At 37.6% G+C, this 144,179-nt stretch overlaps 1 protein-coding gene across 1 annotated transcript; it reads right to left on the reverse strand.

Moving 5' to 3' along the window:
- Positions 1 to 35,485: 35,485 nt before the first annotated feature.
- Positions 35,486 to 106,939, reverse strand: LOC128657546 (neuroblast differentiation-associated protein AHNAK-like). The gene is made up of 5 exons (XM_053711920.1): positions 106,843 to 106,939; positions 63,469 to 63,523; positions 50,328 to 50,481; positions 41,557 to 41,723; positions 35,486 to 41,479 (listed from the first exon to the last, which is right to left on the reverse strand). Exons 2-5 carry the CDS (start codon positions 63,469 to 63,471, stop codon positions 36,989 to 36,991), a joined length of 4,815 nt encoding a protein of 1,604 aa, XP_053567895.1. The 5' UTR covers positions 63,472 to 63,523; positions 106,843 to 106,939; the 3' UTR covers positions 35,486 to 36,988.
- Between the last annotated feature and the right edge of the window lie 37,240 nt (positions 106,940 to 144,179).

Here is a 144,179-nt window from a genome sequence, read left to right on the forward strand (position 1 = left end):
ATCACAAAGATATCTTAAAAATATTACAAAACAAACAAATTAAATGGAAACATTTTTTTTAAAGGGACAATTAAGTCCAAAAAACGTTCATAATTTAAATAGGGAATGTAATATTAAAGGGACACAACCCAATTTTTTTCTTCTGTGATTCATATAGAGCATGCAACTTTCTAATTTACTCCTATTATCAATTTTTCTTTGTTCTCTTGCTATCTTTATTTGAAAAAGAAGGCATCTAAGCTTTTTTTTAATTCAGGACTCTGGACAGCACTTTTTATTGGTGGATTAATTTATCCATCAATCAGCAAGAACAACCCAGGTTGTTCACCAAAAATGGGCCGGCATCTAAACTTACATTCTTGCATTTCAAATAAAGATATCAAGAGAATAAAGAAAAAGTGATAATAGGAGTAAATTAGAAAGTTGCTTAAAATGTCATGCTCTATCTGAATCACAAAAGAAAAAAATTGGGTTCAGTGTCCCTTTAAACAACTTTCCAATTTACTTTTATCACCAATTTTGCTTTGTTCTCTTCGTATTTTTGGTTGAAAGCTAATTCTAAGAGGTTCATATGCTAATTTCTTAGACATTGAAGACTGCCTCTAATCTGAATGCATTTTAACCACTAGAGGGCATTAGTTTATGTGTTTCGTATAGATAACATTGAGCTCATGCACGTGATGTTACCCTGGAGCCAGCACTGATTGGCTAAAATGCATGTCTGTCAAAAAAACTGAAATAAGGGGGCAGTTTGCAGAGGCTTGGATACAAGGTAATCACAGAGGTAAAAAGTGTATTTCTATATGTGTTGGTTATGCAAAACTGGGGAATGGGTAATAAAGGGATTATCTTTCTTTTTAAACAACAAAAAATCTGGTGTTGACTGTCCCTTTAAATAAAGTTCAATAATGAATTTTCTTGCTTTAAAAAAAAAAAAAAGTTAAATTGTCAGCTTCAATAATATACTAAATATTAGTAAATATTAGTTAAGGCTAAACCTCAGCAGTAAAGTAAGTAGTAAATATAGGTAAACTGCATGGAGCCCTGGACTTGACTAAGGCAGTAGAAGGATGAGATTGTTTTATCTTAGTTTATATAAGGAGATCTTTATAACTGTAAACTTTATTTAGAATGCTCCACACACACACACACACACGAGGCACTAGTGACAAACCCTATCCATTATCTCATTTAGTGTGCATCTGGTGATCTCACGAATACACGGACCAATCAGATCATGCATTAATGGCAAAGGACGTATACCTTCCTGAGAGTTCTGTTCTAATCAGATCCTCGGTGCTGCAACCGGCTCTGGAAACCTAACCATGGTTCCCATCCCCACGACGTGCTTTTAAAGGTTTGAATTTGTCAGCCAATAGGAATGCAAGTGTACCCCCATATAAAATGGGTACCTTGCATTTAATCTTCAGTGTGAGGAGCTCCGTGTCGCGCAGATGAAGAGGACCACCGACGTCGGTGCCACCACCGGGATGAAGCTAGAAAATGGACAGCGGCCTGGATGAAGATTGGAGAAGATGCACCGCCAATGGATGAAGATGTTTCGCTGCCGGGAAGAGGATTTATCGCCGCCTTTCATCATTGGTGAGTACCAGTTTAGGGATAAGTGTTAGTTGTTGGTTTTTTTGGGGGGGGTTTAATATTAGGGATTTTTTTGGAGGGGGGCTGAAAAAGAGCTGAATGCCCATCCAAATGCCCTTTTCGGGGCAATGACTAGATTAGTTTTTTTTTTAGTTAGGTTTTTTATTTTGGGGGTTGGGGGGTTGTAATGTTAGGGGGTAATTGGTGGTGGGGGGGTTTAAGATAAAAGAGCTGTTACTTTGGGGCAATGCCCGGCAAAAGGCCCTTTTAAGGGCTATTGGTAGTTTATTTTTAGATTAGTTTTTTTTGGGGGGCAGGGTATTAGAATAGGAATACTTTTTATTATTTTGGATAATTTTGTTTGTTATTTTTTGTAATGGTAGTTTTTATTCTTTTGTAATGTTAGGTTTTATTATTTTTAGTAATGTTAGTTTTTTTGTTTAAGCTTAGGTTTTAATTTTGTTTCACAGGTAAGTTTTTATTTATTTTAAGGTAGTTAGTATATTGTAGCTTTAAATTAGGTGTATTTTAATTTTTTAAAGTTAAGGGGGTGTTAGGTTTAGGGGTTGATAGTTTAATTTAGGTATTTGCAAAGTGGGGGGGCGGCGGTTTATTGGTTAATAGGTTTATTTAGTGTTTGCGATGTGGGGGATGGTAGTTTAGGGGTTAAAAGTTTAATTTAGGTAGTTGTGATGCGGGGGTGGTGGTTAATAGGTTTATTTATTATATATAAAAGTGTAAACCAATCACAAAAAACAAAAATGTGAAAATAAATGTGAGAGTGGATGTCAAAAAAGACAACAAATATAATAAAGTTTTAAATAAAAGATCCAAAGATCTGTAATATATTCAAATATAAAGGATATGTCCAGTAAGTGATGTGATCAAATCCGATAGTCTTGAAAAAAATCCTCAAAGTGAAAAAAGAGGAAACAATATATAGTGTAACTCTGTGATGTACCCAATAGTAAAGAAATTGTGTTTAGACGGTATCCTACTCACATGAGATGGAGCTATAGTAAGCTCATTCACTGCACACACCTGCTTGTATACTGGCAGGCAAACAGTCTCTCAAAGGCTTCAAGAAGAACAATTTATTAAAATATACATATAAAATATAATAAAACATCCACTACACCAACATATATATGTGTGATCAGAGTCTTTTCTTGGAACAGTCAATATTAACTGCGAGTGATTTACCCCTAATGCAGATTGATGCGCTTCCTTGAAAAAGCAGTTGGTTAACAGTGAGACGTACGTCAGATTTTATCTACCTCCAGGGACTCATCCATTTATACCCAACTACATCAGAAAAGGAGTGTAGACCCTGCAGGTACTGGAAGCGGAGATCAAGAGCAGTGTGAACTTACTGGACATATCCTTTATATCTGAATATATTACAGATCTTTGGACCTTTTATTGAAAACTTTATTATATTTGTTGTCTTTTTTGACATCCACTATCACATTTATTAGTTGCGGTGCAGGGGGTGGCGGTGCAGGGATTAACAGCTTTATTTATTAGTTGTGATGCGGGGGGATGGTTGTTTAGGGGGTTAATAGTGTAGTTTATGGGTTTTAGTGTACTTTGTAACAAATTTTTTATGTGTTTTCTGAAACTTTTTTGTTTCGCAAAACACATAACTACAGGTCTTTGATTGCAGAATGGATCGTTGCAGTAGGCCATAACAATTGCGGGAAAGCCATACCGCGCGACTTATAATATCAAGTAGGTGACCATTCCTCATGCAAGACCATTTTGCGGATGGTAAAACGTATAATCCGTATAACGTATAATGCTATGGCTTTTTTTGCACATGGGGTTGCGCAGGTATTACAAGTTGCAAAATAACTGTATTTTGTTTTGTATTTTTGAAGTGTTCCCTAAAACTTTTATGTTGCAGAATAATGTTAACTATACCTTTTCAGGCGCAGAAAGGATTGTTGCGTAAAAGGCGATTTCTCAAGACTTGTAATAACTGAAAATTGTGCGGAAAACCCATAACGCACGACTTTGTCAGGGAATTGCTGAGTGACATTACATATATATACAGTATATATATATATATATATATATATATTATAGAACACTTGGTAAGTAAAAAGCGCACACATAGACTATCAGCAATATAATTTCAAAGGTACCTGTATACCGCTCACTGTCCGGTAACACGCTGGGGAGCAATTGGATCAGAGTGTATGGAGATCTGCAGCTGTGGAGACTGAGCCGGTCTGTAGTCAGCGTCTGAGTAAATAAAGTATATTCCACTGGGTTGTCCCCACTTGTAGCGCAAAAAACCTCTCCAAAGAAAAGTAAAACTTCCTTTATTGTGATATCAAAAGTAAAAACATGACAGCCTACACACGACTGTAATAAAGCACAAAATGTAAAAACACAGTGTCAGTGATCTGAACCACATGCAGACATGTTTCGTGCAGTTGCGCACTTGATCACTGCTTGAAAGCAATCCTGATCACACTTGCTTTATAGCACTTTTCTTAAAGAGACATTTGTAAATGATAGACACTGTGTGAATTATCTCTCAGTTTACTGCCTATCCTTTGTTGAAGAACATTTTTCAAAAAGTTATTTCATACATTAGCAGAAACATTTTTTCTCTTCTACATGTGTACTAATAATGTTAGTTAATATGATGTTAACTTTTATACATTAAAAATTACATTATATCTTTGCCTCATTTATCCCAAGTATATCTTGTACCACTAGATAAAATTGTAATCTTTGAACTATTTTAAGTGTAATTTATATATGACACTATGTACCATACAGAAATTGTTAAATTTGTTTCTAGAGCAAAGTTTAGACTTTAGAATATGTATAAAGATAATTAATTGATTAAGACTTATATGATCGCCATACATTATTTCTCCCTTTTTACATTCTATTTATCTTATCAAAAAGAAAAACTGTTGAATATATATTAATTCACAAAAAGATCAAGGTCTCTACGCATATTGAGACCTAATGGATTACATGTTTTTAATGTGAAAATCCAAAAGACTTCACGTTTGTTAAGTTTATCTTCTCTGTCTCCTCCTCGTTTCCATAGAGGAACATGATCTATACCTTGAATTTTTAATAAAGACACATCTGAATTGTGTTGGCTTTTAAAGTGCCTTGACACTGGTGTGTCGGTATCATCATCCTCTATTGATCTGAGGTGCTGAAGGAACCTATCTTTAATGCTTCGCTTGGTTTTACCTACATAGTTAATTTTACAGAGATCACACGTAAGTAAATATACTACATGTGTAGTTGAACAATTTATGTAATACTTAATTTTATAGTCTTGCTGGGTAGCAGATGAAGAGAAAGTATCGCCCTCAATGACATGGTTACAGGTTTTACATATATTTCTCCTGCATCTAAAGAATCCCTTTCTTTCTTTTAGCCAGCATTTGTTATGTTTTATTGGAAGATTAGATGGAGAGAGGTAGTTTGAAAGTGTTTTGCCTCTTTTGGGTATAATATCTACACCCTCTTCCATTATGGTTTTTAGTACTGGATCTGAATATAATACAGGTACGGTATCTTTAATGATTTTGCTGATGTTTTTAAAATCAGTACTATAGGTAGTTATAAACCTGGGTTTCTCAGTGTCCCTTTTTACATCTTTCCTTTTGTATTTTAGTAAATCCTCCCTAGTTTTTTGTTGAACACTTTCTTTTGCTTTAATTAAAGTGCCTTCACTATATCCTCTCTGTTTTAGTCTTTCTTCAATAATTTTACACTGTTTGTTGTAATCTTCCTCATTAGAGCAATTTCTTTTAGCCCTAATGAATTCACCCTTTGGTATTCCTTGTAGCACGTGTCTAGGGTGACATGATTTGTATAAAAGTGTAGTATTGCCTGCTGTTGGCTTTCTGTAAAGTATAGAGACTATTTTTTCATGTTCTACATCTGCTTTTAATGTAAGATCTATTGGTCTATTGACTCTGTACTTGCAGGAGAAATATATGTAAAACCTGTAACCATGTCATTGAGGGCGATACTTTCTCTTCATCTGCTACCCAGCAAGACTATAAAATTAAGTATTACATAAATTGTTCAACTACACATGTAGTATATTTACTTACGTGTGATCTCTGTAAAATTAACTATGTAGGTAAAACCAAGCGAAGCATTAAAGATAGGTTCCTTCAGCACCTCAGATCAATAGAGGATGATGATACCGACACACCAGTGTCAAGGCACTTTAAAAGCCAACACAATTCAGATGTGTCTTTATTAAAAATTCAAGGTATAGATCATGTTCCTCTATGGAAACGAGGAGGAGACAGAGAAGATAAACTTAACAAACGTGAAGTCTTTTGGATTTTCACATTAAAAACATGTAATCCATTAGGTCTCAATATGCGTAGAGACCTTGATCTTTTTGTGAATTAATATATATTCAACAGTTTTTCTTTTTGATAAGATAAATAGAATGTAAAAAGGGAGAAATAATGTATGGCGATCATATAAGTCTTAATCAATTAATTATCTTTATACATATTCTAAAGTCTAAACTTTGCTCTAGAAACAAATTTAACAATTTCTGTATGGTACATAGTGTCATATATAAATTACACTTAAAATAGTTCAAAGATTACAATTTTATCTAGTGGTACAAGATATACTTGGGATAAATGAGGCAAAGATATAATGTAATTTTTAATGTATAAAAGTTAACATCATATTAACTAACATTATTAGTACACATGTAGAAGAGAAAAAAATTTTCTGCTAATGTATGAAATAACTTTTTGAAAAATGTTCTTCAACAAAGGATAGGCAGTAAACTGAGAGATAATTCACACAGTGTCTATCATTTACAAATGTCTCTTTAAGAAAAGTGCTATAAAGCAAGTGTGATCAGGATTGCTTTCAAGCAGTGATCAAGTGCGCAACTGCACGAAACATGTCTGCATGTGGTTCAGATCACTGACACTGTGTTTTTACATTTTGTGCTTTATTACAGTCGTGTGTAGGCTGTCATGTTTTTACTTTTGATATCACAATAAAGGAAGTTTTACTTTTCTTTGGAGAGGTTTTTTGCGCTACAAGTGGGGACAACCCAGTGGAATATATATATATATATATATATATATATATATATATATATATATATATATATATATATATATATATATATATATATATATATATATATATATATATATAATAAGATAAAATATGTATGTTATCTAATAAATATTGAACTTGGACATGCTTAATACCATTGCTAAATCCAAATCCATTTTGTCAAGATTCTGAAGCTAGACTCAGAAATCAAACCCCTTCTTTCTGACCAAATATACATCTCAGTCATCAAAGGCAGACATCTATCAAATTAGGAGATATCAATTTCAAAGGATTTCCTATCAGATCACCAGACCCCCTGTAGGGAGAGAGAGCCTAGAAGTCTGAAATGGTAAGTTCTTTGAAGCTAGCACGACTTCAGGATGGCCAGGAAATGTAAATATCTATTATCTAGGTGTTAAGTGTTCCATACTGAGTTCCAATACACAGACCCCAGACTCTATATCAGCTTCAAATGCCCTTGATATTATAGGGGTTACAAAGTCATATGAAAAGTTAATTTGAAATAAATTGTATAATTTTCAGATCTATTTAAAATACTCAGATTATAAAAATATGTATATTATTAAGAAATATGTCCCAGGTTTATATAATATATTAAATTAACATATGACTGTATATTTAAAATAAATAACATCTTCTTTGTTTTTCAGACATGTGAAGGAATACATATTCAATGAGTTGTCCCATAAATTATATCACATTCGTGTTTTCATGCATTCAAAATAACATTATCAAGAGATATACTCAATATGGTATATATTTATACTAAAATGGAATGAGAATCCAATAATTATATCTGTATAATTAATAACTATAGAATTATAATTATTTTTATTTTTTTTACTAAAGTGAATTAAATATAATTAATAGCTGCATTGGTGAATTAAAATGCTTTCCAAATTCTTAGAATAACAACATGTTTCTTTCATTTCAGACATCTGATAAACCAGGATATTAAATGCTATAGTTCCATGAAGAGCAGATTATCAAGCATATAATTACTTATTAATATGGCTATATAATTAATCATATCAGAATGCTACTTACAGATTATATATATGATATAATCCGATAGGAAATGTATATATCATGTATAGAGCATGTTTGATAAGGAAAAAATAGATCTCATAGAGGTTTTTTGTATATTCACCTTAAATACCTCAATACCCTTTGGTTTAAATTTTAGAAGAGACATTGATTTATGTGTCTAGTCTTTGGAAACATACAATACATATAGAATGTGTGATAAGTTATTTGCTATTGTTGGAATAAAAATTCTGAATAGTATAGCTTTAAGAATTATAGGAATTGAAAATAGGGGTTTTAAATTGAATTATACATTTATTTCACTAATTAGTGCTATTATTAGTGATTTACTATTGTTGGAATCATAACCCTAAACAGGAATATTCTAAGAGTTATAGGAATTATTGATAGGGGATATAGATTTATTTATTTATTTATTTTCACTAATTAATGCTTGTATAAACTTGAGTATAATGAGAACATCATATATATGCATATGCCTTTAATAAAGTGCTATTTAAGGAGGAAAAGAGGCTGGGCCCTGTGAGCAGTGAACAAGTGCTGGTAAAGCACGAAACATGTCTGCTGTACAGGACTCCAGCAGTTCTTGTTTAATTCTATAATTGTGCTAGTGTCAGCTAGTGGTGATTGGCATTTGTAAACGGCTATTTGCTATTTCACTATTAACTTTGACATTTTTCTGCTTTTATTGGTATTGGATCTAATAAACCTTTGGGATTTAGTTTTACCTAAGAAGTGCCCGGACATTCTCTGTTTTTTTATATATATTTATAGGTATATTATAAGTGGAATATACTTATGTTTGGTATTGATATACACATCTTCAGTAGTATTAAATAATCCCATATATGTTGACCAGATAAGTCTATTAATACTAGGAAACATAAGTGTATTTAATAAACACTTTAAAATATATATATTAAACTGTAGCAATATTTTATAATAAAACTGTTTTTCTATGTCTGCTGCCCCTGATGGACTAAAAGTGGTATTACAGCCAAAAGGGTTGACTGTTAAGAGACATGCATTTCCCAAGGGCCTATGAGGGACAAGCTCCGAAGGGCCAATGAGAGACAAGCTTTGATTAAGGGTGTAGCCAAAATTTCACCAATGATTAGACAAGAGGTGGATTTTATCACAGAGATAAAAACTCTGTCAAAAGCTGAAACTCTCAAACATTGCTTGTGTTGTAATGTATTAATGGATATTTTATATTTTTAATAGATTTTAGCAAAGCACTTCTTTATAGCATAGTATAGCTGCAGCTTGTGAGTTAAAAGGTATCTTATTCTTATATTTATTATTGATTAGACTAGGGTAGTAAGTGTTCTGGTATTAATAATTATTATTAAGAAAGGAATTATATATTTTTATCTCATAATTTAATTGCAGTTAGTGTGATATATTTTAGAATTTGTTTTATTGCGGCTAAATAAGAAGTGTTTCGTGCTAGATTAATTGGCATATGTTAAATTGGTAGTATTGTGTAACAATCTCTGGGTTTAAGAGAAGTATATTAGATTATATGGGGTAGAAAATAGCTTAATTATATTTCCCTGGACATTTCATAGATTTATTAGGATTTGGTTATATTGTTAGCTAAGTCCATATTGTGGTATTGGAACAAATTTTGCTGGCTAATTATAAATTGTCTTGTAAGTATATGGTAATATCTAATGTTTAATTTATTTGGAGCTAAGGTTAACTTATAGAAATATATTTTATGGTTTGCTTTGTATAGAAAATTGTAACAGCATAGACATACATAATTGATTCATAATTAATACGCTATTTACTGCATAAATATAATCATTGTGTTTTAATAATGATTAACTGATCAGAACTTTGGAAATATAGTTATGTAAATATATAATATGTTTGGAGGTTAGTACTGAGATATAATTAAATAATATTGTAACTTATGTTATATCTAACAACTTGTAATCTTGTAATCTTACTTAAAATTGCATGCTGTATCTGAACCATGAAAGAAACAAATTGAGTTTCATATCCCTTTAAGGACATTTACTTTTTAAGGATGTATAAGAGAATCTGAAAAATGTTATCTAATTCATCTTACCCTGGCGATTGTTTTCATAATCGTCTATCTTTTCTTATTGTATGCCAAGTTTGAGAGTTTTACGACTTAGACAGTTTTCTGAATAGATTTTTTTTCCCCAAGGCTATTGAAATCACAAAAAGGAATACTTTTCTAATCTAACTTTGTTCTTACTTATAATTGATGGTTAGATTTTTACACTGCTGATTGTATTTATATATTGTATTTATTATATTCTAATATATATATATATATATATTTGTGTGTGTGTGTATGTATATATCTGTGTGTATTTGAGAGTTTGTTTGTGAGAGATTGTGTGTTAGTTTGTGAGAGCGTGTGTGTTAGTTTGTAAGAGCATGTGTGTGAAAGTTTGTTTGTGAGAGCGTGCATGTGAGAGTTTGTTTGTGAGAGCGTATGTGTGAGAGTTTGTTTGTTAGAGCGTGTGTGTGAGAGTTTTTGAGAGCGTATTTGTGTGAGTTTGTGTGTGAGGGTGTGTGTGTGAGATTTTGGGGCCAATTTATATATATCTGTGTGTATGTGAGAGTTTGTTTGTGAGAGATTGTGTGTTAGTTTGTGAGAGCGTGTGTGTTAGTTTGTAAGAGCATGTGTGTGAAAGTTTGTTTGTGAGAGCGTGCATGTGAGAGTTTGTTTGTGAGAGCATATGTGTGAGAGTTTGTTTGTTAGAGCATGTGTGTGAGAGTTTTTGAGAGCATATTTGTGTGAGTTTGTGTGTGAGAGTGTGTGTGTGAGAGTTTGGGGCCGATTTATCATGGCCCGAATGGGGCCAAATACCCCTGTTTCTTAAGACCGCTGCTCCTTAACTCGTCCGCCGCCTCTGAGGATGCGAACATCAATCCGCCCAATACGATTGGGTTGATTGACACCCCCTGCTAGTGGCCGATTGGCCGAGGAATCTGCAGGGGGCGGCATTGTACAAGCAGTTCACCAGATATCTGGGTGACACCAGATATCTGGGCGATATCTGGGTGACATGATACGCTACAGCATATCATGTCCGCCAGACATTGATAAATCGGCCCCTTTGTGAGAGCGTGTTTGTGTGAGTTTGTTTGTGAGACCATGTGTTTGAGAGTTTGTGAGAGCGCGTTTATGTGATTTTGTAAGAGTGTGTGTTTGAGAGTTTGTTTGTGAGAGCGTGTGTGTAAGAGTTAGTGAGAGCGTGTAAGAGTTAGAGCATTTGTGTGAGAGTTTGTATCTGAGAGCGTGTGTGAGAGAGTTTGTTTGTGAGAGCATGTGTAAGAGAGTTTGTGAGAGCGTGTGTGGGAGAGTCTGGGAAAGTGTGTGTTTGAGAGTTTGTTTGTGAGAGAGCGTGTGTGAGAGTTTGTTTCTGAGAGCGTGTGTGTGAGAATTTGTGAGAGCATGTGTATTAGAGTTGGTGAGAGTGTGTGTGTGAGAGTTTGTTTGTGAGAACGTGTGTGTGAGATTTTGTTTGTGAGAACATGTGTGTGAGAGTTTGTTATAGTGTGTGTGTGAGAGTTTGAGAGCATGTGTGTGAAAGTCTGTGAGAGCGTGTGTTTGAGAGTTTGTTTGTGAGAAAGTGTGTGTGAGAGTTTGTTTGTGAGAGCGTGTTTGTAAGAATTTGTGAGAGCATGTGTGTTAGAGTTTGTGAGAGTGTGTGTGTGAGAGTTTGCTTGTGAGAGCGTGTGTGTGAGAGTTTGTTTGTGAGAACGTGTGTAAGAGTTTGTGAGAGTGTGTGTGTGAGAGTTTGTGAGAGGATGTTTGTGAGAGTTTGTGAGTGCATGTATGAGAGTTTGTTTGTGAGAGTGTGTGTGAGAGTTTGCTTGTGAGAACATGTGTGTGAGAGTTTGTGAGAGTGTGTGAGAGAGAGTTTGTGTGAGAGTTATCAGTTACAGTGGGGCAAAAAAGTATTTAGTCAGCCACCAATTGTGCAAGTTCTCCCACTTTCATCATAGGTATACCTCAACTAGGAGAGACAAAATGTGGAACCAAATCCAGACAATCACATTGTCTGATTTGGAAATAATTTATTTGCATATTATGGTGTAAAATAAGTATTTGGTCACCTATAAACAAGCAAGATTTCTGGCTCTCACAAACCTGTATCTTCTTATTTAAGAGGCTCCTCTGTCCTCCACTCATTACCTGTATTAATGGCACCTGACTGAACTTGTTATCAGTAAAAAAGACACCTGTCCACAACCTCAAACAGTCACACTCCAAACTCCACTATGGTGAAGACCAAAGAGCTGTCGAAGGACACCAGAAACAAAATTGTAGACCTGCACCAGGATGGGAAGACTGAATCTTGCAATATATGAGCAGCTTGGTGTGCAGAAATCAACTGTGGGAGCAATAATTAGAAAATGGAAGACATACAAGACCACTGATAATCTCCCTCGATCTGGGGCTCCACTCAAGATCTCACCCCGTGGGGTCAAAATGATCACAAGAACGGTGAGCAAACATCCCAGAACCACACGGGGGGACCTAGTGAATGACCTGCAGAGCTGGGACCAACGTAACAAAGGCTACCATCAGTAACACACTACGCCGCCAGGGACTCAGATCCTGCAGTGCCAGACGTGTCCGGGCCCATCTGAAGTATGCTAGAGAGCATTTGGATGATCCAGAAGCGTATGTCATATAGTCAGATGAAACCAAAGTAGAACTGTTTGGTAGAAAAACAACTCGTTGTGTTTGGCTCGTCGTGTTTGGAGGAGAGAGAATGCTGAGTTGCAACCAAAGAAAACACTATACTTACTGTGAAGCATGGGAGTGGCAACATCATTCTTTGGGGCTGTTTCTCTGCAAAGGGAACAGGACGACTGATCCGTGTACATGAAAGAATGAATGGGTCCATGTATCGTGAGATTTTGAGTTCATACCCCCTTCCATCAGCAAGGGCATTGAAGATGAAACGTGGCTGGGTCTTTCAGCATGACAATTATCCCAAACACACTGCATGGGCAACAAAGGAGTGGCTTCGTAAGAAGCATTTCAAGGTCCTGGAGACTGGCTTAGCCAGTCTCCAGATCTCAACCCCATAGAAAACCTTTGGAGGGAGTTGAAAGTCCGTGTTGCGACAGCCCCAAAACATAACTTCTCTAGAGGAGATCTGCATGCAGGAATGGGCCAACATACCAGCAACAGTGTGTGACACCCTTGTGAAGACTTACAGAAATCGCTTGACCTCTGTCCTTGCCAACAAAGGATATATAACAAAGTATTGAGATCAACTGTTGATATTGACCAAATACTTATTTTCCACCATAATTTGCAAATAAATTCTTTCCAAATCAGACAATGTGATTGTCTGGATTTGTTTCCACATTTTGTTTCTCATAGTTGAGGTATACCTATGATGAAAATGACAGGCCTCTCTCATCTTCTTAAGTGGGAGAACTTGCACAATTGGTGGCTGACTAAATACTTTTTTGCCCCACTATACGTGCAAGCTAAAAGTGGTTTATCGTCGGTGTTTGCGTGGGTCGGGTATAGTGCTTGTAATACACATTGAATGTAAACGTGAACACTTGAGCATAATCTGAATTTACGCTAGAATGATTACTACTCATAATAACAATATCTAATAAAAAAATTTTTTTTGAAATTGCATAAAAAAATTATAAGGCCTCAAAAATATGAGGTCTCAGGTGTTAGAAAAAGAAAAGACAGGCAAAGGGCTTTAACATAGAGCTACATACATATACAGTGGGTATTGAAAATAATCACATTTTGTTGCTTTGCAGCTTGAAATAAAGATAGTTTTTGTTTATCCAGTTTAATTTCTCAGAGCAACTTATAACATCCAAGCGAAAGATATAACACCAACATGTCAGGCAAAAATAAAGACAATTAAAAAACAGAATCACTGAGTTGCATAAAGGATCAGGTGTAGCTAATCACCTTAACGGCACACAAGAGGAAATATTTATCAAGCCATCAACCGCAAATACGCTGGAATTCCGCAGCGTAATTGTTGCAAGCTTGATTTGACCTAATTATCAAAGCCTACAGACCGACAAGAAATTTGTGACGTAACATACGATCTGCCGGTCTCAATCCGACACAGATCGATGCTTACGTCAGTACAGATGTTCCGAATACACATTCGGCACTATGTGACACTTTTTCAAAGTTATCAAATAGTTAATCGGTATGCTCAGGGCTAATCTGGCTCAGCGTACCTGGTTTTCAATCTGCCACCCTGGAGGCCGCGGATGCCATAGGAATCAATGGGAGTCTGAAAGCAGCGAAAACTTATGTTTGATGCTGCCAGATATCCCATTGATTTCTAAGGTAGAAAACCAGTAAAGTTTACACCTAACACCCTACCATAAGCCCCGAGTCTAAACACCCCTAATCTGCCGCCCGACATCGCCGCAACCTACATAATGTTATTAACCCCTATCCCGCCGCTCCCGCTTCCCACTGCAACTAAATAAAAGTATTAACCCCTATCCTGCTGCTCCCGGACCCCACCGCAACTAAATAAATGTATTAACCCCTAAACCCCTGGCCTCCCACATCACTACCACTTACTAAACCTATTAACCCCTAAACCACCAGCCCCCCACATCGCCATAAACTAAATGAAGCTATTAACCCCTTAACCTAACAACGCACTAACTTTACATTAAAATTACAACATCCCTCATAATAAATTTAAACTTACCTGTAGAATTAAATTAAACTATATTAAACTATTAATTAACCTACCCTAACTATTATACTAAAATTAAATTAAACTATATTAAACTATTAATTAACCTACCCTAACTATTATACTTAAATTAAATTAAACTATACCTAACCCTACTCAAATTATTTAAATCTACAATTAAAAATTACTAAATTACAAAAACAATAAACGCGAAGTTACAAAAAATAAAAAACACTAACACCTAGATTACGAGTTTTGCGTTAGCCTTAAAAAGCAGGTACAGGTGTACCTCTAACTTTTTTTCCAACATACCGCAAATCCACTTACGTAAATTGCGTATCCCATATTTTCAATGGGATTTTCCTAACGCCGGTATTACAAGTCTTGGAAAAAGTGAGCAGTACACCCTCTCCTATCAAGACTCATACCCCATTTAAAAGTCAGTAGTTAAGAGTTTTATTTGCTATGCCGTAACACAAAACTCTTAACTAAAGTGCTAATAAGTACACTAACAACCATAAACTACCTATTAACCCCTAAACCGAGCCCCCCCCTCCACATCGCAAACACTTAAATAAAAATTTGAACCCCTAATCTGCCGACCGGACATCGCCGCAACATTAATAAATATATTAACCCCTAAACCGCTGCACTCCCGCCTCGCAAACATTAGTTAAATTTTATTAACCCCTAATCTGCCGTCCCTAACATCGCCGACACCTACCTACATTTATTAACCCCTAATCTGCTGCCCCAACGTCGCCGCAACTATATTAAATGTATTAACCCCTAAACCTAAGTCTAACCCTAACCCTAACACCCCCTTAATTAAATATAATTTAAATAAATATAAATAAAATAACTATAAATAAATAAATTATTCCTATTTAAAACTAAATACCTATAAAATAAACCCTAAAATAGCTACAATATAACTAATAATTACATTGTAGCTAGCTTAGGATTTATTTTTATTTTACAGGCAACTTTGTATTTATTTTAACTAGGTAGAATATTTACTAAATAGTTATTTACTATTTAATAGCTACCTAGTTAAAATAAAGACAAATTTACCTGTAAAATAAAAATAAACCTAAGTTACAATTACACCTAACACTACACTATAATTAAATTAATTCCCTAAACTAACTACAATTAAATACAATTAAATACAATTATCTAAATTAGGAAAAAAACAAACACTAAATTACAGAAAATAATAAAATAATTACAATTTTTTTAAGCTAATTACACCTAATCTAATCCCCCTAATAAAATAAAAAGCCCCCCCAAAATAAAAAATCCCTACCCTATACTAAATTACAAATAGCCCTTAAAGGGCTTTTTGCGGGGCATTGCCCCAAAGTAATCATCTCTTTTACCTGGAAAAAGAATACAATACCCCCCAACATTAAAACCCACCACCCACACACCCAACTCTACTCTAAAACCCACCCAATCCCCCCTTGAAAAAACCTAACACTAACCCCTTGAAGATCACCCTACCTTGAGACGTCTTCACCCAACCGGGCAGAAGTGGTCCTCCAGCCGGTCCGAAGTCTTCATCCTATCCGGGCAGAAGAGGTCCTCCAGATGGGCAGAAGTTTTCATCCAGACGGCAGCTTCTATCTTCATCCATCCGGAGCGGGTTCATCTTCAAGACATCCGACGCGGAGCATCCTTTTCTTTCCGATGACTAACACTAAATGACGGTACCTTTAAGTGACGTCATCCAATATGGCGTCCCTTCAATTCCGATTGGCTAATAGAATTCTATCAGCCAATCGGAATTAAGGTAGAAAAAAATCCTATTGGCTGATCCAATCAGCCAATAGGATCGAGCTCGCATTCTATTGACTGTTCCAATCAGCCAATAGAATGCAAGCTCAATCCTATTGGCTGATTGGATCAGCCAATAGGATTGAAGTTCAATCCTATTGGCTGATTGGATTAGCCAATAGGATTTTTTCTACCTTAATTCCGATTGGCTGATAGAATTCTATCAGCCAATCGGAATTGAAGGGACGCCATTTTGGATGACGTCACTTAAAGGTACCGTAATTTAGTGTTAGTCGTCGGAAAGAAGAGGATGCTCCGCGTCAGATGTCTTGAAGATGGACCCGTTTCGCTCCGGATGGATGAAGATAGAAGATGCCGCCTGGCTGAAGACTTCTGCCCGTCTGGAGGACCTCTTCTGCCCGGATAGGATGAAGACTTCGGACCATCTGGAGGACCACTTCTGCCCGGTTGGGTGAAGATGTCTCACGGTAGGGTGATCTTCAAGGGGTTAGTGTTAGGTTTTATTAAGGGGGATTGGGTGGGTTTTAGAGTATGGTTGGGTGTGTGGGTGTCATATTCCTGTAGCTTTAAGAACTAAGACCAACCCACTCCTTCACCTCCCTTTAAAGGTGTGTTCAGTACACCTGTGCTTTGCTTGATAATTTAAGTTTGTAGTTCCCACTCTGCTTCAAGCTCTAAAGCTAAATTCTACAGATCCTGCTTTTGTACCTGTTAAAGGAAATCCTTGTTGTCATTTCTCCAGCTTCTAAACCTAAGAAGCATTTCCTGCTGCTTTACACTTCAAGGAACAGTCCTTGGCAGCAACTCTTGCAAGTCTGTGTTAACTCTGCAGTCTGATTTTCCAGCCAGCTCCATTACTGAGTGTTTACCTCTACCAGGAAATAAGAACATCTTCCCTGCTGTGATCCATTTTGACTCAGTGCCAACTTCGCTCTCTGCAGTTCTAAACTCACTCGCAAGTATCATTAATTTTATATACAATTGTCTCTAGCTGTATATATTCTTATCCAAAGTTCTGCTGACATACAAACTGTTAAAGTGCTCACAACTGGTTAAATCTGGCTCTCTCCTTCTCTCTGCATCACACACTCTGCCTGCTGTAACCTGATACCTCTTGATGTATGGACACTGCAGACTGCAAATCAGTTTCTCATTTCTAAGCTTAACTATAAAGAGACTTTGCTATAAAATTCTGCTTTTCTCAGACAATACCAATAAGCTGCTTGTTTGCTGCCTCCTATCTTTAAAGAACACAACTCTTTACAACTGTGTAAAATATACAAAGGCTTCATTTCATCTGTTTTATTCACTTTATTTTGATTTTGTAAAGTGTTATAAAAATAACTTGTACTAAGTAAACCAGCTATCTCCCTTGGTAATAACCTTTTGTATAAGCCTGTTTTACTTAAGGTTCTCTGGGAATAGCCACATTATACAAGCATATAACAGAATTATCAAGCCTTTTACAGTTCTTACAGATCATAAGAATTTACAATATCTTAGAAAAAACAAGACCTTGTCATCAAGACAAGTCCGATGGTCTTTATTCCTGGACCGATTTAACTTTCAGATCACATATAGACCAGGTTCAAGGAACATCCAAGCTGATGCTCTTTCCCGTTCTTTCATTAAACATAATGAAAAGGAAGAAAAACAAACAGTTATACCGTTGACCAAGTTTATAGCTGTAACTTCTAGCCTACAAAAAGACATTTTATTAGCTTTACTAAAAGATTCTACCATTCCATCATGCTGCGTAAAGGACACCACTTCAGGTTTATACTTCTACAACAATTTGTTATACGTTCCTCCTTCTGTAAGGAAGGAGATCCTACATCTACATCATACGAACCCTATGTCCGGTCATCCTGGAATCACTAAAACCCAGGATTTATTAACAAGGAATTACTGGTGGCCTGGTTTAAGACAAGATGTAGTTACCTTTGTGTCAGATTGTCATGTATGTGCAGCTTGCAAAAAAGAACACCACAGACCTTTTGGTTTACTAAAACCATTACCTATACCTGAAGTCCCTTGGACCATGATTGGAATGGACTTCATAGTCGAATTACCACCATCTAATTCATTCACAACCATATTAGTGGTTATAGATCATCTTACTAAACTCTCTCATTTCATACCTCTTAAGAGAATTCCAAACGCTATCACAACAGCTAAAACATTCTTTGATCACATTGTGAAACTCCATGGTTTACCTAGGAGGTTCATATGCTAATTCCTAAGCCCTTGAAGGCCGCCTCTTCTCTCAGAGCATTCCATGGTGCGCGGCTTTTTGCCGGCTTTTTAAATAAATATGGAGATTGTATTCAGGTCCCCGGCCGCGATGTTAGGTGATGTAAGACGAGCGTATTGCTGCCGTCAAATGCAAGAAAGTTGACGGCTTGATAGATAGGCCTCAAAGCCATTTGACCTTCAACTGTGATCAGCTGTGGGCATATTGATTAGCTCAGCATGAAATGAGCTTTCCTTTGTGCATCTCAGTCCCTGGTAGTGCAACTGAAGCAAACAATCAACTATGGGTGGTGAAAAACATGACAAAACATATTTATGCAATATTCATATTTAAAGGGACATAACACCCAAAATCTTTGTTTCTTCATTCAGTTAGGACATACAATTTAAAACAACTTTGCAATTCACTTCTATTATCTAATTGTCTTAATTATCTTGGTATCCATTGTTAAGAAAGCAGCAATGCATTACTGGGAGCATTGTGTGAGCTAATAACATGAAGCATATATCTGCTGCCACCAATCAGCAGCTCCTGAAGCTACCTAGGTATCCTTTTCAGCAAAGGATACCAAGAGAACAGAACAAATTAGATAATAGTAAATTGGAAAGTTGTTGAAAATCACATGCTCTATACGAACCATGAAAGAAAAAAAATGGGTTTCATGTCCCTTTAATAAAGTGTTATACTGTGTATTTACTGTAAATATTTCACATTACAATGTTATGCACATAGCAGGATATGTTCTATGTATATTTAAATAGATATTCAAATTTACAGTATAACTATATATCCATGATAAAAAATGACTGAATACCTATCACTTGATTCGAGAGTTATCTACGGTGACAGACAGGATTTGCCATAGTACTCAGTGTGCTGGGCAGCTGAAAATTGTCCAGAAGGCGTTTGTGGCACTTATCAAGTGCCTGATACATTGTGAGTATATCTCCTTGTCGTTCGTGTAGCTTCCAGACTCACTGATATACACTATTGTGGTGCCCTTGTTTTTTATCTCTCACTTATACAGCTCCAATCCGGAGGGACCGACTGCCTGGATCAGCTTGCTGGACAGCTGCTAATTGTTCAGAAGGCATTTGTGGCACTTATCAAGTGCTTAGTATCCTGTACCCATACGATACACACTATTTGGCGCCTCTTCTCTTATTTTTTATCTGCAGATCGTGTCTTTGGCCAATCAAACATTTGGAAGGAGTTTCCTTTTACTAGTGTGGACTTTCTGATTATGACTGATTTTGCATTGATGGTTTGCAATTTTCAGCTTTAGCACTGTGGACACTGTTTTATTTTATGATGTTGTACTTCATTGCACAAATTTATTTTATCATTTCACATTAACATTTTTATTCATCTCTTTATAGTTTAGGATTTTTGATATATGTGGGGGAATAATTTAATATGCTATACACCTCTTTTTAGGTGCACCTGACATTATTTTACTATATATATCCATACCGACAGTGGGGCAAAAAAGTATTTAGTCAGCCACCAATTGTGCAAGTTCTCCCACTTAAGAAGATGAGAGAGGCCTGTCATTTTCATCATAGGTATACCTCAACTATGAGAGACAAAATGTGGAAACAAATCCAGACAATCACATTGTCTGATTTGGAAAGATTTTATTTGAAAATTATGGTGGAAAATAAGTATTTGGTCAATATCAAAAGTTCATCTCAATACTTTGTTATATATCCTTTGTTGTCAATGACAGAGGTCAAACGTTTTCTGTAAGTCTTCACAAGGTTGTCACACACTGTTGCTGGTATGTTGGCTTGCGTGGAGCCCCAGATCGAGGGAGATTATCAGTGGTCTTGTATATCTTCCATTTTCTAATTATTGCTCCCACAGTTGATTTCTTCACACCAAGCTGCTTGCCTATTGAAGATTCAGTCTTCCCAGCCTGGTGCAGGTCTACAATTTTGTTTCTGGTGTCCTTTGACAGCTCTTGGGTCTTCAACATAGTGGAGTTTGGATTGTGACTGTTTGAGGTTGTGGACAGGTGTCTTTTATACTGATAACAATTTCAAACAGGTGCCATTAATACAGGTAATGAGTGGAGGACAGAGGAGCCTCTTAAAGAAGAAGATACAGGTCTGTGAGAGCCAGAAATCTTGCTTGTTTGTAGGTGACCAAATACCTATTTCCACCATAATATGCAAATAAATTCGTTCCAAATCAGACAATGTGATTGTCTGAATTTGTTTCCACATTTTGTCTCCCATAGTTGAGGTATACCTATGATGAAAATTACAGGCCTCTCTCATCTTCTTAAGTGGGAGAACTTGCACAATTGGTGGCTGACTAAATACTTTTTTACCCCACTGTATATATAATCATCTACGTATATATATTGTATCAGATACAGTATATATAGAAATATGTATTTATGAATAAATAGAACATATTCTGCTATGTGAAGAACATTGGAATGTGAAATATTCATATTTTCCTTTTGGATTAGTGCACTTCAGAATATGCGATTAGGAAGTAGGGTGTTAGGTTTTTTCCCCACATTTTTTGCTCCGTTGACTTCTATGGCTATGGGGGAATGCATTATTACGTGCATGATATTTGAAGTTTGTCTTTTTGCATGCATCGGGTTAACATTAGAGCGAAAACTTTTTACTTTCAACTTGTAATGCTAGCGCTACTTGATGACGGGTGTGTTAAATACCGCTCCACTTGTAATCTGGCCCTATGTTTTAATCTCTTTGTACTGGTTAAACATACAGTAAAAGAAGGGAAGTTTTTAAAAATAAAATGATCCAATAAAATAGAATTAATTTACTGAATTAATTAGAATAGCCATCAAGTTTTACTTTTGCTTTGGGTGCATATCTTTTGCATTTTTGAAAGTCTATAAAAGTTATTAGATACACATTTTTTTATCCTTTTGGTTTTTTGGGTGTTCTTCTAATGAATTGAAATGGCTTAGAAGAAAATACCAAAGCTGCACCTGCAATGTGATGTTTCAGCACTGTAATTCTGATTAATTGAATGTTATCACTAGATGTTGATAGCAAACTATATACAATTATTGTTTTAATACTGTCTCAGTTTAAAGGAAAGTCAACTCAAAAAATGTTATTGTTTAAAAAGATAGATAATCCCTTTATTACCCATTCCCCAGTTTGCACAGAAAACATGCATATATTAAAACACTTTTTACCTCTGTGATTACCTTGTATCTAAGCATCTTTTGACAGCCCCCTGTTCACATTCATTTTTATTTATTATCTATAGACTTGCATTTAAGTCAATTAGTGCAGTGTCTGCCACAATCCACGGGCATGAGCACAATGTTATCTATATGGCCCACATGAAGTAGCATTTCCCTGTTGTGAAAAGCAATAAAAAAGCATGTGATAAGAGGCTGTCTTTAGTGGCTTAGAAACAGGCAGACATTTAGAGGTTTAAAGGTTATAAAGTATATTAATATAACAATGTTGGTTGTGCAAAGCTGAAGAATAGGTAGTAAAGGCGTTATCTATCTTTTTAAACAATAAAAAATGTTGTTTTGACTGTCCCTTTAAGTTCAAGTGAGTTAAAGGGATATTGTACACTAGATTTATCTTTGCATGAATGTTCTGTAGTTGATCCATTTATATAGCCCATATGGGAGTGTTTTTGTAAAAATGTATAGTTTTGCTTGTTTTCAAATAATATTGTGCTGATTTTCAGACTCCTGGTTAGGTAATGGGTCTTTTTTATATGCAGGGGAGGGGGAATATCTGCTATTCTTGCTTTCCCAGCACCTTTCAGTGGGTGTCCCAGCTTAAAGGGATAGTCTACACCAGAATTTTTATTGTTTAAAAAGATAATAATCCCTTTATTACCCATTCCCTAGTTTTGCACAACCAACACAGTTATATTAATATACTTTTTACCTCTGTGATTACCTTGTATTTAAGCCTCTGCAAACTGCCCCCTTATTTCAGTTCTTTTGACTGACATCCATTTTAGCCAATCAGAGCTGGCTCACTGGAACTCCACGTGCGTGAGCACAGTGTTATCTATATGAAATGCGTGAACTAACACCCTCTAGTGGTGAAAAACTGTCAAAATGCTCTGAGAGAAGAGGCGGCCTTCAAGGGCTTAGGAATTAGCATATGAACCTCCTAGGTTTAACTTTCAACTCAGAATACCAAGAGAACAAAGGAAAATTGGTGATGAAAGTAAATTGGAAAATTGTTTAAAATTACATACCCTATCTGAATCATGAAAGTTTATTTTGGACTAGACTGTCCATTTAACCTCATTAACAGTGCTAAACAGGGAGCTTCTAAGTACATTTTTAAAGGTTTTAAAGTGGTCTTTTATATCAGTATCTGTGCATATTCTTCTTTATAGTAGTGTTTATTATAATGCAGTTGTATTAAAATTGGTGTATACTGTCCCTTTAAAAACCAAAATCAACTGTGATTAAAATGATGACACAAAAGATCATTGTAAAGCCCATCTATACATTTCTATTACAGAACAACACCTTATCTACTAATGTTTTCTACTCAAGCAGAGGACTCTGGGTATTAATATGCAAATATTGTATAAAATGCCTCACCTTTGTGTCTCCAAATATATGTTTTGAACATTGATTCCCTCATGCCAGTTCAGTGCTGCTCTAGACAGCTTTTAAGCATAGCATGGAAGGAATAGTACAACAAGAGAACACATGGACAACTGTTTTAGCCTTATTAGGCTTAGGGATGCCAGGTGTTAAATATTCAACAGTCCAGTATTTTAGCAGGTTGTCCAATGAAATCTATAGAAAAGTATTAGGGGTCGATTTAACAAGGGCCAAATGGCCCATGTTCCCCTTGTTTCCGCATGAGCCTTCAAGCTCGCCAGAAACAGGAGTTAAGACTGCTGCTCCTTAACTCATAAGCTGCCTGTGAGGTGGCGTACAGCAATCCGCTCGATCCGTAAGATTGGGCTGATTAATACCCCCTGCTAGCGGCCGATTGGCTTGTGCAATGTTGAATGCCAACAGCGTATGCTGTCCGCATTCAGCGATGTCTGGCGGACATGATACACTGCAGCGTATCATGTCCGCCAGGCATAGTTAATTCTGCGAAGCAAGAAAACAAACCCCAACAGGGAATCAATGTCGCCCCCCCCCATATGCCAAAAATATCATCTATGTACCTGAACCAGCATTGTCCATATTGCAAAAAGTCTTATAAGTGTATACAAAGCTCTTCTCATAGATATTCATAAATATATTGGCATATGTGGGGACGACATTCGATCCCATGACAGTCCCCTGGCACTGGATATAGAATTTATCCTGAAAAAGGTAGTAATTACAATAGAGTACAAGTTGCAGTAATTCCAAGAAAAATTGACATTGAAAATCAGAAAACATCCTACTGGAAACTATAACTTGTCTCATAGCCCCAAAACCACTGACATCATCATGGGTGATAGAGGTGTATAGACTAGTTACATCTAAAGAATATAGAATCAACCTATTACTCTGCATATCTAAGGTCTCTAGTTTAACCAGAAAATCTCCTGTATCTTTGATATAAGACATAGATTGAGTAGCAAGAGGTCTCAAAATTCTATCAAGGTACCTTGAGACATTAGTTAGGATAGAGTTGGTGCTGGCTACAATAGGGCGACCTGGTGGGGTCTTTTTATTCTTATGTATCTTGGGCAATGTGTAAAATACCGGAATTGAGAACGATTCTGGAACCAAAAATTTCTCTTCTCTCAATGTAATCAATCCATTACACATTGACCTATACACACATTTTTCTAGTTCCATCTTAATTTCCAATGAGGGATCCCTATTGAGCGGTTTATAAACCTCTAAACCCTGGAGTTGGGTTTTATTCTCCTGTACAAAGTAGGATTTGTTTAATACTACTGTTGCTCCGCCCTTGTCGGCCAGCTTACATATAATCTGTTTATTTGATTTTAGGTCAGACAAAGCCTTTTCTTCCATCTTAGAAAAAATTCTATGTACGTTTTTATCATATCTCTGAGGACCCCTGTTCCTATATTTCAATCAACATCTCTTAGCACCAGTTGTATAAAGGTTTCAATGCTATTGTTACCCGAACTATGATTAAAAGAGCTTCTGTTTCTGAGATTTAAAGTATTCAATGACAATATACTGCAATCCAATTGTATAGACCCCCCCAGCAATGGGTTAACCCCACAAGTCTCCTGCTTAGAAAAAAAAGCTTTTAACTTAATGCTGCGAAAAAAAGCATGCGTCACATTTAGCTAGGGGGCAAAATGACAGTCCCTTATATAACACTTCCTTCTCAGTGCCCGTTAACTTGTATTGGGATATATTTACAGCTAATTCCGGTTGTTCTTGCTGCGAGTCACCCTCTGGGGTTTGGATTCTCTCAGGCCCGGATCCATCCCATTTCCGACCACCTCTCCTCCGCTTCCTTCCGAGTCCCCCGACAAGTCATTCGTTGATGACATAGGACTAGCATTGGCATCATGTGAGCGGCGTTGTCTCCGCCAATTGGTGAATCCCAGTCGCCTTCTTTCATCGTGGTGGTCCCTGGTCCATCTGTAGACAGTTCCGTTCCGGTAATGTCAGGGTGCCAGGAATCAGACTGAGACTAGAAGTGCAAAAATAATCACACCTTTATTAATAGCAAAAAATAATAAAAAGTCCACAAGTCAAATAACAAGCCAGGAGTAAAAACCAGAGCAGGTAGTCAGATGAGCCAAGTCAGGAGCCAAAGCGAATAGTCAGACGAGCCGGAATCAGCAACAAGGAAAACAGCAGAGTCGGGAACCAGCCAGGTATCAGGAACCAGGAAGGACGTCAGACAGCCAGGTAATACACAGGAACTCTCACAAACAGGTCTGAGACAATACAAAGGCAAAGCATACTGAACAGAGGCCCTTTAAATAATAAGTGATGACATCACAGTTCTGTGACTGCATCCTGTCTCACATGGATGATGCACACCAGTCTGGTCATAAAAGGAAGTGCAGGAAATGAGCAGCATCCCCCATAATGCACCATAGTCAGGAAGAGAGATGAGTAAAATGGCTGCCAGCAGCACATGGCAAACAAAACAGGGAAAAAAAACCTGACAGTGCCCTCCCCTCAACGACCCCTCCCCCGCGGGAGGACAAAAGGCTTATTGGGGAAACGGGCATGGAAGGCACGGAGGAGGGCGGGAGCATGAACATCAGAGGAGGGAACCCAAGAATGCTCCTCCGGACTGTAGCCCCTCCAGTGAACCAAATACTGTACACGGCCCCTGGACATACGAGAGTCAATAATGCTGCTGACCTCATACTCCTCATGGTTGTCAACAAATGGTTTCAAGAGGGAGACATGAAAAACATTGGAGATGCGCATAGCAGGAGGAAGGTCAAGAGTGTAGGCCACAGGATTAACCCGTCAGAGTATTCGAAAAGGACCAACATAATGGGGAGCCAGTTTATTGGAAGGCACACAAAGGTTCAAGTTGCAGGAGGACAGCCAAACTCTCTCACCAACCTGGTAGGAAGGCACGGGCAGACGCCTACGATCAGCCTGGAACTTTTGGCGCTGCATATATCAATGAAGTCAATACTTAATCTGCACCCATGTGGAATGGAGTTGCCGGAGATGCTCCTCCAAAGCCGGAATACCCTGAGACTTGAATGAATCGGGCAACAAGGATGGTTGAAACCCATAATTCGCCATGAACGGGGATAACTTGGAGGAAGCATTAATAGCACTATTACGAGCAAACTCTGCCCAAGGTAACAGTTCAGACCAATTATTGTGGTGATCTGAGACATAGCAAGGAAGGAACTGTTCCAGAGCTTGATAAGACCGTTCCGCAGCCCCACTGGATTGAAGGTGATATGCCGAGGAGAAGGAAAGCTGGATCCCCATTTGAGCACAAAAGGAACGCCAAAATCTGGAGACAAACTGGCTACCCCAGTCCGACAATATCTCTTTGAGTAACCCATGTAAACGGAAGACCTCCCGGGCAAAAATTGAAGCAAGCTCCTGAGCGGTAGGCAGCTTCATAAAGGGAATGCAATGTGACATTTTAGAAAAACGGTCAACCACCATAAGGATAACAGTATTGCCATTGGAAACAGGGAGCTCAACAATGAAGTCCATGGAAAGATGTGTCCAAGGACGCTCACCATTAGCAATAGGTTGAAGAAGACCCACAGGAAGACGTTAAGGAGTCTTATTCTATGCGCAAACTGAGCAGGAGGCAACATACGCAGCAACATCAGAATGAAGACCTGGCCACCAGAATTGTCGCGTGACAGACCAAATCATTTGGTTCTTGCCTGGGTGACCTGCGGCTTTAGGATAGTGGTAAGTGTGCAAAAGTTTAGTTCGAAGATTCTCAGGAACAAAACACGTACCACTAAGTTTCTCAGGAGGTGCATTGGTTTGTGCAGCCAGGATCTCCTCCCCCAAGGGAGAAGTCAAATTAGTACGTATGGTAGACAAAATATGATCAGGATGTATAACAGGAGTAGGTACAGACTCCTCCTTGGACAGAGGCGAAAATTGTCGAGAGAGGGCATCAGCCCTAACATTCTTACTACCAGGCAGGTAGGAGACCACATAATTAAACCGAGACAAAAATAGCGCCCATCTGGCCTGTCGGGGCGACAAACGTTTTGCTTCAGATAGATAAGTTAAATTCTTGTGGTCAGTAAGAATGAGCACTGGCACGCTAGTACCCTCGAGAAGATGCCTCCATTCCTTGAGTGCCAAAATTATAGCCAGTAATTCCCTGTCGCCAATTTCATAATTGCACTCCGCTGGAGACAATTTCTTAGAGAAGAAACCACACGGATGCAAGGAACCGTCAGGCGTAGGACGTTGAGACAAGAGGGCACCTACTCCAGTCTCATCGACCTCAGGAACAAAAGGCCGGACATGGTTAGGATGAGCCAGAACTGGAGCGGCAGCAAAGCCAGTCTTAAGACTATCAAAGGCCTTAATGGCAGTAGGTGACCAATGGAGTGGATCATTCTCTTTACGGGTCATGTCTGTGATAGGTTTGACCAAGGAAGAAAAGTTTTTAATAAACTTTCTATAGTAATTGGCAAACCCCAAAAAACGTTGAATAGACCGAAGACCAACTGTGCGAGGCCACTGCAGAACTGCAGATAACTTGTCAGGATCCATGGAGAACCATGCAACGGAGATAACATAACCTAGGAAGGTTACTTGAGTCTGATGGGACTCACATTTCTTGAGTTTACAAAACAGGCCATCTCACGTAGTCTCTGAAGAACCCGTGTAACATCAGAACGATGAGTCTCAAGTGTAGGTGAGTGTATGAGGATGTCGTCTAAGTACACCACAACACACTGTTGCAACATATCTCGTAGGACATCATTAATAAATTCCTGAAAAACAGCAGGAGCATTACATAGGCCAAAGGGCATTACAAGATACTCATAATGCCCACTCCTGGTGTTAAATGCTGTTTTCCCTTTGTGGCCTTCCTTAATCCTAATGAGATTGTACGCTCCTCTCAAATCAAGTTTAGTAAAGACTGTAGCTCCCTTAAGGCTGTCAAAGAGTTCCGTAATGAGTGGAATAGGGTAAGCATTCTTAATGGTAAGACAATTAAGACCCCTATAATCGATGCATGGTCTTAACTCGCCACCCTTTTTCTTCACAAAGAAGAAGCCAGCCCCTGCAGGAGAGCAGGATTTGTGGATTATCCCCCGCAACAGAGCATCGGCAACATACTCCTCCATAGCACAATTCTCTGCAACAGACAGAGGGTACACCCGGCCCCGAAGAGGAATGGCTCCGGGTTGCAGGTCTATGGCACAATCGTAAGACCGGTGAGGAGGTAACATACCGGCACGCACCTTGTCAAAAACATCTAGGAACTCTCGGTACTCCTCTGGCAATTGAGATACCGAACAAGTGCACAAGACTTTAACTGGTTTCCGAAGACAAGTGGAAATACATTGCGGGGACCACGACAAAATTTCGGACCTGCACCAGTCAAGACTGGGATTGTGCTTTTGGAGCCAGGGATAACCCAGAACAACAGGAAAATGCGGAGAGTTTATCACCTGGAACTTGAGGGTTTCAAAATGGAGAGCCCCAACAGCCATGGCCAACGGAGCAGTTTCGTGAGTAACGAGTGCGGGCTGAAGGGGCCTGCCATCAATGGCCTCAATAGCAAGCGGAACGGACCGAGGCAAAACAGGAATGGAGTGCTTTGATACAAAAGCACTGTCAATGAAATAGCCCACAGCACTGGAGTCAACAATAGCCTGAGTGACTATGGAGGAGTCCACTCAGGAAAGGACAACCGTGACCAAAGGTTTCTCCTTAAGCGGTTCCGGGGACGAGGATAAACCACCCAAGGTCTGCCCCCGACAGGACCTTAGGTGTGAGCGTTTCCCGGTCGTGTAGGACAAGACTTCAAAAGGTGGCCCTGTAACCCACAATAGAGGCAGAGCCCCTCCCTCCTCCTAAAGGCCCTCTCCACCGTGGAGAGATGCGTGAATACCAACTGCATTGGCTCAGCAATACCTGGTGACTTAGGACCAGGAGGCATGGGAGGAAAGGGAGGCATGGGTGGGAATGAACATGTAGGAGACAACAGAACAGGAGGCTTCCACAAGCGCTCCTTGAAAGAGGGCCTCTCTCTGAGTCTGATGTCAATTAGGATCAAAAAAGACACCAATGCCTCGAGATCCTCTGGTAAATCTCTGGCAGCAACTTCGTCTTTAATAGCATCAGAGAGCCCATGAAAGAAGGCAGCAAGAAGGGCTTCATTGTTCAAACCTACCTCAATAGCATACTGAGCAACAGATCTTGTACCTTGCTGAATGGACATGAGTAGTTTAGCAGCAGAGGAGGAGTGAGGCGGAACATCAAATACCCTTCGAAAGGAGGCCACAAATTCAGGGTAATTTGAAATCACAGGTTTATTTGTCTCCCACAAGGGATTAGCCCAGGCAAGAGCTGTGTCAGAGAGTAACGAGATGAGAAATCCCACCTTAGCTCTGTCAGAGGGAAACGCCTGAGGTAACATCTCAAAGTAAATGCCCACCTGGTTCAAAAACCCTCTGCACTGAATAGGATCGCCTCCATATCGCTGAGGTAGAGGTGCAGAACCGGACATTATCCTGGTAGGCATAGGTACAGCAGCGGAAACCGGAGCAGCCATAACTTGTGGGGCACTTTGGTCCAAATGTGCCGTGCGAGTCAGCAGGGTTTGCAGGGCTAGTGCAAATTGATCCAAGCGGTGATCCTGTACATCCATCCTGGAAATGATGGCAGGTAAAGGTGGATTATTAGCACCATCAGGATTCATGTCCTTTGCATAATGTCAGGGTGCCAGGAATCAGACTGAGACGAGAAGTGCAAAAATAATCACAACTTTATTAATAGCAAAAAATAATAAAAAGTCCACAAGTCAAATAACAATCCAGGAGTAAAAACCAGAGCAGGTAGTCAGACGAGCCGAGTCAGGAGCCAAAGCGAATAGTCAGACGAGCCGGAATCAGCAACAAGGAAAACAGCAGAGTCAGGAACCAGCCAGGGATCAGGAACCAGGAAGGACTTCAGACAGCCAGGTAATACAAAGGAACTCTCACAAACAGGTCTGAGACAACGCAAAGGCAAAGCATACTGAACAGAGGCCCTTTAAATAATAAGTGATGACATCACAATTCTGAGACTGCATCCTGTCTGACATGGATGATGCACACCAGTCTGGCCATAAAAGGAAGTGCAGAAAATGAACAGCATCCCCCACAATGCACCATAGTCAGGAAGAGAGGTGAGTAAAATGGCTGCCAGAAGCACATGGTAAACAAAACAGAGAAAAAACCCTGACAGGTAATCCTCCTCATCTCTATGGAACTTCTGTCTCTTCCGAACCTCTATGGTTTGTTTCAGTTCGGCAATCGATAACTTCACAGATGCCAGGAGTTTATCTATATCCTTGGTGGATAACAGGGATCTCAGGGATCCTTCTAGACATGTCAGCTCTTCCCTCTGGATATCGATATCTTGCTGCAGGTATTCTACTTTCAGCAACAGGAGATAGAAGGAGCACTTATTTAGAATGTAAGTGAATTTCTCACAGTACTCTTTATTTTCATGCATGAGTGTCGGTCTCACAATCATGCACAGGCCCCTTGGTATACACCAAACCTTGTGGTACTCTGCTAGGGTAGTGGCATGCAGGTCATAGACCAAGTTCTTTTTAGCCAGCTTTTCATATTCCTTTGAGGAAGTCTCAGTAGGTGTCTCAGTAGGTGGGGTCTGTAAAAATGTTCTTGAGCCCCGCACTAAGGTAGTGATATATGCGGCCTCTAGGTCACTGTATGTGAAAGTCTTAGGTTCAGTCCCATTTGTATTAGTTTCCATTCTCACCATAATGATATACTTGCAGATATCCAGTGCACGTAGCAAAGGCAGGAGAATACTTATGGAGAAGCTGGTGCACGCTACAGGGGTTCTGCACATACCTCTTCACTCAATACCAAATGTTCAAAAAGTAGCAGCACCACTCGAAGTTGTGAAATCTTCAATCATTGCATGTCTATGTTAACAATGTGAAACAGCTGTACAGGTACTAGACTCCTCACATGTTGGGTTTAAATAAAGTGGTTTAAGGCATGTATGTATGCAACATGATGAAGGTCGGTTAGACCGAAACGTTGTGCTTATTATTTTTTATGTGATGTCCCAATAAACAGAACTGAACATTACTTTGAGTAGTGCTGCTACTTTTTAAACATTTGGTATTGTTAAATCAGCCCCTTGGACTCTTAAATGTCCACGAGAGGCTGTTACTTTTTATAAAAATACTAATTATTTACACTTTACACATATGGTTAAGAAAGAAGTAACTCAGCAGATCTGTGTTTTACTGGCGTCTAAGGATGGGGGGTGGAATCACTGTCTTATGTGTTACTTAGCGTTGCTAACCCACCCTTATTTACAGGGATTTCCCTTTCTTGCCCAAACTTTATTACAGTTTCCCAGACTCTCTTATTTATATGCTCTTAGAACACCTTTCTCTCTTATTTTTTACATTTATAATTTTCATTTCAAACATTTAATATTGTACTCTTGTACTCTTATTTAGCTAATCATTTTGACGTATGGCAGTTTAATGTCTTTACATTACTTTTAAATGACAAATCAAAGTCACAGATTTGCAGAATGCTGTTGAATGTATTAAACTAGACTGTGTAAATAAAGATGAATTGTATGAAGAATTTAGTTGTACCAAACTGTAAAATAAAGTGTGTAGGGTTTTCTCACAGTAACTACTGTATAAGTGTTGATTGCCTGGATAAAATTTGTCTATTCCTTACCCTCCCTTATTTGCTTCAAAACACAATGGCAACCCTAGAGTTACTGGCAAGGGGGTGTTAAAACGCTGCTTTGTGTGTTTTGTGTGAAATAAGTCCACTTGTGGAGGCTGCAAAACTGCTGTATGGGTGCTACTTGATAACTTGAAATTAAGGGAAGTAAGATCACTTGTGTGTATGTTACTGGCTGACATTCAGGTAACATACATAGTAACATAGTAACATAGTAGATGAGGTTGAAAAAAGACTGAAGTCCATCGAGTTCAACCTATACAAATCTAAAATACTTATAAAAAGCTCCATTTAAGCTTAAATAATCCCACTAAAAGGTGACCCATTTCATACTAGCAATTATATCCATTAATTTTGTTCCACAATTGTATTGCTCTTACAGTGAAAAAAAACGTTTCTATTGCAGGAGATTAAATCTCCTTTCCTCCAACCTTAAATTGTGACCTCTTGTCACAAACAATTTTCTTGGAATAAACAGAGCTTCTGCCATCTCTGTATATGGGCCTTGAATATATTTATATAAAGTAATCATGCCATCTATCAAGTGCCTTTTTTCTAAAGAAAACAGACTCATAAAACCACTGATTTGTGTGTTTCTACTAATAATAAAATCATTAGCTAGAGCTTTGAGTAGGGGGCTCTCCTATCACCCATGACCAGTCACCTAGCAACCATAATTAGGCCTCATAATTGCTGCATAGAATCTGCTACATGGCTTTCAATGCAATCTAAATGTAACTTGAGTTGAGTAAAAAAATTAAGAAAAATCGTGTCCGACTTCCGGTGGGCGGGATTACTGGATGGAAGCAAATGCTTGGAGCTCTGCATGTCTAAGCTGCAAATACCGCTTATTCACCACTTTACATCGCCATCCAGCCCCCATGTTATGTGTCTTGCTAGGAGACTCTGCAACGGTCATCGCTAGCTGACTTTTTGAAAGGGAAGGGCATTACATCGGCCCTAGCCCCCGGGAGCAATTTACGAAACCCTTGTGGTCCGCCATGTTGGCGCATCAGCTCAGCTAAGTCGAGCACTACTACAACTGATTACTTGGCAGATATGGACTTCCTGCCCGCTAACTCTGGAACAATGGAGTCAGAGTGTAATCCTGCTGCGCAGATAAACGCAGTCTTTATGCCAGCATTTAATCGCCTGATCCACAGCTATGGGAGACTGCATGAAGCAGTTCATATCGCTGGGAAGCACGATCCCACAGAAAAGCATAAGAAGAGCCGGCAAATCGGCTCTACAGTCCGAGACCTGCAAAATGTACTACCCACTCACCCGCACGGGTCCGCTCTGCTTGCCGACTCCATTGTTCGTGATTGTGGCCCGGGTGGAGGATCCCCGGCATGTCATGTGGAGGAGGGGTCACTCCCTGTGCGCTTACCATTTGAGAAACCCTGCGGGATTCGTTATGGACTGCCCTCTGAGCACTCTTTTGGCTACCTCGGGTCCTGCACTTTTGCCTGACCTGCTGCAGCACCCTCCCTCTTTACCGGATGCCAAGACAGCCTCAAAGATTACCTGCTGTCCCGCCAGCATACTGATGCCCATAGCTGTCTCTACAGAGCAGAGCCATACTGACACACCGTTACAGCATGAGGTAGATATGAGGGGCTCCTGCAGAAGCTGTCTCCCACAAAAGTGCTATATTCATCTGAGAAACAGTTATTTACCTCTAACCCGGGTTGGAATCGGGTGAACTGTTTATTTAATCCTAGCCACCTGCGGTCCTTTTAGACTACTGCCTGTTGATCATATCAACCTTTTTGTGAAATCTGGTAAATACAGGCAATGAGACTGAGTGGCTTGAGGATATCTCAGACAATTAACAACTACCTGTTGCCAAAAATATTTGTCCACTTTTGAACTGAATTCTGCACTTGACTATACGACACCTGGCAATTTTGATTAACCGTATATATTTGCTTAACTCTATTTAGTATATAGCTTTGTTAGACAGCATATACTTCATCTTGTTATAAACTTAGCTATGTTGTGTGCTGTAGTTGCATATATGTGTTGTTTTGGTGTTACTATTTTTATTGCTTTTATTTTTGTTTACTTCCCAACGACCTATCTACATCAGGCGGTAGGGGTCTTGTACTCACTCACATCCACAATACTATACTCATCACAGGCAGGATTTACTGATCAAAATATATCTCTGCAGACTGGTGGTTTCTCTTTTAGTATCTGTAGATTATAATAGTCTGTCAGCCAACCGATGGCAACAAGTGGGAGGGAGAATCTCACCTAACTCCAAAATGCTATTTTTCTCCCTCTGATGCTCAGACTCTCTAGAAATTAGCAGCTACTGGTTAACTCATATATGGCCTGGTTATCCCTAATAAAGTAGTCTCCTACTTCCAACTATTTCCTAGCAAATAAAAGTTTCTACAAGCGCCCATTTTAATTAACTCATATAGGCTATTTCATGCTACATAGATTGGGCTCTCACATGTCATACATAGCTGTTCCTCCTTAGCCAACTACCAGACCACTGTTTATTAAAAGCAAACTAGTGGGCAGTATAACCTACTAATAGATTCAGATATACCTCTACAAAAGCACTCATATCAACTCAGGGTCAATAGTTTTATTCATTTAAAGGCATAAGGTTGCTTATCCTGCAACACCAGGTAGCTTATATGCAGACCCCCCTCATATACACATAATGGGGATGGCGTACCCCTGAATTCTCTGTGTCATCTGGGAAGGTGTTTAATTTTCATATTTTTTGTTTGGTTAAGGTGTTCTTGTGTGTTTATTGTCTTAGTATTCTGTTAATTTTGTTCTGCTAGTACTTATTCTCCTGTAGTAAGAGTAACTATCTTTAAGTGTCTAATGTAAGTAATATTTTGATATGTCATGTGTTCTGACACCTAATGTATTAGAAGATAACTCCACCGCACTATAACTTGGATTACATATATACCCTCAATACTTAAATGGATCTCATCTTACCCCCCTTTAAACCGTGCTTATTAATACCAATCCTCACTTATAAATAACCATATTATATCAGGTCTTATCCCACAAGAACTAGCCCATTTCTACACAATGTTTATATATGAGGCCTGCAAGCACTCTCAGGATTGTACCTTAACCTGACTAATACTTACACAGTATTGCAATTCATTGTGAACCTAAAACTCTAAATTAGTGGAGGTTTTCCACATTAGTTTCAAAGGGGGACATATATATACTTTCCGTGATAGAAGGTACTAGTTTACTTTATTTTAGTTTATTATTGTTTAGTTTTGCTATGCTATGTTTAAAAAATGAAAAACCCCAACGTTGTATACAACTACTCTACATATGATAACCATTGAACCTGTAGTAGACAGTGGAAGAGTCTGCACTAGCATATCTCACCTAATGTCAATACTGATCTAATTGTGTGTTGTCTGTCTTTTAGCATGGTTATATAATGTTCTGCCCTGCGTGGCGCAAGGACATGTAATGTGTATGATTGTATACATTGTTGGATATAAATAAAAGTTTTTAAAAAAACAAAAAAAAAAACGTGTCCACTTTGAGTATAGTGACACAATAGATCATTGTATAGCGTAGCTGTATATAAACAGCATGACACAAATTTTCATTAAAACAATTCACACAAAAGTTTAAGAGAATACATTTATCTTAATATTTATTATATTTAATATATGTTTATTACATAATCACAATACAAACTGAGGAATTACATTAAATAATAAAGAAAATAGTTTTGCTATTGAAGTAGCCAAACACTTGTTAAAAATGAATACACAATAATACATATAAATGGCTATTTTTATATCCTAAGTAAGATATCTGCCTTGTAACTCCAAGTCTACAGTGTGAAGGTCATCTTCTCAATTTGTAGATCCTTTAGCTGATTGGTTATGGAGAGTTATATATCAGACTAGACATAACGGATAGACAAATGCAATCCTGAGATACAAGGTAAACGTACCATAGCCATACAGTTATTTACGGTGTAAAACAATTTGAAATTGCATATAGAAATGTTTTCCAACGGAAATAATGTTCTATTTTGCTGTCATTATTTTTGCTAATACTCTGTAAGTAGCTCGACACAATCTTACTGGGTGAATATTATAAGCAAAAATAAAAATAAAAAAAACAGTTTAACTGTTTCTAGGCAGTACTTTTATGCGATAAATACAATTTGTTTATTCAATTACATTTTCCAATAGTTGTCATTTATTCATAAAACTTCATATCAGGATAGAAATAACCCTGCCGTTTTACTTGATTGCAGAGCAGCCACAACCAATCAAGAAGAGAGTTGATTGCATGTGACTTGCTCTGTTTGGCCAAGCATATTACTTAAACTGAAAATAAATTAAATTACAAAGTATACAAAATATATTAGAGAAAAATATGCTATTGTAACAATCAGTAGTAGATGGACAAGATTCAATAAGTATTCACAAAACTGTCTAAGAAGACAAATCTTGAAGCTTCTAAGATTCTATAGTCAACATACTTAATAGAATAACATTGATTGTCAAGTTTTACCTAGCAAAGCTTATCCTTAGTTTTATTCTTCCTTTAGATATCCAAGTTCCACTATTCGTAAAATATATAATTAAGTGTGTTTAAATAGAGTGGAAAAATAATTTTAAACATTCATTAACAAATAATGAATAACTGCTAGTATGTCATACATGACAATTCATTTACATAGATCTGTTTCAATGTTTGTTTGTCCATTATATCTTAACAATCTAACAAGTAGTAATGAATATCATGAATAAAGTACATTCTATCACCTACTTTATATATTATGATGCAGGACTTAGAACAAACCTATTGACTCTGACATCTCAACAAATAAAACAACATTGCAAAGTAAGTGTATCTTGTTTCTCAAAATACATTACTCACATACAGATAAAAGGAACAGTCAATACAAATATCTTGTAGCCTTCTCAGCTACTTTTACAAGCATAGAGGTTGTGAGTTATGAACTCTAGTAATACTCCTTCATCCAATTAACTTTTGAGTCATCTTCATTCTTGCTATAAATGTACTTATTATTTTCTCCAAGCAGATGAATCTAAATTATTGTTAAATAAAGTTAGTAAGGGGAGTGTATATCTTTCATAAAACATAGAATCTATGAATAGGTTACTTGAGATGGTGAGAAGTCAAAGTCTACATCAGGGAAAGAAAAATTTGAATCAGAAAAGAGGTTAGGGAACTTGGAGTGGGAACTTGCTTCCTTTCTGTTAGGTGAATTGAGATTTATTTCCATATTAGGTGTTCTCACACCAGGCACCTTGTACTGAGTATTTATGTCTTCACCTGGCCCTTCTGTTTGACCACTGAAAGGCTTCTTCCATTTAGGAGCAATCATATCCCCACTGGGCAAATTGACATCTAATGTCAAGTCATCATGTGTATAACTTTGAAACTGTGGAGAAGAGAAACGCATACCACTGCTCACTTGTGGAGTGTTTGTGTCAACAGCTGGTACCTCAGTTTGGCCAGGAAATGGTTCTTTCCACTTCGGAGCATTTACACTTTTTGATGGAATATCTGTATCAATTGATAAATCATCTAATTCATCAATGTCCAGTTTTGGAGAAGTCATATGAACATCACCCTTTACTTGTGGTGCCTTTGTATTCACATCAATGCTAGTTGGGACCTGTGTTTTCATCTTTGGACCCTTGATGTTACCAGATGGTAGCTCAATATTAAACCCAGGACCTTTTATTTGGGATGTTGATTGTTTTATTTGGTTGTCAGGTATGTCAATACCAGATCCTGAGATTTTCATTGAAGATTTAGGAAGTGTTGGAAGTGTCAGATTTCCTTCTGAGCTTTCCATGGTTACTTTTGGTGCTTTGACTTGCACATTAGGTAGTTGAACATCACCTTCCAGTTCAGGAGCTCTAACTTTTAAATCAGCATTAGGGATTTTAAACTGCGGACCATTTCCACTGACACCTGGTACATTTACATTCAGTTCGGGACTTTTCACTTGAACATTAGCTTGTGGCAATGAGGCATCAGGTGTTTTTATTTTAGCATCATAGTTATTAGAATGTAATTTGGATTTTCCAAAAGTAGGCAGCTTTAACCTTGGCAAGCTCTTCCTCTTATCTGTATCTTTAACTTTAGGGGCACTTAGATTTATATTAGGCATTGTGAGATTTCCTTGCAAGTTTGTAGGAGAAGGATTTTCCAATTTTGGAGTGTCAAAGCCCAAATCAATATCAGGTAACCCGGGTTTAGTGTGAAACATTCTTAAGGTTGGAAATTTAAATCTTGGCTCTTTTACATGGGGTGTCTCTACATTCATGCCTGGACTTTTGAAAGAGCTTTCAGGTAATGAAATATCTGCATTAGCTTGTTTTATATCTCCATCAAAATTGACCTCAGGTACATCAACATTTACACCTGGATATTTAGGCATTTTAAATTTAGGGGGGGTTATTTTGGCATCAGGACCTTTAACTTGTACTTGAGGTGCATTTACATCAAATTGTGCAGGCTGTAAAGATCCATCCATTTTTAAATCTGGTGTTTGAATATTTGGGCCTGACATATGGAGGGAAGGAATTTGAAAGGAAGGTTTTTTAAAGTTTGGTGCTGTAATCTTTGGGCCTGATCCTTTGATATCTATTTGTGGTGTGTTTATATCCACCTGTGGGGCATGTAAAGACCCGTCTACTTCTAAATTAGGAGTTTGGATACTGGGGCTAGATGTTTTTAAAGAAGGTAACTGATATCCAGGGTTTTTCATTTTTGGTCCCTCAATCTCAGGCCCCTTAATATTTATCTGTGGTGCATTGATATCTACATTTGGACCTTCTAGAGAACCACCAACCTCTAAATCAGGCAAATTGACACCTGGAACTGTTGTTTGAAGTGAAGGTGTGTTAAATTTTGGTGCCTTTCCTTTTAATTTAGGCTCCTTCATGTTAATTTTTAACCCTTTTATATCTGCATCTGGAAGGTCTATATTTGCTTCTGGACCGCTGAAGTCTCCTTTAATTTGTGGAACTGACATATTCACATTGGGTGCATTAACATCCAGTTGTGGTCCTTTTAAATCTATATTTGGAAGTCCACCACTAGCACCAATTTTTGGGCTTCCAAAATTAAGCATTTTAAATTTTGATGTCATACCTTTTAGTTCAGGTCCCTTCATGTTAAATTTTAAACCTTTCATATCTGCATCTGGAAGATCTATATTTGCTTCTGGGCTATGAAAATCTCCTTTAATTTGGGGAAGTGACATATTCAAATCAGGTGCATCAACATTCATTCTCGGTCCCTTTAACTCTACATCTGGAAGTCCACCACTAGCATTAATTTTTGGGTTTCCAAAACTAGGCATTTTCAATTTTTGTGTAGTCATTTTTTTGTCTGGTGTTTTGATATTTATGTCCCCAGTTTGGATATCAATATTAGGAGTTGACATGTTAATGTCACTCTTTAATTCTGGAGACTTTAATTTCATTTCAGCATCATGAGAGCCTTTTTTTGGATTAAAAAAGTTAAATGAGGGCATTTTAAATTTTGGTCCTTTTATTTGTGGTTTTGGGACAATGAGGTCTAAATTTGGAACATCTAAATCTATATCGGGACCTTTTAGCGTTGGCACTTTTAAATCACCTTTTGGAAGATCAACACTCACTTCTGGACCTTTTAACTGAGGCACATTTATATCTGCTTTTGGAAGGCCAAGATTTACTCCTGGACCCTTTAACTGAGGCACATTTATATCTGCTTTTGGAAGACCAACATTTACTTCTGGACCTTTGAACTGGGGCACATTCATATCTACTTTTGGGAGGCCAACATTCATTTCTGGTCCTTTGAATTGAGGTGCATTTATATCTACTTTTGGAAGGCCAACATTCATTTCTGGTCTTTTGAATTGAGGCGCATTTATATCTACTTTTGGAAGACCAACATTCATTTCTGGTCCTTTGAATTGAGGTGCATTTATATCTACTTTTGGAAGGCCGAAATTCATTTCTGGTCCTTTTAACTGAGGAGAATTTATATCTACTTTTGGAAGATCAACTTTCATTTCAGGAACTTTTAATTTTGGCATATTAAAATCTGCTTTTGGAAGGTCAATGTTTAATTCTGGAGACTTAAGTTTTGAAATCTGCAAATCTGCATCAGGGATATTTACTTTAGGTCTGGAAGTCTGCAAATCCACTTTGGGAAAATCAACATTTAGTTCTGATCCCTTTAATTTTGGAAGTTTTAACTCTGGGTTTGGAAGGTCTACATGCACACCTGGACTTTTTAGTTTTGGAATATTTACATCTGCTTTAGGGAGATCAACATTAACTTCAGGATTTTTAAATTTTGTCCCTTTGATACCAACTTTAGGAAGATCCAAATTTATGTCTGTATCTTTAAGCTTTGACATTTGTATATCTGCTTTTGGAAGATCAACATTTACTTCTGGACCTTTCATCTTTGGACTATGTAAATCTGCTTTTGGAAGATTAACATTTACTTCTGGACCTTTCAGCTTTGGAGTATGTAAATCTGCTTTTGGAAGATTAACATTTACTTCTGGACCTTTTAGCTTTGGAGCACGTAAATCTGCTTTTGCAAGTTCTGCACTAAATTCTGGCAGCATTACTTTAGGTCCTTTTATTCCCCCTTTAGGTAGACCAATATTTACTTCTGGTTCTTTAACTTTTGGAACTTGTATATCTGCTTTTGGAAGATCAACATTCACTTCTGGACCTCTTAGCTCTGGGATCTGTATATCTGCTTTTGGAAGATTAACGTTTATTTTTTGGCTTTTTATTTTTGGAGCTTGTAGATCAGCCTGAGGAAGATCCACATTTAAGCCTGGAGCGTCTGCTTCTATGCCTTTCACTGATGGCAGATCAACTTGCAATTCTGGTCCAGATTTTTTCGACTGAAAAAATTTCATTGAAGGCATCTTAAACTTTGACCCTTTTCCATTTTCTAGAGACATATTTACAGTGGGTGTGGAACCTTCCATGTCTGGAAATTTTATTTTATCATTAACTCCTAGATTGTTGGTAGGAAGGTTCAAATCAGCCTTCATATTAGGAGAATTTACATTCATATCAACATCCTGAATACCATTCTTTTTACTTAAAATGTTGACTGAAGGAGTTTGTAGGTCTAAATCTAAACCTTTGGTCTTTACTTGTGGCCCGATAAGATCAACAGAAGGCAATTGCACTTGGGATCTACTCTCTTTAACTGGAGAACCTCCTATCATAATATTTGGTGCACCAATATCTATATCCCTTGTCTCCCCATTTATTTTTGGGGCTGAAATATTTATATCAGCTCTAGGATGCTTAGTGCTGGGTATATTGGCATCAATGTTTGGCAGTTGCCCTGTTATATTTAGTCCCTTTATTTGTGTATCATTCCCCTGGATACTGCCTTGGAATTCTGGTGAAGAAAGACTGGGTAGCTCCATGGATGAGTTGTATCTTGCCATTTGCATATTAGGAGCCTGGATTACTTTAGGTTTGTACTGTACATTAGTGTCAGGTTTTGACAAATCTTGCATAGAGACAGACCCCTTAATGTATCTACGAATTTTACTGTTGAAGATATCATCATATGCAGTAGTGTTGATACCCTGTGAATAAAAACAGTTATCATTACTATTACATTTTTAAATATATTCCAGAATGATTTTTTTGTTATAACACTTACCACATTGTCATTCTTCACTGGGTAAGAGCTTACTTGATGCAACATGGGTTCATTTTTAGTATGGAGTTGAAGACCTGCTTTGTAGGGTTCTGTTGCTTTTAAAATATTAAGAACCTCAGACTTGTGCAAATTGTCAAAGAAGATAGTGGCTCCAAGTAGTTCATCGCCTGCAAAGATTTCCATATTTAATAAAGGGTTTGCAAAGTAAAATATTTAATACGTACATATGATTAAATATGAATGTAACAGATGATGTATATATTATTTACAGTTAAAAGAAAATACAATTTTATTCTATAACAGTTTCAGTATATACAACAAAAATAGATAATAGTTCCTTTTTTTAAAAAAAAAAAACTACTCAAATTCTATTGACTAATCTGCTAAGAAAATAAAAACTATTAACAAAAACATATCTGTAGCACTGCTATAAATAGCAAGAAAAATACAATAATAAACAACAGATCAACTAATATGTAAAAAAAATACAAATGTTATTAAAAATCCTAAACAAAAATCCCAAATCGATATACCACTCATAAATAAATGAAAACCAAATGAAACATAAAGCATAAACCTTTTAATATTTTTAACATAATTTGATCTCCTACTAACTATGTAATAACGTAAAACAGCTAATAAAGTTAAATAATATTTAGCATACAGTATTTGGTTATGTTTCTACTGTTAAAAAAATATGGTTATAAAAGCTGCCTCTTAATACCTAATAATAGTATCTGTTCAGAGGTGGGTCTAGATTTAGGGGTGGCAAAAAAATGACCTCAATGCTAAATATTAAAGGGACATTATACACTCATTTTTTCTTTGCATAAATGTTTTGTAGATGATCTATTTATATAGCCTATAAAGTTGTTTTTTTTAAAAAAAAAAATATATAGTTTTGCTTATATTTAAATAACATTGCTCTGATTTTCAGACTCCTAACCAAGCCCCAAAGTTTTATGAGAATACCGTCAGCTACCTTCTTCAGCTTGCTCCTATTTATGTAAAGGGTCTTTTCATATGCAAAAGAAGGGGGAGGGGAGAGGGTTTTATTTCCCACTTGCAGTGGGCTTTCCAGCTACCTTTTCAGCAGAGCTAAACTAAGAGCTTCTAAGTAAGTTTTTAAACAGTTTTATACTGGATTTTTATATCAGTATCTGTGCATCTTATTCTTTATAGTAGTGTCTATTACATGCAGTTCTATGAAAATAATGTATACTGTCCTTTTAAGGACCCGACTTTCAAAGGATTGGCAGATCCATGAGAAATTCTTATTTTAATATCGGTAGTCAATCTATCCACCAGTGAAATGTTATAAAAAAGTGACTCAAGCTGTTCAAAGGAGTAGCAATGTGCCTTCTATAGAAAACAATAGGGGTCGCTCCCTATTTAACAATCTGCCTACAATGCGAATACAATTCAGATCTCGGCATGGGGGTGGGGCGTGTTTACGCAACATATACCGCGCATTTAGTAAATGTAAAAACAAAACAAAAAACCTTAATAAAAACCTATACGATCTGGGGGTGGGAGGGTGGTGGTGTTATACATATGTATGTAGTGCAGTGCTTTCCAAACTGTGTGTCGGGACACACTAGTGTGTCGGCAGCAGTGTGTAGGTGTGTCCCTGCTTCAGCACAATTTTTTTTAAATTTAATTTGTGACTGCATGTGTAGTCAGTGAGTGGGACAGCAGTCACCGAGCTCTAAGGGCGGCAGCTTAAACGCTGAGCTGAAGTCAGTGGGGTTTTTTTGCAACTAGCTCCCAGTAGTGCATTGCTGTTCCTGCTCTTGATATATGGATAGGAAGGGGAAGCTTAAAAATGCGAGTGTCTAATATTCCACCAAATATTCATAAACTGTGTTCATCCCGTCAACCTCATACATCCCATTAAAATAGTAAGTAGCTATTGGTGTTGTTAAACTATTTTTCTCTTGTTAAGTGTATCCAGTCCACGGATCATCCATTACTTATGGGATATTAACTCCTCCCCAACAGGAAGTGCAAGAGGATTCACCCAGCAGAGCTGCTATATAGCTCCTCCCCTAACTGCCATTACCAGTCATTCTCTTGCAACCAACGAATAGATAGGATGTGTGAGAGGACTGTGGTGATTATACTTAGTTTCATACCTTCAATCAAAAGTTTGTTATTTTATAATAGCACCGGAGTGTGTTATTCCTTCTCTGGTAGAATTTGAAGAAGAATCTACCTGAGTTTTTCTATGATTTTAGCCGGAGTAGTTAAGATCATATTGCTGTTTCTCGGCCATCTGAGGAGAGGTAAACTTCAGATCAGGGGACAGCGGGCAGATTAATCTGCAAAGAGGTATGTAGCAGCTTATTATTTTCTGACAATGGAATTGATGAGAAAATTCTGCCATACCGATATAATGTAAACTCAGCCTTAAATGCAGTAGCAGCAACTGGTATCAGGCTGTCATGTATGTATATTTTACACTTCAGTATTCTGGGGAATGGCACTTCACTGGAATTATACTGTATGCATAAAACTTTAGCCTAATTTGCAGGGACTAGCAACAGGCTTTTTAATAACACTCAATTTATTAATGTTAAACGTTTTTTGCTGGCATGTAAAATCGTTTAATTTTCTGAGGTACTGGGTGAAAAAATGTTTTGGGCACTATTTTTTTCCACTTGGCAGTCGTTTTATTTAATTTATGACAGTTTACTGATCTCTCCCACTGTTATGTGTGAGGGGGAGGGACCTTTTTTGGTGCTTTTGCTACGCATCAAAAAATTCAGTCAGAAGTTTATTGTCTTCCCTGCATGATCCGGTTCATCTCTACAGAACTCAGGGGTCTTCAAAACTTGTTTTGAGGGAGATAATCACTCACAGCAGAGCTGTGAGATTGTAGTTGACTGTGATAAAAAAAAACGTTTATTTCTGTATTTTTTTTTTTTTTTCTGCTATCAGGGTTAGTTATCCTTTGCTAATGGGAGCAATCCTTTGCTAAAATTGTGTTTTTTACAAAGATTTGATGCTATAACTTTTCAGTTTATTAATTTTCAACTGTCATAACTTTTTCTGTGCTTCTTATAGGCACAGTACGTTTTCATATTGTAGTAAATTACTTGAAAAGTATTTCCAAGTTGCTAGTTTATTTGCTACTGTGTTAAACATGTCTGATTCAGAGGAAGATATCTGTGCTATATGTGCTAAAGCCAAAGTGGAGCCCAATAGAAATGTATGTACTAACTGTATTGATGCTACTTTAAATAAAAGTCAATCTGTACAAATTGAACATATTTCACCAAACAACGAGGGGAGAGTTATGCCGACTAACTCGCCTCACGTGTCAGTACCTGCATCTCCCGCTCGGGAGGTGCGTGATATTGTAGCGCCGAGTACATCTGGGCGGCCATTACAAATCACATTACAGGATATGGCTACTGTTATGACTGAAGTTTTGGCTAAATTACCAGAACTAAGAGGTAAGCGTGATCACTCTGGGGTGAGAACAGAGTGCGCTGATAATATTAGGGCCATGTCAGACACTGCGTCACAATTTGCAGAACATGAGGACGGAGAGCTTCATTCTGCGGGTGACGGTTCTGATCCAAACAAACTGGATTCAGATATTTCAAATTTTAAATTTAAGCTGGAAAACCTCCGTGTATTACTAGGGGAGGTGATAGCGGCTCTGAATGATTGTAACACAGTTGCAATACCAGAGAAAATGTGTAGGTTGGATAAATATTTTGCGGTACCGGCGAGTACTGACGTTTTTCCTATACCTAAGAGACTTACTGAAATTGTTACTAAGGAGTGGGATAGACCCGGTGTGCCGTTCTCACCCCCTCCGATATTTAGAAAGATGTTTCCAATAGACGCCACCACACGGGACTTATGGCAAACGGTCCCTAAGGTGGAGGGAGCAGTTTCTACTTTAGCTAAGCGTACCACTATCCCGGTGGAGGATAGCTGTGCCTTTTCAGATCCAATGGATAAAAAGTTAGAGGGTTACCTTAAGAAAATGTTTGTTCAACAAGGTTTTATATTGCAACCTCTTGCATGCATTGCGCCTGTCACGGCTGCAGCAGCATTTTGGTTTGAGTCTCTGGAAGAGACACTTGAATCAGCTCCATTAGATGAGATTACACACAAGCTTAAAGCCCTTAAGTTAGCTAACTCATTTATTTCAGATGCCGTAGTACATTTAACTAAACTTACGGCTATGAATTCCGGATTCGCCATTCAGGCACGCAGAGCACTGTGGCTAAAATCCTGGTCAGCTGATGTTACTTCTAAATCTAAATTGCTTAATATACCTTTCAAAGGGCAGACCTTATTCGGGCCCGGGTTGAAAGAAATTATCGCTGACATTACAGGAGGTAAAGGCCATGCCCTGCCTCAAGACAGAGCCAAACCTAAGGCTAGACAGTCTAATTTTCATTCCTTTCGTAATTTCAAAGCAGGAGCAGCATCAACTTCCTCTGCACCAAAACAGGAAGGAGCTGTTGCTCGCTACAGACAAGGCTGGAGACCTAACCAGTCCTGGAACAAGGGCAAGCAGGCCAGGAAACCTGCTGCTGCCCCTAAGACAGCATGAATCGAGGGCCCCCGATCCGGGAACGGATCTAGTGGGGGGCAGACTTTCTCTCTTCGCCCAGGCTTGGGCAAGAGATGTCCAGGATCCCTGGGCGTTAGAGATCATATCTCAGGGATACCTTCTAGACTTCAAATTCTCTCCCCCAAGAGGGAGATTTCATCTGTCAAGGTTGTCAACAAACCAAATAAAGAAAGAGGCGTTTCTACGCTGAGTACAAGATCTTTTATTAATGGGAGTGATCCATCCGGTTCCGCGGTCGGAACAAGGACAAGGGTTTTACTCAAATCTGTGGTTCCCAAAAAAGAGGGAACTTTCAGGCCAATCTTGGATTTAAAGATCCTAAACAAATTCCTAAGAGTTCCACCGTTCAAAATGGAAACTATTCGGACAATTTTACCCATGATCCAAAAGGGTCAGTACATGACCACAGTGGATTTAAAGGATGCTTACCTTCACATACCGATTCACAAAGATCATTACCGGTATCTAAGGTTTGCCTTTCTAGACAGGCATTACCAGTTTGTAGCTCTTCCATTCGGATTGGCTACGGCTCCGAGAATCTTCACAAAGGTTCTGTGTGCTCTTCGGGCGGTACTAAGACCGCGAGGAATTGCGGTAGCTCCGTACCTAGACGACATTCTGATACAAGCTTCAAGCTTTCAAACTGCCAAGTCTCATACAGAGTTAGTACTGGTATTTCTAAGGTCGCATGGATGGAAGGTGAACGAAAAGAAGAGTTCTCTCTTTCCACTCACAAGAGTTCCCTTCTTGGGGACTCTTATAGATTCTGTAGAAATGAAGATTTACCTGACAGAAGACAGGTTAACAAAGCTTCAAAATGCATGCCGTGTCCTTCATTCCATTCAACACCCGTCAGTAGCTCAATGCATGGAGGTGATCGGCTTAATGGTAGCAGCAATGGACATAGTACCCTTTGCACGTCTACATCTCAGACCGCTGCAATTGTGCATGCTAAGTCAGTGGAATGGGGATTACTCAGACTTGTCCCCTACTCTGAATCTGGATCAAGAGACCAGAAATTCTCTTCTATGGTGGCTTTCTCGGCCACATCTGTCCAGGGGGATGCCATTCAGCAGGCCTGACTGGACAATTTTAACAACAGACGCCCGCCTACTAGGTTGGGGTGCTGTCTGGAATTCTCTGAAGGCTCAGGGACAATGGAATCAGGAGGAGAGTCTCCTACCAATAAACATTCTGGAATTGAGAGCAGTTCTCAATGCCCTTCTGGCTTGGCCCCAGTTAACAACTCGGGGGTTCATCAGGTTTCAGTCGGACAACATCACGACTGTAGCTTACATCAACCATCAGGGAGGGACAAGAAGCTCCCTAGCAATGATGGAAGTATCAAAGATAATTCGCTGGGCAGAGTCTCACTCTTGCCACCTGTCAGCAATCCACATCCCGGGAGTGGAGAACTGGGAGGCGGATTTCTTAAGTCGTCAGACTTTTCATCCGGGGGAGTGGGAACTTCATCCGGAGGTCTTTGCCCAAATACTTCGACGTTGGGGCAAACCAGAGATAGATCTCATGGCGTCTCGACAGAACGCCAAGCTTCCTCGTTACGGGTCCAGATCCAGGGATCCGGGAGCGGTTCTGATAGATGCTTTGACAGCACCTTGGACCTTCGGGATGGCTTATGTGTTTCCACCCTTCCCGATGCTTCCTCGATTGATTGCCAGAATCAAACAGGAGAGAGCATCAGTGATTCTAATAACGCCTGCATGGCCACGCAGGACTTGGTATGCAGATCTAGTGGACATGTCATCCTGTCCACCTTGGTCGCTACCTCTGAAACAGGACCTTCTGATCCAGGGTCCCTTCAAACATCAAAATCTAATTTCTCTGAAGCTGACTGCTTGGAAATTGAACGCTTGATTTTATCAAAACGTGGTTTTTCTGAGTCAGTTATTGATACCTTAATACAGGCTAGGAAGCCTGTTACCAGAAAGATTTACCATAAGATATGGCGCAAATACTTATATTGGTGCGAATCCAAGAGTTACTCATGGAGTAAGGTTAGGATTCCGAGGATATTGTCTTTTCTACAAGAAGGTTTAGAAAAGGGTTTATCCGCTAGTTCCTTAAAGGGACAGATTTCAGCTCTGTCCATTCTTTTACACAAACGTCTGTCAGAAGTTCCGGACGTTCAAGTTTTTTGTCAGGCTTTAGCTAGGATCAAGCCTGTGTTTAAAACTGTTGCTCCACCATGGAGTTTGAACTTAGTTCTTAATGTTTTACAGGGGGTTCCGTTTGAACCCCTTCATTCCATTGATATCAAGTTGTTATCTTGGAAAGTTCTGTTTTTAATGGCGATTTCCTCGGCTCGAAGAGTCTCTGAGTTATCTGCCTTACATTGTGATTCTCCTTATCTGATTTTTCATTCAGACAAGGTAGTTCTGCGTACTAAACCTGGGTTCCTACCTAAGGTGGTCACTAACAGGAATATCAATCAAGAGATTGTGGTTACATCTTTGTGTCCTAATCCTTCTTCGAAAAAGGAACGTCTGCTACACAATCTAGATGTAGTCCGTGCCCTGAAATTTTATCTACAGGCAACTAAGGATTTTCGACAAACGTCTTCCCTGTTTGTCGTTTATTCTGGTCAGAGGAGAGGTCAAAAAGCTTCGGCTACCTCTCTCTCCTTTTGGCTTCGTAGCATAATACGGTTAGCCTATGAGACTGCTGGACAGCAGCCTCCTGAAAGAATTACAGCACATTCTAATAGAGCTGTGGCTTCCACTTGGGCCTTTAAGAATGAGGCTTCTGTTGAACAGATTTGCAAGGCTGCAACTTGGTCTTCTCTTCATACTTTTTCCAAATTTTACAGATTTGACACTTTTGCTTCTTCGGAGGCTGTTTTTGGGAGAAAGGTTCTTCAGGCAGTGGTTCCTTCCGTATAAAGAGCCTGCCTGTCCCTCCCGTCATCCGTGTACTTTAGCTTTGGTATTGGTATCCCATAAGTAATGGATGATCCGTGGACTGGATACACTTAACAAGAGAAAACATAATTTATGCTTACCTGATAAATTTATTTCTCTTGTAGTGTATCCAGTCCACGGCCCGCCCTGTCACTTTAGGGCAGGTAATTTTTCCATTAAACTACAGTCACCACTGTACCCTATGGTTTTCCTTTCTCTGCATGTTTTCGGTCGAATGACTGGTAATGGCAGTTAGGGGAGGAGCTATATAGCAGCTCTGCTGGGTGAATCCTCTTGCACTTCCTGTTGGGGAGGAGTTAATATCCCATAAGTAATGGATGATCCGTGGACTGGATACACTACAAGAGAAATAAATTTATCAGGTAAGCATAAATTATGTTTTTAATTCTTGCACATACTTACATATTGTTACTTGTAAATGCATTTCGTTATTATATCATTTATGTGTCCGTATCTCTTAAAACAAGTTAGTTTAACCTCCTGTTTGCCAGTGCAACTAAATTACTGTGTCGCGAAATGACGTAGGTCTAAAAAGTGTGTCACCGACATGAAAAGTTTGGAAAGCTCTGATGTAGTGTGTTATACGCACATGTTATACTGTAAAATAGTATATAATTTATTTAAATTAAATGTATTAATTTAATAAACATGTTTTTAGTTTTTGTTGCGTTATTTTTATTTTTAGGAACAAGATTTAGTGTACAGGATATTAATATCCAATAGCAGACAGTAGCTGCATTTTTTTAAAACTTTGCCTATGAGTAATGTGTTTTTAAGAATTTACAGCTTTTTTAACATGTTATTAGTTCACACTGTACTGTACATGTTTAGTTCTAATACAACACTGTACCAAATGAGTTCTATATTAATAACACAATTTTAAAAACATGTTCGGTGTAGTACGATTGTAGTAGAAATACACCAAAGTAGGTCTGTATACAAAAGCCCTGAAAATGAATAGTTTAGGTACATATCACTTTAATTTATACTGTTGGATCTTGTTTGCATAGCTTTTCTATAACCAATACTAAACTATTAACATTCTCTGCATAGGTGGCAGATTCAAAAGGCAAACCCAGCTATTTCAACTGACAAAATAAAGGTAAATTAGTTATTTGAAACCAAGTTAAAACACTCCAGCAAGTAAATCGATCATTGGGTAAACATTAAGGGGAGAAAAATGTACAGTACACTGTCCCTTTAATAGATTCCCTTTAAATGCAATTGTCATTTACCTTCCTTTACTCCTAAAATGTTAGCAACTGGGTCATTTTCCCTAATGTGAGAGACAACGACAGTCCCATTGTCATCATCCAGTGTCAGCACGTTGCAAATACTTCCAGGGCGACCAGTTAGAACCACCGTATTGTTATTGTCCATGAACTTACTCTAAAATATATAAAAGGGGGAAGACAATTAAACTATTTACACATGTAGTATTGTTTTAGTAACCATTGTAAAAAGTTAGAGCAAAATCTGATGCGCAGTAACTTCTAGACTTCGGATATCGCAACTTCTTCTCCCCATAGACAAATTTTTATTTTCTATTTAAAATATTTATTTCTATAAATTATTTTTTTTGTAAAATATATATCTATACATATTTATCTATATGAATATATACAGGTATAGGTATATACAGTGAAGAAAATTGGAATGTAAAATATTTATATTCAAAACACAGTAAAATACATTATAACACATTAAAATTAAATAAAAAATATTTTTCAAGTTTAAAGGACTGTAAAGGGCTCAAACATGTATATATACTATATATATATATATATATATATATATATATATACACTGTATATATATATATATATATATATATATATATATATATATATATATATATATACAGGGAGTGCAGAATTATTAGGCAAATGAGTATTTTGTGAATCGAATATATAGAGGCGCTGATCTTGAATCTCGTGTATATGGACGTACACACTGAAGAAAAAAAAACTTGGCTTGTGATTTGCAGAAGTTAACAACAAATTAATGTGCAGTATACTCACTCCGAAAAATTCAGAGTTCAGCTTCTTCGAAAGGTTTTTCTGTCTCAACTTTCCCAATTTCCACACTGTGTTTGTGTCTGTGGATAATGAAAATTGCACTGCAGGTAATTGAATCTTTTGCTTGATAAAAAGTGCAATATACTCACTCCGATAAATTTCGGAATCCGGCTCCTCAGAACGTATTATGTAGTTTGAAATTACTTCCAAAAAGGCAGCAAAAATACTTGTTGTGGTAAAAAACAAATATTTATTAAAACATAATAAAATGCTCTTATTTATCTTGGCTCTACGCGTTTCAACGACAGTGTCGTCTTTTTCAAGAGCAGTAAAAACAATTGGAAGTGCACTTCCAATTGTTTTTACTGCTCTTGAAAAAGACGACACTGTCGTTGAAACGCGTAGAGCCAAGATAAATAAGAGCATTTTATTATGTTTTAATAAATATTTGTTTTTTACCACAACAAGTATTTTTGCTGCCTTTTTGGAAGTAATTTCAAACTACATAATACGTTCTGAGGAGCCGGATTCCGAAATTTATCGGAGTGAGTATATTGCACTTTTTATCAAGCAAAAGATTCAATTACCTGCAGTGCAATTTTCATTATCCACAGACACAAACACAGTGTGGAAATTGGGAAAGTTGAGACAGAAAAACCTTTCGAAGAAGCTGAACTCTGAATTTTTCGGAGTGAGTATACTGCACATTAATTTGTTGTTAACTTCTGCAAATCACAAGCCAAGTTTTTCTTTCTTCAGTGTGTACGTCCATATACACGAGATTCAAGATCAGCGCCTCTATATATTCGATTCACTTTCTACTCACAGTCCGGTTGGGAGAGACTGTTAGAGAGCAGCGGTCATTTGAGAGGGGAGTATTGTACTCTATTCTAGTCACCCTGTACATTGTGTTGTTTAACATCTGACATATTTGTATAGTTTTAGATTATAAATGAGTATTTTGACCACATCATCCTCTTTATGCATGTTGTCTTACTCCAAGCTGTATAGGCTCGAAAGCCTACTACCAATTAAGCATATTAGGTGATGTGCATCTCTGTAATGAGAAGGGGTGTGGTCTAATGACATCAACACCCTATATCAGGTGTGCATAATTATTAGGCAACTTCCTTTCCTTTGGCAAAATGGGTCAAAAGAAGGACTTGACAGGCTCAGAAAAGTCAAAAATAGTGAGATATCTTGCAGAGGGATGCAGCACTCTTAAATTTGCAAAGCTTCTGAAGCGTGATCATCGAACAATCAAGCGTTTCATTCAAAATAGTCAACAGGGTCGCAAGAAGCGTGTGGAAAAACCAAGGCGCAAAATAACTGCCCATGAACTGAGAAAAGTCAAGTGTGCAGCTGCCAAGATGCCACTTGCCACCAGTTTGGCCATATTTCAGAGCTGCAACATCACTGGAGTGCCCAAAAGCACAAGGTGTACAATACTCAGAGACATGGCCAAGGTAAGAAAGGCTGAAAGACGACCACCACTGAACAAGACACCCAAGTTGAAACGTCAAGACTGGGCCAAGAAATATCTCAAGACTGATTTTCTAAGGTTTTATGGACTGATGAAATGAGAGTGAGTCTTGATGGGCCAGATGGATGGGCCCGTGGCTGGATTGGTAAAGGGCAGAGAGCTCAAGTCCGACTCAGACGCCAGCAAGGTGGAGGTAGAGTAATGGTTTGGGCTGGTATCATCAAAGATGAGCTTGTGGGGCCTTTTCGGGTTGAGGATGGAGTCAAGCTCAACTCCCAGTCTTACTGCCACTTTCTGGAAGACATCTTCTTCAAGCAGTGGTACAGGAAGAAGTCTGCATCCTTCAAGAAAAACATGATTTTCAAGCAGGACAATGCTCCATCACAAGCGTCCAAGTACTCCACAGCGTGGCTGGCAAGAAAGGGTATAAAAGATGAAAATCTAATGACATGGTCTCCTTGTTCACCTGATCTGAACCCCATTGAGAACCTGTGGTCCATCATCAAATGTGAGATTTACAAGGAGGGAAAACAGTACACCTCTCTGAACAGTGTCTGGGAGGCTGTGGTTGCTGCTGCACGCAATGTTGATGGTGAACAGATCAAAACACTGACAGAATCCATGGATGGCAGGCTTTTGAGTGTCCTTGCAAAGAAAGGTGGCTATATTGGTCACTGATTTGTTTTTGTTTTGTTTTTGAATGTCAGAAATGTATATTTGTGAATGTTGAGATGTTATATTGGTTTCACTGGTAAAAATAAATAATTGAAATGGGTATATATTTGTTTTTTGTTAAGTTGCCTAATAATTATGCACAGTAATAGTCACCTGCACACACAGATATCCCCCTAAAATAGCTAAAACAAAAAACAAACTAAAAACTACTTCCAAAAATATTCATCTTTGATATTAATGAGTTTTTTGGGTTCATTGAGAACATGGTTGTTGTTCAATAATAAAATTAATCCTCAAAAATACAACTTGCCTAATAATTCTGCACTCCCTGTATATATATATATATATATCAATAACAATAATACCAGAGAAGGCACTCTCCGTTTGCAAATTCCGTTTAATGGTAAACGTTTTCGGGGTCTCCCCCCCCCCCCTCAGACCGGTCTGAGGATGGGGGAGACCCCGAAAACGTTTACCATTAAACGGAATTTGCAAACGGAGAGTGCCTTCTCTGGTATTATTGTTATGTGATTGCTTTGAAGCGCACCCCGGCAGCTGAAATTGAAAGTGTGCTGGTTCCCTGCTTGTTTAATTTTATATATATATATATATATATATATATATATATATGTGTGTGTGTGTATTTGTATATACATGTGTATATATACATATATACTTATCTACACATATATACACATAAATACACATGTGTATATATATATATATATATATATATATATATATATATATATATATATATATATATATATATATACAAAATACAGAAGGGGACAGCACTCAGACTGGACTGGATACACATCACATGACCTTGCAACAAGCTCAGCCCTGGGTGCTCACTGGCACTCACAGGAAGCTGTGCTGTCTCCAGAGTCACAGGCAGTTAACTCCAGACAGGCCTGGGTGCAAGGCCCATAGGGAAAATAAAAAATAAAAAATACAACACACAGAGAAAGTCCAGCACTCACTTACAAGCACTCAGCTAAGATTAAAAGCAAAAATGGAAGTGTTAATTACCGCATCTGGCCAAATGGCACAAGCCCAGGTACCTCGTCAAGGTCCCTTCCAAAACCTGGGTCCTTAAAACAGCCACACAATGCAAGCTCTCAATCCAACAAACTGGGAATAAGTGAAGGGTGCACAGGCTTATGTAATCGCCCTATTTTTTTGGTAATTTTCCCTATGGGCCTTGCACCCAGGCATGTCTGGGGCTAACTGCCTGTGACTCTGGGGACAGCACAGTGTGGCTGTTTTAGGGACCCAGGTTTTGGAAGGGACCTTGATGAGGTACCTGGGCTTGTCCCATTTGGTCAGATGTGGTAACTAACCCTTCCATTTTTGCTTTTAATCTTAGCTGAGTGCTTGTAAGTGAGTGCTAGACTTGCGTTCTGTGTTGTATTATTTATTTATTTTAATTTTCCCTATGGGCCTTGCACCCAGACCTGTATGGGGTTAACTGCCTGTGACTCTGGGGACAGCAAAGCTTCCTGTGAGTGCCAGTGAGCACCCAGGGCTGAGCATGTTGCAGGGTCATGGGATGTGTACCCGGTCCGGTCTGAGAGAGCAGTCCCCTTCCGTGTTTTGTATATGTCTGGGGTGATTACATAAGCTTGTGGCTGTTTTAGGGACCCAGGTTTTTGGAAGTGACCTTGACAAGGTACCTGGGCTTGTCCCATTTGGCCAAATGCGGTAACTAACCCTTCCATTTTTGCTTTTAATCTTAGCTGAGAGCTTGTAAGTGAGTGCTGGATTTCTTTGTGTGTCATATGTCTCTTGAGAAAGCCGCCAGAGGAGGCGGGGAAACGCGTTGAGGCGCCGAATGCTTGAATGTGAACTGTTTGACAGCTGACAGAGGAGAAAGGTGTGATCGAGATCTCGCGGTAATAGATCGGGTGGGGACGTCACACGCCGACTCTTGCAAAGGATACAGCCGTGAGATAAGCACCGGAATACTCCTCATGTTTGATGTTATGTGCTTGACTTATTTGGAATTTTGTGAGTAGTTTTCATTTGCGTGATAATAAAATGTGTTGTTGGATCTCACACTATTGCAGTTCCCTTTTCTTTTTGCGCTCCAGATCTTCTCTACTTTGGAATATATATATATATCCTTTTTGGAGTTGAAATTACTTCACCTAATTGTACCAAGTATGGTGTATTAGGATTTCCATTTGTTAGATATTTGATTTTGTATATTGAAACATATGAGGTGTGCTATGTTTTTATCTTATTTTTATCTTATTTGTTTTTAATCTTGTTTCATTGCACTTGTCACATGTCAATGACTTGGTAATGTCTGAGACTGGTATGCTTTCTATACATGCTCAATTTTTCGATAGTTACTTTCTGTTGTCAATATATGGCGGTTTGGGATCTATGACTTTGGATGCCTGGAAATGATTGGCATTTTATTCTACATGACACGTTTGGATAGTTTACAATTAATATGTGTATACTCTGGCCAATAAGGTTAGACTTAAAATATTGGTGCTCAGTTTTTATCTTTTATTTTTATTTTTATGGGTGGCATGGTCTGTTGCACATTTTGAGATGAAGCCCCCTGATGGGGGTAGGTTAAAATGTGTCGACCCTATAGAGGGTATTCTATTTGGGCAGATATTTTGGATATTTAGGTGGCTAATAGGGCCTCTTATACCACATGATGGAGTGGAATTATTATTTTTGTCACTTTATTTGCTTTATTTGTTTTGTTTTATTTTTCTTATTTACATTATGGTTCTTGATGTATGACAGAGGATTGACTGAAGTATGCCACATGTTGTTCCTGTTTGGTTCTTTTGCAAATTAGAATTTTTGATATTGGTATGGGTAGTTGTTTCTTTCTACTTTTGGTGTGGATTTAAATAACAGATGGTTATTCAGGTTTGGATACCCAATTGGTAAAGATCCTATACTCTATTTGATAGGTCTGCAGGACCTGTACACATGCATGTTATAAGTACATTACGTATACAGTTCTTTTTTCCCGAGATTAACTTAGCCATCCGCTTTGAGAGTGGCTCATAGTGACACATCATGTACTGAACAGCCACCAGTGGAGGTGACATTGGCTACCGTGGTGATCGCGGAGGTTGGGAAGGATGATGTCGGTTGTGGAGGTCAGCTTTGTCATCTGGATGTGGTGTTAGTAATGTCTTGTTGGCACCCTTACGCTGCCAGATTCAGGGTTTGTGCTCTATATTCGGGTTACCATAGCAACCGTAACATTAGGTATTGGTGAGCGCGGCGTGTGAATTATGCCTTTTGATATCATTTGTGAGGTAAAAGCACTCGGAGCGCTGACATTTAGATGTGGGTAGGGACATTGATCATGGCCTGTCACGTAACAGAGGTACCCGTTTACTGTGGGTACTATGACAACCATCGGAGCAGCGGTTCCGGCATCGCTCGTGACAGTGAGTTGACTAGGTCTCTTGCAGCCAATCAGCTCAGGTGTTTACATGTTGCATTCTCGCAGTTGGCTTGCGGTGTTTTGAAGGGCGTGTATTTGTGAGACGTGTCGGCTGAGCCTATCACTCAGCAGGGGTGTGTGATTTCCGCCTATCAGATGTTGTTTTCCTTTCTATTAGTGTTAATGATCCACGGATAATATTGAGCATGTATAAGATCGGATACGGTTTATGACAATTTAACATCACATACACTTGGAGTTAATTTTATATCTACACAGGCATGTATTTATGTACACTTTTCACTAATGTTATTGTATATTTGAGTCTTTAACACTAGGACTAATGCCGGTTTTGCACACGGCTCACTTATCTTTACACATGGCACATTTTGATTGGTAGGACACTATGGGGAGTGGTTCAGGGGCCTTTAAAAGTTTGCTTTTTTCACTTGTTGTTTGTCAGAGGAAGGGACGCTGTTGGTCCCGAAACGTCACAATAAAGGATATTATATTTGATATTGCTGTCCAAGTCCAGTGAGTGCTTTCATTTCCTCATTTTCTAAATACCTGGCTACAGCACCCTGGCAAGTTGTGGCCTGCTGGTGAGAGTGCATATACCACTAACACATTTCTACGTATGCTCCTACGGTACAGTGCACCCACAGTTTTGCTGATTCAGCTCAAATCATTTCCCTTCTTTTCATTATTTGTGCCTCATTTTTATCACTATGACTGAACTCATTACTGATAACATGGAAACACCTAATGTAACTCAGAGTGAGAATATGGAAGAGAGACATGAGGACATCTTTACGTTCACGGACGAAGATGCAGAGGCCATTAGATTTGGCTCCATTGAAGAACAACAGGTAGAAGAGTCATGTCAGTCTCTGTACAACACACTGGCTAAATTGAAACAACGTGAGATAGATCTCAACCTCCATGGTATATATCTTTCTGGCTACCACAAAAAGAGACTTTTGCCACAAGGATTTAGAGTAAAAAACATCCCCACTATTGGGAGATCAAACGCTGAATTTTGTACCAACTGGTGCAAAATCCTTAATAAGTGCTCAATTGATCTCATGCTTCTTGTGATCAGGGAAGCGGGACGACTACTCCAAGAAGTGAGAACCGAAATCCGAGTATTTGAAGCAGAACAACTCAACACACTCAGAGCAGATAAGAGCATCGATTGGATAGACAAATTGACACAACAAGTCAAATTATATAAACAAGAACTCATTGCTTTCAAAAATAGAAAACAACAAACAGTTCACCAAGACTACACATATAAGAGTGTATATCGCTGGATGTTATCACCAGATGAAAGACAGAACTATAGGTCAAGACGTGAAAGAAGATTCACGAAGAGAAACATCAACACGGTCGATACCAGTTCGGGTGATAGCTCAGACCCAGAGGTGGCAACAACTAGCGAAGACTCTTCATATCGAGGTATCACCACAAGATCCAGAGGGGCTAACAGAGGACAGCAGTGGGACAATATGAGGGGAGCGAATAATAGAGGCACCTCATATACTCCAGCCAACACCACTTCGGTTCGTTTTTTAGGACGAGGCACAGGCCACAAACGAGGAGGGGGGGGCATGTCACGCCGCCCTCCAATACAGAGGAGATGAGTAATAACGTATTCAACATCAGTTCGAGACCGCTTTCACAGCCAGAAAACTCCCTATTAAACAAGGGTTTATCCTACGTCCCGACAATGAAGCTTAATGCATTTGACACTTATATCGACATTCAAAAATTTGGGAGGAATCTGAGATTAAAAGAGTATTATCAGACAGACAATAGTGAAATAACACCTTTCCGAACACCTGGAACATTTGACCCAAAGTCGCAAAACCCATCCATTACTGCATATACGAACTACTTGAATCATGTCTCCAAAGAAATCCCCAGTAGGCGGAGAGTGGACAATCTATCTAAAGATGAAAGACAGGCACTTAAAACACTAGCAGAAGACACGACCATCATAATACGCCCGGCAGATAAGGGTGGGGCGGTGGTCGTGATGGATGTGCAACAATATAGATCAGAACTCCTGGGCCAACTAACAGATAGAAAGACCTACAGAACTCTTCAAATGGATCCCACTCATCAACTGAAAAGACACATTGCTGAAAAATTGGACAGGTGGTGTGCAATGGGATGTATAACCACACAGGAACAGAAATTTCTTAAAAGAGATTATCCGATAACACTGATTATTTATACGTTACCTAAAATCCATAAGGATCCCACACCCCCCCCCAGGAAGGCCTATCGTGTCAGCAAGGGGATCACTCCTTCAACCACTTGCTGAGTTTCTAGACTTTCATCTGCAGCCAATGGTCAAGAGGATGCAATCATACACACAAGACTCAAATGCCTTCATTCAATCCATTACTCAATTAGATGATTTACAATCTACTGATCTACTTGTGACGATGGATGTCTGTAGTCTGTATACGGTAATCCCCCACAAATTGGGGATTGCAGCCGTGGTTAACCATCTACGCAAGAGTTCCTATGTTGGACCCCCAGAGGAGGTTCTGGTGGATCTTCTAAAGATATGCTTGGAGAATAACTTTTTCCGGTTCGAGAACACTTTTTACTTACAGATCGAAGGGACCGCGATGGGGTCAAACATGGCACCATCGTTGGCCAACCTCTTTATGGCGGACTATGAGTCCATACAAATGAAGGTGTACCAAATGGATGCCATTCTATACTATTGTCGTTACATAGACGACGTCTTTCTGATATGGCGTGATGGCGAACAGGCCCTGAACGACTGGATACTTACCTTAAACGGGATGGATAGTACTATTAAATTCCAACATTCGGCCAACAGTGTCACAGTTGATTTTCTGGATGTCAGAGTGTTTAAAACATCAAACAAGCTGGGTACCACATTGTTCCGGAAGAAAACAGACCGTAACACACTACTCCATGCCAGAAGTTGTCACCAGCCTGCACTTATACGGAACATTCCTAAAGCACAATATCAAAGGGTGATAAGAAACAACACTAATACAGACCTGATGCAGACTCAGTTGGCAGAAATGACACAAAGATTCCTTCAACGCGGGTATAACAAAAAGAATTTGGAACAACAACGTGAATCGGCTCTCCTAGCCCAACATGAACAAAGCACTAAGAGTACTACACCAAATTGCCAACTCACGTTTGTGACCACGTATAATCCAGACCAACACCAGATTGCCAAAGCAATAAAGGAAGAATGGAAGATTCTTCAGAGTGACCCCACATTACCATTCACTGAATGGGCAGCACCACGATTGGCATATCGCAGGGGTAGGAGTCTTAGAGATCTACTTGTAAAGACTGATATCCCTTTAAAAAATGAGAAACAAACCTGGCTGAAAAGGAAAATTGGATGCTATAAATGCATTAGTTGTGTAACTTGCAACAGCATGCACACTGGCACGACATTCCAACATCCTGATTGTCGTAAGAGGTATCAGATCAAATACTTCCTGACATGCACAACTCAATTCATCGTATATTTACTTAATTGCCCATGTGGGAAATTCTATACCGGCAAGACAACTGACGATGCCAGAGTAAGGATGGCGAATCATCGCTCAAGTATCAGATCGGCAATCAATACAGGAAAGGCAGAACATCCGGTGGCCCGCCATTTCCTGGAAGCAGGACATTCTGTGAGCGACTTACGCTTCAGAATTATTGATCACGTGCCAGTCCTACGAAGAGGAGGGAACCGAGCCAAGATACTGCTGAAAAAAGAAGCACGCTGGATTCATGAATTGTGCACACTGGCCCCGAGAGGTCTAAACATACAGACGGGGTGGCAGAACTTTCTATAATTGATACGAGATGTGAGAGTCCACTGATCCATTGATTCTATGCCCATGAGGGCAAATGAGAGTCCACTTCCCACTCTTGAGTTACTTTTCCTTTTTGGAGTTGAAATTACTTCACCTAATTGTACCAAGTATGGTGTATTAGGATTTCCATTTGTTAGATATTTGATTTTGTATATTGAAACATATGAGGTGTGCTATGTTTTTATCTTATTTTTATCTTATTTGTTTTTAATCTTGTTTCATTGCACTTGTCACATGTCAATGACTTGGTAATGTCTGAGACTGGTATGCTTTCTATACATGCTCAATTTTTCGATAGTTACTTTCTGTTGTCAATATATGGCGGTTTGGGATCTATGACTTTGGATGCCTGGAAATGATTGGCATTTTATTCTACATGACACGTTTGGATAGTTTACGATTAATATGTGTATACTCTGGCCAATAAGGTTAGACTTAAAATATTGGTGCTCAGTTTTTATCTTTTATTTTTATTTTTATGGGTGGCATGGTCTGTTGCACATTTTGAGATGAAGCCCCCTGATGGGGGTAGGTTAAAATGTGTCGACCCTATAGAGGGTATTCTATTTGGGCAGATATTTTGGATATTTAGGTGGCTAATAGGGCCTCTTATACCACATGATGGAGTGGAATTATTATTTTTGTCACTTTATTTGCTTTATTTGTTTTGTTTTATTTTTCTTATTTACATTATGGTTCTTGATGTATGACAGAGGATTGACTGAAGTATGCCACATGTTGTTCCTGTTTGGTTCTTTTGCAAATTAGAATTTTTGATATTGGTATGGGTAGTTGTTTCTTTCTACTTTTGGTGTGGATTTAAATAACAGATGGTTATTCAGGTTTGGATACCCAATTGGTAAAGATCCTATACTCTATTTGATAGGTCTGCAGGACCTGTACACATGCATGTTATAAGTACATTACGTATACAGTTCTTTTTTCCCGAGATTAACTTAGCCATCCGCTTTGAGAGTGGCTCATAGTGACACATCATGTACTGAACAGCCACCAGTGGAGGTGACATTGGCTACCGTGGTGATCGCGGAGGTTGGGAAGGATGATGTCGGTTGTGGAGGTCAGCTTTGTCATCTGGATGTGGTGTTAGTAATGTCTTGTTGGCACCCTTACGCTGCCAGATTCAGGGTTTGTGCTCTATATTCGGGTTACCATAGCAACCGTAACATTAGGTATTGGTGAGCGCAGCGTGTGAATTATGCCTTTTGATATCATTTGTGAGGTAAAAGCACTCGGAGCGCTGACATTTAGATGTGGGTAGGGACATTGATCATGGCCTGTCACGTAACAGAGGTACCCGTTTACTGTGGGTACTATGACAACCATCGGAGCAGCGGTTCCGGCATCGCTCGTGACAGTGAGTTGACTAGGTCTCTTGCAGCCAATCAGCTCAGGTGTTTACATGTTGCATTCTCGCAGTTGGCTTGCGGTGTTTTGAAGGGCGTGTGTTTGTGAGACGTGTCGGCTGAGCCTATCACTCAGCAGGGGTGTGTGATTTCCGCCTATCAGATGTTGTTTTCCTTTCTATTAGTGTTAATGATCCACGGATAATATTGAGCATGTATAAGATCGGATACGGTTTATGACAATTTAACATCACATACACTTGGAGTTAATTTTATATCTACACAGGCATGTATTTATGTACACTTTTCACTAATGTTATTGTATATTTGAGTCTTTAACACTAGGACTAATGCCGGTTTTGCACACGGCTCACTTATCTTTACACATGGCACATTTTGATTGGTAGGACACTATGGGGAGTGGTTCAGGGGCCTTTAAAAGTTTGCTTTTTTCACTTGTTGTTTGTCAGAGGAAGGGACGCTGTTGGTCCCGAAACGTCACAATAAAGGATATTATATTTGATATTGCTGTCCAAGTCCAGTGAGTGCTTTCATTTCCTCATTTTCTATATATATATATATATATACCTATATAAAATTATATATATATATATATGTATAGATATATATTTTACACCAAAAAAACATCAGGTACTGCATATATAGAAATATTAATGTGTGAATAAATAAAACATACTCTGCTTTGTGAAGAACATTGCAATGTGGAATATTCATATTTCATGTTGGGTTAACACACCTCAGATAGGGTATATAATTTTAAACAACGTTCTAATTTACTTTTATCTTGCTTTGTTCTCTTGTTATTATTTATACTTGCTTTGTTCTCTTGTTATTCTTAGTTGAAAGCTAAACCTAGGTAGGCTCATATGCTAATTTCTAAGCCTTTGAAGGCCACCTCTTATCTGAATGCATTTGACAGTGTTTCACAGCTAGAGGGTGTTAGTTCATGTGTTTCATATTTAGACAACATTGTGCTCATGCAGGTGGAGTTATTTAAGAGTCAGCACTAATTGCCTAAAACGCAAGTCTGTCAAAAGATCTGAGATAAGGAGGCAGTCAGCAGAAGCTTAGATACAAGGTAATTACAGAGGTAAAAAGTGTATTTCCATAACAGTGTTGGAATTGTAAATCAAGGGATAATCTATCTTTTTAAACAATAACATTTTTGACGTTTACTATCCCTTTGAATTGTCTGTAATAACTTAGGCCAAGTAGGACTGTGCCTAAGAATGCAGGTTTCATGGGCAGCAAATTTTAAGGGGAGGTTCTTAAACATACTAATACATACTTTCTTTACACTGTGAGCGCTGTTTTGCAGTGGGAGGGTCACCCCTGATTTGAAAGATGGGCCCCTGTAGTTATAGCCCTGAATGCATGGTTGTCTCGTTAGGTTGCATGACCCTAACATGTATTACCTAAAATATTTTAGGGAAGCAGCGTTTCCAGTGCCTAGGGCCCCTCTATGAGATTGGAAAATACAATAGCATCTTATTTATACATTACTCACCATTTTGTTTTAACGTTCAGTATCTCATGCTACAACTGGGTAATATTTGGCATATCTGTGAAGACAAAAATGTAGTTTCTGTTTATAAAAATAATATATTGCATCAGATTAGACATTAAACACTAAATAAATCATTGCTTGAATTATATAGTCAGAGCAAATATCAGCCTGATAATGAGTTGTACATGTATTTTTAATGATATTAGTTGTTTAAATATTGAAAAAAAATAAGGGTAAAGTTAATGTCCATAAATCAGTGGGCGCCGCCATATTGTAACCTAGGTAACTTTTTTTGCTATAATTATAAATAGCTTACTAGAGTGTGCAACAAATGATTGTGTAGCATATAGCTGTGTCTGCACGTTCATGTTTAACATGAATTGGAAAGCCCACAATATTCAGAATTAAATTACAGGAAAGGAGAACAAAATAAATAATGAAAGTATATGCAAAGTTGTTTTACAACATGTAATTAAACACTTTATATTAATATCTTGAGGTGTTTAATGTCCTGTTTTTATTTCCTATTTTTGCAAAGAATCATGAAACTATATATGTATTAATATAAAATAGGAATCTTATCTGACACTCTCAGAACAGATACAGAGTATGCAATTTATAAAAAGATAGTAAACCAGCCTTGCACATATAAATTTGTTCACAACTCAGTGGGCTATTTTGAATAAAACTTAAATTGGCTGCAGCTTAGTCCAATAGACACTGAAGGACCCATTTTCCCTCTGCATGAATGTCACTCTTGCTTCAAGGACACCCTCCCTTGTGGGCTAACTCTATAATTGGAGTAGGTAGGACCTAGACAGCATTTGACAGTGGTGGCACATTGAGAGAACATATGCTGGCTATTAATCTGTATGTAAAACAAAACAAAAAAACGTATATATCAGCTGGATATCAGCATGCCCGTGTGTGAAATTCTACCCTGGAAACATTTCTGCCCTTACTTATTAGTGCATTTTCTTCTTGCACTGTTATATCCCTTTAACTATGTGTTTAATCCCTTTGCAGGGTTTAAACATACTATTTTATTCAAGTAACAGTGCAAAAGTAAAATGCTCTAAGCCTCTAACACATTAGAGCATGTTTTTTTTCACCTTTAGTTCCCGTTAAATGAACTCATGTGGCAGTTTACAACACTATTAACAGTCTAGTCAAAATGTAACTTTCATGATTCAGATAGGTCATGCAATTTTAAGCAACTTTATCATCAAATGTCATTGTTCTCTTGGTATTCTTAGTTGAAATTTAAACCTAGGTAGGCTCATATGCTAATTTGTAAGCCCTTGAAGGCCGCCTCTTATCTCAGTGCATTTCACAGTTTTTCACAGCTAGAGGATGTTTGTTCATGTGTACAATATAGATAACACTGTGCTCACGCCCGTGGACTTACTTATGAGAGGTCACTGACTGGCTAAAATGCAAGTCTGCCAAAAGTACTGAAATAAGGGGGCAGTCTGCAGAGGCTTAGGTACAAGGTAATCACAGAGGTAAAACGTATATTAATATAGCCGTATTGGTTATGTACAACTGGGAAATGGGTAATAAAGGGATTATCTATGTTTTTAAACAATAACAATTCTAGAGTAGGCTGTCCCTTTAAGTCATATGAACTTCTGACAGTGCTTACACACAACTTACTTTGAAATGGTGAGAGCTTTAGGAAAAGGTATAATTGCCCTTAGCATGGCTTGCCTCTGTCTAACAAGTACGACTGGAATTATTTTGACAAATGTTTCCTTTTAATCACTGTTTAGGTGGGTGCTGTGTGTCTCTTCACTTAAATCAACCCCTCCCTGTCTATAATAGGACACACAGATGAGTTATAGGGAGTTGCTAAGCACTTTTTGTCACCTGTGAAGGCCTGAGTCACCATTTTATATAACCTCATTGTATTACTGGTACCGTCACAATTTAAAGCAACAAACGTATTTATTTCTCTTTGTGATTTGTTTATCTTTTTCTGATGCTGCCTGCAAATTAATAGGTAAAAACTTGGACTTGCCAACCTGTGTAGAAGCACTTATAGCTGCAATCTGAGCAGTATATGAGCTTGCAGGAAAAGACTATCCCCCCCCAAAAAAAAAACAAAAAAAAAAAAACATTCTTTTGCACTATACTGAAGTCAAACAACCCCATATGTATATATTTTCTGCGGCTAGTCAGACGCCAGATGTGAATTTATGCACTAACCCAAATAGTCATCATGTTACAAGTAGCTGAGTGAGGGTTTCTGCAGCATACCTAAGTATGCAGTATGTATAGCAGCCTCTCTAGGAAAGTGGAAAAGGCACCGTTTGTAGAGGTAAATAATACATTGTTTAGCTATTATACATAATTCAACATTTTACAGGTATTGTGCATGAACTCTAAAAACTGTAAACTCTAAAAATGTATATTATACATATAAAAGAGCACAATTTAAATATGGTAAAATATTTGATTGAAAAAAGATTATGTTAAAGCTGCATATTTTTATTCTGAAGCTAAATTAGCTTATAAGCAGATTTTACATGGCTTAATTAAAAAACAGTAAAATACTTCACAATCATAAAAACAAAAAAATGTGTTTTGTTTAGTTTTTTATGTTTTTTTTGTTTTTTTTTATTTAAGAAGAGGAGTATAAACTTTACAAAAAACACCACATATTACCAGAAGGTTAGTACAGTAAAAAATCACACTGAGCGACACTGTCACACATTATTTAAACAATTTATTATCAGTACATGGTTTTATCATAAATAACTAAAAAAAATATTTAATTCCCCCATGCCCTATGAAAATAAATGACTTTCCATTTTCAATTTAAAGGGACAGTCAACACAAAATGTAATCTCTTTATTACCCATTCCACAGTTTTGCATAACTAACATGGTTATATTAAAGGGATACTAACCCAAAAAATGTTCTTCCATGATTCAGATAAAGCATGCAATTTTAAGCAACTTTCTAATTTACTCCTATTATCAATTTTTCTTTGTTCTCATGTTATCTTGATTTGAAAAAGCAGTAATGAAAGGTTAGGAGCCGGCCCATTTTTAGTTCAGCACCTTGGTAGAGCTTGCTAATTGGTTTGCTACATTTAGCCACATATCAGCAAGTGCTACCCTGGTGCTGAACAAAAAATGGGCTGGCTCTAAAGCTTACAGTATTGCTTTTTCAAATCAAGATAGCATGAGAACAAAGAAAAATTGATAACAGGAGTAAATTAGAAAGTTACTTAAAATCGCACGCTCTATCTGAAACATGAAAGAAAAAAAAAATTGGGTTTAGTATCCCTTTAATATACTTTTAATCTCTGTGATTACTTTGTATCTAAGCCTCTTTTGACAGCCCCTGATAACATGACTTTTTATTTATTATCTAGTCACTTGCATTTTAGCTGTATTGTGCAGAACCCACGGGCGTGAGTACAATGTTATCTATATGGCCCACATGAACTAGCAGTCTCCTGTTGGGAAAAGCAAATAAAAAAGCATGTGATTAAGAGGCTGTCTGTAGTGGCTTAGAAACAGGCAGAAATGTAGAACTTTAAATGTTATAAAGTATATTAATATAACAGTGTTGGTTGTGTAAAGCTAGATCAACGCTTCTGAAAAGTTCTATAATAAACTTCCAGAAATATTTTTTTGATGTGACAATGCAAATTGTTTTGTATATTTTTACCGGAATGGTCTAATTTGAACATTGAGCATAATATTAATATTACAATACTTTTTTTGCCCTACACTATACAATTACATACTTAGATCTCACTTTTTCAGACTTTGATATGAGTCGAAATTAACCACATAATTAGTCTCATAAATGTGCCAAAACATTTCTGTATATGGAATTTGCTATTCAATGGGCGTAACAACTGAAATAACACCTGAGTATAAGAACTGCAATGAAAACTGTGGTTTTATGAATACAAAAGTAACACTAAATTCTGGAATACTTACATTCAACACAGTTCTTGCATGGACTTGTTTAATAAGAATATTTATTGTGCCAGTTTAAAACATAGCTGTTTTAAACTGGTACAATATTATTTTATTCAAAAACAATATTGTAGAACCATAAATGTGGCATTTTGTAATGTTGCACCAACTATTATATTAACTAGCAATTTTAGACCACAATCAATATGGTGGATGGCGTATATAGTTTTGCCACCCAGACCTGCATAGCTGGTATTTCTATGATTTAGATTAATGAAGATATAAAAATAAAGGTCCTGTTGTGGAAAAACGTCTTGTAATTGTGTTGATCATTTCAAGTAAGTCATGAAGTGTTGTTTATGCCTTATACTGTATCATTATTTAATTTAATGTATGCTAATTAGCATGCCAATATTTTTTCCCAAGAAGGGTAGCACCCTTAATCACATTTACTTATTCAGGTTCATCCCTTTAAGTATCTCAATACATAAACTTAGTTTCACCAGCTTCCTCACACCCATCTGAAGTTCTTTATCTGATTTCTAATCCTCTAATCCTCATAACTTCTCAATAATTATTAGCCTTGTAAGGGCTAGATTACAAGTAGCTTGCAAAAGCTATTGCGGGCCACAACATCAATATCGCGACCACAGTAACTTGCACGCACGTTACAAGTTGAAAGTGTAAGAGTTAAAAATATGTGCACCCAACACAACATAGATACATTAATATAAAGTGTTACACTCTGATATAAAATATTAATTTATAAGAGTGAAAAACTATATGGCATATGATAAGGTGTTTAAATGGAAAAGGGCAATATTGTATGTGTATATATATATAGATATATACAGTGTACATATATATAGAAAACAGACTGACCGCACTAACTGGATTTAGCACGTCACCTATGAAATAAACAACAGTTTATTGTTTTCTAAAACACCTTGTGTGCATGTCGACCACATGTTTCATGCACGGTTAAGGGGTTAATAGAAATATATATTATTTTAATATTAATAAAAATGTTTTTTACAAGGGATATGGTATATGACAAAGTGTTTGATTAAGAAGGGCTTCAATGTATGTATATATACAGTATATACAGGGAGTGCAGAATTATTAGGCAAATGAGTATTTTGACCACATCATCCTCTTTATGCATGTTGTCTTACTCCAAGCTGTATAGGCTCGAAAGCCTACTACCAATTAAGCATATTAGGTGATGTGCATCTCTGTAATGAGAAGGGGTGTGGTCTAATGACATCAACACCCTATATCAGGTGTGCATAATTATTAGGCAACTTCCTTTCCTTTGTCAAAATGGTTCAAAAGAAGGACTTGACAGGCTCAGAAAAGTCAAAAATAGTGAGATATCTTGCAGAGGGATGCAGCACTCTTAAAATTGCAAAGCTTCTGAAGCGTGATCATCGAACAATCAAGCGTTTCATTCAAAATAGTCAACAGGGTCGCAAGAAGCGTGTGGAAAAACCAAGGCGCAAAATAACTGCCCATGAACTGAGAAAAGTCAAGCGTGCAGCTGCCAAGATGCCACTTGCCACCAGTTTGGCCATATTTCAGAGCTGCAACATCACTGGAGTGCCCAAAAGCACAAGGTGTGCAATACTCAGAGACATGGCCAAGGTAAGAAAGGCTGAAAGACGACCACCACTGAACAAGACACACAAGCTGAAACGTCAAGACTGGGCCAAGAAATATCTCAAGACTGATTTTTCTAAGGTTTTATGGACTGATGAAATGAGAGTGAGTCTTGATGGGCCAGATGGATGGGCCCGTGGCTGGATTGGTAAAGGGCAGAGAGCTCCAGTCCGACTCAGACGCCAGCAAGGTGGAGGTGGAGTACTGGTTTGGGCTGGTATCATCAAAGATGAGCTTGTGGGGCCTTTTCGGGTTGAGGATGGAGTCAAGCTCAACTCCCAGTCCTACTGCCAGTTTCTGGAAGACACCTTCTTCAAGCAGTGGTACAGGAAGAAGTCTGCATCCTTCAAGAAAAACATGATTTTCATGCAGGACAATGCTCCATCACACGCGTCCAAGTACTCCACAGCGTGGCTGGCAAGAAAGGGTATAAAAGAAGAAAATCTAATGACATGGCCTCCTTGTTCACCTGATCTGAACCCCATTGAGAACCTGTGGTCCATCATCAAATGTGAGATTTACAAGGAGGGAAAACAGTACACCTCTCTGAACAGTGTCTGGGAGGCTGTGGTTGCTGCTGCACGCAATGTTGATGGTGAACAGATCAAAACACTGACAGAATCCATGGATGGCAGGCTTTTGAGTGTCCTTGCAAAGAAAGGTGGCTATATTGGTCACTGATTTGTTTTTGTTTTGTTTTTGAATGTCAGAAATGTATATTTGTGAATGTTGAGATGTTATATTGGTTTCACTGGTAAAAATAAATAATTGAAATGGGTATATATTTGTTTTTTGTTAAGTTGCCTAATAATTATGCACAGTAATAGTCACCTGCACACACAAATATCCCCCTAAAATAGCTATAACTAAAAACAAACTAAAAACTACTTCCAAAACTATTCAGCTTTGATATTAATGAGTTTTTTGGGTTCATTGAGAACATGGTTGTTGTTCAATAATAAAATTAATCCTCAAAAATACAACTTGCCTAATAATTCTGCACTCCCTGTATATGTATATATATATATATATATATATATATATATATATATATATATATATATATATATATATATATGTATGTATAAAACATGTGTTGCAGGTGCACTCACAGACAATTGTCTAATATACCAGGGTGCTAAAGTAACAACAATAGCAATATAAAAAAAAATCTGCACTCACTGGATTTGAAGTAAAACCTGTTGGTCTGATGAAGGGGTAAAGGAAAGGCCCCGCAACGTCACTTTGGAATAAAATAATTATTTTCACTTCAAATCCATTGAGTGCAGATTTTTTTATATTTCTATCAATATGTCTAAATTTGTTTGTGTATATATGTGTATTTATGTGTTTATATGTGAAAATATGTATGTGCACACATACATACATATATGCACATATATAAACATGTATATATATATATAGTCCATATATACAAAGTGTAACAGCACCACAGCGCAGTCTTGCTTCTTTAAAGGTGAAAAATTCTTTTATTAAGGTACAACAACCATAAAAAGGCGACGTTTCGGACCTACATGGTCCTTATTCATGTAGGTCCGAAACGTCGCCTTTTTATGGTTGTTGTACCTTAATAAAATAATTTTTCACCTTTAAAGAAGCAAGACTGCGCTGTGGTGCTGTTACACTTTGTATATATGGACTGTATCTTTTGGAGTGTGGCTGATACTCCACAGTGACGGGCACACAGGCTGGAAGCCACTATTGAAATTTATGGTGCTGGGCTCTTACTATCTATCTTTTATATATATATATATATATATATATATATATATATATATATATATATATATATAAATCTGTATATATTTATAGCTATATCTATATATATATTCATATAGATATATAGTTATAGATATATATTTAACAAAAAATAATTTTACATATATACATATATTTATTTTAAAATTAAAACAGCATTTTCTTCTTTGTAAAGAACATTGGAATGTAAAATATGTATAACAATCTTCGGGTTTAGCAGATCTAACGTGTCAGGTTGGCCCGCAAGTGATAAGTGTTAAGGGATTTTTCCTCAGAGTGCTCCATTGAAGTCTACAGGGAAAAGAACTTAGCGCAGTTGCGATATCTGAAGTCCTGAAGTTAGTGTGCAATGGGTTTCACTCTTGCACAACTTTAAACTTGTAAAACACACGCAAACTCATCCGCATTCAGGACCGTCTTTAACACAGGGCAAAAGGGGCAGTTGCCCTGGGCCCAGTCTTTGTTGAGGGGCCCAAGAGTCCTAAAAAAAAAAAAAAAAAAATTTTTTTTTTTTTAGTTCATGCCAGACTGCTGATGTCATGTGACATGGGACACACACACAGTCAGTCCTAATATTGTCACAGTCAAAAGTTCTCTGCTTATATTTATTTGTGAGAAACTGTGCCAGACCGTGTCAATGTCATGTAACATTCCAAGCTAGTGCCATGTGCTGTTTTAGATGTGCACTGTGCAGCACTGGATGCTAAGCCCTAAATAGGCATCCAGTCTATCCAACTGCATCATAAAAGGTCCTGCTGGCGTTACCAATGTTACCAGGTAACTGCTCTGGTGGTGGGGATTGTTTCTGGGTAGGGCTCACTATAGGCACATGCAGCAGAAAGCTGGAGTGGCAGGCATGTGAGGATTTGAGCATCTGTGCAGCTGCACACACCTCTCTCTTCAGTCTTGAGGCTGTGTGACTCGTCTGTATCCATGCAGCCTTGGGCAGACAGCATCCAGTCTGCTGGTCCCCTTAGCCCTGCTCTTTCTGCTGTGGCTCTAAGATCAACTAACTGAAGTTTGTTAGGAAAACAGTGCTTTGTAGAAAGGTGTCAGTGGGAAGAATAAGTGAGTGTACACATGCCCCTCCCCCATGCAGCATTGTCTAGTGCAGGATTAGAGGGAACTTGTTCCTAGCAAAGTAGTGACATGTGCTGCTGTGGCTGATGTATAGTGTCATGCTGATACTTCACACATTAAGGTAAGGTTTATTTTTATAGTTTTTATTTCTCTCTGTTTCAGATTTTACAGCTTCCCATAGTAGTTCTACTGTTCCAATCAGTAAACTTATATCTGTCTGCACCTCTATGCTTCCGCCTTAGTCTTTACCTTGCTTTGCTCCTGTTGGCTGCCCTAAATCTCTTTAACCAGCTAACCTCACACCAGAATCACATTCAAAAACATATTAAATTAATCCAGAGTGGAGGAATTTATATATTTATTTACTTATTAGTACTGCTTAGGTCCAGTTTCACATATTGCCAATTTGTTTTTTAATGATTAGCCCAGCAGTGGATGATCCACTGCTGGGCTAATAATTAAAAAAAATATATAAAATAAATTGATTTAGTTGTTTTTTGGGATGTTGGGGTGGAGAGCGAAATTGCATGGGGGGGGGGGGCAAGAAAATGTTTGCCCAGGGTCCAGTCAGTATTAAAGACGGCCCTGTCCGCATTAAAAGTTTACTTTGAGTGGTGTTTGAGGGGTATACTCAAAAACTCTCTTCCATGCATATAAAAGAGCAACATTTACATGTGTAAAAAAAAAATTTTGCTTAAAAATATATTGACGGGACATAAAAATGCAAAAAGAAAATGTGTAAAAACATTATTGCACTATACTTGCATTTAGCAGCAACATAAATTAAACACATAGTTGAAGTAAGCTCCAGAGCAGCAATTGACTGCTGGGAGCTAGAAGAACAAATCTGGTGAGAAAATGACATAGGACAAATGTGCATGCCCACCAATCCTTAGCTAGCTCCCAGTTGTGCATTGCTGCTTCTGAGCCTACCTAAGTATGTTTTTCAACAAAAGATACCAAGAGAGAGAGTTAACTAGATAACATATGACAATTTGAAAGTTTCTTAAAAGTTCAAGCTTTATATGAACCAAAAGTAGAATTTTGATTTTCATCTCCTTTTAAGTAAAATTGGTTTACATTTAAAGGGACATGAAACCCAAAACTTTTTTTCATGTTGAAGACAGAGCATACAATTCTAATTCTAATCAACTTTACTTCTATTATCAGATTTGCTTTATTCTCTTGTTATTATTTCCTGAAGAAGCAACAATCCACTGCTTAGAGTTAGCAGAACACAAGTATGGTTTAAATAAAGTGCTTCTATGTCATTTATTATCAATGCTATTTGTAAAATTCCGGAAAATCATATGAGATTGTCAACTGCAAATGTAATAAATGTATATTATCGGTTGAGCAAAACAAACAAACTGAAAACACAGTCAATAGTGAATCATTTAAAGGGATATGAAACCCACTTATTTTTTCTTTAATGATTCAAATAGAGCATGCAATTTTAAGCATCTTTCTAATCTACTCCTATTATCAATGTTCTTTGTTCTCTTGGTATCTTTATTTGAAAAGCAGGAATGTAAGCTTAGGAACCGGCACATTTTTGGTTTAGAACCTGGGTAGCACTTGCTGATTGGTGGCTATATGCAGTGGCAAGGTAGTGGCAAGATATGTTCAACACTGCAACAAGATAATATACCACAGGTCACAAATCTAACAGGCAGCAACTCTCTGAGATATTTTCTACAAGCTATCCCTTTTTAAATAGCCTAAAATGAAAAGAGCACCTTTGAGTATCTGTAATTTTGTATGAAAAGGACATCAGAAATCAGGTGCTAGACTCAATCAGATGGGCTACATAACATTAGTCTATAAAATCTAGGAATTTTAGCCCCCTTAATAAATAATAATTATAGATAGTTATTTTCTAGAGAGTATTATTTAATCTCCTTAGACAACCCATTTCATTTTTATGCAGTCATGTGGATTAAATAGTTACCATTTTTCATCAACTAAATGACATTAAAGGGCCATAATACCCAAATGTTTAAACACTTGAAAGTGATGCAGCATAGCTGTAAAAAGCTGACTAGAAAATATCACCTGAACATCTCTATGTAAAAAAGAAAGATATTTTATCTCAAAAGTTTCTCAGTAGCCACATCCCATTGTAAAGGACTTCTAAGCAACAAATCAGTATGTCTGTCCCGGGACAGCGGAAGGAGTGAGCTTTTGTGCACACTTATCTTATTTCCCTATTCAGTGTAAGGAAGTTTACAATGAAATCTCATGAGAGTTAAGTGAAATCTCATGAGAGTTAAGTGAAATCTCATGAGATCACAGTAAAAGAGTTCATGACCTCAGCACCGTTGATGCTGATTGGCTGCTGTTCATGTCTTCATTTATTTATTTTTTACCTGCAGCGGGGCAGCAGCTGAGTATAACTTTTTACACAGAACTTACTCTGCTGAGCTGAGGAGATTGTGAGGTAAAATATCTTCCTTTTTTTACATAGAGATGCTCAGGTGATATTTTCCTGTCAGCTTTTTACAGTTATACTGCATCAGTTTCAAGTGATTTAGCATATGAGTATTATGTCCCTTTAATAAGGTTATGTCAGTTTGGAATAGGGGCCATATGAATCTAGGAATTAAAATGTTGTCAAGAAAGAGAAATGGTCTCAGCACAGAGGTAGATATTGTAGTAAACAGAAATATGAAAAGCTTTTAACTTGAAACTTCTCAGAAGAGTTTCCTTCAAGAAATAAATGAGGTCTATCTTGGACTTATTATCTTACATAAACAAAAGAGAGAGAAAAAGAACAGAAAGAAAAAATGACTTAAATATTAGTTATGCACTGGTATAATATATATAATATAAGCTATAACTCATTTTATAATGGTCATTAAAACATAGGTAAAGGGAGTGTATGGTAAATAGGTCACAGGACTTATTCTATTTTTATAGACAGCTATAAACCTTATTTGGAAATATAAGGCTATTAAACTTTAAGGAACTTTTATGATAAAAAAAATAATGGTCTGACTGATCCATATAAACCACATCCCTTTGTTTCATAACTGGCCCTGGATGGTTGTCTATGTCCTACTAAATAATGTGTCTCACATGAATAATTCTTATGTGCTTGTATAGTACAAACAAAAAGTCAATAATTAGCGTCCAATCAAATTCAAAGTTATGCCACAACAATGGAAATTCTTACTTTTCCGGTTTAAATACATCTCTTAAAGGCACACTAAACCCATTTTTTTTCATGATTCAGATAGAGCATGCAATTTTAAGTAACTTTCTCATTTACTCCTATTATCAATTTTTCTTAGTTCTCTTGCTATCTTTATTTAAAAAGCAGGAATGAAAGCTTAGGAACCTGCCCATTTTAGGTTCAGCACCCTGGATAGCGGTTGCTTATTGATGGATACATTTAAACAATAAGCAAGCGTAACTCAGGTTCTGAACCAAAAATGGGCCAGTTCCTAAGCTTTTTAAATAAAAATAGCAAGAGACCAATGAAACATTTATAAATTGATAATAGGAGTAAATTAGAAAGTTGTTTAAAATTGCATGCTCTATCTGTATCATTAAAGAAAACATTTGGGTTTAGTATCCCTTTAAGTCCATTAAGCAAAGGGCAGAAGTGAAGACTACAAGCAATATGGGTGCAGAGTATAGCTAGGTATCCCTGGGAAATAAAAACCCTAAATATAATCTGACTACTAGCAAGAAAAAAAACAATTGTATAAAGTACACAAGATATACATTACAGGTGAAACTCGAAAAGCAAGATAGTTCAAGCCGTGATTTGTCATAATTGTGATGAGTATGGCTTACAGCTCATGAAAACCCCAAATCCACAATCTCAGAAAATTAGAATATTGTGAAAAGGTGAAATTTTCTAGGCTCAAAGTGTCCCACTCTAATCAGCTAATTAAACCATAACACCTGCAAAGGGTTCCTGAGCCTTTAAATGGTCTCTCAGTCTGGTTCAGTAAGAATCACAATCATGGGAAAGACTGCTGACCTGACAGTTGTGCAGAAAACCATCATTGACATCCTCCATAAGGAGGGAAAGCCTTTCATTAATAGAAAGTTATGTGGAAGGGAAAAGTGTAGACAAAAAAGGTGCACAAGCAGCAGGGATGACCGCAGCCTGGAGAGGATTGTCAGGAAAAGGCCATTCAAAAGTGTTGGGGACTTTCACAAGGAGTGGACTGAGGCTGCAATCAGTGCATCAATAGCCACCACACACAGACGGATCCTGGACATGGGCTTCAAATGTCGTATTCCTCTTGTCAAGCCACTCCTGAACAACAAACAAGGTCAGAAGCGTCTTACCTGGGCTAAAGAAACACAGACCGGGTCTATTGCTCAGTGGTCCAAAGTCCTCTTTTCTGATGAGAGCAAATTTTGCATCTCATTTGGAAACCAAGGACCCGGAGTATGGAGGAAGAATGGAGAGGCACACACTGCAAGATGCTTGAAGTCCAGTGTGAAGTTTCCACAGTCTGTGTTGATTTGGGGAGCCATGTCATCTGCTGGTGTTGGTCCACTGTGCTTCATTAAGTCCAGGGTCAATGCAGCCATCTACCAGGAGATTTTGGAGCACTTCATGCTTCCTTCCGCAGATGAGCTCTATGGGGATGCTGACTTCATTTTCCCGCAGGAATTGGCACCTTCCCACACTGCCAAAAGCACCAAAACCTGGTTCAATGACCGTGGGATTACTGTGCTTGTTTGGCCAGCAAACTCGCCTGACCTGAACCCCATAGAGAATCTATGGGGCATTGTCAAGAGAAAGATGAGAGACATGAGACCGAACAATGCAGAAGAGCTGAAGGCCGCTATTGAAGCGTCCTGGTCTTCCATAACACCTTAGCAGTGCCACAGGCTGATAGCTTCCTTGCCACGCCGCATTGAGGCAGTAATTGCTGCAAAAGGGGCCCAAACCAAATACTGAGTACATACAGTATGCATGCTTATACTTTTCAGAGGTCCGATATTGTTCTATGTACAATCCTTGTTTTATTGATTGCATGTAATATTCTAATTTTCTGAGATTGTGGATTTGGGGTTTTCATGAGCTGTAAGCCATAATCATCACAATTATGACAAATCACGGCTTGAACTATCTTGCTTTTCATGTAATGAGTCCATCTCATATATTAGTTTCACCTTTTAAGTTGCATTAGTGAAATAAATTAACTTTTGCACGGTATTCTAATTTTTTCACCTGTAAGTTACCAAGTGTATTGTTACAGGGCTCATAATTTCCACTAACCCACGCACCCTGGGCATGTGGAAACTGAACTGTAGCAAGTAGAGAGGGCGATAAAAGCTATATACTGTGCAAAATGACCAGCAAATATATATATTAGTAATAATTGTTTAAAAAATATTTAATTTGTTATGGTATAAAAAAAGAAACATTACTGCACAATAAGGTGTTTCACAAAGGCTGAACATATGCAAAGAGGGTGTGGGGTAGTGGGTGTGGTATGAGCAGAGGATTGGTGGGATCAGAAGTGGCAAGTGACTGTTTGGTCTGGCTAGAAGCTTAGGACTTAAACATTTGAGCCCTGATTATAATTATATCCTATATATTGAAATGGACATGAAGCCTAACATTTTTTTTCATGATTTATATAAAGCATGCAATTTTAAATAACTTTCCAATTTATTTCTATAATAACTTTTTTCCTTTTTGTTTCCTTTGTTAAAAAGTATACCTAGGTAGGTTTAGAAGCTGCTGATTTGTGGCTGCACATATATGCCTCTTGTCATTGGCTTTCAGCTAGCTTCCAATTGTGCATTACTGCTCCTTCAACAAAGGATAGCAAGAGATTGAAGCAAATTAGATAGTAGAAGTAAATTGGAAAGTAGTTTAAATGTGTACGATCTATCTGAATCATGAAAGAAAACTCTGGGGTTTCATGTCCCTTTAACTTTTCTTTTAGGAGAGAATGCAGAAAAACTAGCAGAATGATGTAAAAGAGCAAAGAGTGAACAATTTAGAGAGCATCTCTAGAATCAACAGTTTATATGATAAATAGAATAGCACAGCAAGTGTAAACTCATATTTTAGGGCAACAATCCACTCACATATTTGAGTCTCCATGGCAACAAGCTGACCATAAATCTAAAGCAACTTCAATTTAATAGTCTACATTGGTTACATGGCGACAGAACATAATATTAAAATATAACAAAAATTCTTCACAACAGATTGGGTTGTCCACAGTATTATTCCTGGAGAATGAAAGTAAAAAAACAATGTGCCAAATTAGTGGGGTGCTTACATTTATTACTTTTTTGCTCTCACTCTAACTGCAGCCAAAGTAAAAAGTATCACTGCCGCATTAATGTGGATATTACAATTTGAAAGTAAAAAGTTAGTGCGTGAGCAAAAGACTAAGGCATGCTATTTTCCTGGCTTCAGATATCATGACCCACTTGCTTCTTTCCCCATAGACTTCTAGGGGGTGCGCTGAAAATAAAAAACTAAGTTATCTCTCGCTCGCTAACCCAACACCACATTAAACCAATTGCGCTAAACCCAAAGTGAGTAAGGAGTACTTTACATTCCTATGTTCTTCACATATTTATTAATATTAAAATTATATATTATAGTTTATTTTAATGTGTTTTGGATGTTTTGTGCAAGTTTTTTTTAACCTTTTCAGTTTAATTAAGTTCTGAAGTTGCGCTAAATATTCTAGAGCAGTTTCGAAAAATGAGTGCAAGTTAGCGCATTTGAGATATCAATTGAAAGTATAGGCTGCACTTGAGCAAAGTCAGTCGGACTAACCCTTATCTGGATAACGCATTTTACAGTGGACTTGGAATATTAAGTCACATGCTAATGTTAACGCAGTCCAGCGATATCGTGTATCGCATCCAGGGCTATAATTACCACACCACTTCTAATCTGTATCTAACTGGCTTCTAAAAGTTGCATAGTTCAGAGACTTCTTCTTTACCATAGCTGTAATAAGTATATAAAATCCTAGCTAATCCAACAGATACATTTAAAGTATGTCAGTGGGATAATTAAAACATTGTTCTGGCAATAGCAAGCTAACACCACCATTAAACACCAACATTCTAAGTGAGGACAGGGTCCAGAGAGTACTTGACTGGAAGTCATAACAGAAAAGCTTAGGCCCAGATGGCTAAAATAGGTCTGGTGTTAACCTAACATTTTTACTCTATGGGTATACTGCATCTGAGCTAAAGGCGAGCAAAGACGCCTGATCTCCAACTTGTACTTCACCAAAAGTCAAAGATAAGACCAACGCTTGCCCATACATTGTCAGAGTCTCATCTCTGTCAGGTTGTCTGCCAAACTCTATATGAAATGATACTGAAATCATAGAGTATTTTATTAATTGAACATCATCCCTTTCTAGCCCATTCTCATTCTACACAAGTGAACCATCAGGAGAAGGATCCAAGCCAGTGGTAGGTTTATTGTTTCCATCTGTAGATGATCTTCTGCATACAGCAGGAAGATCTTAAAGGGACTGCATGCGTTTTCAAAACTGGGTAAAGAGTAATTATTCAAGGAATCATTTTAGGGGTGATTCTGCACCATTTTCCATTAAATCACAGTCACTTGGGATAAGCATAGTTAAAAGCAATAAACAGTAAACAATAATACACTGAAGGTACAACACTTGATTTACCAAATCATTGAGAAAAGTCAAGTCAGTGAAGGGCCTTCATAAGTTGTCACTGCTCTTGGTGAGATCCAACACAGACCTCTCTGAGGGAGGTTGATGAGAGGACAACACTTCTTTAACTCCATCTTACAAGTTCTGTAATACTGGAGCTTACGAGCAATGCAATACAGGCTTTAATCTGTAAACCAGATAGTGAAGAGATACAACACAGTAATGCTTATGATCAATGTTGCAAGAATAACAAGATATTTAATAGAATACGCACAGCTCATTATGGCCATCGCCTGTCAAGCTTCCCACTACTGACATTTTTGAGTCAGCTTAGCTACAGTCTATCTAGAGCAGTGGTTCTCAACCAAAGTGACCTCAAGGCCCAGTAAATTTAAGCTAGACATGTCCAGGGCCCGGTAGTTTAAAAAAAAAAAAATATATATATATATATATATATATATATATATATATATAGTGAGCAGCAGGGGCAGGCTGATCAGCCAGGCAAATAGGACCTGGGCTGAGGGACCAGCATGTAGGGGGGCCCACAAAGGGCATCTCCACAGATCCTGGTGCATTCCTTAAACTGGAGTTTTCAGTTGCCCTATGAGTAACTAAGCAAAAAAAGTGTGGGTTTAGTGGGGGCCCTGGTGGGGGTCTGTCGCTGTGAGGGCCATGGAGTGTGGGGTCTGGCCCTGGAGGTTGGGTGCCCTTTCTCTGGACCTTAATGTTGGGGTCCTGGCTCTGGAGGTTGAGGGGCCTGTTGGGGGCAGGGCAGGGAGGCTACCATGTTCATTTGCATACAATTGAATACATTTTGGTCAGTGTGAGACAGTTTTCCTGGGGCCTTGTTTGGTATCAGTCTGCCCCTGTTGTGCAGTGGGGTAAGAGTGTGCAGTGGGGGCATGACAGGTCGGGGCCCACCAGCAGGGCTATCACGGCCCGGTACTGGGCCACGGCCCGGCTGTTGAGAAACCAGGATCTAGAGAGCCAAGTGACTCCTCATTTGACAAAGAAGAGTCACCACCTTTAGGTAAGTAGACTAAGGTCTAAATAGAATCAATTTTCATCAAGTAAAAGGGACAGTTTGCAGACTCTCTTACATTAACTCTCAAAACCTGGCATCTAACAGGTTATAAAACTACCATCTCCTGTTTTATGATAGAAATGCCCCGGTAGCATTTTCTGCATTGTAAAAATCTGCCCTGAGGTGTGGGCTTGCCAGCAATGCTTGTGGCTGTAGGAATCATACATGAGATCTTTGTTTGCATATTGTGATATCTGACACTCCTGCACTTTAAATTAGAACAAAAAAATAACACAATAATATTTTGAATTTGATTAAAAGACATCTGTGAGTCACTCCCAGTTTCCAGATTAGATCAAATAATAGAACATGCAATAGTTTGTGCATGCTATGTGCACTTTTCTATCAGTGGGGGTGGACAATAGTCACATGACCTTCTTACTTTGAATTTTTGGTTCAACTGTTGAAAGCCTTTTTTGTTGTTGTTGTTCTATACCCATACTGAGCAGAAATGATCAAGATTATCAGTGCTGACTTTTGACTATTTTTTAAATAGTATTCAGGATTTTTCCTAATTCTGCATTGTAGTTCTTTCTGTTTCAGAAGCAGCTTTACAAGCACCATCATATGTAAATAGAATACATGACATCATAATGTGCAACTGAATGAGAAAGGAATATAATGGTGTTGCTTATTTTGCAATCACATTTTTGATGTGTTACTATATTGAAATGAGTATTTGCCTTGACATTTAAAGGCAAAGAAATATATATAGTCATTATAAAATTGACTTTACAACTGTCCACCCAGTTGAAGACTCTGCCATTTCATTCCTTTGTGTGTACATGCTGGGGAAAGAAAAGATACGCCTCAGCTCTAGGTTATTTCTGTTTTTGGTAACACAACAATAGCAAATATTACATTTATAGAAGTCACCAGTAAACAAGAATGTGAAACTCCTGCATTCCTCTGTAGCCTTAACATGTATAATACTGTACAAAACAAATCTGTCTATATCATGAGAAATATTATCTTCACATGTGTATTCATAAGACTCTTAAACATGTGATTTTGCCAGCTGTTTAAAGGGAATTTCTAGTGTACAGATAAAATCCTATATTTGTTTTTCAGGGCTTAATTGAAATTGAGGACTTTATTTAAACTATTAAATGTCCCTTTAAATTATCATAATGAATAACTTGGCAGCCACCTCTTGTTTCTTATAGCCTTAAAGGGATATGAAACTCAAAAATGTTCTTTTGTGATTTAGACAGAGCCCTTTTAAAAATAGTTTCCAATGTACTTCTATTATCAATATTGCTCTGTTCCTATGTTATTCTTTGTTGAAGAGATACCATTAATTACCTAGGTAGGTGTTTAGAGCACTACATAGCAGGAAATAGTGCTGTCATCTAGTGCTCTTGCGAATGGATAACATTCTTGCAAAACTGCTGCCATATGGTGCTCTAGGAATGTGCACACTTACGAGCTTACGTCCCTGCTTTTCAAGAAAAGATACCAAGAGAATGAAGAAAATTTGATAATAGAAGTAAATTGGAAAGTTTTTTTAAAAATGACATGCTCTATCTGAATCAAGAAAGACATTTTTGGGGTTTCATGTCATTTTAAGCATAAGAAAACCTTAAGAAACATGGAAGTTAAAATTAAACTTTCATGATTCACATAGAGCATACAATTTGAAAAGAAAAAAAAATATTGACTTCTTTTCTCAGTTAACTCTTTTTCTTGGTATCCTTTGTTGAAAAATAGCTCCTTTCCATAAGAGAATACGTTGGAGATAGGTGTGAAGGTATCTTGAGCACTATATGTCTGCAGTGTTTTAGCTATGTTTGTAACAAGTGGGCCAAATCCCTCCTTTCCGATGTTTATGTTTGATATTTGAAAAAACTCAATTGGTCAAATTTTTCTTTTAACCAAATTATCGTAAATTTTCAAACACAGGTGAAGTTGATAATTCACATGGCATTAGTTCTTAATTTCCCCACAATAGAACCGTTAATGGAAAATAATGGCTGTTGATCACAGAGAACAAATTGGGTAAACATTAAATGAATTGCTGAGAACCTCATAATAGTCAGAAAAACTATTCATGAAGCTTTGATGTCTCTATAATTAATCTTAGATTGTTTGTAACAATAAGGCTAATAATTTTAGCGTGTGGAACTAGCAGTTACTTTTAATTCACCTTTATTTTTTTTATTATTATTATTATTATTATTATTATTATTATTATTATCAGTTAATTATAGAGCGCCATCCTGTACACAGACAAAAGAAAATAGTTTTGGATAAATCATTTGTCACAAAATAATATTTCTTTCATTTGGTCCAATATTTGTTGGGGAAGTCATTCAGAATTAATTTTCCTAACAAAAATTAAATTTCCTGTAAAATGGCAGAAAACATGACACATACAGTATATGGTGATCATACACGTCCTCCATCATTTTTGGGAACAAATAACTGACAGCCAGATAACGAGTTTTGCGTTATGTCTGCTCGCTAATTACTTGTACGTTATTTTTACCTCACCCAAATACAAGCGCTGCTTTCATGTGCTTGTGCACGATTTCCCCATAGACATCAATTGGGAGAGCTGGCAAAAAAAAAAGCCTAACACCTGCGATCGCGGAAAACAAAAGCTCCGTAACGCAGCCCCATTGATGTCTATGAGTAAAGAAAAAATTACCTTTAAACCTAACACCCTAACATAAAAACCATTTCTAAACACCCCTAATCTGCTTCCCCTAACAACATAACATAAACTTTGTGAAGCCTTTCCCACCTGCAAATAAGAGTTATGTAAGGGCTTTAACTCCACAAATGAATTAAGTAGTTTTTTTCTTGCATGAATTTGGTTGGTTTGCTTTTTGTTAAAAGGACGTTCGTTTATTTTCAGAAAATTGCAAAAGACATGGAAAAAATATGTCTTTTTTTTTTACATTTGTCCAAAAATGTATGCAGATGTCTGCTTTGTAATCATTTTAGGACTAGTAAAAATGAAAAAAACGTAAAAGAAAAAAAATGTATATATTTTAAACAATTGTTTATAGGGTTCCCTTTAGGAAGCTGCAGGCTCACATGATCGAGCCTGCAGCCAATAGTAAAGAAGCAACGGTCATCAGACGAACAAGCGCGGACGGGACCCCTTAGTCAGAAGTCAGAAAACATGTATTCAGTTTAATTTCCAGAGCAAACAACAAGATCACTAATGATAGATAAAATGCATTATCACAAAACTGTTTGAAAGTTGTATAACAATTGTATACACAATTAAGTAAAATAAGCTGGAAGCCCAGGATTTTGAAGGTTATGTTATGGTTCACAATCATAATATTAGAGCAAGTGATGTGTCTCCTAGTTGCAGGTAACTCTCATGAATCCACCCATATCTCCAAATAGCATCACGCATCATACCATGTGCTCATCATCATAAATGACAGTGGATAAAATATATATTGGATTGTGAAATATGGCGGCTAATAACTAGTCAGGAATTATCAAAGGAATGCAGGTGCCAACTTGTCTGTGTATTATTAGCAAATAAAACTGAATTTGATTTAAAAAAAAAATGCATATAAAAGAAAGGTTTTAAAAACAATTAAAACTAATTTTTGTAAGCAAAACATAAAAACAGATTTTGATAACAGATAACTACCAACCATATTCCAAACAAGTCTGCTCAAACGTATGCTTATCCCAGGCATTCTTTAAGTCCACCACAGTGTTTGTCATTACCACCAATAATGGAAGTTTATTCCATGAATCAACCACCCTTTCTGTGATGAAGTGCTTCTGCTAATTACTCATAGAACATAGAATCAAAAGTTATAATTGTTTTGTAGTCCAGGGACATACACCTTGAAATGCCCGATGGAATTCATATTCCTGGTCTCCTTTAATGTGGTCAATTAAAGGCAATGTTCTAAGGTAAGGTTTGGTAACTAACTGTAGTCTTCATTCCCTCTTGGGGTTTCTAAGTTAGAGTATTTAAAATCTTGGGAGCCATGGCAAATAGAATTTAGCTCCTGGCTCCTAACCTTTCGAGTTTTTCTGTATATATCAATATCCAATTATTCTTAAAGTGATGGTAAATCCTAGCGTTTACCAGTGCTATAAATAAAGGGGTCACACATGAAGTATAAAAAACTTTATGATGAAAGTTATTTTATTTTCCTGCAGTTTATGTCGAGCTGAGGTTTTTGCCTTCCACGGCAAAACGTTATTTCTTTCCTAAGATATGGCGAGTCCACGGCTTGAGTAATTACTGTTGGGAATATCACTCCTGGCCAGCAGGAGGAGGCAAAGAGCACCACAGTTAAACTGCTAAGCATCACTTTCTTACCCACAACCCCCAGTTATTCTCTTTGCCTTCGGTGCATGTAGGAGGTGAAGTTTAGGTGTCTGAAGAAAAATTTTGATTTCATCTACAAGCAAGTTTTGGGGTATAGCCATATTCCACGTCATTCCTTACTGTCGGGTAGTGGTGGCTTTAAAGCAGCTAGTAACTTGTAAAGAGGTACTTACTGCGTTTTCCTAACAATTGCTGCCCTAGTTTAGAAAGCCAGAGTTGGCTACTCTGTTCTTTCTTTTTCAAAGGTCTCTGTAAGGAACTGTGTCCTCTCATACCTTGTAACTGTCTACATGCCGGACAGCGGAGCAGGTAAGTGCTTTTTCTTCCAGTTGGGGAGACCATGCACGTAACAAATTAAAAGACACTGCCGTTATTTTTAAATGAGGTGACATTTCCTTGTCTTAGCCAATAGCCGTGCTTGCCCTTCTGCATTATGACCGATGACTTTCATAGTTCATATAGAGTACACATTAAAAAATAATTTTCTATTTTTACTTTTATTATCAAATATATCTTTCCCTTGGGATTATTCTTGAAATCTTTCAACTTTCCATGAGACCATATTTAGGTACAGGTGTGTGCATGTATCTTGAGCACTATATGGCAGTATTTTGTAATAGTTTAACCATATTATACATATTGTGCTCAAGATATGGACTTGGCTGTCAAGAGTTGCATGGTCATGGGGTCCAAACTACGAATTGATCACAACTCCAACTGTCAATTTCCCTTGATCATCCACTGGTTGTCCAGTATTTCCGTGAAGGACAGCTGGCAACCCTACAACAAAAATATACTATATTGCCTAGGGCCGACTAGTGTCTTCTTCTGGTTGTGTGTGTGTTTTGGGGACAAATAAAGAAGATAAAAAATTAAGGGATAGATTACGAGTGGAGCACTATTTACTGTAAAAACAGCGCTGGACAGAGGTTTTTTGCGCACTTCAGGTTATGCTCGTATTACAAGTTGACTTATTTAGAATATTTTACAGTATGTTTAATAACTTTTAATCATTTTTATTTATTTTGTACAAATATTTTATATGTAATATTTCAATAACGTGCCTTGATTACTAATCCTAATCTAAATCACGAAACGCAATGCGCAAAACACATATTTTACATTCCTATGTTCTTCACATAGAAAATAAAGTACTTTTTATTATTAAATATATTTCTATATATATCTTATACTGTTCATGTTAAATAAATATCTATACCTATATTTCTATAGGAATAGATGTATAGGTATAGTTTAACAACATTGTTGGGATTTTTTTAAAGGGACAGTCAACACCAGAATTTTTGTTGTTTAAAAAGATAGATAATCCCTTTATTACCCATTCCCCAGTTTTGCATAACCAACACAGTTATATAAATACACATTTTACCTCTGTGATTACCTTGTATCTAAGTCTCTGCAAACTGCCCCCTTATTTCAGTTCTTTTGACAGACATGCATTTTAGCCCATCAGTGCTGGCTCCAGGGTAACTTCACGTGCATGAGCTCAATGTTATATATATAAAATTATGAATTAATGCCATCTAGTGGTCAAAATGCATTCAGATTAGAGGCAGTCTTCAATGTCTAAGAAATTAGCATATGAACCTCCTAGAATTAGCTTTCAACTAAGAATACAAAGAGAACAAAGCAAAATTGATGATAAAAGTAAATTGGAAAGTTGATTAAAATTACATTCCCTATTTAAATCATGAAAGATTTTTTGGACTTGACTGTCCCTTGACTGTCCCTTTAAGTGCACAAGAAAAATACAAAAGTTAAAAAAAAATGTGCTTTTTGGAATATTGACATTTACCAAGAATTTTAACAAAACCACAGCTATAAACTGGAAATTTTTTAGTTGAAGCCATCAAAATGGAGGATGCCTGACAGATATAACTTTGGAAAATATTTTGTTGTACTTATCCAGCTGGTAGTTCAGTTCATGGATTTAATATTGTGATGCTTCCATTGGGATGTGACATATCGGCTATTGGGGTTGAGAGGCTTCAAGATTAATGGGACAGTTTACTCAAACAATTTCTCAAGTGTATTAAATTGTTTTCAAGTATTTCCTTTACCCTTATAATGGCATTTGAAATAGTTGATTTAGCCTGTGGTATCCGCACCTATTCTGAAAGTTTCTGGCCTTAGGTCCAAGCTGTAGATAAACTGTGTAAACACAGCCATCAGAAGAAATGTTACTCCCAGTGGGGTATAGAAGAGATAAGGTAATAAAATGTTAATTTTCCATTGCTCTCTCCAAGGGGTCGATCCGATATAAATCGTCGCCCGCAAAAGCCGGCGACGCCAATATTTGCGCGGATTTGGTATCACATATACGGCGTAACCTAGAAGTTACGCGCGTATATTTCTGCCGTCGCCCGCAGTTTTTTGGGCCATAGGCAGGTATACCAAACCCGCGCAGTTTGGTATCCAATATGCAGCGTAAGGACTTACGTGGCGAAAATGGAGAAAACTTACTCCATTTTCACCTCGCCACAAAAAGCAGCCGTAAGAAGCCTTACGCTGACTATTGGAGCCCCGTAACTCCCTAAACTAACTAGAAAATAAACCTAACACCTAACGCATGCGCAATGTCTATCTCCCTGTCAACCGCGATCTGCTAAAATAAACCTAACACCTAACGCATGCGCAATGTCTATCTCCCTGTCAACCGCGATCCCCCCCCCCCCGAAATCCCTAATAAAGTTATTACCCCCTAAACCGCCGCTCCCGGACCCCGCCGCCATCTACATAAACTAACCCCCTACTGTGAGCCTCTAAAACCGCCGCCATCTACCTTATCTATCCCCTAATCTGACCCCTTACACCGCCGCCACCTATATAAAAATTATTAACCCCTAATGTAAGCCCCTTACACCGCCGCCATCTCTATTAAAATGATTAACCCCTAATTTAATCTACCTACCCCGCCGCCAGCTATATTATCTATATTAACCCTAAGTATATTATAGTTAATATAGGTATTACATTATATATATTAACTATATTAACCCTAATTATATTAGGGTTAATATAGTTAATATAGTTACTATAGTATTTATATTAACTATATTAACTCTATCTAACCCTAAATAAATTTATATTAAATTAATCTAATTCATTTATAAACTAAAATATTCCTATTTAAATCTAAATACTTACCTATAAAATAAACCCTAAGATAGCTACAATATAATTATTAATTACATTGTAGCTATGTTAGGGTTAATATTTATTTTACAGGTAAATTGTTAATTATTTTAACTAGGTATAATAGATATTAAATAGTTATTAACTATTTAATATCTACCTAGTTAAAATAATTACCCAATTACCTGTAAAATAAATCCTAACCTAAGTTACAAATACACCTACACTATCAATAAATTTAATAAACTACAAACATCTATCTAAAAATACAATTAAATTAACTAAACTAAATTACAAAAAAAAAAAAAAACACTAAATTACAAAAAATAAAAAAAAGATTACAAGATATTTAAGCTAATTACACCTATTCTAAGCCCCCTAATAAAATAATAAACCCCCAAAATAAAAAAAATTCCCTGCCCTATTCTAAATTAAACAAATTTCAAAGCTCTTTACCTTACCAGCCCTTAAAAGGGCCTTTTGTGGGGCATGCCCCAAAGAATTCAGCTCTTTTGCATACAACAAATACAATACCCCCCCCCCATTACAACCCACCACCCACATACCCCTATTCTAAACCCACCCAAACCCCCCTTAAAAAAGCCTAACACTACCCCCCTGAAGATCTCCCTACCTTGTCTTCACCACACCGGGCCGAACTCCTGATCCGATCCGGGCGATGTCTTCCTCCAAGCGGCAAAGAAGAATTCTTCCTCCGGCGATGTCATCCTCCAAGCGGCAAAGAAGAATTCTTCCTCCGGCGACGTCTTCCTCCAAGCGGCAGCAGTCTTCATTCTTCCGGCGGCATCTTCAATCTTCTTTCTTCGCTCCGCCGCCGCGGAGCATCCATCCCGGCCGACTGCTGAACTTGGAATGAGGTACCTTTAAATGACGTCATCCAAGATGGCGTCCGCCGAATTCCGATTGGCTGATAGGATTCTATCAGCCAATCGGAATTAAGTTAAAAAAATCTGATTGGCTGATTGAATCAGCCAATCAGATTCAAGTTCAATCCGATTGGCTGATCCAATCAGCCAATCAGATTGAGCTCGCATTCTATTGGCTGTTCCGATCAGCCAATAGAATGCGAGCTCAATCTGATTGGCTGATTGGATCAGCCAATCGGATTGAACTTGAATCTGATTGGCTGATTCAATCAGCCAATCAGATTTTTTTAACTTAATTCCGATTGGCTGATAGAATCCTATCAGCCAATCGGAATTCGGCGGACGCCATCTTGGATGACGTCATTTAAAGGTACCTCATTCCAAGTTCAGCAGTCGGCCGGGATGGATGCTCCGCGGCGGCGGAGCGAAGAAAGAAGATTGAAGATGCCGCCGGAAGAATGAAGACTGCTGCCGCTTGGAGGAAGACGTCGCCGGAGGAAGAATTCTTCTTTGCCGCTTGGAGGATGACATCGCCGGAGGAAGAATTCTTCTTTGCCGCTTGGAGGAAGACATCGCCCGGATCGGATCAGGAGTTCGGCCCCGTGTGGTGAAGACAAGGTAGGGAGATCTTCAGGGGGGTAGTGTTAGGCTTTTTTAAGGGGGGTTTGGGTGGGTTTAGAATAGGGGTATGTGGGTGGTGGGTTGTAATGGGGGGGGGGGGGTATTGTATTTGTTGTATGCAAAAGAGCTGAATTCTTTGGGGCATGCCCCACAAAAGGCCCTTTTAAGGGCTGGTAAGGTAAAGAGCTTTGAAATTTGTTTAATTTAGAATAGGGCAGGGAATTTTTTTTATTTTGGGGGTTTATTATTTTATTAGGGGGCTTAGAATAGGTGTAATTAGCTTAAATATCTTGTAATCTTTTTTTTATTTTTTGTAATTTAGTGTTTGTTTTTTTTTTGTAATTTAGTTTAGTTAATTTAATTGTATTTTTAGATAGATGTTTGTAGTTTAGTTAATTTATTGATAGTGTAGGTGTATTTGTAACTTAGGTTAGGATTTATTTTACAGGTAATTGGGTAATTATTTTAACTAGGTAGATATTAAATAGTTAATAACTATTTAATATCTATTATACCTAGTTAAAATAATTAACAATTTACCTGTAAAATAAATATTAACCCTAACATAGCTACAATGTAATTAATAATTATATTGTAGCTATCTTAGGGTTTATTTTATAGGTAAGTATTTAGATTTAAATAGGAATATTTTAGTTTATAAATGAATTAGATTAATTTAATATAAATTTAGTTAGGGTTAGATAGAGTTAATATAGTTAATATAAATACTATAGTAACTATATTAACTATGGGAGCGGCGGTTTAGGGGTTAATATCTTTTTTATTGTTAGGCTAGTGAGGGGGGATAGCGGATAGAGGGTTAGACAGTGCGGGCTATGTTAGGGAGGCGTGTTAGACAGTGCGGGCTATGTTAGGGAGGCGTGTTAGACAGTGCGGGTGTTTTAGACTTTAGTCAGGTTTTATAGGCGCCGGCCGTTTCTAACGTGGCGCAAGTCACTGGCGACGCCAGAAATTTGTACTTGCGCAGATTTCTGGACATCGCTGGTTTGTGAGACTTACGGCACGTTAGCATCTGACGGCGACCTATATGGGATAGCTCGAGTTGCGAGCTGAAACTGCGGGCGACGCCGGTTCCCTCGCTTGCGCCGCAAACTGCGATCGATATCGGATCGCGCCCCAAGTATTGGTCTTTGGTTGACGGACAGATATAAGATAAAGGTGCATGTATATGTACACAATGTGATAAAGTAATGGGATCTGAGTATACCTACAAGCTCAACCCATTTTATTAGGTTGTGGCTTCCAAACACAAAATTAGCTGTTTCATATACACAAATAAACCTTACAAAACAAATTCTCATACATTTTATACTCTTCAGTTAGTAAAAAAAACTAATTAGAAACACTTTAAGGGAAAACAATTTTACAGTATACTGACCCTTTAAACTCTTCTTTTTATCTATGCATCAGATATTAATCACCGTATGCACGCAACATAGCAAATAAATATTTTAAAGCCATTTAAAACTATCATTATGTTAAAATAAGTTCATTATATTGCAGTACTTAGACACTCTCATAGAAAAGCCTTGAGTGTTCTTTCATATCATTTTCATGTGCTTTGGCAATTAGGGATAGATGTGAATAAGCTCTTGCATTCAAGGGCGAAACTACAGAGGGTAGTTGGCCTGCACTGATATCATGTGAGTGTGACATGATGCTTTACTAGTGTCTCTGACTACAGGGGTTAGTCTTTCTGTTTTACCCATTGGTGTTTATGTGTGTGTGTGTGCAAATTACAGACCTTGTTACTACAGCATGGGGGGGTAAACAGTGTCAGTCTATACAGTACCACTATATACAGTATGGGGGGGCTGGACCATGTCACAGACTACTGTGGTCACTTTATAAAGTACTGGGGCGGGTAGGGTCAGGCCAGCCATCTCACCGGCAGATTACAGACTGTGTCACTGACTCACTATATACAGTACTGGTGGGTTAAACAGTGTCACTATATACAGTAATAGGGGGTTAGACCATCTCACAGACTGTGAGCACAGGGTACCTCCTTTTGCAGACATGTAATCTGAGTCACAATTTTTTTCTGTTAAATGTAAAAAAAAAAAAAAAAGATATGTATTAAATTCACTTTTTTTTGGGGTGGGGTGGGGGGCCCCTTCTTAGATTCTTGTACCTGGGCCCTGTGGTTTCTAGTTACGCCTCTGCTTGCATTGATCAAGCAATCCCAGTGTGCAGCATACAGGAGTGTCAGGGTTCTAAATTTCACAGAATACATTCCAACCTCTCTGGAGTCAGTAAAAAAACAAACTACAATTTTCATAGTTAAATTACAGGTAAAGCATGCAAAATAAATTCCAATAAAAGGAATGCAAAGTTTTTAACTGTGCATAATTTAACATTGTATGTGGATTTTAAAGTTGAGTTTAATGTCCTGGTAAGAATGTTAGAGGGCGGAAAATCATAACTTCTAGAGGTTAGTGATTGAAATTCTGATATGTTTACAATATTTCAAGTATTTTTATACTAGGATATCTGTTATGTTACTGCTATTAAAACCAACATGATGCAGAACTGTAAAAAGAATAAGGGGTTGTAGGCATTGTAGGATAGGACTAGTCCTCTTGATGCAGTTACTGCTTTGCCAGTAAGACCTCTCACATTTCTCATAGGTGTCTTTCATAACCACCCATTGTAGCGTCTACTTGTGCAACACTACCCCCTGCTTTTGTGCAAACCAATCACACAAGAGCAGGGGCTGTCAGTCACCTGGGTTGCTTCAGTCAAGGGAGATGTTTAGTTCACAACCATTGCTTCTTAACTATTGGTTGAAGGGTCACATGTGCAAGTCTGCACTGCAAGGGCTCCAAAGCTGCCTCCGTAGCCTAATAAATGGAACCCTAAATCTATTATAAAGAGGGAGTCTTCTAAGTGAAATGATGATGCTAATATCCCTTTGATTGCACATGATGACCATAAGAATACATGAGAATGGATATTCTAGTAACCTCTTCACATATGACTATTTTCACTTAATTAATACAAGAGATTATTCCTTTAGAAGACAACATTCCCCCTTTTCATGGTCACATAGAATTTAGTTAATGGTTAGCAGGTTCAGATTAAAGGGACATGAAACCCAAAAATGTATGTCATGATTCAAATAGAGAACACAATTTTAAAAAAAGTTTCCAATTTATTTCTATTATCAAATTTGCTTTATTTTCATGTTATTCTTTGTTCGAGAGATATCTAGATAGGTAGTGTGCACGTGACAGGAAATAGTACCGCCATCTAGTGCTCTTGCTAAAGTATAACATTGTTGCAAAAAAAGCTGCCATATAGTGCTGCAGACACATGCACTCTCCTGAGCTTACTTTCCTGCTTTTCAACAAAGGATAACAAGAAAACAAAGAAAATTTCATAACAGCAGTAACAGTAAATTAGAATGTTGTTTAAAATTGTATATTCTATCTGAATCATGAAAGAAAAATGTTAGGTTTTATGTCCCTTTAACTGATCGCTTCCCTAGCCAATAACACTTGTTTAAAACAGACATTAGATTAATTGTTTTCATTGTTGCATTTTAAAGAGGTTATTTCAAGTGGATTTATTTTTTGTTTGTTCGTTTTTTAAATAATTTTCCTTAAAAAATAATTGAGTGCACCAATAATGCTGTGGGAGTAGTAAACAACTGCATGCTGAGAAAGATGTGCGCATGCGCTTACTGCAAAGAGATTTCACTTTTCAACACAAAATATTTTTAATGTGTTTAAATATTCATGACTGAAATTTGTTGAGTTTATTGTTGCTTTAATGTGGAGGAAGAAAAAAGCTGAGGAAGATGACATAAGAAGATGGACAGTAAATTATACAATGGAGGAACGGCCCTTGATAAAAGACACAGAGGTGACTATAGAAAATATACATGAACCCCAGAGAGGAAGAGACATAGGGGTAGACTTACCAAGCTGCTTCGGAGCCCCATCGTTTCAGGCTTGCCTGAAACAGAAGTTAAGAAGCAGCGGTCATAAGACCTTTTAGGTGGAGGATTGAAATCATCCCGATCCATTCCGATCGGGATGATTGACAGCCCCTGCTAGCGTATGCTGTTGGCAATTAGAGAGGTCGAGTGGGCATTATTTGCTACAGTGAATTATGTCTGCTCGACTAATAATAAATCTACCTCATAGGGTCAAAGACTAAAAAAATGCTCTTTTTAATGGAGAAGTTAATTGTTTTACCAATTGTCATTTTATATGTTTATTAAAGATACAATGCAGGTAAAATAAACTTACTCCTGCCTCACCCACTTCCTGTATAATTCTCCTCCCTTCACACTTGCTCAGATGGAATATTAATGAATAATTAACATACCAATTAATACAATATTTTTATGAATATGCATTTCACCACTCCCACATTATGAACATGATAAAGGTTTGTAAATTATCTTGTTTCTTTTTTACTTTTTTTAGTGTTTACATTGCAGGTGTTAATCTTTTGAGGCTGGTCAACAGTCATTAAAATGGCTACCAAAAAGTGTTAACACAATACAACTGTTTAATGTGGCTGCCACAAAAAGAATATCTAACAACTTTATAGCGTATGAGGTTCACTTCTGGCTCCTATTTAAAGAGACACAAGCCAAAATTAAGCATTTTAATGATTCAGATAGAGCATGTAGGCTTAAAAGACTTTCCAGTTTACTTATTTATAAATGTGTGCACAATCTTTTTATATGCACACTTCCTGGGCCATCAGCTAGTACTGAGCTTGTGCAAGAGTTCACACTGTATACATATCTATGTCTGTGATTGGCTGATGGCTGTCACATAATACAGGGGGGTGGCAAATTGAAGTACATTTTGATAATTGTCACAAAAAAATCTACTGCTATTTACTGCTATTGCATTGTCTTTTTAATGTTCTTTTATTGATTATGCTAAACATTCAGTGCAAATGATGAGACCAGTCTGGTTGCCAAATGCAACAAAATTCCTTGCAGTCAAATTTTAAAGTTGCTGACCTTATTGGCGATCTGACAGCTAAATAGTCATAGCTATGAAACAAAACATTTTTTAGTTTTGCAATAGATATTATACCAGGGTTTTATTTTGTTTAAGTAAAGCTATGTTGTTAGATTATGAACAATTCTTCCATTTCATGAGGGGATATTTAATTTTTGTTTCAACATAGCGTAGAATATAATGTGGTGAAACCAGTGCACCCTTGACAAAAAATAAAATACGAGGCAAACAATATGAAAAAGAAAAGCAAGAGAGATAGTTAAAGAGGTATGAAACCCGATTTTTTTTTCTTTCATGATTCAGATACAGCATGCAATTTTAAGCAACTTTCTAATTTACTCCTATTATCAATTTTTCATTGTTATTTTGGCATCTTTATTTGAAAAAGCAGGAATGCAAGCTTAAGAGCCGGTCCATTTTTGCTTCAGGACCCTGATTAGCGCTTGCTGATTGGTGGCTACAAGAGAGCTGGATGATTAATGACAACGGCGGAAAAAGAAAGTTGTACAACAGCTCAAAACAGGTTATGCTATGCAGTGTATTGCAGGCGTTTTAAAGGGAACTTAAAGGGACAGTTTAGTCCAAAACAAACTTTCATTATTCAGATAGAGAATTTAATTTTAAACAATTTTCCCATTTACTTCTTTCACCAATTTTGCTTTGTTCTCTTGGTATTCTTAGTTGAAAGCGAAATCTAGGAGGTCCATATGCTAATTTCTAAGCCCTTGAAGGCCACCTCTTAGCTCAGGACATTTTGACAGTTTTTCACCACTAGAGGATGTTAGTTCATGTGTTTCATATAGATAACACTGTGCTCATGCACGTGAAGTTACCTAGGACCTCTGCTGGCTAAAATGCAAGTCTGTCAAAAGAACTGAAATAAGGGGCAGTTTGCAGAGGTTTAGATACAAGATAATCACAGAGGTAAAACATGTATTATTATAACTGTGTTAGTTATGCAAAACTAGGGAATGGGTAATAAAGGGATTATCTATCTGTTAAAACAATAAATATTCTGGTGTAGACTGTCCCTTTAATGTTGCAGCTTTTAATTGCATTTTATAATGCAATATAAATGTAATACAAAATATAATTGTTTGTCATTTATGGCTGAGTTGATCACAGGTTAAAGCTGTATAATTATACCCTCCATTTATAGTTGCTAAGCAACAGACATTGAGACTCTAATTTTACTCTAAAAACAATGCTAAATGTTTTATGAAAATGACAGTAGTGTTACGCATAACACCTGATAGAATGTGCTTCTAAAAGGAAATGAGGAATTATGTAAACCTGCAGTAAAAAAAACTAACTTTCCAATTTACTTTTATTATCTCATCTGTTTTGTTCACTTGGTATATTTTCTTAAAAAGGATACCTAGGTAGCCTCAGGAGCTGCTGATTGGTGGCTGCATATATATGCCTCATGTTATTGGCTCACCCAATATGTTAATTAGCTCCCAGTAGTGTATTGCTGTTTCTTCGACAATGGATACCAAGAAAGTAAAAGTTGTTTAGAATTGTATTCTCTATCTGAATCACAGAAACAAAAATTGAGTTTCATGTCCCTTTAACTTTACACCAGACAAATAAAATAACACATTTTCATTGCATTTTAATGTTTACACTGTAACATCTTCATAGTTAAAGGGCCACTAAACCCCAAATCTTTCTTTCATGATTCAGATAGAGAATAGAAATGTAAACAAAATTACAATTTACTTCCATGATTTATTTTGCTTCATTTTTTAAATATCCTTATTTGAATAAAAAGCAATGTACATGGTGAGCCAATCACATGATGCTTCTATGTGCAGCAACCAATCATCAGCTAGTGAGCATATCTAGATATGCTTTTCATCAAAGAATATCAAGAGAATAAAACAAATTAGATAATATAAGTAAATTAGAAATATGTCATTGCATTATCTTTCTAAATCATAAAAGAAAAAATGTGGGTGGCATGTCCCTTTAAGATGCAAACCTTGGGAATATACCTAACATTCTACACATAAAATGTTGATTTATTAACTATTTTTTAGTAACCCCTTTAAACTGTTCTTCCAAACCAACAAGACCCTCAATAAAAAAAAAAAAAAATCAGGATATTGTATTCCCCATTTCATTACACATCACTTTTATGTTAAGAATTTTTGTTTCTATTGTAATGTTCACATTTATTAAAATAAAGTTACAAACGCTCTGACTGACTTCAGCAGGAAGATCCTATATGGAAAACAGCTTTTTTAAACCTTTGATAACTTAGTAACAACATGGTGGAGCCCAACTAAGAAGACCTAGCTTCCATTAAGGTGGTAATGTTTGGAAACTGGGGGTAACATAAAAATTTTCTATAGACTTTAATATAAATTAATGTTTTTACCACCAGCTTCCATACTTTACCTCGTCAATGGAAACTAGGCCTAAAACATTACATTTGTGTCTTAAATATATGCTAATATGATTATTATATTGAATCCTGAAGTAGATGCGTAAATAAATTGAATTATATATAAATATTTAGAGATGAAAATGGCATTAGTATCTATTAGCAGTTAAAGAGATATGAAATGAAATATTAAACCTTCATAAGAGAGTACAATTTTAAACAACTTTAAAGTTTACTACTTTTATCAGATTAACATTTTTCTTTTTGTATCCTTTGTTGAAAATCATTCCCTTTTCATAAGAGCAGGAGTGCGCACATGAATTGAGTTCTATATTTATAATATTGTTAAAAACTTTGTAGCAGTCGCCATATAGTGTTCAAGACACATGCACACACCTGAGCAACCTCAGTGTGCTTGCATGGAAAGAAACTACATTTTAAGAAAAGATATCAGGAGAAGGAGATTTTATTAAAGAAGCAAAATGAATCTATCTGAATCATGAACGTTTATTTTTTTACTTCCATGTCCTTTTAAAGGAACAGTAAATAGTTGCCCCCTTTTCTTGTAATTTCATTTTAAAAAGTTGTGGATTTTACAGCCCTGAAAAATTGAAAGAGAACATGGCAGTCTGTTATTTTATCATTTCTGCTAAAGATAAACAATAGAGCTTTTGTTAACACAATAACAGTGCTACTGGCAAACCCTACAGACTCAATTCCTTAAAGGGACAATTTACTAAAAAAAAAAATCACCCCTTTCATTTGTTCCCAATGGTCCACTTTACCTGCTGGAGTGTATGAAATTGTTTACAAGTATTTCCATTACCCTTATTTTGGCATTTGTAATAGTTGATTTAGCCTGTGATATCCCCACCTATCCTGAAAGTTTTTTTGCCTTAAAGGGACATAATACTCATATGCTAAATCACTTGAAACTGATGCAGTATAACTGTAAAAAGCTGGCAGGAAAATATCACCTGAGCATCTCTATGTAAAAAAGGAAGATATTTTACCTCACAATCTCCTCAGCTCAGCAGAGTAAGTTCTGTGTAAAAAGTTATACTCAGCTGAAGAAATGAACAGCAGCCAATCAGCATCAGCAGTGCTGAGGTCATGAACTCTTTTACTGTGATCTCATGAGATTTGACTTAACTCTCATGAGATTTCATTGTTACACTGAGTAGGGAAATAACATAAGAGGGCACGAGGCTCCTCCCTTCGGCTGTCCCGGGACAGACATACTAACATGCTGCTTAGAAGTCCTTTACAATGGGATGTGGCTACTGAGGAACTTTTAAGGTAAAATATCTTTCTTTTTTACTTAGAGATGTTCAGGTGATATTTTCTAGTCAGCTTTTTACAGCTATGCTGCATCACTTTCAAGTGTTTAAACATTTGGGTATTATGGTCCTTTAAGGCCAAGCTGTATAAACATAGCCAGTAGAAGAAATTACACTCCTAGTAGGGCATAGAAGAGATAAGGTAATAAAATGTTAATTTCCATTGTTCTTTTTAAGCATTGGTCTTTGGGTTATGGACAGATATAAGATAAATAAGTATGTATATGTACACAATGTGATAAAGTAATGAGATCTGATTATACCTACAAGCTCAACCCATTGTATTAGGTTGTGACTTCAAAACACAAAATCAGCTATTTCATATACACAAATAAACCTTAAAAAGAAAATCTCATACATTTTATACTCTGCAACTGGTAAAAAAAAGTAATTGGAAACACATTAAGGAAAGAACAATTTTATAGTATACTGTCCCTTTAATGGCTCCTCCAAATAAAGAAACTAGTGGGTGGAATTTGGCCATTGATAAAGAACTGGTGTTAATCTGTTCTTATAAAACTCATACTCTGCTGGTGTGTTAATCCATTAGAAGATTGCAGAAAAATATTGTAATTATTAAATGTTTACTGTCCAAATGCATTGGAAAATAACTGACTTCAAAAGTCAATGTTTTATAGTCCTGTAAAAGTTACTTAGATAAAAAAATTGAAAGAATTTCCTATTTAAGAGCACTGCAGTTAAACATTTTAACAAGTCTACTGTGTTAATGTTGCCATTTTTTGCTGTATTGAATTAGAGCTGTATATAAATGAGCTGATCTAAAATAAATTATTGTGTAACATGTAAAAGAGTCAAATAATAATAAAGTATTTTTTTCTCCTTTTTACATCTAATAGTTTTTTTTTTGTAATGTCAATGATTTAAGGAGAAAAAAAACCCATTTAGTTTATTCTTCTGAGCAGTAACACTGTCCACCAATAAAAATATGTATTTATTAATTTTAATACAAATGTACAATCCCTGTTTGTCTAATGGGGGAGCATGATCCATCCATGTGTTCCTGGCCTCTGGTTCTGGGAAATATATGGGGTAAATAAATAAAATTGATGTGAGATGCGCAACTGATTTCCCATTTCCTAGGACAACATAACCACTAAATACACTCAGGGCCAGACTGAGGATAAAAAGCAGCCTCAGAAAAATATGAAGACCAGCCCTATTTTCTGTTGAGTTAGTAGAATGCATATGTCCCATTTTTCTGAAAGGGGATACTCCTTCCCCAAATATTTTTTTAAGAATTAAATTATATTATATTAGTTTGTATTTTAAAAAGTGCCATATTGTTGTTATATAGCAACCCAATTACATCCATTAATCACCCCTTTAAATTGTAGCTTTCCAGCCCCAGAAGCCCACCGGGAAATCTCCTGGAAGCCTGGTAGGACAATCCGGCCTTAAATACACTGAATAAGTTACTAAACCTTGATGCTAGTTGACACATCAGTTTGGTGTAACCTCAACCATCAGATTGTAAAAACTGTCTTTTTACTCTATTTCTAGATAAAGATATTCAGCTGTAGTTTTGTGGGGCTGACAATCATTTTTATGGTCCAGTCGCTACTGATTTAATCAAGTTCCTTCATCTCCAAATTAAAACTTTTACCTCACCTTACTGCATTCTTGCATTCTCCATTCTTTACTAAGCTGCCAGTCACTCTGCAGTGCCTCACATATTTCCCGCCCCTTATCTGGACATAGATCACATATTTTACTGCTGAACAACACAACTTCTTCTACAAATCTAGTATCTGATCAATATTTTACAAAGTATTATCATCGTTTGAATATTTCTCATTCCTTGATCTGTCACACCTTCTTTCACATACCTGGGATATTTCATTACCTAATGACTCTATTAAACTTTATCAAAACAATAGTGTTAGTAATTGGGGACAATAGATTACATTTTGAACATATATTTATGGGTTAATAGAAAATGTTACAACTTACAGGCAGTTCTGCCACACAATTCTTTATTATAAACAAGACTAAAGCTTACAGAGAACAGTAAATATTAATTTTGGATACACCTTGAATAAGGCTTTAGTGTTCTCAAAATTAATCAAAGGCATAATGTTACTGATATGTGGATTTCAGCATTAGGGATGGGTGAATATTTCAGAACATCCATTAAAGAGACAGTAACATCAAAATTCCAGTCATAATTGAAATCCCTTTTTATGATTCAGATAGAGCATGAAATTATAAACAACTTTCCAGTTTACTTCTGTTATCAAAGTTGCTTTGTTCTCTTGTCGAAGAGTGGGCTCAGGAGCTGCAATGCACTACTGGGAGCTAGGTGACAAGAGGCATATATTTACATCCACCAATCACCAGCTAGCTCCTAGAACTGTATAGCTGCTCCTGAGCCTACCTAGATATACTCTTCAACAAAGGATACCAAGAAAACAAAGCAAATGATAAAATAAATGTAAATTAGAAAGTTGTTTAAAAGTACATGCCTATCTAAATCATGAAAATGTAATTCTGACTTTAAACATTTTGACAGATGTTGGCCGCGAACATTTAACATTAATTTTTGCAAGACATTTGTCTCTTTATTAAATGTAACACTTTATTATTGAATGCAAGTTTCAAATATCCAAATCATATCTTAATTTAATGTTGATTCTCATGGACTTCAATGTAAGTCTATGGGAGTCAATATTTAAATACAATATAACACTGATTTGCATCGAATAAACACACTTAATAGAATATAAGATAACATTATATTCCATATGAATGAATACTTCAGAAATGTGTTATCATTATAGGAATTTATTACACCTATATCCTTATATAGTATTATTAGTATTATAAGTATTCTGGCCTATTGGTCAACTTGAAAGAAAGCAATCAAAATCTTATTTTTTAATATTAAAGGAACAGTGACTGCTAATCACAATTGTAGGTTTTAAATAGTTTCTGCAGCCCATTGTCCCTTTAGTGTGCCAGTCTTGTAGCGTTCTTAATAAAATATTATCATTTATTCTGTTCTGTAATCAGCAGACTGAAATACTACAGGAGCCTCCCTGAAATTATTGAAGGCAAAGGGGCCTATTTATTATGGTGCAAGCAGTCATGATCTGATATAGCAGATCATGTCCGCTGCACATCGATACTTGTGAACTGCTGGTGCAATGCCGCCCCCTGCAGATTCGCGGCCAATCAGCCACTAGCAGGGGGTGTCAATCAAATCAATTGTATTCGATCGGGTTAATTTCTGTCCACTGCCTCAGAGCAGGCGGACAGGTTATGAAGCAGCGGTCCATACGGAGCTTGATAAATATGCCCCAAAGGGTTTAAATAGAAATTATAATGTAAAAATGACATGTTATAAACCTTAAGAGTATGTCATTTTTGCTTTTATGACTTCAGCTTACTATGTGTTTAACTGACACAAAAGGGATAAACACATAATTAAAGTACATGTCAGAAGCTAAGGCCTCCATTTACTAAGCAACGGAAGCTGCTTTAGAGCTTGTGGCATGAGCGAGTATGCTTAAAGGGACACTGTAGCCAAAAAAATTCTTTTGTGATTCAGATAGAGCATGCAATTTTAAGCAACTTTCTAATTTACTCCTATTATCAAATTGTTTTCATTTTCTTGGTATCTTTATTTGAAAAGCAAGAATGTAAGTTTAGATGCCGGCCCATTTTAGGTGAACAACCTGGGTTGTCCTTGCTGATTGGACAGCACCTTTAAACAAGTGCTGTCCATGGTTCTGAACCCACAATTTGCTGGCTCCTTAGCTGAGATGCCTTCTTTTCAAATAAAGATTGCAAGAGAATGAAGAAAAATTGACAATAGAAGTAAATTAGAAAGTTGCTTACAATTACATGCTACATTACATCTGATTTATGAAAGAAAAAATTTGGGTTCAGTGTCCCTTTAACCCCTTAATGACCGGACCATATTTCAATTTTCTTACCCTTAATGACAATGGCTATTTTTACATTTCTGCGGTGTTTGTGTTTAGCTGTAATTTTCCTCTTACTCATTTACTGTACCCACACATATTATATACCGTTTTTCTCGCCATTAAATGGACTTTCTAAAGATACCATTATTTTCATCATGTCTTATAATTTACTACAAAAAAAATAATAAAATATGAGGAAAAAATGGAAAAAAACACACTTTTTCTAACTTTGACCCCCAAAATCTGTTACACATCTACAACCACCAAAAAACACCCATTCTAAATAGTTTCTAAATTTTGTCCTGAGTTTAGAAATACCCAATGTTTACATGTTTTTTGCTTTTTTTGCAAGTTATAGGGCCATAAATACAAGTAGCACTTCGCTATTTCCAAACCACTTTTTTTCAAAATTAGCGCTAGTTACATTGGAACCCTGATATCTGTCAGGAATACCTGAATATCCCTTGACATGTATATATTTTTTGTTAGAAGACAACCCAAAGTATTGATCTAGGCACATTTTGGTATATTTTATGCCACCATTTCACCGCCAAATGCGAGCAAATAAAAAAAAAACTTTACATTTTTCACAATTTTAGGTTTCTCACTGAAATTATTTACAAACAGCTTGTGCTATTATGGCACAAATTGTTGTAAAAGCTTCTTTGGGATCCCCTTTGTTCAGAAATAGCAGACTTATATGGCTTTGGCATTGATTTTTGGTAATTAGAAGGCCGCTAAATGCTGCTGCGCACCACACGTAAATTATGCCCAGCAGTGAAGGGGTTAATTAGGTAGGTTGTAGGGAGCTTGCAGGGTTAACTTTAGCTTTAGGGTAGAGATCAGCCTCCCACCTGACACATCCCACCCCCTGATCCCTCCCAAACAGCTCTCTTCCCTCCCCCACCCCACAAAATTCCCCGCCATCTTAAGTACTGGCAGAAAGTCTGCCAGTACTAAATAAAAGGAGTTTTTTTTTTTTTTTTTTTTTTTTTTTTTTTTAAATAAAATATTTTAGCTGTAATGGACTCCTGCCTTAGCCCCAACCTCCATGATCCCCCCCCCCCCCAGCTCTCTAACCCTCTCCCCTATCTAATTGCGGCCATCTTGGGTACTGGCAGCTGTCTGCCAGTACCCAATTTGCCCCAAAAACAAAAGTGTTTTTTGTTCTTTTGTTTTTTTTTATGTTTTCTGTAGTGTAGCAGCCCCCCACAATACCCCTATCCCCCTCCCCTTCCCAGATCCTTTAATATTATTTTATTAAAAAATCTTTCCCCCCCCTCTTCCCTCCTCATTGGTGTCAGTGTCAGTGCCAGCTAATGCGCGCGCACGCGCGCCCCCCGCACGCTCCCGGCACCCGGCGTGCACATTGCACTTCTAGGAACCGGATGCCGTGTAGCGATGGGCCGCCCACCCGCCTCCCTGTTACGCTCCCACCCACCAACGAACCGGCACCATCGCTACCGGTGCAGAGAGGGCCACAGAGTGGCTCTCTCTGCATCGGAGTCTTCTAAAAAGGTATTGCAGGATGCCTCCATATGGAGGCATCACTGCAATACCCTGAGTGCTGCTGGAAGCGATTGCGATCGCTTCCAGCACTCTCTTAGACAACTGACGTACCAGGTACGTCCATTGTCATTAACTGCTTGTTAATGCATGACGTACCTGGTACGTCAGTTGTCATTAAGGGGTTAAGGCAAGTTAAGATGTAATGATAATATGACCACAGCTTCTTAAATTCACCTCAGATTTGGTGGTGGTGGAAATAAATCACCTCAACTTATTAGTAAGGGTTAATTTTAGTAAATAGGGTCCTATGTGCTTAATCCACCACACACATTGCAGCACCTGAGCAGAAGATGGCTGCTGATTGGTGGCTCTGTTTAACTGTCGCTCCTGATTGGCTGATCAATCATGTCCTACTTGTGAGCTGTGAGTAGGTAAAATGAACATGATGCAACAAAGAGAAAGCAATTTTTCTGTTAGAATGTCCCTTTAATAATTGATTGATAATTGATAATTGATATGTTATATTCTAAGTGTGAACAGTCCACGTTTCATTGTCAGAATCACTTTCACAACAAAAATAGAGGAAGTTGCAATGTCAGCTGTATTTAGATAACACAAACAGTGCATGACTAATACCTAAATATTATTTCATTGTGCTCTAGAGAACTGTATACATTTGAGGTGATTACAATTTTGCCTATGATTTTGTGATAGTTGTATCCTGAATATGAACTTTTGATGTTCAACAGCCTCAATTACAAGCATTTAAAAAGGGCTTATTTTTCACTTGAAGCAATAATGACTCTGCAATGAAAAGTCTTTTAAAAAATAACAATGAAGAGAGGAAGTAGTAACTTAAGCCAGATTAAAGGGACAGTATACACCAATTTTCATATAACTGCATGTAATAGACATTACTATAAAGAAGAATATGCACAGATACTGATATAAAAATCCAGTGTAAAACCTTTTAAAAACTTACTTAGAAGCTCCCAATTTAGCACTGTTGATGAGGTTAGACTGGGACACCAACTGAAAGGGGCTGAGAGAAGACCCCCCCAGCATATGAAAAGACCCATATACAAACAGAAGCAATCTGAGGTCTGTATACATCAGTATACATCTACAACTTTGGGGCTTGGTTAGAAGCCTGAAAATCAGCACAACGTTACTTAAAAATAAGCAAAACTATATTTTTTTACAAAAAACACTTCCAGATGGGCTATATAAATGGATCATCTACAAAAAAATGCATGCAAATAATAATCTAGTGTACAATTTCCCTTTAGGTAAATTTTAGATTTTTAGTTTTTCTCACATAAATATAAAACATCTTAAATTCCCCAAAAGATTGGAAAATATTAGCAGTGAGCTAATTCTTCAAATTTAGACATTAGTGTGCTAATCTATTACACTTTTTCATCCTCAATAAAGAATCATACAACAAATTGCCATATATATAATTTGTGAAGTAAATTAGATCCATTGATTAATTTCGGACATTTTGATATGTTTGAGAGGATAAAGTGACCATATCTTATTAATATTACTTTATTTGTTGTAATGTGTTTAAGCTTCCTTTGCTTTACAGTTGTCTTAACTCCAGAAATAAGTGGTTAAAATAATTCACACATCATTTAAAGGGACACAGGAATGTGTACACAGTACTTCAGAACAATAACAAACTATCCTGATCACAACAGTTATTTCAAGGTAATACCTACATTCAGGGTTTTAGAGTCTGCTGCTATATCATTTATCATGTGTGTCAGGTATGATGACATATTCTCATTGTTTACCTATCCATACTGTACATGGGGACTTTGGTTTAGTTTGTATTGTACATTTAAAAGTGCACAATAGCATTTCTAAATATTTTTTTCTTTTTTTTTCCCACAGAAAAGAGCCAAAAATTTAATTTACATATTATCCCACAAGAAGACATTTTAAAATCTCAGCATCTAATACCAAAAAACTCACATCTGATCATGAAAGGTGCAGGCAAACACAAAATAAACAGCCAACTTAAGCTATATGCATGAGTCAGTTACTTCAGATCATTATAAGAGGTGTTTTATGTATAAGGACCCTTATCTATAACAACCATATTTATACACTCATATTTATGCACATATGCAATTAGATATATAAAAACATATTTCTTTCTTACCCTTATTGCATTATTATATTTGCTTGTGGGATTTATTAATAAACCAAGGCAAGTGAACAATCATTTATATAACTATAAAATGACTCAACTAGAGACCAGATAATCCCACATACATATACAGTTCTGACAGTGAAGAAATATGATATTTTTATTAATAAACTTTTTTTTGTTTGATTGTCATAGTAAAACCATTTGATGTTCCTTTGACAATAGCTACTAATTAATCTTATGTTTGACATATTATTTAAATCATATAAATCATGCACAGCAGGTTTGTATGAATATATATATATATATATATATATATATATTTATATACACACTATACATTAAATATATATTTTTATATATATATATAACTATGCACTACACAATGTACACTATATATATATATGTATATATACACACTATAAACTATACATATATATACATGTATACACATTTATAGATCATTTACAAAAGTAAATAAATATATACACACATATATATATATATATACACAGATACATATATAGAATTTTAGATAAATACATAGATAGTTAGATAGATATATAAAGTATATGATCTCTCCTCTTTTTGTTACCATTATCTATTTTGTACTAGCACCCTGGCAGCTGTGTTTCTAAGTGAGAGTGCTCTCCTGTGATCTAAAATTTGTTACCATTATATATATATATATATATATATATATATATATATATATATATATGCATAGGAATATACATAGATAAATGCACCATGCGCATGTGCATTTTATATAGCATACAGCATAATAAAGCTTATGACAAACTATTTCTGTTTTAAAATATAGTTAATATGTATAAAACATATAGTGCCTTTTGACTTACAGTTGGAAGATGCCCAAGGTGATGTATCCAGGTCCCCTGACACTTCGGAAGTGATACCCTTCCACCTGTTACACATGTTACTATCCCTTAAAGAAGCTGAACAAGTATTGCAAGTTAAGGTATGTTGGGCGGTCACATTTGGTGACAGTGAGGGATGGGCAAGTTAGGTATGAGGACAGGTCTACATTAAATGACATCACGGGGACATACATACATTTAGTTGTGCACACTGAAACTGCACAAGGCACAGGGGAGGATGCCTCAGTAAGAGAGGCAACTCCCTCATTCAGAAAACTGATCCATCTCTGCATCATTTAGTAATATGGTGTGAAGGACATAACATGCAGCACAGGCTGCTCATTACAGATGCAGAGCTTTCTTTGTCAGGATGAAAGCAATTATTAAATACTTGTATGTTATTCCTACTGCATAATCAAATACAAATCCTATTAGACATGGAACAATTCAAGAGAATTTAAGTGTATGGAACCAGTATCTGCTGAAAGGTATGAAGAATCCTATAGTAGAGTAGAGCTGTGAACCATAAGTTCCAGAAGCCACAGTGCAGCTCTCAAGAGCATTCTATTAAAGGGACACAGAACTCCCATTTTTTTTCTTCACGATTTCTAATTTACTCCTATTATACATTTTTCCTCTTTCTCTTGCTATCTTTATTTGAAAAATGTAGCCAACAATCAGCAAGTGCTATCCAGATTCTGAACCAAAAATAGGCCGGCTTCTAGGCTTTTCCAAATAAAGATAGCAAGAGAATGAAGAAAAAATTATAATAGGGTTTTGTGTCCCTTTAACTACCTCAAGTCTTTTACAGTTCCTCTACCTCACCACATTTGCAGCATTTGAGTATTTTTCTTCTCTGAAACTGAATCACGTCTTCTATGATGATTACAAGTGTGTTTGTGAAACATATCTTGCTAATTAATTGCTAGTTCAACATTATTACATAGAAGTTTGTATTTTGGTTTGATTAATAGATTTACAAAGAAACAATTCCACAAGCGCTGTTAGCGATGGTGGTTCTGGCGGGATGCTGATGGGGGTTGCTAGGCAACTACAATTCATTTTGTAGCACCTCTGAATCTCAAAGGTGTCAACAGCCATACATTTACAAGTCAGACACCTTTTTAAATGTCCATTATATTGGGGTAAGTAGATAGGTATTTGGGGACAAAAAAGGATTTAAAAAAAAAGCGTATTTAAGAAGCTCTGTGTCAACCGTTGTTCGCATCCCCACATGGTCTAGATTCACTCCTGTTATTTAAAAAGCATAGACACGCCTGCACTAAAGAGTCTGGGACCCATTCAAACCTTATTATGGGTAAAGTGCCAGATTATCAAAGGTTGTACAACACAATAATCAACTCTGTCTAGTAGATCTTACAATATTTTAATCTGGCATATTTTTTAAAGCAAATGGGCTGCCCCATTTAAGGACGGTGTAGTGTAAAATTGATTTCCCTTAATGTGTTTTTCCGTAATTTTTTATTCGAGCTGCTGAGTGTAAATGTCTGGGAAATTACTCCTTTAGGTATATTTTTGTATATGAAATATGTGTTGTTGCTCCTTAATACCACAACCTATTAAAATAGATCACTCTATATACACTCATAGATCTCCTTATCTTATATCTGTCTACCTAAAGCTCAAATACTTAGGCCCCCGATATTCAAAGCATCACTTGTCGGCCTCGCAGTCCATCAGTCTGTTGATATTTTCTTAAAAAAGGGGCAGACCTGCAAAGTGCAGACGAGTGGCGATGTATCTCTCATAGGAAATAATAGGGTTCACGGCTTGTGCCGTTAGGGGGACATATTTGAAGAGTTCCTGCACAGACAGTGTGTCCACTGAAATCAAACACTGTTTCTGTATAGGAACACTTCAAAAAATGCCTGTGTGAATAATCCTACACTACCTGCCTCAACTGAAAAGGGGGCAAGACAAACATGGCTGAAACCCTATACCTAACCTGCAGGGCTGCCCTAGGAATATATGGCACTAATGGCAATATATACCAAGTAAAATGCTGCTCCCCTGGAACTCCTACAGAACACCTACATCTATGTCATGAATTCGCTATAGCTGACTAATAAAGACAAAAAAACCTCCCTATTTTAACAATAGGAGCTATGTTGATATATGCAAATACAATGTTTAAATTCATTTAAGTATTGTATAGATTTAAAAAAAAATTTTTTTTTACACAGAATAACAAAATGTGTAAAATATATACAATACTTACATGGATATGCATTATACAGGAAAATGCATATAATTTACATTTTTTATATACATATATTGCTCCTCTCAACTATTAACCCCTTTTTTATTTTGGTTTAGGCATTTTGTAAGTTGACATTAACTTTGGGATAGACATAACTTTTTTTTTTGTAATGTTAGTGTTTGTAAATTTCTGTTAATTAGGGGGCATTAGTTTAGGGGTCTAAGAGGGTAAGGTAGTTAGGTTATTGTATGGCTAGTTTGCGTTGGGGGGTTGTGGCAGTTTAGGGGTTGATAGGTTAGGGGGTGTTTGCATTGGGAGTTGTGGCAGTTTAGGGGTTAATAAGTTAGGGAGTGTTTGCTGTGGGGGTTTGTGGCAGTATAGGGGTTAATAGGTTAGGAAGTTTATTGTGGTGGGCACGGCTTTTGGTGGTTTAGGTGTTAATAGGTCAGGAAGTGTATTCTGGGGGGCTATTGGTGGTTTAGGGGTTAATAGCTTAGGAAGTTTATTGTGGTGGGCTATTGGTGGTTTAGGGGTTAATAGGTTAGGAGGTTTATTGTGGTGGGCTATTGGTGGTTTAAGGGTTAATAGGTTAGGCAGTTTATTGTGGTGGGCTATTGGTGGTTTAAGGGTTAATAGGTTAGGAAGTTTATTGTGGTGGGCTATTGGTGGTTTAGGGGTTAATAGGTTAGGAAGTTTATTGTGGTGGGCTATTGATGGTTTAGGGGTTAATAGGTTAGGAGGTTTATTGTGGTGGGCTATTGGTGGTTTAAGGGTTAATAGGTTAGGCAGTTTATTGTGGTGGGTTATTGGTGGTTTAGGGGTAATAGGTTGGGAAGTTTATTGTGGTGGGCTATTGTCAGTATAGGGGTTAATAGGTTAGGAAGTTTAGTGTGGTGGGTTATTTGCGGTTTAGGGGTTAAGTAGTATAGGGTTAGTTTGCAGCGGTGGGTTATGTCGGTTTAAGGGTACATAGATATATTTATTAGGCTCAATGCTATATATTTAAAATAGATATTTTACTTTACATAGAAATGTTGGTGCCAATGCTACTTGGAATATTTTGCCAGCATCTCCACCCATTGCGATGTATAGTAAAACACCTCTTGGCAATACTGCCCTTAAACAGTAATGTCTGCACATTTTAATATTTTCACAGCATTCTCGACATTGCGTTGGATCCCTTTTGAATATATCCCCCGCCTCGCAGCACTTTCGATTATCAGGGCCTTAGAGAAAATAATTGAAAATTTAAATTTCTAGTGTAATCTAACTACTGGCCAGTGGCGTCACTAGGGGGGTGCGGGGGGTGCGGGCCGCACCTGGGTGACACCCTCCAGGGGGTGACACCAAAAAAAAAATATATTTTTCTTTTAAAATTTTATTGAAATTCAAAGAAATACATGTAGAGATGCATAGATTTTTTTTTATTAGAGGGGCCGGCATTTGTGAACATTAGTGGGACTGGGGACTGCTAGCCTAAACCTGCCTGCCTATCTGTGCTCACTGCTCAGTGACGTGTGGAGCAGTGTAGTCACTCACTGCTGTGCTGTCTCTCTAAACGGAAACTGGGAAATCATGAGGGGGGTGCCTGGCACCTGACCGCATGACTGTCTGACACTGTCTCTAAAATGAAGGAGCCACGTATGATGCCCACCAGACCGGTACGGTTACGATACACTAAGTGCACACTAAAGAGTTAGGAGGGGAGGGCGGGCAGGGGTCCGGGGGTGGACAGAGTGCAGAGGTGATTGGCCATAAGAAGCGGTAGGCACACTGCCCAGGGCTGTGCACTGACAGACTTGGAACAGAGTCAGAGAGCAGAATTTTTATAGTTTGCGCGCCTAAACCTTTTCTTCAGTGGTTTATTTTAGAGTGCTCTGTTTATGTTTCATTTGATGCTCTGCTGAGCCAGGGAGCAGCTCTAGGCATGAGCTTTAGAGTTAAGGCAGTGCAGTTTACACATTTTGTATGTGTGTGTGTCTGAGTTCGTGTGTGTGTCTCATTGTTTTTGTGTGTGTGTGTCTCAGTGTTTTTGTGTGTGTGTGTTTTTGTGTGTGTGTCTGAGTGTGTTTCTGAGTGTTTGTGTGTGCATCTGAGTGTGTTTTTAAGTGTGTCTGAGTGTTTGTATGTGTGTGTGCCTGTGTTTTTGTGTGTGTCTGCTTTCTGGGGGGGGGTGACACCATAACTTACCGCACCGGGTGACACCAACCCTAGTGACGCCACTGCTACTGGCTCTTGTTTACATTGCTTTGCTGTAGCCATTACTGCAGTATTAAAATGAGCTATTGGTAAAGACTTCAATACACTCCAGAAGGTAAAACTAAGTACACACGAAAGAGGAGAAATGTTTACAGTACACTGTCCCTTTAACAGTAAAGTTTCCTGCCATTGCAAAGTATAGCTTCCACAAACAGAGAATTTAGACAAATTTATGATTAAAAAAGAGTGGCAGTATACAGAAAGAATGCATATTTATGTTGTACTTTTCATTTAATTGGTGTATTTGTAATCTGAAAGGGTTTTATGATTTCTGTAGAAAAAATTATATTGTCATTTAAATATATCTATATAGTCATTCCCTTTACGAGAAATAAACTTTTTTCAATAATGAAAGAGGGGAGAGAAAAACGCACAAGACTAAAAACGTTCTTGGTACTGTATTATGTTTTGAGAATATGATTATACTTGGGCTAATAATAGAAGCTTGCCCATGAAATGTCCTTTTCACAGCAACTTTTACAACATAGCAATGCATTGCAAAGAGTATTTGAACCTTGTCATAGAATTCAGCCAAGGGGCTAAATTCTTAGATGCTTGTGAGGTTGTTGTAGAGCCTAATTGTGAAGAAGAGATTGTGTTTTGAAATGCCCCTATATTTTCTATAGATTAGTTAAGGGGACAGTCTACTCCAGAATTGTTATTGTTTAAAAAGATAGCTAATTTGTTTATTACCCATTATTCAGTTTTGCATAACCAATACACTTTTTACCTGTTATTACCTTATCTTGTATCTAAGCTTCTGTAGACTGCCCCCTCTTTTCAGTTCTTTTAACAGACTTGCATTTTAGCAAATCAGTGCTGATCTCATAAATAACTCCAGAGGAGTGCGCAAAGTGTTAGCTATATGACACACATGAACTAGCACTGTCTAGCTGTGAAAAAGTGTCAAAATGCAGTGAGAGGTGGCCTTCAAGGGCTTAGAAATTAGAATTTGAGCCTTCTTAGGTTTAGATTTCAACAAAGAGTACCAAGAGAACAAAACAAATTTGATGACAAAAGTCAATTGGAAAATTGCATGCCCTATCTGAATCATGAAAGTTCAATTTTAAATTTACTGTCCACTGTATACACTGTGAACTCATGCATATATATGCATATAAGAAAAAACAGTGCAAAATTTGATAATGGAAAGTCTCTTAAATCTGCATCTATCTAAATCTGGGATTACATGTGTGTATTAGAAAGAAACATGTTAGAATGTTGTTCTACTTTTATCTATTTAGCATTATGTGGTAACAAACAAGGCCACAAATGATTGGCGTACATGGGAGCAAATAGAAACTATTCAGTTTTCAGATTTTGCTATATTGTAACAGAATCATTTTACTATATGTTATAGGGTATTCTTGACCTTCTGATTCGTCAAGTTCCGGCCCCACCACACAACTGTCACTCACCAGACCTTTCAACCCTATTTTACCCACCATGTAGTAAAGACACAAGACTTCTTTCTTGGTATCAATTTTGGCCGGAGCCTACTTTATTAAATATATTAAACTCTTTTATATAACCATATAAATAACCATACAAATGACAACACAAATTAAGAAACTCTATTCCAATAAGAACATGTACACAAATTGACCAGTAAGGGCTCCATTTATCATTGTAATTCTCCCACATTTACGCCTATAAATATGCTGTTGGAATTGTTCTCATCTTTATCAAAGCAAAATACGCTTAAGAAAAGAAAATACGACCACAAAATTCTCCCACTCTATTCTCTCTCGCGTAGGCGCATATGTGCTCCAAAGAAAGCACAAAAAAGCCCTTTCGTCGTATTTTTAAAAATACGCCTTACTAATCGCCAAAATGTAGATTTATCATTATTTTGCGCCTTAGGAGAACCTAAAATCCTCCTACAAATACGACCACGAAAGTTCCCCATAACTACTGTGGAGAACATTGAATTTACTCCACTTTTTTCACGAGAGAAGATGGAATATTTCTTCATTTTGGCAGCTATTCCTTTGAAAAGGGGCCATGAAAATTGTGTTTCTGATGGAAATATGCCCTTATAGAGACGCCAACGACTGCCCAGAGTGTTTCTACCCTGTTGTGGACTACAGGCATTGCCAGATAAGGAGATTAAGCAAAGATTTAGTATTAATAGGGAGAGCATACTTAATCTTTATGCCCTTATACAAAATGACATTGATCCTAGAACAAGAAGAACAAAGGCAATAACTAGATTGTAAAAATTATTGACTGTGTGGCATTTCCTGGCAACAGGTTCATTTCAGGCTTTCTCTAGTGCTGTGGTGGGCATGAGTCAGCCTTCATTTTGCAGATATTTAAAGACATGTTATTCTATTAACACCATTGCATTATTGTATTATTGTGAAAAATACCAATAAAACTATTTGAAAACAAAAAAAAAATCTATTCTGAAGCATCGGAATAAGTTTATGTACCCAGGAATGTGCATGAATGGCACACCGTAAAGGCATCATTTTACCAAGTAGCTGGTATGCCCAATGTTTTTAGTGCAATAGATTGCACTCATATAACACTAAGACCACCATCTTTAAGGGAGGAGCAATATAGGAACCGAAAAAAACTTCCATTCGCTCAATGTTCAGGCAGTGTGTGATGCAAACCTTAGAATTTTGGTTGTGCGGTCAGGATTTCCCGGGTCATGCCATCATTTTCACATTCTAAAACAATCAGCATTATTTGCATCATTTGAACGTGGAGGCAGTCCACATGATTGGCTATTGGGTGAATATCACATTTTTTCTATTGTGGCAGTGTAACATTGAAATGTGTTAATTATGTTTAAATTAACATGTAACCAAAAAATATTTTTTTTTATATTAGTCATATGCCTCAATATTTACTATTATTGAACATATTTTATTTGCATGCCCTTTGCTTAACTGGATATACCTTACAGCAATGAATACCAACAAGAAAAAAGGTTAATCACGTTTTAATTATCCAAAACATGGTTATTCTAGGTAGGATACATGGAAAAAAAAAATTGTTACATGTCCATATATATGTATCAATATTTGTTACATTTTTTTGTTTCATATATTTTTTTAACATTTTTTAGGTGACAGTGGTTATCTGTGTGGGCCCTGGCTTTTGACCCCAGTCCCATTGCCTCACACACGGGGAGAAATTAAATTTAATGAGTCTCTTTGTACCACAAGAAGTGCAATTGAGAGAACATTCTGTGTTTTAAAGATGCGTTTCAGAGTGTTCGACCGTTGTGGAGGTAACCTTCAATATTCATCTGAAAAATGTAACAATATTATTCTTGTTATATGCATGTTGCACAATATAGTCATTTCACAAGGAAACCTAGAGGAGGTGTGTCCTGATGATCTTCCAGAAGATGTCTATGTACCACAAGACATATTAAACAGGTGTTTAAAACATAATGGAAATAATTGAAAGATATTTTTCCTGTAAGTGTATATGTTAATACAGGTAGCCCTCAGTTTACACCGGGGTTAGGTTCCAGAAGGAATGGTTGTAAATCGAAACCGTTGTAAATTGAAACCCAGTTTATAATGTAAGTCAATGGGAAGTGAGGGAGATAGGTTCCACGCCCCTCTCAAAATTGTCATAAGTAACACCTAAAACATTATTTTTAAAGCTTTGAAATGAAGACTTTAAATGCTAAACAGCATTATAACCTAATAAAATAATTACACAACACAGAATATATAATTAAACTAAGTTAAAGGAGCAAAAACATTTGCTAAACAGCATTATAAACCTAATAAAATAATCACACAACCCAGACTTCACTTGCATTTTTCTGCAAACAGTTCTTTCTATGCATTCCAATCTGGACTGATTTATAGACAGGAAGATCTTGTTCCTTTGAAATATGCTCGATAGCTCAGGTCTGGTTAAACTGATTAATTTCAGCTTGCTTGGCTTTGCTGCAACACAAGCGGACAGCTCCACCTACTGGCTATTTTAATCAATGCACTGCTTCTCAATGCTTTTCAATAGCAGTCACATGACTGGAAAAAAAGGTTGTTATTCTGAAACGGTGTAAATTGAACCGTTGTAAAACAAGGGCCACTTGTACTTGTATTTATGTTGTTTATTGCTAACAACTCTTAATTTTTTATACTAATTTTTTTTCTTTATTCCAGAAATCTTTGCATTAGATAAGATTTGCATCAACTTTAAGAAGAAGAAATACCCTTATTCGTTTCTTTATTTTGTTATTTACTTGAAGAGAGAGAGAGACTACCCTTATTCCTAATCCTTTTTTTTATTTTTGTTCAATATAAACATTATGTTAATAATAAAGATTAATAAATATCAGAACTTGTATGTATTCAATTTTTTTTATTAATCTTATCAGTGTAACCATATTTATTTGCAACATTGTAAATTTAGATTTTTTTTTCAATACTTTAATATACAGAAAATGTTTGTAAAAAATAATAAATAAATAACAAAAAACAAATAACGGTAATCACAACACAATAGCTAAAAGTGCAAAACTCAGAAAATTGAAATTAATATTATCATTGATTTTGATATCTCCTAATCATTATTTCTAACTTTTTATTGTAATAATCCCTCTTAAACTCAGAATCTTCTTTTAGTATAGTATTTCTTTCTTTTTGTAATTGCAACATTTCTTTAAAAAATTCACTTTGTTCATTATGAAAAGACAAAAGCCATGTCTATAAGTGTTTGGATGTCATTGACTCTGTCTGATACATCTTGTTGCGGTCTTAGTACTTCTGGTCTTTCATCAACGTCAGATTCTGCGACCATTGGATTTTGTGGTGTATCAAAATCAGGTTGAGTCAGTCCCTCTGGTATGTGTCCCTCTATCTGTGTCTCATCCGCATCTTCTGGACAAATTGTATCCTCCACCAGTGGTTCTAATGTTATTTCAACCTGTTCTTCTTTTGAATATAACAAAAATTCATATAAATATCATTTTCAAATTGATTATATATTATAATGTTAAAAATGTTTTAACATACCATCGAATAATGACATAGAACTATCTTACATTGTCTGTAGCAATGCGCGAACACCTGTAAATATGATGAAGATAAAATTAGTATATAATTGTAAATAACATCCAAATAATTTAAAATTCCCATAAAACATGTTTAGATCTGTGCATAACCTAAAATGACTATTTCATTTCAAATGTTTTGCATAAACAAATTATTTAAAAATATTTTACAAATGCTATCTACACCCTTCTTATCTGTGTTTAGACACAGGCATTGTATTTCAACTCAGTTCACAGCCTCTATAGGCATGCTACAGCAGATAATCCATATTCAATTTACAATTATACAAAGAAGAATAAACAAAGTTACAACCATAAAAAGAATTGTGTGGATGGAGTTATAGCTTTAAAAATCAACAACTAACAATAAATGGCTAATAGCAAGGAACACCATTATACATTTTCATGTAAAGTAATTAAAGTATATATTCTATCATTTTTACTCTATCCATCATTTTTTTATGTCCATTTAATAATGTTTACATAGAGTAAAAGATATCTACATTTACATTGCAAATAATATTAATTGAATTACAATACACCTTTAATTAAAGGAACAGTCTAGTAAAAAATACAATTTCATGATTAAAATAGGGCATGTAAGTTTAAACAACTTTCCAATTAACTGTTATCACCAATTTGGCTTTGTTCTTTTGTTATTCTTAGTTGAAAGCCAAACCTAGGAGGTCCATAATCTAATTTTTATACCTTGAAGGCCGCCTCTTATCTAAATGCATTTTGACAGATTTTCACAACTAGAGGTTGTTAGTTCATGTGTTTGATATAGATAAAAAATGAGCACATGAACTTTAATTTACCATGGAGTAAGCGGTGATTGTCTAAAATGCAAGCTGTCAAAAGAACTGAAATAAGGGGGCAGTCTTAAGAGGAATAGATACAAGGTACAGGGGTAAACCATGTATTATTATAACTGTCTTGGTTATGCAAAACTGGGGATGTGTCATTAAGGTATTATCTGTATTTTAAAACAACAAAAGTTCTGTTGACTGTCCCTTTAAGAACAAATCTGCAATAATTATTGCAAAGCAAATTCTCAAAGAGATAAAAATTTATTATAAACAAATTCCTTTATCCCAGCAAACTATATATAAAATTTGCTAAATGTCCCTTTAAATTCAAAATGTTCTTTTAAAAGAGAGTGATTATGAACAATACATATGTTAAAGGTACATAAAACCCAAATTTTTTCTTTCATGATTTAGAAAGAGCATACAATTTTAAACAACTTTCTAATTTACTTCTATTATCTAATTTGCTCAATTCTCTTGATATACTTTGCTGAAAAGCATATCTAGATAGGCTCAGTAGCTGCTGATTGATTGCTGCACATAGATGCCTCATGTGATTAGCTCACACATGTGCATTGCTGTTTCTTCAAAAAAAGGATATCTAAGGAATGAAGCACATTAGATAATACAAGTAAATTGGAATGTTGTTTAAAATGGTATTCTCTACATGAATCATGTAAAAAGAAAATTGGGTTTATTGTCCCTTTAAGGTTGTTATTACAAACACTTGACCCATGAAAAAAAAAACCCGACATCTGTATTTTTCATAATTTTCCCTTTTTTAAACCGAAAATGTTGTCATCCTTATTAATATTTGCTACTACATTAATATCTAAATACTCAAACATAATATAAAATACATATTTAACATAGGAAGAACTGAACATTAAATTCCTGATGCTTTCTTCTCTGTGTGTAATTTCATGAGAAGTGGATGCTGTGATGTGTTTTCATAAGCAAAAAGTGGATCCTCCTGTGCACGTACCTCATCCTCATCACATCCCTAATCATGTTGCTCTAATAAAATCAATATAAATATTTAAAATAAACTAATGTTATTTAAAAAACAAAGAAAAAAAAAGGTAGGGAAAACATTAATTTACTTCTGAAATCCATTGTATCAGATGGAAGATCAAGGCCCACCACAACATCATCACCCATCCTGGCATACAGCTGCTGTTTAAAGTCTGTCAATTCTGACCTATATCCGGAGCCTCCACCGGTTCCTTTAGCAGATTGCTTTTCTTTGCATACTTTTTTTTTTATAAACAGAGGGCAAACAAGGTGCCAATCTGGTATCTGTAAGAGGCGCCAATTATAAAAAAGTGATATATTGGTAAAAATATATATAAAGAAGGATTAATATATATATAGTATATATATATATATATATATATATATATATATATATATATATATATATATAGGAATAACAAAGTGACAGGTTGATAAAATAAAAAATAATAAAATAAAAATCATAGGCACATGTATATTATATAAAACAGATTGAGAAAAAAGGAATAAAATATAGCCTGAGGAAACAGTGCTGTGTCACAGAGAAACGCGTTGCTGTTGTTTTAACGCTTTTAATAAAACAATTTTTATTGCCATCTCGCTGCTGTGCCTTCTTTTGGATTTCATCTTTTTATTGGATGTTACCATCTTGCCTTTTTGGAGCGCCTGGTTATTGCTGACCGTGGCCTAACATCTACTGTGGCAATCAGGAGTATCTCTGGACTCCCTCTGGTGGGACGAGGACACTACCTGTTCCAGGTGTGCCTAGGAGTCTGCCGGACGACTCATTTGGTTCCGGCCTGTATCGCACATTTGTGCTTCTCATCACGTGAGTAGGATCTCATCTGTATCTTACTATTTGGTTCTTCAGCCTGATTTGCACTATGTGGTGCCCTTTATCTTTTGTATTCTAGACCTTTTATTTTTTTTATATTCTTTTGAATATCGGTCACCCTCTTACGACAGGCCCTTACATCCTTTGGTAAACGTCCCTCTGCTGACACCGACCTACTTATTTGTGCCCATATAGATTTCTTTCTCTGTGGGTTTACCGTTCTTGCCTGGTACCCATTTATCTCATCATAATGTTGAATCACTAATTCCACCAAGATACAATTCTGCCTATGGGTAAATATAATACTTCTCCCGCTTTTGTTTTTTCCAGATTGTCCTGATGCCATCTTAAAATAGATGTATTAACCCCTTAATGACCACAATGTACCCTGTATGTCACTGGTCGTTAAGGGTTTTTTCAGGACATAATAGCACAAGTCTAGCAAGAACACGCTATTAATGCCCTCCCTCCAGAAGGCTTTGTGGAATAGAGCAGTCTCAACGCTGGTGGCAAGACCGTGCTATAAAACAATCAAGTCCCAAAAAAAGGCCAGCGACATACAGGGTACGTCGCTGGTCCTTAAGGGGTTAACAGGTGCAAAAAAGATCAAATTTTTAGCACAAGTAAACGTTCCTTTAACGCTTTCAAAATAATGTATCTAGAAAGTTGTAAAAAAGGGGCGTAAACAGTTTTATTTTTTTCTAGAAAGATACCAATGTCACAGTAGCTATAACACTCTCCATTGTATTAGTACTTTTTTTAGTGTCATGTGATCGTTTATTTTTTATTTATTTTTTAAATTTTATTTCTAATACCTTTCTATATCTTTATAAACGGACGATAAATATTCTACAAGAATATATAATTTGTTTCTTTATAAACTTATTTAAAAATAAAATACATTTTTCGATTATTTTTAAAATGAACAAATCATGTACATAGCAATTGATATTGTGTTTAAAAAATAGTCCTTGCTGTGGCGCATTTCTTTAGAATGTATCTTTTTTTTCTAAGACATAAATAATTATACATTTCATGTTTGTTAACAAAAGAATGTGAATACAAAGTATATCGATTTGAAAAAAAGTTATAAAACAACATTAACCCCTTAACGACCAAGGACGTGTCAGGCACGTCCTACATTGGGTGTCAGCTAATGACCAAGGACGTGCCTGACACATCCTCTGGGGTTTCAAGCGCTGGAAGCTATCCTGATCGCTTCCAGACACTTTCAGTGTATTGCAGTGATGCCTCGATATTGAGGCATCCTGTGATACCGACACTGATGCAGAGAGAGCCATTCTGTGGCCTTCTCTGCATCGGCCAGCAATGGTGCCGATCATTGGTGGGAGCTGTAGCAGGGAGGCGAGTGGGCGGCCTCTCGCTGGTCCACTTCCTTCCAGGTGCCGGTAGTGGAGGGCGGGTGCACGTGCAGGTGCACAATAGTGCGCGCAGGTGGGAAAGAGTGCACAGGACCGCACAGGAGCAGGTGGGATTGGGACCACTACACTACAGAAAAATCTAAGGGATGGAGGGAAAGGGGGAAAATAAATATTTGGAAAGGGATCTGGGAGGGGGTAGGGATATGAGGGGGGGCAGCTACACTACATAAAATTGTGGTTTATTTATTTATTTATTTATAAATAAGGCTTTTTATTTTAACAAACTGGGTACTGGCAGACAGCTGCCAGTACCCAAGATGGCAGCAACTAGGTAGAAGGGGGAGGGTTAGAGAGCTTTTGGGGGGGGGGGGGGGGTCAGGGACTTATGGGGGATCCAACACTGCAGAATAGCTAGAAAAAAAAGACTTTTATTTTAGTACTGGCAGACTTTCTGCCAGTACTCAAGATGGCAGTGACAATGTGAGGTGGGGGGAGGAAAGAGAGCTGTTTGAGGGGGGTTAGGTTAGGTTTGAGGGGGGTTAGGGAGGGATCAGGGGTGGGATGTGCCAGGTGGGAGGCTGATCTCTACACTAAAGCTAAAATGAACCCTACAATCTACCTAATTAACCCCTTAACTGCTGGGCATAATACTACTATAATACATAATAAAAGTGTGGTGCTCATCATCATTAAGCAGCCTTCTAATTACCATAAAGCAATACCAAAGCCGTATATGTCTGCTATTTCTGAACAAAGGGGATCCCAGAGAAGCATTTACAACCATTTGTGCCATAATTGCACAAACTGTTTGTAAATAATTTCAGTGAGACACCTAAAGTTTGTGAAAAACCTAATGTTTTTTTTTATTTGATCGCATTTGGCGGTGAAATTGTGGCATGAAATATACCAAAATAGACCTAGATCAATACTTTGGGTTATCCACTAAAAAAAAATATACATGTGAAGGCTTATTCAGGGATTCCTGACAGATATCAGTGTTCCAATGTAACTATCGCTAATTTTGAAAAAAAAAAAAAAAGGTTTGCAAATAGCAGAGTGCTTGTACTTATTGCCCTATAACTTGCAAAAAAAGCAAAGAGCATGTAAACATTGGGTATTTATAAACTCAGGACAAAATTTAGAAACTATTTAGCATGGGTGTTTTTGGTGGTTGTAGATGTGTAACAGATTTTGGGGGTCAAAGTTAGAAAAAGTGGGGGGTTTTAATTTTTCATCATATTTTATAATTTTTTAAAGTAAATTATAAGATATGATGAAAATAATGGCATAGTTAGAAAGTCCATTTAATGCCGAGAAAAACGGTATATAATATGTGTGGGTACAGTAAATGAGTAAGGAAAATGACAGCTAAACACAAACACCGCAGAAATGTAAAAATAGCCCTGGTCCCAAACGGTAAGAAAATTGAAAAATAGTCTGGTCACTAAGGGGTTAAACATATATATATATATATATATATATATATATATTAAAGAAATTCCCAATAAAAGTGCTTTCTTAAGTCTACTGGGCTATTACTTGAAATTGCGCACTTTTAAATCATAATTAGTTCCGTTAGTTGGTACAGTGTGTTGCAGAGATAGATCATAGAAAAATGACTCGTTCAAAAGAATTCTCAATTGGAGAATTATTGATAATATCCTATACTATGGAAAAATATTTTCCATAACATAAAAAGGGTATATTCACTATGGAGCAGGGCAAAAGAAACATGATTTTATGCGAGATGGGGCGTCGAGTCAGGCGTGTCTCTGGTCAACTTCAAACCAGGAAAGAGTGTCTGAAATTTGTACAGGAGGCAATCGAAACTCAAGACTCTGATCAGGACTTACCTGAGAAAATTTAAGCATTATTCTATGTTAATATCTTTATTTATATGATGAACAATTGAAGCATTATTAAAATAATGTTAAAAAGTTACACTATTATTATCAATTACATTGATGCTTTAAAACTATAAAAAATGGTTAATTGAGTTTATTATAATCAATGACTATATACATAGAGGTGCTATGGGCTATATAACAAGCTGAAATCTGTCAGTGTTTTCTAATATTGATTTTAAAGGACCAGTCAACACAGTAGATTTGCATAATCAACAAATGCAAGATAACAAGACAATGCAATAGCACTTAGTCTGAACTTCAAATGAGTAGTAGATTTTTTTTCTGACAATTTTAAAAGTTATGTCTTTTTCCACTCCCCCTGTACCATGTGACAGCCATCAGCCAATCACAAATGCATACACGTACCATTTGAAAGCCATCAGCCAATCACAAATGCATACACGCTTATTCTTGCACATGCTCAGTAGGACCTGGTGACTCCAAAAGTTTCAATATAAAAATACTGTGCACATTTTTTTAATGGAAGTAAATTGGAAAGTTGTTTAAAATGGCATGCTCTGCCATTTAAGTTTAATTTTGATTGAGTGTCCCTTTAACTTTTGAAAATGTGTCACTTGAACTATAGAAACTGATTAACAAAACCATTGTGTTAGTGTCTAAATGTGTGTAAAAAAAAAAGACAGTAATAGGATTAACATAGTAATTTGTAATAATACATTTGCTGATTGATTCAATTTAGATTTTTGTTCTTTCAAAAATTACAGTGTAAATTAGTTTAAATTTTATATTTAAAAAAGATTAAGACACAGTATAAAATTATAAACTCTAAAAATATTCTATAATCATTTTTTTTTTTTTTAGTCAAAAACCGAAAAGTGCAGTGGTATCTTTGCCCCATTGATATGACTTCATCAAGTTCTGAGTGTGAATCTGACCCACTACCGACAGTATTCATGGACAAGTAGGGGATTGTTCGAACAGGGATTATATCAAAATTCTAGAAAATCAATACTATTTTTAAAAAATCTATATGATTATGAATTTATATGTTATTTTTTATTAAATTTTGTTTTAAAGGAAGACATAGGAGGCCACATCGTCGGTCAAGGTCCTTGAATATTATTAACGACGAAGCTAATAAGGCTGAAAGGTTTGAACAAGTTGTTCAATTACCAGCAATTCAAGGTATATTTTTATACTTTTCAAAGATTGGAATTTTTGTTTATTATATTTTTATTGATTTAAATTTTATATTGAAATTTATATATACGTAGCTGAAGAAAATCTACAAGCGGTACAAACACAGAGGGATGAGCTAGATGAGGAGGAAGAGGGAACTATTAATAATAATGAGAGTAAAGAATTGTTTCAGCAGGAGGAAGAGGTGGAGCATGAGAAAGAGGTGGAGCAAGAGGAAGAGGTTGAAGAGTGTAGATGTACAGTTGTGCTCAAAAGTTTACATACCCTGGCAGAATTTATGATTTCTTGGCCATTTTTCATGGAATCTGAATGATAACACAAAAACTTTTCTTTCACTCATGGTTAGTGCTTGGCTGAAGCCATTTATTATCAATCAACTGTGTTTACTCTTTTTAAATCATAATGACAACAGAAACTACCCAAATGACCAAAAGTTTACATATCCTGGTGATTTTGGCCTGATAACATGCACACAAGTTGACACAAAGGGGTTTGAATGGCTATTAAAGATAACCATCCTCACCTGTGATCCGTTTGCTTGTAATTAGTGTGTGTGTGTGTAATAGGTCAATGAGTTTCTGGACTCCTGACAGACCCTTGCAACGTTCATCCAGTGCTGCACTGACGTTTCTGGATTCTGAGTCATGTAGAAAGAAAAAGAATTGTCAAAGGATCTGTGGGAAAAGGTAGTTGAACTGTATAAAACAGGAAAGGGATATAAAAAGATATCCAAGGAATTGAGAATGCAAATCAGCAGTGTTCAAACTCTAATCAAGAAGTGAAAAATAAGGCGTTCTGTTTGATAACATACTGCATTCATCTTGCCATTAATTCTGACCAAATTTCCTGTGCCTTTGTAGCTCACACATCCCAAAAACATCAGCGATCCACCTCCATTCCTACTGGTGTACCTTTCATCATGGGCCTTTTTGACTCCTCTCCAAATGTAGCATTTATGGTTGAGGCCAAAAAGCTCAATTTTGGTCTCATCACTCCAAATTACTTTGTGCCAGAAGGTTTGAGGCTTGTTTCTGTGCTGTTTGGCGTATTTTAAGCAGGATACTTTGTGGCATTTGGGTAGTAATGGCTTTCTTCTGGCAACTCGACCATGCAGCCCATCTTTCTTTAAGTGCCTCCTTATTGTGCATCTTGAAACAGCCACAACACATGTCCTGTATTTCACCTGAAGTTATTTGTGGGTTTGTCTTTGCATCCCGCCAAATTTTCCTGGCAGTTGTGGCTGAAATTTTAGTTGGTCTACCTGACCGTGGTTTGGTTTCAACAGAACCCCTCATTTTCCACTTCTTTATTAGAGTTTGAACACTGCTGATTTGCATTCTCTATTCCTTGGATATCTTTTTATATCCCTTTCCTGTTTTTTACAGTTCAACTACCTTTTCCTGCAGATCCTTTGACAATTATTTTGCTTTCCCCATGACTCAGAATCCAGAAATTTCAGTGCAGCACTGGATGAAAGATGCAAGGGTCTGTCAGGAGTCCAGAAACTCATTGACACACACACTAATTACAAGCAAACAGATCACAGGTGAGGATGGTTACCTTAAATAGCCATTCAAACCCCTTTGTTTCAACTTGTATGCATGTTATCAGGCCAAAATCCCCAGGGTATGCAAACTTTTTATCAGGGTTATTTGGGTAGTTTCTGTTGTCATTATGATTTAAAAAGAGTAAACACAGTTGATTGATAATAAATGGCTTCAGCTAAACACTAACTATGAGTGAAAGAAAAGTTTTTGTGTTATCATTCATATTCTCTGAAAAATGGCCAAGAAATCATAAATTCTGCCAGGATATGTAAACTTAGGAGCACAACTGTACATTACAAATTGATTTATATTGTTTAAAATGTATTACCCATGATATTATCAATTGATAATAATGTTTCCTATTTATAATCTTAGAAAGAAAATATAACATAAAAATAACACCAACATATTGTATTTATATATATATATATATATATATATATATATATATATATATATATATATATATATATAGATAGATAGATAGATAGATAGAGATAGAGAGAGAGAGAGAGAGAGAGAGAGGTAGATAGATAGATAAATAGATAGAGATAGAAGAATAGGTATTTAAAAAGTATTTAAATATAGAATGGATGTTATATTGCACAGCTATGCAAGAAGAAGGAGGCATAAACGAGGTGCAAGATGAGGCACAAGAATCCAATGAATCTTCTTCACCCCAATATTATGACTGGGGGGAGTTATTAAAAACATAATAATAAAAAAATTATATTAATATAGATCTCTTATAAAAAAAAAATCAAATAAAACATTATTCTATGGAAAATTGAATTTAAAGCCAAAATACATTTGTTTTATAATATTTTGCTAAAACATTTTTTTTTGGTAGGTTTATATCACACTAATACATGTTTGACTATAAAGATTACTGTAAAGGTGATATCGACAGAGGGTAATCAATGATACTGTTGAATAAACAAAGATTTAAAATTATAGAACAGTTATTTATGCTTGGAAATATACATACATGTGTCACTTAAATCGTAAATTAAAAGAAAAAAAAGATTGATGAAATATGTCTTTATTTACATTTTATTTTATTTGCCTTTTTTTTAGTTCCTGAGGATCAAAACATTTTGGTCAACAAAAAAGAAATTGTAGAAATCCTGCTTGAAGCAAAAACTGAACTAATATCAAACTACTCCGCTGTGAGAGAAAAAAGAATGAAATATGAATCAATGATGTAAATTTTATTTTGATAATATATTTTTAAATCGATAAATGTGAAGATAACATATATTTTTTTTATTATGTTTTATAATAAATATATTATTTCAAAATAAAAATTTGGGCCTACAGGGAGTGCAGAATTATTAGGCAAGTTGTATTTTTGAGGATTCATTTTATTATTGAACAACAACCATGTTCTCAATGAACCCAAAAAACTCATTAATATCAAAGCTGAATAGTTTTGGAAGTAGTTTTTAGTTTGTTTTTAGTTATAGCTATTTTAGGGGGATATCTGTGTGTGCAGGTGACTATTACTGTGCATAATTATTAGGCAACTTAACAAAAAACAAATATATACCCATTTCAATTATTTATTTTTACCAGTGAAACCAATATAACATCTCAACATTCACAAATATACATTTCTGACATTCAAAAACAAAACAAAAACAAATCAGTGACCAATATAGCCACCTTTCTTTGCAAGGACACTCAAAAGCCTGCCATCCATGGATTCTGTCAGTGTTTTGATCTGTTCACCATCAACATTGCGTGCAGCAGCAACCACAGCCTCCCAGACACTGTTCAGAGAGGTGTACTGTTTTCCCTCCTTGTAAATCTCACATTTGATGATGGACCACAGGTTCTCAATGGGGTTCAGATCAGGTGAACAAGGAGGCCATGTCATTAGATTTTCTTCTTTTATACCCTTTCTTGCCAGCCACGCTGTGGAGTACTTGGACGCGTGTCATGGAGCATTGTCCTGCATGAAAATCATGTTTTTCTTGAAGGATGCAGACTTCTTCCTGTACCACTGCTTGAAGAAGGTGTCTTCCAGAAACTGGCAGTAGGACTGGGAGTTGAGCTTGACTCCATCCTCAACCCGAAAAGGCCCCACAAGCTCATCTTTGATGATACCAGCCCAAACCAGTACTCCACCTCCACCTTGCTGGCGTCTGAGTCGGACTGGAGCTCTCTGCCCTTTACCAATCCAGCCATGGGCCCATCCATCTGGCCCATCAAGACTCACTCTCATTTCATCAGTCCATAAAACCTTAGAAAAATCAGTCTTGAGATATTTCTTGGCCCAGTCTTGACGTTTCAGCTTGTGTGTCTTGTTCAGTGGTGGTCGTCTTTCAGCCTTTCTTACCTTGGCCATGTCTCTGAGTATTGCACACCTTGTGCTTTTGGGCACTCCAGTGATGTTGCAGCTCTGAAATATGGCCAAACTGGTGGCAAGTGGCATCTTGGCAGCTGCACGCTTGACTTTTCTCAGTTCATGGGCAGTTATTTTGCGCCTTGGTTTTTCCACACGCTTCTTGCGACCCTGTTGACTATTTTGAATGAAACGCTTGATTGTTCGATGATCACGCTTCAGAAGCTTTGCAATTTTAAGAGTGCTGCATCCCTCTGCAAGATATCTCACTATTTTTGACTTTTCTGAGCCTGTCAAGTCCTTCTTTTGACCCATTTTGCCAAAGGAAAGGAAGTTGCCTAATAATTATGCACACCTGATATAGGGTGTTGATGTCATTAGACCACACCCCTTCTCATTACAGAGATGCACATCACCTAATATGCTTAATTGGTAGTAGGCTTTCGAGCCTATACAGCTTGGAGTAAGACAACATGCATAAAGAGGATGATGTGGTCAAAATACTCATTTGCCTAATAATTCTGCACTCCCTGTAGATTACGAGTTTTGCATTAGAGGCTATGCGGTGCTAACGAGCAATTTTCCCTCACCGCTCACTTACCTGCAGCGCTGGTATTACGAGTTTTCAGAAACCCGTCGTTAAAAGACAAGAAGTGAGCGTTGAGCAAAATTTTGCTCATTACCGCACTCCAATACCAGCGCTGCTTAAGTCAGCGGTGAGATGTTCATACGTGCTTGTGCTAAATTTCCCCATAGGAATCAACGGGGAGAGCTGGCTGAGAAAAAGTCTAACACCTGCAAAAAAGCATAGTAAAACTCCTTAACGCAGCCCCATTGATTCCTATGGGGAAATAAAATTTATGTTTACACCTAACACCCTAACATGAACTCCGAGTCTAAACACCCCCCTAATCTTACACTTATTAACCCCTAATCTGCCGCCCCGACATCGCCGACACCTACATTATATTATTAACCCCTAATCTGCCCTTCAGACACCGCCGCCACCTACATTATACTTATGAACCCCTAATCGGCTGCCCCCAACATCGCCGACACCGACATACTATTTATTAACCCCTAATCTGCCGCCCCCAATGTCCCGCAACCTACCTACATTTATTAACCCCTAATCTGCCGTCCCCAACGTCGCCGCCACTTAATTAAAATTATTAACCCCTAAACCTATGTCTAACCCTAACCCTAATACCCCCTAACTTAAATATAATTACAATAAATCTAAATAAATATTACTATCATTAACTAAATTATTCCTATTTAAAACTAAATACTTACCTGTAAAATAAACCCTAAGCTAGCTACAATATAACTAATAGTTACATTGTAGCTATCTTACTGCTAGATTACGAGTCTTGCGTTAGCCTTAAAAAGCAGCGTTGAGAGGTCCTAACGCTGCTTTTTAACGACCGCTGGTATTACGAGCCTTGCAGGTACAGGTGTACCGCTCACTTTTTTGGCCAGACTCGAAAATAGCGCAAATCCATTTACGTCAATTGCGTATCCTATTTTTTCAATGGGACTTGCATAGCGCTGGTATTACGAGTCTTCCAAAAAGTGAGTGGTAGACCCTCTCCTGTCAAGCCTGGTACCGCATTTTAAAGTCAGTAGTTAAGAGTTTTATGGTCTAACGCTGTGGCATAAAACTCTTAACTAAAGTGCTAAAAAGTACACTAACACCCATAAACTACCTATTAACCCCTAAACCATGGCCCCCCCCGCCCCACATCGCAAACACTAAAAAAAAAAATTTAACCCCTAATCTGCCGAACCGGACATCGCTGCCACTATAATAAATATATTAACGCCTAAACCGCCGCACTCCCGCCTTGCAAACAGTAGTTACATTTTATTAACCCCTAATCTGCCATCCCTAACATTGCCGACACCTACCTACATTTATTAACCCCTAATATGCCACCCACTATATTAAAGTTATTAACCCCTAAATCAAAGTCTAACCCTAACACCCCCTAACTTAAATATAATTTAAATAAATCTAAATAAAATAACTACAATTAACTAAATTATTCCTATTTAAAACTAAATACTTACCTATAAAATAAACCCTAAGCTAGCTACAATATAACTAATAGTTACATTGTAGCTAGCTTAGGGTTTATTTTTATTTTACAGGCAACTTTGCATTTATTTTAACTAGGTAGAATAGTTAGTAAATAGGTATTAACTATTTAATAGCTACCTAGTTAAAATAAAGACAAATTTACCTGTAAAATAAAACCTAACCTAAGTTAAAATTACACCTGACACTACACTATATTTAAATTAATTCCCTAAATTAACTAAAATTAAATACATATAAATACAATGATCTAAAGTACGGAATTAAGGTAGAAAAAATCCTATTGGCTGATTGGAACAGCCAATAGAATGCGAGCTCAATCCTATTGGCTGTTCCAATCAGCCAATAGGATTGAAGTTCAATTTTTTTCTACCTTAATTCCGATTGGCTGATAGAATTCTATCAGCCAATCAGAATAGAAGGGACGCCATCTTGGATGACGTCATTTAAAGGAACCTTCATTCAGTCGTCGGACGAAGAAAGAAGAGGATGCTCCGTGTCGGATGTCTTGAAGATGGACCCGCTCCACGCCAGATGGTTGAAGATAGAAGATACCATCTGGAGGACCAATTCGCCCGGCTTCGTTAAGGACTTCGGCCCGGTTGGGTGAAGACTTCTCAAGGTAAGGTGATCTTCAAGGTGTTAGTGTTTTTATTAAGGGGGGATTGGGTGGGTTTTAGAGTAGGGATGGGTGTGTGGGTGGTGTTTTTTTTTTTTAAAACATTTTTTTATTGAAGTTTCAAAAAGAAAAGAGAAATACAATATACAGTGTTCGCTCATCAGCGGAAAATAATACAGAGCACCACAAATAATTATTGCGACATGCTGGTCATTCAAAAAGGAAAAACAGAAAAAAAAAAAAAAAAAAAAGAACCTTACAGGTCTGTGCTAATAACAAGGATTTGAGCTGTACAAAGGGATAACTTACCCAACTGAAATATCAAACAGCATGTTTAGGTTTAGTGCAATTGTAAACATAAAAGAAGAACTATGTAAGGTGAGCATGCGAAGGTGACATCATATAGAGTGCCCTAATGGTGCGAAAAAGGAACTATGAGCTATATAAAATGAAACTTCATTTTTGTTATATTAACTTAGAGAGGGTCCCCACGTCTATATTAAATAATATTCTTTACCATTCTATTGTAATAATAGCCAGAAGTGGGGAGTTAGCTTATGCAACGGCCATTCTTAGGCCTTGTGGGATAGGGAGAAGAAAGAAAAAGCAGCGGGCAAAAGCCGCTCACATTATAGAAGGAAATAGAGAGAGTGTTGTCTACAAGAGGGTAGTAGAACAACCAGGTGAGAAGGTAGATAGTGAGAGAAGAGGGATAATCATGTCAGTTTGTAGGTATCTAAGGTCAGGAACCAAAGCTGCTTGTTATGTGATCCATTGCCTTTAAGTACATTTTCTAATCTGAACATTCTATCAAGGCAACAAGGCAGTAAAGTAAAAAGGGAAAAGATGCCTCCCCTGACGTAGTTACTTAAATACAAGCATAGAACATTGGATGCAATCATTTAAAAACCGTATATAAGCCCGCCCCAGTGCAATGGTGGAGACCACTTACATAATTAGAGATTCCAAGTACCAGAAGTCACATCCTAAGTACATCTTATAGAACAAACATGTGAGGGATACACTTCTAAATATCAACATTGTAATGGTTAAATATGAGTATGTATAACCCAACGGGGATGTTAGAAGCATAAATACATACCATACCCTGGGAGGTGGAAAACATGGAGAAGGAATGAGTAATTAGAGTAATATTATATTGGGCATATCTACAGGGATTACATTATCTTACGGTTATAGGCGGAGAGGGTATACTAAGAGGTTTATTAGAGGCACCTAAAAGTTAATCTGTAGCTTCTTCTGCCCCCTTTCAAATAGATAAATAATAAGGGGAAGGGGGCCATGTAAAAACAGAAACAAAAGGAAAAGGAGGAAATTATCAGTCACTAGAGCTATATCCAGCAGACTGTATATGTTGACCAGCACCCCTAACCCACACCAGATCTTGGGCAAAGCAGGCAATATGAAACTGAGGCATAAGTTTGGGTCAATAATTCCTCCAGATCCCTGATTTGACCTGACAGGGAGGTGAGAGGGCTCTGGGTAAAACAGCAAATTAGGCCATAGTTATTCTTAGGTAGTGTTAAGAGTCTTAGACGTATTTTCTTTGTTTGATGGCTGGGGGACTCCCGTAGTGAAGCTGTGTGTGGATCGTTCTTGACTGCTCTCCAAATTGCCTCAACCTTAGGGTGACTACGAGAGAGTGGCCTTAAGTTCAAAGTCCTAGGGTATAGTGATGCATACGCAGTCGTTAAAGCTGGTTTGGCAGCAGACTGTGCTCTGTGACTTACGTGGTGCTTTTTGGCGGTTTCCGGTAGGAACACAACCCTCCTCTGTTGCGGAGTCTCCCTCACGACTTGCGGGAGGCATTTGGCAAGCTCCCTGAGTGCCCGAAGGCTTTGCTGAAGATCAGCGTAGTGGGCCATCGATCGATGCAGCCTCCTGTCTTCTTCTTGTACCTGAGGTGCCATATCTCTGCAAGAGGCAAGGTAGCCGTATGTAGGCTGCGTCCCAAGAGTGGTATAGAAACTGTCCCCTGTAGCTGTCTTTCAGCAGCTCCCGGTCCCGACACCAATATGAAGATAAAGGAAGTAGAGGGGTAAGGGGGGGGGTTTCCGCAGCTCCGAGTGCAACAGTAATGAGAAAGTCTCTAGGCAAAGCAGGTGCAGTAAAATTATAATTAGGGAAAGACTGGTAGAAGGTCCAGGTCTTATCCCGTTCGTTTATGAGCTGGCAACATGCTATGCGGTGATGTTGTGAATGAATCCGCCTTAAGTAGTAAGAAGATAAGGGCTAAAATGGCGGCATCTTCTTCTGAGGCTCAGAGCCGCTTCATACCGGAGCTTTGTGCTGGATCTTTCTTTGTCTAATCTCTGCCTAATGAGCTGTTTCAAGCACCCCTTAACAAGGCATGTGCATAGAGATAAAAATGAAGGTGTTTCCAAGGGAGTAATAGCATTTAGTGGCTCAATATAGGATTAGTTTGAAGAGCTCTATGTGAAAGCGTCTGCTCTGCTTGGCGGTTAGCTCCGCCCCCCCGGTGGTGGGTTTTAATGTTGGGGGGTATTGTACTTTTTTTACAGGTAAAAGAGCTGATTACTTTGGGGCAATGCCCCGCAAAATGCCCTTTTAAGGGCTAATTGTAATTTAGTATAGGGTAGGGCTTTTTATTATTTTGGGGGGCTTTTTTATTTTATTAGGGGGATTAGATTAGGTGTAATTAGTTTAAAAATCTTGTAATTATTTTATTATTTTCTGTAATTTAGTGGGGGGGTTTCGTACTTTAGATAATTGTATTTAATTGTATTTAATTGTAGTTAATTTAGGGAATTAATTTAATTATAGTGTAGTGTTAGGTGTAATTGTAACTATTTTACAGGTAAATTTGTCTTTATTTTAACTAGGTAGCTATTAAATAGTTAATAACTATTTAATAACTATTGTACCTAGTTAAAATAAATACATAGTTGCCTGTAAAATAAAAACAAACCCTAAACTAGCTACAATGTAACTATTAGTTATATTGTAGCTATCTTAGGGTTTATTTTATAGGTAAGTATTTAGTTTTAAATAGGAATAATTTAGTTAATTGTAGTAATTTTATTTAGATTTATTTAAATTATATTTAAGTTAAATATAATCTAGGTGTCGGCGATGTTGGGGGCAGCAGATTAGGGGTTCATAAGTATAATGTAGGTGGCGCCGGTGTCCGGAGCAGCATATTAGGGGTTAATAATATAATGTAGGTGTCGGCGATGTTGGGGGTGGCAGATTAGGGGTTAATAAGTGTAACATTAGGGGTGTTTAGACTCGGGGTTCATGTTAGGGTGTTAGGTGTAAACATAAAATGTGTTTCCCCATAGGAATCAATGGGCATGCGTTAGGAGCTGAACGCTGCTTTTTTGCAGGTGTTCGTTTTTTTTTCAGCCGGCTCTCCCCCATTGATTCCTATGGGGAAATCGTGCACGAGCACGTTTAGCCAGCTCACCGCTATCGTAAGCAGCGCTGGTATTGAGGTGAGATGTGGAGCTAAATTTTGCTCTCCGCTCACTTTTTCTGTGGCTAACGCCGGGTTTGTAAAAACCAGTAATACCAGCGTTGTCTGTAGGTGAACGGTGAGCAGAAACTGCTTGTTAGCACCGCACCCCTTTTACCGCAAAACTCGTAATCTAGGCGTTAGGGTTTATTTTTATTTTACAGGCAAGTTTGTATTTATTTTAACTAGGTAGAATAGTTATTAAATAGTTATTAACTATTTAATAACTAAAGCTAAAATAAATACAAAAGTACCTGTAAAATAAAACCTAACCTAAGTTACAATAACACCTAACACTACACTATAATTAAATAAATTAACTAAATTAAATACAATTACCTAAATTAAATTAGCTAAAGTACAAAAAAAAACACCAAATTACAGAGAATAATAAACAAATTACAGATATTTAAACTAATTACACCTAATCTAATAGCCCTATAAAAATAAAAAAAGACCCCCCAAAATAAAATAAAACCCTAGCCTAAACTAAACTACCAATAGCCTTTAAAAGGGCCTTTTGCGGGGCATTGCCCCAAAGTTATCTGCTCTTTTTCCTGTAAAAAAAAAATACAAACACCCCCCCCCCCCAACAGTAAAACCTACCACCCACACAACCAACCCTCCAAGTAAAATCTAAAAAAACCTAGCTCCCCATTGCCCTGAAAGGGGCATTTGGATGGGCATTGCCCTTAAAAGGGCAGTTAGCTCTTTTGCCGCCCAAACCCTAATCTAAAAATAAAACCCACCCAAAACACCCTTAAAAAAACCTAACACTAACCCCCTGAAGTCCTCAATGAAGCCGGGAGAAGTCCTCATCCAAGCCAGGCAAAGCCAGGGCGACGTTGGGGGCGGCAGATTAGGGGTTAATAAATGTAGGTAGGTTGCGGCGACATTGGGGGCGGCAGATTAGGGGTTAATAAATAGTATGTAGGTGTCGGCGATGTTGGGGGCAGCAGATTAGGGGTTAATACATATAATGTAGGTGGCGGCGGTGTCCAGAGCAGCAGATTAGGGTTTAAAATGTTTATTATAGTGCTTGCGACGTGGGAGGACCTTGGTTTAGGGGTTAATAGGTAGTTTATGGGTGTTAGTGTACTTTTTAGCACTTTAGTTATGAGTTTTATGTTATGGCGTTGTACCATAAAACTCTTAACTACTGACTTTTAAATGCGTTAGGAATCTTGAAGGTCTCCCAGGACAGACTCATAATACCGGCGCTATGGAAGTCCCATAGAAAAAAGACTTTACCAAGTGTACGTAAGTCGTTTTGTGGTAAGGCCAAGAAAATGTTGGGTCATCACTGAAATTTTTGCATATCTATAGGAGTAATAAGAACTGCCGGGGGTGTGGAAGATGATAAAGGTGTTATTGTTTAAAACATCAGTTTTTATTATTATAATTGAAGTATGTGTAAAAAAATGTAAAGCTATATTACACATGACTAAAACCAAAAAATACATTTATTGATTAAATTACATGTTTCGGTTACATGTTTTGTCATAATTTAAAAAGAAAATAATGATATATTTATTTTATTACATTAAAATTAAATTAGGTTTGTATTTAAATAATGAAATACATGGTTAAGGGTGGTTTAAACAAGTAAGATTACAATAAAAAAAAAGGTAGACAGGTTCTATAAAAAAAATCAAGTCTTTTTGGGAGTATTTCTAATGATAAATAAGGCGCATATATAATACCAATTCAGAGATTTATCATTAATCCGCTGCATCTCGCCTTTTCAATATTCGGTCAAGTGATCTGCAACTTTTCCCGCTGAGCCCCTTAAGTAATCCCTTTTTTTCCACTCCACCCCTTCCTATTTCCCACACACACTAGGGCTTCTTCCTCCCCGGTCATGTGTCCCCTACATCTGAGCTTCGCCCTCTTCCAGAGACCTCCTTGACTTTCTGATTTGTCAAGTTCCGGCCCCATCACACGACTATCACTCACCAGACCTTTCAACCCTATTTTACCCACCATGTAGTAAAGACACAAGGCTTTTTTCTTGGTATAAATTTTGTCCGCAGCCTACTTTATTAAATATATAAAACTCTTTTATATAACCATATAAATAACCATACAAATGACAACAAAAATTAAGAAACTCCATTCCAATAAGAACATGTACACAAATTGACCAGTAAATGGTACTAGTTCCATATCAGTATCCTGGCCTTCATTCCTCTGGGCACAGCCTTCCCCTGGTTGGGCCCGTTAATTCAATATCTATCACTTTGCTTCTAGAGGACCCCTTGCCCCTAGAAGTACACCCATGCACTCCCACCTGTGGAGAGGCAAAAATTCCACCCTTATCATTGTATCCATATACTAATATCTTATGCACAAACTAGCACCCCCACCAACGACTGGCCTGATTTTATCAGCCTAGTCCCACCAACCTCCTCAAATGGCCCCCAAAACCTTCTTAAAATCCAATATAAACAGCTGAAAGCCAAAATCGTTAAGATGAACACCATCCTGTAAATAAAACTCACCTTGTCCCACATCTTCCAAATCACAGTGATGTACTAACAGACCCCCCGTCCTCCTAATAAAAGCCCCAATAAATGTATTCATTTTTCTTCTGCTCCTATCCAACTTCATCGGGTCCCAAGCTGCCCTCCAAACCATCCTGGGAATAAAATCGGACCAAACAATCTTCAAACAAGGGTACAAATCCTGCAATCTACCCAAGTCCCTCTTAATTTTTCTAACCAATTCCCACTGGGACATGAAACCCAAGTCATTGCCACCCACATGTACCACAATCACCTCAGGGGCGGAAATCTCTTACAATAGTCCACAACCAGCGTCAGCAAGCAGTCTCATCTAAGCCCCCGCACCCCAAACCATTTTACCTCCCATGCCGATTCTGGAAAACCCAACTGTAGGCCATCAACCTTCATTGCTGCTGCTCTCCTGGCCCAGTATATGAAAGAATGACCAACCAACCACATTCTTTTAACACCTAGGATATAAAACAAAGAAACATAACACAGTCTTATAATATATAATAATATAATATAATTTAAATCTCTGAGATGCCCATCTCCCAATGTTCTTCACCAGCTTCTCATTCAAAACCATGATTGATGCCTCTGTAGCTGCCCCAATCTGTCAGTGTTTTTTCCATGTTTTGTTTGCCATGTGCTGCTGGCAGCCATTTTACTCACCTCTCTTCCTGACTATGGTGCATTGTGGAGGATGCTGCTCAATTCCTGCACTTCCTTTTATGGCCAGACTGGTGTGCATCATCCATGTGAGACAGGATGCAGTCTCAGAATTGTGATGTCATCACTTGTTATTTAAAGGGCCTCTGTTCAGTATACTTTGCCTTTGCATTGTCTCAGACCTGTTTGTGAGAGTTCCTGTGTATTACCTGGTTGCCTGAAGTCCTTCCTGGTTCCTGATCCCTGGCTTGTTCCTGACTCTGCTGTTTTCCTTGTTCCTGATTCCGGCTCGTCTGATTATTCACTTTGGCTCCTGACTCGGCTCGTCTGACTACCAGCTCTGGTTTTGATTCCTGGCTTGTTATTAGACTTGTGGACTTTTTATTATTTTTGGCTATTAATAAAGGTGTGATTATTTTTGCACTTCTCATCTCAGTCTGATTCCTGGCACCCTGACATTACGCAAAGGCCATGAATTCTGATGGTGCTAATAATCCACCTTTACCTGCCATCATTTCCAGGATGGATGTACAGGATCACCGCTTGGATCAATTTGCACTAGCCCTGCAAACCCTGCTGACTCACACTGCACATTTGGACCAAAGTGTCCCGCAAGTTATGGCTGCTCCTGTTTCCGCTGCTGCACCTATGCCTATCAGGAGCATGTCCGGTTCTGCACCTCTACCTCAGCGATATGGAGGCGATCCTATTCAGTGCAGAGGGTTTTTGAACCAGGTGGGCATTTACTTTGAGATGTTACCTCAGGCGTTTCCCTCTGACAGAGCTAAGGTGGGATTTCTCATCTCGTTACTCTCTGACACAGCTCTTGCCTGGGCTAATCCCTTGTGGGAGATTAATTAACCTGTGATTTCAAATTACCCTGAATTTGTGGACTCCTTTCGAAGGGTATTTGATGTTCCAGCTTGCTCCTCCTCTGCTGCTAAACGACTCATGTCCATTCAGCAAGGTACAAGATCTGTTGCTCAGTATGCTATTGAGTTCCGTATGCTTGCCGCAGAGGTAGGTTGGAACAATGAAGCCCTTGTTGCCGCCTTCTTTCATGGGCTCTCTGATGCGATTAAAGATGAAGTTGCTGCCAGAGATTTACTAGAGGATCTCGAGGCATTGGTGTCTTTTTTTATCCTAATTGACATCAGACTCACAGAGAGGCTCTCTTTCAAGAAGTGCATGCGGAAGCCTCCTGTTCCGTTTTCTCCTACGTGTTCGTTCCCACCCATGCCTCCCTCTCCTCCCATGCCTCCAAGTCCCGAGTCACCAGGTACTGCTAGGCCGATGCAGCTGGGATTCACACACCTCTCCACGGAGGAGAGGGCCTTTAGGAGGAGGGAGGGGCTCTGCCTCTATTGTGGGTTACAGGGCCACCTTTTGAAGTCTTGTCCTACACGGCCGGGAAACGCTCACACCTTGGGTGGTTTATCCTCGTCCCCGGAACCACTTAAGGAGAAACCTTTGGTCACGGTTGTCCTTTCCTGGGTGGACTCCTCCATAGTCACCCAGGCTCTTGTTGACTCTGGTGCTGCAGGTTATTTCATTGACAGTGCTTTTGTATCAAAGTACTCCATTCCTGTTTTGCCTCAGTCCATTTTGCTTGCTATTGAGGCCATTGATGGCAGGCCCCTTCAGCCCGCACAAAACTGCTCCGTTGTCCATGGCTGTTGGAGCTCTCCATTTTGAAACCCTCCATTTCCAGGTGATAAACTCTCCACATTTTCCGGTTGTTCTGGGTTATCCCTGGCTCCAAAAGCACAATCCCAGTCTCGACTGGCGCAAGTCCGAAATTTTGTTGAGGTTCCCATAATGTATTTCCACTTGTCTTCGGAAACCAGTTAAAGTCTTGTGCACTTCTTTGGTTTCTCAATTGCCAGAGGAGTACTGAGAGTTCCTAGATGTGTTTGACAAGGTGCGTGCCGGTACGTTGCCTCCTCACCGGTCTTACGATTGTGCCATAGACCTGCAACCTGGAGCCATTCCTCCTCGGGGCCGGGTGTACCCTCTGTCTGTTGCAGAGAATTATGCTATGGAGGAGTATGTTGCCGATGCTCTGTCGCGGGGGATCATCCACAAATCCTGCTCTCCTGCAGGGGCTTGCTTCTTCTTTGTGAAGAAAAAGGGTGGCGAGTTAAGACCATGTATCGATTATAGGGGTCTTAATCGTCTTACCATTAAGAATGCTTACCCTATTCCGCTTATTACGGAACTCTTTGACCACCTCAAGGGAGCTACGGTCTTTACTAAACTTGATTTGAGAGGAGCGTACAATCTCGTTAGGATTAAGGAGGGCCACGAATTGAAAACAGCATTTAACACCAGGAGAGGGCATTATGAGTATCTTGTAATGTCCTTTGGCCTATGTAATGCTCCTGCTGTTTTTCAGGAATTTATTAATGATGTCCTACGAGATATGTTGCAACAGTGTGTTGTGGTGTACTTAGACGACATCCTCATACACTCACCAACACTTGAGGCTCATCGTTCTGATGTTACACGTGTTCTTCAGAGACTACGTAAGAACGGCCTGTTTTGTAAACTCGAGAAATGTGAGTTCCATCAGACTCAAGTAACCTTCCTAGGTTATGTTATCTCCGTTGCAGGATTCTCCATGGATCCTGACAAGTTATCTGCAGTTCTGCAGTGGCCTCGCCCAGTTGGTCTTCAGTCTATTCAACGTTTTTTGGGGTTCGCCAATTACTATAGAAAGTTTATTAAAAACTTTTCTTCCTTGGTCAAACCTTTCACAGACATGACCCGTAAAGAGAATGCTCCACTCCATTGGTCACCTACTGCCATTAAGGCCTTTGATAGTCTTAAGACTGCCTTTGCTGCGCTCCAGTTCTGGCTCATCCTAACCCTGTCCTGCCTTTTGTTCTTGAGGTCGATGCGTCTGAGACTGGAGCAGGTGCCCTCTTGTATCAACGTCCTACGCCTGACGGTTCCTTGCATCCGTGTGGTTTCTTCTGTAAGAAATTGTCTCCAGCGGAGTGCAATTATGAAATTGGTGACAGGGAATTACTGGCCATAATTTTGGCATTCGTTTTGTGCTCAAATGGGGATCCAGCTTTCCTTCTCCTCGGCATATCACCCTCAATCCAATGGGGCTGCAGAACGGACTAATCAAGCTCTGGAACAGTTCCTCCGTTGCTATGTCTCAGATCACCACAATAATTGGTCTGAACTGTTACCTTGGGCAGAGTTTGCTTGTAATAGTGCTATTAAATGCTTCCTCCAAGATATCCCCGTTCATGGCGAATTATGGGTTTCAACCATCCTTGTTGCCCGATTCATTCATGTCTCAGGGTATTCCGGCTTTGGAGGAGCATCTCCAGCAACTCCGTTCCACATGGGTGCAGATTCAGGATTGCCTTCATCATTCTATGCAGCGCCAAAAGTTCCAGGCTGATCGTAGGCATCTGCCCGCACCTTCCTACCAGGTTGGTGAGAGAGTTTGGCTGTCCTCCCGCAACTTGAACCTTCGTGTGCCTTCCAATAAATTGGCTCCCCGTTATGTCCTTTTCGAATACACCGACGGGTTAATCCTGTGGCCTACGCTCTTGACCTTCCTCCTGCTATGCGCATCTCTAATATTTTTCATGTCTCCCTCTTGAAACCATTGGTTTGTAATCGGTTTACCACTGTGTTGCCTTGTCCCTGTCCTATCTTTGTTGACAACCATGAGGAGTATGAGGTCAGCAGCATTATTGACTCTCATATTTGGTTCACTGGAGAGGCTACAGTTCGGAGGAGCGTTCTTGGGTTTCCTCCTCTGATGTTCATGCTCCCGCCCTCCTCCGTGCCTTCCATGCCTGTTTTCCCAATAAGCCTTTTGTCCTCCCGCAGGGGAGGGGTCATTGAGGGGAGGGTACTGTCAGGGTTTTTTCCCTGTTGTGTTTGCCATGTGCTGCTGGCAGCCATTTTACTCACCTCTCTTCCTGACTATGGTGCATTGTGGGGGATGCTGCTCAATTCCTGCACTTCCTTATATGGCCAGACTGGTGTGCATTATCCATGTGAGACAGGATGCAGTCTCAGAATTGTGATGTCATCACTTATTATTTAAAGGGCCTCTGTTCAGTATGTTTTGCCTTTGCATTGTCTCAGACCTGTTTGTGAGAGTTCCTGTGTATTACCTGGCTGCCTGACGTCCTTCCTGGTTCCTGATCCCTGGCTTGTTCCTGACTCTGCTGTTTTCCTTGTTCCTGATTCTGGCTCGTCTGACTATTCGCTTTGACTCCTGACTTGGCTCGTCTGACTACCAGCTCTGGTTTTGATTCCTGGCTTGTTATTTGACTTGTGGACTTTTTATTATTTTTTGCTATTAATAAAGGTGTGATTATTTTTGCACTTCTCGTCTCAGTCTGATTCCTGGCACCCTGACACAATCCTAAAGGAATGGGACCCAAATTCAGAAGGTGCCAAACTCAATCTTTCCAGAGCTTTTCCCAGTACTGCCCTGAACTGAAATTGTGACAAGAAACTGCCATCCTGGTGAATTAACAAGGGGCCCCCAACCTGCGGACGTATTTTCAGAAACTATCTTAACAGCTTACAAAGGCACACCTCTGCTCCACTTGAAAAAAACACAACAGTCTTGCCCTTACCGTACTGGTCAGTTTTACTTCTTTTCAACAAAATATCAGCCCTTGATTCTGGCAACGAAACATCACTTAACCTCAACCCACCAGGGATCATTTTATTCCCACTTACCAGCTCAGAGATGCGAAAGGCAACAAAGAAGGCCAAAACAAATGACGTGCGAAATAAACAAACTTCAGGCGCAGAAGAACAGGTGCTATCCAAGACATCACAAAGTCTTGCCAGCAACGCAAAAGTAATTGGCCTCCTGAGGTCCCTCCCACAGCCATTTTTCTTAATACCCTTTAACACCTGCCGCACACAGAAAGCCTTGGTTAAGTCACATAAGCCCAACAGCTTAAAACGAAAAGCCAGTGCAGACATCTTCCAATACCATCTATTGCTGATGCCAACATGCCCACACACTTCCACTGCCATATCCATTCAAGTAAATAACCAGTAAGATCATCCTGAACTTCACATGCCCGAACTTCAGATAACCACACTTCCTACTCCCTCCAAATTTTTGAATAAGAAGACCAAGTACTTGGAGCCAAAGATGACATTACCTGTCCAGCCAATCCTCCAACCCAAGCCTCCACAGCTGTTCTGGACATGGCAGCCCTTCTGCATCCGCTTAGCTCTAATACAAACATTCAGATTTAAGCATTTGAACAGAAGCAACCTCAATAAACACAGAACTTGTGGAGATGAAGCCGACAGACTGTTTAATGCAGACACAACCCCCATGTTGTCAGTGTAGAATACAACTGACTTGTTTTTATAAATCCTCCTTCCACACTTATAGGGCAACAATCACAGGGAATAGTTCCAAAATCACCAGGTTATGGACTAGCCCACAATCCCCCCACAACTCAGGCCAGGGGGCCGAACACCAATGCCCCTGAAAATACGCCCCAAATCTAAAATCCCCAACAGCATCAGTCACCAGGCCCAGTTCTTCATTGGATACCTTTGTCTCTTGGAACAAAGTGGACTTATTTAACTGACCCAGAAACATTCTCCTAAGCCCTCAACTCATCTTTGTGCTCCTTGGTTAATCGCACAAAGTGATGTGGCTGCTCCACTTTTGCCGTAGCCTGCGACAACCGTCTACAGAACACCCACCCAATAGGGATCATTTGACACGTGAAATAAAATTTTCCTAAAAGTTACTGCAGGTCCCTCAAAGTGATCTTTGCGGCTTCAAGAAAGCACTGAATGATGTCCACCAAGTCAGCAACTTTATTGCTCGGAAGACTAAACTGCATTCTTTCGGAATCAATTAGGATCTCCAAAAAAATGAGGGATGTAGTCGGCCCCTCTGACTTCTCCTGGGCAATAGGTACCCCAAACTCTTAAGCAATATGACAGCAAATATCTCTCAATGTAACACACACCTCTGTCCCTGCTGGACCAACAAATAAAAAATTGTCGAGGTAGTGCACCATCAATTTAAAACCAGACTGGACCCCCCCACTACCCATTCCAAAAAAGAACTAAAACACTCAAAAAGTGAACAGGAAATAGAGCACCCCATGGATAAGCACAAGTCCACATAATAGAAACCATCAAAATAGCACCCCAGCAAATGATGGGACTTTGGGTGAACTGGCAGCAACCGGAAGGCCGCCTCAATATCAATTTTGCCTAATAAGGCTGAAGGACCTGCTTCACTTACTAGCTGTATTGCCTGATCAAAGGATGCATATCATACAGAAGCCAGCCCCTCTGGAATACCATCATTCTCTGAATGTCCTTTTGGAAAGGATAAATGGTGGATCATTCTGAACTTGCCCTGTTCCCTTTTGAGGACCACCCCCAGGGGTGAAATCCTCAAATCAGCAAAAGGGGGGCTCACAAAAGGACCCGTTATGTGCCCCAATGCCACCTCTTTTTCAATTTTCTCTTTAACAACCCCAGGCCAATGCTTTGATGATTTTAGATTGCTCCTAAATTTCTCCACACCACCGGTAGAAGGTATCAGGAAGCCAATTTCAAATCCATGCATTAACAAAGCCACCATTTCCATACACCACCTCTTCCTAGTGTATTAATTGTTTGGAACACTCCATCTCTTTTACCCTCACTGGGGTTGCCCCCCTTTCCAGGCACCTCAAGGCTATCGCCAGGCCAGACTCTCTTGAAGCACTTGAGGTAAGGGTGAGAGCCTCCGCACCTTGAACACTGGTGCCTGAACTTACAGGAAGCTCACCATTTACACCCTTTGTCATTAAATGCGAATCCAAAATCTTTTTTTAACTGCTGGCGACAGGCCCACATGGGCTTGACCACCGGCTCCAACTTGAAAGGGCTGTGAGCTCCTGAGTAGGGTTATGATTTTTAACCATAGCCCCATATCATGATCATCCCATTTCATGTTCGGCTTAACCGACAAGCATTGACGAACTTACCCGCCATCATGCTGGCGTAAATTAAAAATGCCTGGAACCAATTTGTGAATGTTTTAGGTAGTTTCCTGTAACGCTTTTTTCTTTCCTCCTCCTTTTTGACAGAGTCTTTTTTTAGAATCCTCTGGGATCTCAAAAGACAAAAAAGTTAGATAAATTCCCTTTTCCATATCTTTTCCCTAACCTCCACTGTCAAATGCATACCCAAAGGACCAATGGAACTCAAACAAGACCTAGACATGGCGGTGTCAGCCACTTTAAGCTCAGGCCCTGCTGCCACCTTGCCTACATCGCCTGCTTCTACCCTAGCCACCTATGCCACTTGTGAACTGGTGGTTCCTCCAGCCGCTACTGACTCTGGAGCTGCCACACTCTGGGTGATTGCTCCCCTATGTGGTTCCCCACGAACAGCTTC

Source organism: Bombina bombina, chromosome 4, assembly GCF_027579735.1.
Source record: "Bombina bombina isolate aBomBom1 chromosome 4, aBomBom1.pri, whole genome shotgun sequence".
Lineage (NCBI taxonomy): Eukaryota > Metazoa > Chordata > Amphibia > Anura > Bombinatoridae > Bombina > Bombina bombina.

Coding starts and splice junctions, on each gene's coding strand:
- LOC128657546 (XM_053711920.1), bottom strand. Junction 41,724..50,327: donor CATTTTAGGAGTAAAGGAAG/GTAAATGACAAT, acceptor AAATCTTTGCAG/GCGATGAACTACTTGGAGCC. Junction 41,480..41,556: donor CAGTGAAGAATGACAATGTG/GTAAGTGTTATA, acceptor TTTTATTCACAG/GGTATCAACACTACTGCATA.